Below are 144179 nucleotides of genomic sequence, written 5' to 3'. Positions count from 1 at the left end.
ACAGGCCGGCTGGGGCGCTGGGCTCTTCGCCTTCAAGAGTACACATTTTGTGTCGTCCACAAGTCCGGCCGCTTGCACCAGGACGCGGATTGCTTGTCCCGTTACCCTGTCGATGCGCCTACCTCCAACGAATGCGAGGCTGACGCCTGCGTCTTATCCATCTCAGCCTTCCGCAACATTGCGCAAGAACAGCGCTTGGATTCTTCTCTATGTTCCCTCATCGACCGCCTCACTGCCAACCGCTGTGATGCGTCCCTTGCCCCGTTTGTGCTCCATGAGACCGTCCTCTACCGGCGCAATATGCGGCCTGACGGCGCTGACCTCTTGCTCGTGGTCCCGCAACACCTGCGCCGCAGCGTCCTTGAGCAGCTTCATGACGTTCCCACGGCCGGTCATCTTGGAGTCTCCCGCACCTACGACAGCGTGCGCCGCCGCTTCTTTTGGCCCGGTCTATACCGTTCTGTCCGCCGTTATGTGGCCGCTTGCGAGCTGTGCCAACGACGGAAGACGCCCTCGGTTCTCCCTCCCGGACACCTTCAGCCGATTCCCATCCCCGAAGACCCGTTTTCCCGTGTCGGTCTCGACCTGCTCGGCCCTTTTCCGGTGTCTGCTATGGGAAACAAATGGATCGCGGTCGCGACGGACTACTCCACGCGCTACGCTATTACCCGAGCGGTCCCAACCAGCTGCGCAACTGATGTCGCTGACTTTCTCCTGCACGACGTCATACTCCACCACGGTGCTCCCCGTCACCTACTCACCGATCGCGGCCGCTGCTTTCTTTCCAAAGTGGTCGCCGAACTGCTCCGCTTCTGCTCCGTCCGTCATCAATTCGCCACGGCCTACCATCCGCAGACGAACGGGCTCACTGAACGTCTGAACCGTACCCTCACCAACATGATTTCCATGTACGTCTCCGACCATCACCGCGACTGGGATATTAGCCTCCCATTTGTTACATTCGCCTACAATTCTACGCGTCACGATACAGCCGGTTTCTCCCCTTTTTATCTTCTCTTTGGCCGCGATCCTTTGCTGCCCTTCGACAGTGTGCTGCCCGCCACCGCCTCCACGAGTCCTTACGCTCGGGACGCCATCGCTCGCGCCGACGCTGCCCGTCTTGTCGCCCGCCAGCGGCTGTCAGCCTCCCAAGTCAATCAGAAACGACGTCATGACTGTCGCCGTCGTGAAGTCACCTACTCTCCTGGCTCTCTTGTTTTACTCTGGGTCCCTTCCCGCCGTGTGGGCCTTTGTGAAAAACTGCTTCCCCGATATACAGGCCCTTATCGGGTCGTACGTCCGGTGACCGCGGTGACGTACGAGATCACCCCGCTACATCCGCCATCCTCGGCCGCTGCTCCCCGCACCGACATCGTCCATGTGTCCCGCCTCAAACCTTACAACTCGCCGTCTAGCTGGCCTGTGTAGTGCGCACCGGGACGGTGCTTTTGCCGCGAGGGGGGTCATGCTACGGACGCTGGGAGGACGACGAAGTGGTTTTGTTAAGAAGACGACGCTGAGGTGCAAGCTTGTGTGCTGTGAGACTACTCCAAGCCGTCGGTCCCTTGCGTAGCAGATTACGTCTGCTGTTTCTATTACTGCTTCTAGCCGCCACGTATCAATATTAATCATGCCCATGCGCTCTGCGACTTGGCGGGATCTTGCGAACTGATATTGTGGCAGGGCGTGTGTCCTCGTGCTAGGAACAGCGTAGCAGACGACGCTCTGCCTTCGTGCGCGTGCGCGAACTCTCGCCTTGTTGCACGATTATCGCCGTTATAAGGCGCTGACCAGCAGTTCGGTCGACGCTCGCGCTATATTATTAAAAATCAGGGTGGCTGTACTTACTATCGCACGCAGTATGACCTTCAACGCTCCGGAGCGGGCCGCAGAACGCTGGGGTTCGAGCTCACAGAGAAGCATGTGATGTGCGCGAAAAAAAAAGGGGGGGGGGGGGGGGGGCGAGGGTTTTGCCATTCTACAGATGCGCGTCGCCCCTGAGCTAGGGCATCGCAAGAGCGCTCATAGGCGCGCCCGATAATCGCTGCAATGAACGATCACTTCGCGGGAGAGGGGGAGAACGGTAGGAGAGTGTTCAGGGGCGACGCGCATCTTTGGGATGGCAAAACCCTCGCCTTTTTGCCTCGTTGTGAGCTCAGCCGCCAGAGAATTACGGAGGCGGTGGCGCGTTGCAAGTCATACTGTGCGCGATAGCACAAATTACGTTTCCAGATGCAAGCAGCAGCCTGACTGCATAGAATCGTACAGGTGAACTTCTAGTTGCTACATTTGTTGTGTCTTAATATAGGCAGTCATGTCTCTCTACATTTTCACTACTCAGGTGCTCTTCCCTAAAGGCCAATTCACACGACGGTCCCTTGGTTTGGTTTGGTTTATGGGGTTTAACGTCCCAAAGCGACTGAGGCTATGAGAGACGCCGTAGTGAAGGGCTCCGGAAATTTCGACCACCTGGGGTTCTTTAACGTGCACTGACATCGCACAGTACACGGGCCTCTAAATTTCTCCTCCAAAGAAATTCCAGCCGCCGCGGCCGGGATCGAACCCGCGTCTTTTGGGACAGCAGCCGAGCACCATAGCCACTGAGCCACCGCGGCTGCTTTACACGACGGTCCCTTCGTCCGCGGCCCGCGCATCACGTGTTCATGCGTCAGCACATTGAGAGGCGTGCTGACCAGGCCGCGGGCCGACAGCGCACCTCTCAATGTGGTGGCGCATGAACACGTAGTGCGCGGGCCGCGGGCGAACGGACCGTCGCGTGAATTGGCCTTAAGCGGCACCATTACGGCGGACTTGTAGGCCACCTAAATAATATGTCCCCGCGAATGCAGCATTGGTGCCCTCACAGGTTACTTCGGTAAATGCCAGAGCCACAATGGGCCGTGCAAATTTCCAGGACGAAAAGTCTCTAGTGTCGGTTGCGGGCATGCAAGGCGATAACGCCTGCAGGTCAGGCGGCAGGCCACCGTGGTGCGCCCCGGCAATGACAGCCGGCCGGGCTGCCGAACGAGGCAGGCAGCGAAAGCTGCTCGCGACGGTCCCGCCGCTGGCATGATTACACGAGCGTGACGAAATACGAGAGCCGAGAACTAGCGATGGCTGAAGATGTTTGGCCGTTTAGCTGCTGTTTCAAACCGCTTGGAAGGGCAGACTTTGTCAGCCTACGGCGCTCCATCACATTTTGCCCTCGGTTCTTTCCTTTGAGATTTGGTACCTGAAGGCAGGTCTTCGAATTTCGTGTTTGAGTTCACAGAACTTAACGTCCCAAACGACTCCGGCTAAGAGAGACGCCGTAGTGGAGGGCTCAAGATAATTTCGATAACCTGGGGTTCTTTAATTAGTGCACTGACCCCCACAGTACACGGGTCTCTAAAATTTATATTCGATCGAAATGTGACCACCGTGGCCAGGATTGAACTTCCGTCTTTGAGGTCCGTAGCTCAGTGGCATAGCCACTTAATCACAGCGCCAGCTTTTCTTGAATTTCGCTGCTCCATCAAGCCGGTAAAGTGTGCAGTTGGAAGGGTATTAAAACTAGCTGGGTAACTGATACACAGTCAATGTTCCTTGATCCCTGCCGCCACCAGAACAACTGATGCAACTCCGGTAACTCCAGGAAGCTAATACGCATCGTTTTACTTTTGTTTATTAGACAGTTTCGTGAAGCTAAAAAAAAATAGCCTTGTATTATATTGGGGAAGGACTACTTACACTTCTAAAACTCAGGTATTAACCTGAAATATCTCGTCGTTGATGTGTTATTGCACGACGTTTATACCTTGAACGCAAATCGGATATACTAAAGTTTTATATGGCACGAAACTACGTTGACAATTCTTTCGGAGGGGCCGTATTATGGCCAAGCTGTCTTGGAGCTTTTACCCACGGCCACTTCCATCATATTGATGGAAAAATAACACTTATTAATATTATCCTCATCACCAAAATGAAGGTCACATTCCTAAAAGGAACAAGTCTTAAAAAACTGATCATGCGTTTCACAAGAAAATCTTACCATACTCTATATCCTGTTGCTGATTAAATAATGTGTGCACTTTTTCTTCTTTTTTTACTTATCTTCTTCTTTTGACCCCTAACAGACGCACGTTTTTTTTCTTTGCAAATGGTACCAAAATGGTGATTTAGTACCAGCGCTTCCATCTCTCGGGAAACCAAAACAAGCTTTTGGCGAGCCCTGCTCGCCGTAAACAAGACACGGAGCACCAGAAAGCACTCTACAAACAGAACTAGTCAGGAGCCAGACATGACAGTCAGCTCATGTCGAGCTTGGGTACTCCATGTCCACTGGGGGTTAGTGCTGTTATAGACAGTTCACATGGCCCAAACGGTATCAGGAAGAGATGCTGAAGGAGTAACGTGAGAAGGCATATCGGGGCGTCGAGAGACGTTAGCTGCATACAACTGACCAAGAAAAGAACCTATCCGGCTGAGAGTGCTGACACCGCATGCCATGAAGTCATTTGCCGAATGTTAGATTAGCACTTCAAAGTTACATGAGCTACTAATCGCACATAAGCAAATATTTAAAACAAAATATTTTAGCCCAAGTTGGTGTAATGAATTTATCGGATGTTTTGACATGGCCCACGGCAACAATACGTGCTATTATGAAGCAGTATTGTGCAAGCTGGGCACTTCATCCTGGTTTGCCTGATGACCAGTGACACCATGATTACCACAACGTGAAACGGGGCGGAACCAACATCATCGATTGAGAAGAGTTAATACTTCTTTTTCCAGCAATTTGTCGTAACCCCTAAATATGAAAAGAACTGAGCCTTGGTATAGGAAAACCGAGACCTAAAAAAGAGCAATTCGCAGTTCTTGTTTGCTGACTTGCCCTTACAACAGAGACGTTTTCTGCGTCGGTGGCGAGCGTCTCAAAGCCACAACGACAAGCGCGAATGTTCGCGGCAGATAGGAACTATCTTAAGGCACGAGAAACATGCCCTGTTTTTCATTCTTGTGTCACCAGTCAGACGGCCTCTCGAGCTTGCGTTGCGCTTTTGGTGAAAGATTGAAAAACAAGCGAGGAAAAGAAGCAACTGAAAAACTGCGCAGATCTTGCAACTTGTTTCATCTTAGGGGCGAACATAGCAGTCTTTACAACAACGTGGTGAAATAAAAACTGAAACGAATGAGTGTCACAAGAAAAAAAAACATATTAGGAGGCCACAGAAAGAACGTTTCCTAAATTTCAACACAAGTACTCGTGTGAAGGGTTCCTCTCATTGGAATTATGTTGCTGTCACTAAGCTCTCCTTCTGATCATATTTGAAACAGCGAAAGGACTGGACACAGTCAGGAGACACCGCATCCGCTGTTTGAAATGTGATCGGTAGCGAACAAGCCCAATTGACAACGTTTGTGCAGTTTATCTCTCCTTCTGCGCGAGCTGCAGTACGATATTTTATCCCTTTCACGTGGAACAAAGTAGGAGCGTGGCCAGGTCACTCCAGGTCATGTCAGGTCACTTTTTACTGTTTTCTCAGTTGGAGCTCTCCATTGCGCTGTCCGTGCAAATCCTTTATTGACTCCTACAGCTTATCGCTTCGTATTATCACAAGGCAGCCAAATATGGAAAGAGTCCCCATATGCACGTGACACTCTTGAAGACGACCCATCTGCACTTTCCTCGTAAAAAAAGACAAATCAGCGAATTTAATGTGACGTGTATAATTACACAACTCAGGGTTTGCGATTATTTGTAACGTAAAAAATTACAAGTAGTGAATTTTAACCATATTGTAAGGAACTCCTGCGCTGTCTGCGTGTTGACCATAGGCACGGGACAATAAGCGGCCGCAGCGGTCGCACTTTGATAGAGGCGAAAGACAAAGGACACCCGCCTTCTTTGCGACGTCAGTGTATGAGGCAAGACAAGATTATTAGCAGGCCGCTACTTCGGCGTGTCTTTCTTGCTGTTGTTGTCAGGACTGAAGATACGTTTTTTAAGGCGATTGCTTTTATTGGCGAGGTAAGAAGTATGGGTTATAGGGAAATTAATGGTGTCGTAAAAAACATTGGTTTTTAAGAAAAGGAAATAGTGCAGTAACTCTCACTTCTCCGCAGACACCTCCACTGTGCCATTTAGGGAAGGGTGGAAGGTGGGGGTGAAAGAAGAAAGAGAGAAAGTGGTGCCGTAGTGAAGGGCTCCGGAATAATTTCGACCACCTGGGGTTCTTTAACGTGCACTGACATCGCACAACACACGGATACCTTTTACGTTTTGCGTCGATATGAATGCGGCCGTTAAAATGCGCGGAAATTTGCTAAAATTTGCGGAAATTATTCTTTTTATAAAATCAACTACATTATAAGGTTGAGTCCTTATAGAAATCTTCGGACCTCTTTTTCACAGTAAAAGTTCTATTTTCAAATATTTCCATTCCCGACAAGCGCGTGTGACGTGGGCTTCATTCCCGTCACCCCTCCTCGGGTTTGTTTTTACAGTAATGATGGCGCTCTCGTACATACAGGCGTCATCCCCTGCTGACAAAGATATGCAACACGAGCACAACAAAAGTTACTTAGAAAGGTGTCGCCAAAAATAAAAGAATGATTAACTATTCTCTATTACCTTTTCTTCCAGGTCGTTCCAATTTATCTCTCTGAATACTTACTGTGAACACGCGGCAAAGAGCACTGCAGAGATCCTGCCTTCTTACCTGACATACTTCTTGACTGCGATTTTATCGCTTTCCTTGTGGCGGAGATAGTGGCTGTGCAGCAGCTAGAGATATTTTCCCGTGACTTCCAGTCCGATATGTACCTTGTTCAACATACCATGTCATCGTGTTTAATCATCTAACGGTATTACTAACGTTTTCGCGGAAGTACTTGAGGACGCACGAAAGTTAGGCGTTTTTATATTTGGTATTTGAAAATTACATACGAGAGATGCGAAGGAAGGAAAGCAAATATCTGATATGGAATTTCCCTGGCGACCTACTAGAGTAAAGAAAATCGAGTATGAATAGAATCTTCTCAATGCTACCAAAGCTATACAATTCAAGCTCAGCATAGTGCCGGAGAAAGGTAACAGTCTTGTGTTATGACCTGTAAGCAGATAGGCCCTCCTGTACGCAATCCTGGCATCTACACTGGTTCAGAGCAGGCAGGTACAAAATTTCTGCAAAGTGAAGCTGAAAATAAATTGAAATTTAGAAAAGCAATTAGGTGTTGCGAGATGACGTCAGTGTAAACTGCAGCTTGCTTCATGAGGACAGGTTAAGAATGATGCAAAATACGGTATAAGAATATTTTTTTCTTAATGCGACTGAACGACAGTGAATCACCGTGGTCACCGCTTCACCCTGGTTTACCGTAGTGCTGTGCAGCAACACTGTTCCAAGCCAGCTCAGTGCCAGAGATAGTTTAAAAGAACTTACGCAATCCAGCAAGCTCTCAGTTTTCCTATTGTGTCTATCTCTGTACGTAACCTGACATTCCGAGTGAAACAATAATAAGCGCCCGCGAGGCGACCTAGAGACGCGCGTGCGAACGAATGTTATGCGTGTATAAACCGAAATTCACAACCCGCGGTATTTCCGCAGCCTGTGATAGAGGACGCAAAGTTAAAACACGTGGAGCCTTCATTAATGTACGTTTTCTCGTAAGAAGCGCCTACGTTTCATCCCACCAAAGCCGCCGGGTGCACGATTCAAAGCCCGGGAGAAGGAGATGCTGCAGTTTGCGTGGCACAGTCTAAACAAAGTATTTGAAAAGAAGCAAAGTGAGTAGCGGTCTTCGCTGCTGCCCCGTCAGATTCCCCCTCCGCTTTTCCAGTGGCAAGTTCTCTGTAGTGCTGTACTCGAAGAACGATCGGGCGCGCCTGGAGAAAAACAGGACGGAGCAGCATGAATAATTAGGGCACTCGAGTCGCTCGTGCTGCAATTAGGCCGGCACGGCTCCCCTCGTGCGCCGTAGTACCTACACCGACGAGCAGCCGCGAGGCTTAGAGGCAATCTTGGAAGGAACTTGGTCATATTCCTGGTCGCGGCCGAAGTAGACGCCAGTGCGTTCCTGCTTTTCCCTCTGCTCCTGCCACTTCTATTTGAAAGCTGTGTGTGGAAAAACGCGAGCCACAGTGTTTCCAAGAATTGCAAAAACATCTTTTTTCTTGCCTTTCTTTTTGTACTCTTTGATGAGAATGTGTGTCTTACCACAATACTGAATCTGTTCGTCTTAAACCGCCTCGTGTTTGCATCTTTCTTAATTAACGAAAAAAGCACACACAGAGTTTTGTAAATATAATCACCATCATGAGAGACCTACGTCCTCTGCAAAACGATGTTCTCTTCTATTGATTTCTAATTAACCCTCTCCTGTGCCTCCTGCGCCCTCCTCATCCCTGCAGACTTCCTCCTCGCCTGCCCACCTGACTGTCCGCCACCTCCGCCTGGGTTGTTCGCGTTCCTTTGAAATCAACTCCGTTGCACTAAACGACCATTAGTTACCTGCTCTTTGTAAAACATGCCCTGCCAAACGCTCACTTCCTCTTTTTGATATCAGCTGTGATGTCAATAATTTGAGTCCCTTCCCCAGCCTTTTCGGTCTTCTGATTGTGTAGGCATCGTTTTACGTTCAGTACCTGGCTTCCCTGTCCCCTATTTCGTTTGATGTCATTTCGGGTGATGGCCACTATACTTGTGAATTATTTAGGAACTGGACACTGGACCTGTACACAATGTCGAAGTAATACCTTATACGTCAAAAACACTTTATGCGAGACATCGGTGATGTTCGTGCGTGGGAGCCAAGCTAAATGTTTCCGAATGAAAGCTACAAAAGTTAAATAATTATCACTTCACCCTTTTCGTGAGGCCCATTAGCAACAAGGAATATTTTCCAATATAAAAAAGCAAGAAAGCCGGAACGAACGAAACTTGAAATATGCGCCCTGATATGATTACGCATCTAGTTCAATATACATTAACCAAATGTAATATCCGAGCTATGGGAGCAGAACGCTCTTCGAGAGGTCCTTTGAATATTCATTCGCATCCTGAGTGCCAACTGCAATGACAACATGGCTGGAGCTGCCCAGTACTAAACACGGCTCAATTCGCGCGAATCGCGTCGCATTATCGGAACGGAGATGTGGTGAGGCCCAGCAACTACGTGCACGACCAAAAACTATGCGGGCTTACATTCGCTCTTATACCTGCAGCACCGGCATGCAAATAGTGACGGGGCGACAGCGGTGATTGCATTAGGCTATAATCGCATCAGCCTTGTTCACTTCAGGCTGTTCCCGAGGGTGCTAGGCTGTCTGCTTTCGACCGCTACTGGGTGGGGAACGCTAGCCTAATGACGTATGTCCGACCCGATCAATGCAATTTGTTTTTGTTCTTTGTTGATACTTAGTCCGCTTCGAAACTTTTTTAATCATGTGGAGAAACGAACAAAGTTAGTGGTGTTTTCCGTTGTTAAGGTCAGGCGGGATTAACATTACACGAATGCTGTCACCCATCGCTCCACCTGTGTCTTATATATTCTCCTGCCACTGAGAACAAAAACTTCTAATCAAAAAGAAAGAAGGAACACCACCATTCGTGTTTTAACAGCAGTGGACAGCGCTCCTGCTCAGCGCTGGCAGCAGCGATCTAAAGATTATTAGTGACTGAGGCGGTGGGGCAGCTGCACCATGATCAGAAATGCGGAATCAACTAATTAACATTGGGCTTGATACGAGGAGGAGCCGGAAACGTCCAGTCTCATAAATTTGATTTTAATTAATGAAGAAAGAAACATTAAAACTTGCCAGACATTACCATAGTTTCTGCGGTGGCACGCTACTGCCGTCTGGCTGGGACCACGCTGGGTTCAGGGGTAGCAGGTATAGTAGTAGATTGATCGCTATGAAAACGCAGCTCGAGCTTTCTGTGCTGCTTCCAGGAACGGATGATGCTAATTGATAACTTACGCTCGGTGCTCCGTCCTAGAGCAGTACGCACCGCTCTGCTGCCGACTTGCACCAGAACAGTGTAGTCCTACCTCATGAAATAACCTAACCACGTGTCTGGAATACTGCCAGAATCTGGATGTCGATTTAGCTTTTGTACTTTGTTTTTCTTCCAAGAGCGCGACCGCTCTAGACACATTTGCAGTCTCCATGGGCACCTGCGCCATCTCGCGCCGCTCACTTGCAGCAGCTGCATAGAGGTCATGGGGTTTTTTCTACCTCCATGATAGAGGTGATGGCGACTTGACGGGAAGTACAAACAGTAGGGAGGCCGCAGCCAAATAACATTCGCTGCCGCCACGCGGCAGCACTTGTTTGAGTCGACAAACGCGCCAAATTTGAAAGCTTTGGTGAAATTTAGACCCCACGCAGATTCCTGCATGATAAACCATGATTGTCGTGTTCAGTTTGTTCGGTCATTGCGCACTGTATTGCTTGCTCCAACGACCATTAAAACTAACAGGGAATGATTTCAGAAAACTGCGGAGATTTTTGCGGATATATAGCAGTCTATAAAGCCTGAAAACTATGGGACCGTGGCTTGCAGCATAAAGGCAATGAAAGTTTAAGAAAGAGCGACTGCCCCTGCCTGTCCCTGCCCCCCCCCCCCCCCCCCCCCCGTTCCGCAGGCCAGTAAACCACACTGGAAATAAGAAAACAACCCCGGCCCCCTCGTTTCTAGAAAGCTCGTTTCAAAACTGTTTCCATGACAATGACTGGGATGTTTTGAAAAGAATTTCAGCCCTCGAAACGATGCAACGCAATGGCTTCTCTGCGACTGCTGCTCATAGCCACGCAGAGGATAATTATGATTTTGCTCTCCATCAACAGTTTGCGTTTTGCCTACCATGCAGCGCAAGTTATTATTAATGCCAAAGCATTAGTCGACTCATCGACATAAAACCCTGTGCGGCCCAAAAAGTAGAGGCGTTACAAAACTCGTGACTGGTGCAAACTGTGTGAAATCAACAAAGGCAGGGAAATACGAAATGTTAGGGAGTAATAGTCAGTACTAGCACTTAATACTGCACCACCTACAAAAGACAAAAATGAAGTTAAAATAGAACTGGAATAGAACTGTAATAGAGGTGTAATGCTTTCAGATTACTCGCTCGAAAGTTCCTCAAGTGCGCTTGGTAATTTTTACAAGGCTGTGGGACCACTTTTCCGCAATAAATGTTTTATAAGTTCCTTCTTTTCCTTTTCGAGGACGCTGAAAGCCCGCGTAGAGCCGGACTAAAGGCAAAAGAAAGTAGAACGGAGAAGGAGGATGTATTTCAGCTGCAGTAGGCTTTAGGAAAACACAACGGAGAACAGCGCAAAAACCGAGACAATAAATGACCGACGAAGCGCTGAGACGTGCATTCTTTCTGGTTTGGTTTTTTACGCTGCCTTACTTTGTGTAGTCATCAACCAACTGGCCAGTACAGTCTCTTTACTGAAACTACTCGAGTTTTGAGAAGTGTGCTCGAGAGTCACGGGTTGAGAACGTAAGAAAAGAGAATATCGGCAAAAAAAAGCACTAGTAATGCTATTAATTGACTTCAAACGCTTAAATGTCACAGCCTGAAAAGTTGAGCACATCAAAGATATATATCTTCTTCCCACAGCGGCTATAAGGACGCAAGTTGTGCTAACGGAAGACAAGGAAAATATTGATCGAAGATCAGGTTGTCTCGAATGTGTGCCGCCTGTGGGGATAGAATCCGCATGAGACTGCAGTACGGGATACAAGGAGTGTAGAGTGCAAGAAACGAGGTGCGATACAGTCATCGTTGCAATTCGTCCTGGAGAACTGCGAACTTTATGACGCAGATAACTTAATAACGTCGAGCGACGAAGGTGCTTAAACCTCAGCAAGGTATTGCCACATCGTCTGTCGACACGAGGACTGTTGCTAAGTTTCTGTTCATTCCACGTTCCAACCAGTGGTGTCTAGGGCTCAGCCTCTCAAAAGAGATTTTAGAGCGCGGCCTGCGTTTCAGCAGTGCGCTGGGACTGGCGTCAAGTAAAGGTTAATATGCTGCATCGTACGTCTCGACCGTCTTTTTCACCTAATTTATTTCATTTATTTCTCAGAACACTGATCATTTTTCGAGCCCTTATGGAAGGGCGATTATGTAGTGAAGCAAACAACAGGCAAAGTGCTCCAGAAGGTGAACTGAAAAAGGTAGATCACTAACATATCGCATCAGACGCGTCCACAGCTGCAAAATTTGATCACAAAATGAAAGAAGGAAGAAAAGAAAGCCAGCTTGTGAAAACAAATTCAGAAAGACGACTTTTCTTCAAAGAAAGATTTAAGATTTGTAATAAATGCATGAAGCGCCTCAAAGTGAAGCAAACGTTGCGTACAGGCTGTTTTCTGTTCTGATTAAGAAGAACCAAAGGCAAGCAACAGCGTGTGCCTAAAAGCAGCTTAGTGGTTTTCTATTCTGCGGCTGGGCACGAGTTAACGCGCTTGGTGCAATGGTACAACGACCAGATTTCCGTTAAGCCTCAACTGAATAGCGTCCTCTAGTGAGATTTTAGCGTATGATGTCAAAAACAAACAGGCAGCAAAAACGAGGAAAATAATACGAAATACACCCCCCCCTCCCTCCCTCCATGGCGACGCCCATTGAACAATTGGCAAAGAGTAGCTTTCGGATGTAAAGTATTCTTTTGTTTAAAAAACAATGCAGTGATGCTCAGTTTATTTCCTTGAAGTCAGAACCATGAGCTCCCGACGTTTCCACATCGTAACATGAAAGCGAGGAACTACCAGTATTTTCCCTCCTAGAAAGGACCTTCGCTCAATTGTATTTGATACTTTCCTGTGCAGCCACGAAAATGCAGCTGACAGCGCTGATGTTCAAGTGATTGACACAACACTTTCTACGCACACACACACACACACACACACAAAACTCAGACAAGAGAGCAATTACGCTTGTACAGCCCCTTTCACACTTAGAGGGAACTGGAAGTGCGTGACGATCGCGCTTTGTGAAGCGCTCCTGCTGACAACCGGAGATAACGGGCGGCACAACGCGCATCCAGGGATAAAGTAGCCGGCCAGGATTATTGTGCATACGCTTTTACCGTCGGTTCTCGCCGGCTGACGGCAGTAGAGTCTAGCAAAGCGCGGTCGTCACGCGTTTCCAGTTTCCCTCGGTAAGTGTGACAAGGGCTGTGAGAGGGCAAAACAGATGTCTACAACGACGGAACTATGTGTTCCGCAGCTCCCATGAGGCTAACTGCACAGGCTTACATCCATACCATTTTTAACCAAACGCTATGGCTAGATATCGCGTGTTCAGCCCGAAACATGCCCAGAACGTGTTCTGGACAAGCGTTTTGCCCTCTCTACGAGTAGAACACAACGAGATGCTGGCCAGAATCCCATATATGCGCCTGGTTTCAAACGGATCATGTTCAAAAAGGTGCTCTCTGCTTGAATTGAAAAGGCAGACATCAAGTAGAGCCCATCAGTAAGTTATGGTTGTGCTTTTGGTGGAACTGAGGCACCTTAAAGGAGGAAGGAAAAATTCAGTTAAAAGAAGCGCCTAAAGCTTGGTTTTCATTTTATTTAATTCTTTCTCTATGCACCAACATTCCAGGCTTTGGAAAGGAGAGGGGGGGGGGGGGGGTCTATTAAGCGACGAATCAGGTCAAAACCTTGTGAAGGGAATGAAAAATCAATAAAGAAATCTTCGAGAAAGCCGGGAGGAACAGGTAGAACACAGTGCACTGGAAGAAAGTATGAATATATAAAAGTCGTCAGGCAGTAAAATGGTACAGAACACTCTTCATTTTATGTGGGCTGCCGGAAAAAAAAACTGCAGCAAAACGAAAAAATTTACAGGGGTTGCTGAGTGCTGCACGAAATTGGTGAAAATTAATTTTAAACAAAGGAGTGAGTCTGCAAGAAAATTGGTACTAAAAGTACTCTCACGTTAGCAGAATGCATGCGGTGGAACAATGACAATCACATGAGTTCGAATTTAGGAGCAAAACCTCGACAAGCAATGGCGCATACAACAAGCTTGATAACGTCGTGTGCATTACGCTGAAAAATGGGAGCCGCGCTTTCTTTCAACTGCCGCCCGAACTCACTGGCGCTTATCTTGGAACCAAGCACAACGTGAAGCCCTGTCTTGGGCACCGCGATGGCGCGAAACGAGTGATGCTTTTTAGAAGGCATGAATGAGAGCGCTGTAATCGCGGCGCATTAGGGATCATGGAGCGGGCTGTCACGTGGTATTTTTTAAGCTCCACGGGCTCTCTTTTTTCCCGAATAAAAACGGCCACGCTAAGTCTATCTCGTTGGAAGTGCCTGGATTGGACAATATTTGTGGAGCTCCACAACTTTGCAATTGACATCTGAACGTTTGAAGCTATATTTAAAAAGTTAATTTATTTATCTTGACTAATTTTTCAAGTAGTACGAGCAAAAAAATGGTACTGTAACTTTAGATAAACCCTAACAACAGCCGGGCGATTTAAGTTCAGAAGAACGATTATGTTTTTTTCAAAATCTTGGTCCAAATTAGCTGGGATACCATGTATATATAGCGGCAGGTGGATTTTCCCTGAATTTTTTTAAGTTAGAGGCGCTTCTAAGAGAGTGCCGACATAAATAGGACGTTACTGGAATGCCTTGTATTGTCTTGCTTTGCCTGGGAGCGTTGGATCCTGCAGAAGCGATCCACCTCTCATTGTTTAGCAGCTTTGTAGTGTGCTGATTAACACAGCCATTTCTATCCATTAATGAATGACAGAAACAATTTTCAAGCAGGACAATGGAAGGATTCGGGAAAAAAACGTGATTCAGGAGCAACAGAGGGTGTTTAAGGTGTTGGAGCGCCATATTGAAAAACAAGGGCTGACAAGAAATAACGTGCGCGGATGTTACCTAAGGCGCTGTGAAAAATTATGGAAAAGGTCTGCGCGCTTTGGAAATTAAAACCGAGAGCGACAGCAAAGGGAGAGCCTTCAAATTGGGAGATGGTTGTGGGGAATTCCTCAGGTCAAGACTGCGTTTGACTATGTTCAGAACGAATGGGATAACGCGAGTAATAGGCCCGCCAAGTATTGTAGTAGAGTCAAATTTGTATTGCCTTGCTTCAAATATGAGCGCAATTTAAGACTTTCGCCATATGCGGAGATTCGCTTCATTGCCTCCTTATTTTTGGTCTTCGTGGAATTACGATTTCCACATTGCTCGCACGCGCCACAGCGAAATTACCTTGGACTCATGTTGGCGTAATAAGAGTGCAAATGAGGCACCTATGCACGCAAGTATACTCGCAAATTGAAAAAATAGCATTTAGAAACGCGACATCAACAACAGACAAATTGACGTCCTCAAAGAAAGCAGGCCTGCGAAAACTGACAAAGGAAATTTACCCATAACGCATCTTTACTTCATGCGCGCGGTGCTTGCGTGTACAAGTTTTTTGGTTCATTTAGTTTTCTAGGCACGCACCACACCGTTGAAACCTCATAACCGTTAGCACAATTCCTTTGTCGTCCCATTTTTTGCGATAATTTCTGGGAGAACCTTCGCAGGTTCTTGGAATTTCTGATTGATTTTTCCTTGTATTCATGAAAAAAAGAAAGAAATATATTCGTCTCTTCTTCCAGCCCGTCCATTGCTATATTTCGCTCTCAAACTACTTTTTCTTGATTTTCTATCGCGAAGATGAATGGATTTCGGGGAGATCAATGCGCAATAAAAGTCTAGCGGAGTATATTTTCCCAGCAGTTCCGAGAACGAAATCTTGATCGCCGAACCGCACCCAGCAATGCGAGGTATGCCGTATTCATCCTCATAACTTACGCACTCTTTTTCCCAAGAAATTCCTGAAAATTCGAGGAGTTCATAACGTAGGGCCACATGCTCAAAAAATATTGAAGCAGGGATAACTGGACGCAAATTAGGCTGACGAAGTAAGTGATTTATTCGGTGAGACTAACAGACTAAATAAAGCAAAACGCATCATGTCACGGTTCCCGCGCTTGAGAGCATGTCAGCAACTTTTATCTTAAATATATATTATAACGCTTTCGAAAGAGAGCACGACTTGATTTCATTCCAGCACAATTCACACCAATAAGCGTGAAGCCCCAATAAAAAGTTCCCACAGGGCCTAATATGGCTGATCGAATAGGAAAATCATTCGTGACCAGGCGTAGATTCTATTTGTTCTCGGATTATTCGCGGATCATTCTTATTGTGACTTCGTCTCGTACGGCAAAGTACAATAGCATTGGCATTCTACTTTGCACTTTATAGCAGAGAGCATTTCAGAGAATTGCAGCATTGCAAAAAGGCGCTTGCTAGCTATCTCTGTCGCCGTCAGCCGACTGCAGAACAAAAAGAATGGGTTCCGTTTGTTGCTTGAGGGGAAAAAAATGCACTTTTTCACTGCCAAAGTAGGGGCTGCGGTTATTACGCGAGCGCAATGATTGCACGAGTAAATATGGTACTATTTGACCCTGTTTTTCGCAGCTCTCTTATCTGCCAGCTCCTTCTTGTTCTTCAAGGTACAATAAAATTCTGCCCACTTTCCCCTGCCCTTGCCGCAGTTTCTTCACATTGGCTGAGCTCAGTCTCCTCAGCTCATCTCTCGGTTCCTCCGGTGTGCTTCTTTTATATCAGCTCTGCGCGAGCAACCACGCTCAGCAGCACACTCAGCAGTTTCGCATGTCGAGAAACGAGACGCCTGCGGACAAAAGAATCGCCTGACAGAAAGAACGAGATCCGCATACTGTCGATTTTTTAGTCTAGCGTGTGAAGGAGGCAACGACCAAACGTCATAATCAAAACGGAACGTGCGTGCTTACAAAAATAAACTGAAGTAAAAGCGCAGTGATCAATGAAAAATTTTCACTACAAGGAAACAACAAATGCATTTAAGGAACAGCACACGCTCAGCTGATTGATTGATGGACAGTTTTTAAATTTTCATTTTGTCCATTTCTTAAGAAGGCCAAAGATGTCGTTCACTGACGCACTTCTGAAATTGGTTCTCAAAAGATCAGTGCCAAAACACACTCGTGATCTGATGCACCAGGCATCAAGCGGCTAACGCCTAGCTGCGCGTAAACTCCCGAACGTCGACAGCTGGCTTCAGAATCACGTGTGGTGGGGAGCTGTGGAGAGGTAACAATGCCATATCAACACAAAATTTACCGCATTTGGTAGTAGCTCTATTCATTAAAAAAGAAGAGGAAGCCAAGGAAAATTTCGCTTCACTGTTTTCGAAACAGTGGTAACAAAACTTTGACAAGCACCTTGTTGCTGTTTACCTCGGCTCTATATTACACTTTAGGAGTAATTGTTTCGTTTATGGGGTGTAACGTCCCAAAGCGATTCAGGCTATGAGAGACGCCGTAGTGAAGGGCTCCGGAAATTTCGACCACCTGGGGTTCTTTAATGTGCACTGACATCGCACAATACACGGGCTTCTAGAATTTCTCCTCCAAAGAAATTCCGCCGCCGCAGCCGGGATCTAGCCCGCGTCTTTTGGGTCAGCAGCCAAGCACCATAAGCACAGAGCCACTACGGCGGCGCTTAGAAGTAATTGTAATCTATGCGTCGAAATATAATATATTCATTAACCACTTTACTAATATAACTGCAGTTCAGTTTCACACGACTCGGAGCCTACGAATTAGAAGGTTTTCCCATAGCCTGTTTCTTGTGTGGATACATCTGCCACTGCTTTTTATCCTATTACGCAGGGGCGTTGTAACTGCGCCGTGCAGCATATTAAGAGTGTGTACGAAGGTTATAGCCACAGCTCACCGTGTAGACTGCAGAGCAAGACCAAATGGGAAGGCGGGCTCACGCGTCATGTCGCTCCTCGGAATGCCATCTACTAGTGTCTTTCATTCTGAGAGCAGGTTCATGAACTTCCTAGTATTACAAACCGTACTGCTCACACAGTCTACACGTGCGGACAAAATTGGTTCGTTGTAGGTAGTACTCCATACAAGGGATCTGCTCTAGCCATATCGCACAACCAAAACTAAGCACAGTGGTCGGGTTTCGCACACCGTCTAAGTCGTATTCTTAAAGATTAGAAATAAGCCTCACACTTTCACATGCCGAAAAGCAGGCGCTACTCAACAAAACATCTTTTCCTGCATTCTTGTCGTATCACTTGATGAAGGAGTGACCTGCAAACAGACCAATAAGATTTCTCCCTCTGCGACAACTATGACAAGTATGACAAGTATGACTGTTGCCTAAACCACACCACATGTTATATCTGACACCACTGTGTCACACAATATTTTTCTTAAAAGACTACCTTAGCTAACCGATCTGGTTTGGTTTGGTTTATTGGGGTTTAACGTCCCAAAGCGACTGAGGCTATGAGAGACGCCGTAGTGAAGGGCTTCGGAAATTTCGACCACCTGGGGTTCTTTAACGTGCACTGACATCGCACAGCACACGGCCTCTAGAATTTCACCTTCAAGAAATTCAGCCGCCGAGGCCGGGATCGAACCCGCGTCTTTCGGGTCAGCAGCCGAGCGCCGTAGCCACTGAGCCACCGCGGTGGGAGCTAACCGATCTGTTCTGCCTCCCAAAGCAACGACAAGTATGACAAGTATGAATGTTGCCTAAACCACACCACATGTTATATCTGACACCACTGTGTCACACAATATTTTTCTTAAAATACTACCTTAGCTAACCGATCTGTTCTGCCTCCCAAAACAACGACAAGTATCACAAGTATGACAAGTATGACTGTTGCCTAAACCACACCACATGTTATATCTGACACCACTGTGTCACACAATATTTTTCTTAAAATACTACCTTAGCTAACCGATCTGTTCTGCCTCCCAAAGCAACGATACGGCCCACTGGTCGCCACACATGCGGAGTTTCACGAGTGTTGTGTCCGGTCTGCGTTTTTGGTGAATAAAGAGGCCAAGGACGTGGATCTGCTAAGCTTCTCTTAATTGAACCTGAAGGGAGTATGACTCTGTGAGGTGAATTGAAGTGTCACCCCGAGGGCAGGGACGAATGTGGACACATTCTGATTTGGTGGGAGCACATTGGAGACTATAGCATGCCGCGTGAGCGCCCACTATCTCTGCTGCCTGCTGTAGGCAGGTCTCCATGTGTTGGAGATTTCCATCTGTTGCCCAGATAGAGATATCATCCGCATATAGGGCATAGCGTATTTCCGGCATGGAGATTAATTTTGTGTGCAGGTCTCTCATTGCAAGGTTGAAAAGGAAGAGAGATAACACCGCACCCTGAGCTCTACGCCTGGGTCGAATAGTATAGGGCCTTGGTGCCTTGTCTTGAATTCGAATGTAGGCCCGTCGACTCATGAGAAATTGCCAGATGCATCGGTATGTATTATGGCCACAGTTGATGTCTTCGAGCTGACTGAGTATTACTTCATGCTTGACATTACCAAAGGCTCCTTTCAAATCCAGGGCTAATACTACCTTGTAATTGTGAGGGAGTTATTTGGGCTCGAGTATGCCATGATAAAGTTATAGAAGGATGTCTTGTGCGGATTTCAGTGGTCGGAAACCAAACATAGTGTCCGCAAAAGTGTGATGTGTTATTAGGTAAGTGGACAATCTTTCTCGTACCATAGTCACCATGAATTTGCCAACAAAAGATGTGAGGGAGATAGGGCTCAGGTGCTTCATATCAATTGGCTTACCTTTCATAGGAATAAACGTCATCAAGGCTGTTTTTCAATCCTGGGAGAGAGGAACCTTTCCAAGCCAGATTTAGTTGGTGCATCCGAGGAGGGTATGGAGGCGAAACGCAAAAGGCGCGCCCGTGTGCTGTGCGATGTCAGTGCACGTTAAAGATCTTCAGGTTGCCGAATTTAGTATGGAGACTTCACTACGACAACCCTTTCTTGCTGGCCGCTGCGGTGGCTCAGATTCCACTTCCGGCTTCCGTGGGAGACGGTCGTGTGATGGGAAGCTCTGAGCGCGCTTCGTTATTGGTCATGTCTGGCTGAGGTTTCGGTGAGCGACGCCCACAGGGGGCTATCGCTTAGTTTTGCCTACGCTGCCTTCGGGAGACGAAATGAAGACAACGGTTTTCCTTCGCTGCGATATTGCCGGGCGGCCTCATCCCATACAGGATTTTCGTGAGCCTTTGAAGACTGCCGGTGTTCACCTTTCGTGGCTGGCATTGGGACCTTTCAAATGTCGCATGTGTGGATGTTGAAGCTGAAAACTGCAGAAGCGAAGGAACGACTGCTGACAGAAGGAGCACTTGAAGTGAAAAAACGCCATTGTGCGGTCATTGACTCCAACAAACGTGAGTTGGCCTTTGGGGTGCACTGGGTGCCCTTCTACGTCTCGATTGATTCTTTGCAAAAGGCTTTTAAAGAATTCGGAGATGTGACAGACGTTACTCGCGAGCAGTGTAACAGTCCGGGTTTCGAAGGCGTCGAATCGACAACCCGTCTGATGCGTATGGTTCTGAAGGAGGGGCTCTCTTTCGATGATTTACCCCACATGCTCAAGTTCTAAGGCGGGCAAGTGTTAGTGGTGGTGCCTGGACGTCCACCAATACGCCTACGGTGCAAGAGGATGGGAGATATTCGACGCGACTGCCGCACGCCAAGATGCAGTTTGTGTCACGCCTTCGGACACGAACGGGAAGGATGCGTCCGCACATATGCGCGTGTGGCCACGGGCACTGCTCCGCCGCAAGATGACGGGAGCGAGCTGCTCATGGACCGGGAGGAGCTGGAAAGCGCCAGAGCACCGCCCCCTTCAGGACTCAGCGACGGCCCTGTTTTCCAGCAGCCGGAGCTGCCTGCGGGCGACGAGAAGTCACAAGGTGACCACGCTTCAGAAACTACTGACAAGAAGGCGGATGCTGCTGCGCCGCCAGAAGAGCCAACGAGGGAGAGCACTTCAGGCGACCACGACTCCGAGGCGCCGATGGATGCGACAGTCGCGTCCATTAAGCTACCTCGTGACTACAAAAAGGCACCGGCCACGGAACGAGAACTTCGTCGGCTAGAAAGGCATTGGAGAGGGGAGGGAGCCGAGAAAGGCAAGTTAGCCTTGTCGCGGTCCTCGTCGCATACTCGCGACGAGAGACCGAAGCAGTGAGCTTTAGTCACTGTTGTTTGTTTGCTGTGTGCACGCTATGGCTTATTTGAAGAAAACGCTAAAGGTTGGCACTGTGAACGTACGAGGACTTGCCTCGAAGCGTAAGCAAGTGCCGTTGAACCGACTGTTCGGTGAGTTAGATCTAGATATCGCGGCTATTCAAGAAACAAAAGTTGAGGATGAGCAGCAAACAGATAACATGGTGCTTGGTTTTCGTTCGCATTTCAATGTTTGTGTAAGCCATGCGGCTGGTTTGTCGGCGGGATGCTGTCTTTTCCTGAGGGAAAACATAGGCATAGTAGAGGAACAATTAAATTGTGCAAAGCGGGGTGGTTTAACGTGTGTGACTTCAGATATGAAATATTCGCGGTGAGGGTTGTTGTCCTGTATGCTCCCACGATACAAGAGGAACAGCGCGGATTTTTTGAACAGTTAACCTCGTTCCTTGATTGCAGTCGAGTGCTCATATTATTGGGAGACTTCAAATTTGTTTTGGACCCTAATGATCGTTCAAATTTAAAGGATGTAAAAGACCTGAGTGTTGATTTCTTCAAGAGTGTCCTCAACGAGTGCTGCTTGGAGGATGTAATCGGCCTGGTGAAGAGTTAGAATCACGTGCACTTTACGCATTTGCAAGATAGTAGCCACGCACGACTGGACAGAATATATGTGTCGCCGGAGTTATCGCCTTCCTGTGAGCAGTATGAAGGGAAGCAAGTGTCATTTAGTGACCACTACCTAGTTACGGTAACTTTGGGAGGAAGGAAGCAACGTAATGCAGAAATGAACTGGGATATGTGGAAACTAAACTCAAGGCTTATAGAAGACGACATACTTTGAAGAAAAGTTAAGGAAATCATGGATATGTTTAATAATAGTGAAACAGGATGTATTCAATCTTGGGAACGCTTTAAGCAGGATGTGAAAATGCATGCCATTGAGCGTTCAACCATAAGAAAATAGGAGGAAAAAAAGAAGAAAAGCAACTGCATGAGCTTTTGGCGAATTTACGGCGCGAAGAAGAAAGAACGCAGGGCATTTTCATCCATGATATAGAAGGTGTCAAATATATAGGCTAGAAGCTTTAGATGCTCAGAAGTACAGAGGGACAGCGATAAGAGCACGCACGGAAAAGTGGCTTACTGGTGAAATGCAAACAAAACGCGCGCTCTCAGATGAAAAGCGATACGCGCGGTCGAACTAGATCTCAGTTATCGAATACAAAGGACAAATCCTCCATGAACGAAGTGCAATTTCTAGTGCATTCGTGGAACAGTACCGTGAGCTGTTTGCACGCAAAGCACCAACTGAAAAACGGTTTCGGGAAAAATTTCTGCCACTTATTCTAATATCAGGAAATTAGATTACTAAAGAAGTACAGAACGAAATATGTATTAAAGAAATAAAGACAGCAATTGATGAATGCCGGAAAGTCGCCGGGACCTGACGGTTTGAGTGCGGCCTTTTATAACAGCTTTAAATATGACCTTGCTACTATGCTTTATAAGCTTTTCAAAGAGTGTTTTGAGGTCGGTAGGCTTCCACCTTCGTTTAGCAATGCTCATACGGTCTTAATTCCTAAGGCAGATGACCCTGCCAGGCTGGTAAAAGTAACAAGCTATAGACCGATCACGTTAACAAACGTTGATTATAAAATTTTGACAAAAGTGTTAGCTAAGCGATTGCGGTACGGCATAAAGGATATTGTAGGACTTCACCAAACGTGTGGAATAAAAACAAGAAGCTTATTTCAAAATATTCATATTGCACGCTGTGTGCTCGAGTGCTGGGATGCTCCAAATAAGAAAGTGGCTATGGTTCAAATTGACTTTGAAAAAGCATTTGATCGGGTGTCTCATGAAATACTCTATTGTTTGTTGGAACATATTGGTATTGGTTCGGTTGTTCTCAAAAGGGTAAATATGGCTTATGCAGGTTGCTTGATACGCCTTCTGGTAAACAAAATATTACCTGAAAGAATTGATGTAAGGGCATCTGTTCGACAAGGATGTCCACTGTCCCCTCTACTTTTTGCAATTTATTTGGAGCCTTTTTGTAGGACGATAACTGCGAGTGGGCACATCCGAGGTTTTAGAACGGGAGCGTGTGAGGTGAGAATACTGGAATATGCAGATAACGTGGCGCTAGTTTGCAAAGACCGCAAAAGTATTGTAGAAGCGTTCCAAATAACCGAAAGGTTTTGCAGGCAAACTGGTAGCGCTGTTAATTTAGGTAAATGTCTCGGAGTCTGACATGGGCAATGGGGCTTAGGACCAGCATTGTTCTGCGGGGTCCGATGGGCTACACTTTCCGGAGATTATTTGGGAGTCCCGCTGGAAAATATGGGCAGAATACAAATTACTGAAATGAAAAAGCGGAAGTCTGATGCGGATTGAGTCTGATGTACCAACTTGTGGTAATTAAAGTACATTAGACGCGGTTCTCTGCCAAGTGGCATGACAACTACGACATTTTATGGATGTATTTATTCATGCAATAAAGAAAAAAAAAAGCTTCGGTAAGGCTGCAGTAAAGGTGGTGTTCGGCTGCTGACCCGAAGGACGTGGGTTTAATTCCGGCTGCGTCGGTCGAATTTCGATGGAAACGAAATTCTAGAGGCCCGTGTACTGTACGATGTCAGTGCACGTGAAAGAACCCCAAGTGCTCGAAATTTCTGGAGCCCTTCACTACGTCGTGTCTCATAGCCTGAGTCGCTTTGGGACGTTAAACACCATAAACCAAACCAAACCTCTTTCTTTCGTTTTCTTTCTTTCTCTTTGCTTTTCTTTCTTTTCCTTTCTTTCCCTTCTTTTTATTTTCTTTCTTTTCTTTTCCTTTCTTTTCTTCCTTTTCTTCTTTCTTTTCCTTTCTTTATTTATTTCTTTCCTTCTTTCCCTTTATCTCTTTTTCCTTATTTCTTTCTTTCTTACTTTCTTCCTTTTTTCTTTCTTCCTTCCTTCCTTTCCTGCTTTCTTTCTTTCTGGCTTTATTTCTCTTTCTCTTTCTTCCTTCCTTCCTCTCTTTCTTTCTTTCTTTCTCGTTTTCTTTGTTTCTTTATTTCACTCCCTGCCTTTATTCTTCCTTAAGGCGTGGTTCGGGTATTCACCAAGATTTGAGACATGTTACTGACCGTTTCCTCTCCACATAAACAAAAAAAAACAATATTCAGTTAGTGCTGAAAACGCCAGAGAGCAAGTTTTACTCCTGTACACTGCTATTAAACCCGTGCAGTTTCTGCATAGGGGCTAATATATGTAGCGCAAATCCATGCCGCCGACCTACAAATCTTGATAGCCGATGTCACTGTGTAACCTCGTTGTCGGTTGTCGCTTATCTTTCGACGCAAGGAAAAGCGACTCGACGTCTCCCTAAAGAACAGGCGCAATTACGTCACGAAAGCACTGATAGGAGATATAAAGATAACGCTCTCTCTCTCCTATGATTTGGTGCTCGAGTTCTTTGAACGGACGACACGTGATAATCTCGGAACGTGCAGGCACTCTTGAGTCAATGCATCCACAGGAGAAGCTGTGGACGCTCTGCAGGCATATGATTGCTGGAGCGCAACTTTCCGTATCTTGGTCCTGAATACAGCGACGATTCGCAATGGGCAGCACAGAGAACACAAGCAAGCCTTCCTGGGTGTCCGATTACATTGGCGTGAAATTCGAAAAAGGTAAGTATGGCAAAACATCGTTTCCCTATAATGTGCACAGCTGAAGTCAGTCTCGTGTTAAATGGAGACTTCTACAAAATATTTGCACGTTCAGCACGGCTTGGTTATTCTAAAGCGGTAACCGCATGAAGATGTGTTCCTGGCGACGCTATGTACGATGGTGACGGCGACGATGTTGCTGGTGCATCAGCACGAAGCGAACGGACTAGCCGATAGAGAGGCGCGTTTTCAGTGTTTCTTTGCTGCTGCCGCCTCACTGTTTAGTCACCTAGCGTCATCAAGGAAGTATAAATTCGCTAGTACGGCATTTTAGAGCGATAAGCTCTACTTGTCCCGTTTCGGGTCTCAGCCTTATGCATTTTAACGCAAATCGTACCCCGGTGGTTTTCATGGTAACCGAGGTGGTTACATAATATATATATATATATATATATATATATATATATATTCTTGTCCGGCATGCGTCAAAGTCGCGCCACTTAGTCGCGACATTAGTATAAAATTTGTGGCCCAACCGTTTTGCGCAGAATGTTCGGATGGTGTCATATGATTCAGCTTTACGTGCAGCATAAACCTGCTAGTTAAGTTAGAGCATTGCTCGCGGCAGGGATTCAAACCGGCGACCTACATGGTCGCCCAATTCCACGTCCTTACGAATCTTCATATGAACATTGCGGCTGAACTGTTTGTCGCAGAGTGTTCAGAGTTGTGGCATACGATATCGCGTGTCTTGCAGTATAAACGTATAAGCTAAGTTAGAGTCTAGCACTCTGCAGGGATTTGAACCGGCGACCTGTGTTAGGTGTGTTAACGCTCGATAATCGATGGCTGTCTCAGCGTCGGCTGAATTTTTAATGACTGAACAGCATGAAGCACGATAAAGGCACTAATGAAAATTATAAATATTCTCAGCGCTAAACATGTACTCTTAATTAAAGTTGTTTTCTGTCTCTCTTGTAATGCACTAAATTTCTCAGGGACACAGTGCAGTGGTGCCAAATTACAGTGTGCGCTGCTGAGACTTGCAAAAAGTGGCGTTTCTTTCTGTCTATAAAAATTACCAACAGATATGCCACAATAGCCTTTTCATTCTATCATTCTATTAGTTCGGCAGTAGCGTAGCCTCAAAGACTTCTGCTATTGGTTAGTCTCGCTAGCTGTTTCCTGGGGATGAGGCAAATTTTCTGTAAACTCATAAACTGAACAACGTGATGAGCTACAGTTGCTACGTGGCCCTCGGCTCATAGCGCGATGCCACGGCAAGGCGTGCAGCCGCGAAGTATGACCAGATGCGGTTAGCGCTTCGACGTACTACAATGACTCCCTCCAAGCTTATAGAAACGTGGTGTATAACTTTCCTGCTCTCTGGCCCTCGATATAAGTAGTTGGCAAGACTTCTTCGCGCAGCATTGCTGCCTTCGGGAAGAGCATGGGTAGACAGCTAAACAGGTTTTGAGTTTTGAGCATTGTGATTAACAACATTTAGTTCAGGGCCATACTTTTAAAATAAAAGCAAATAAAACTTTTTGATCAACAGGTAGTCTAACGGTAAATTTTCTGAAGTTACACATTCACTAAAAAAAATGCAGCTTATTAGGATCTCTGCGAAAATAATGCTCTTCAGGACAACATTCCACCCTTCAAATTGTTGTCCAGATTGTGCCACCGTCAATTCTGGGCGAATCTAAAGACAGAGGCAGACATATCAACATAGGGCACTGCGTACACGTGAAGGTTGAAACAACAAGCGCTTGTGCTAATCTTCTCGACCTTTTCTGTGTGTGCGCAGTGCCCTTTGTTGAAATTCTGGGACGCTGATCCAACAAAAAGGCTCATTTTTTATCGCGTGAAATTAGTTACATGAACAAAATCTTCGTAGACGCTCGGGCGCAAAACATGCGGTTCAGAAACGTATAGATCGTATCAACATGAAAAGGCCAGTACCGGAAAAACTTCCGAAGTTGCAGACTCACCCTATATTATTTCATCTTTGCATTAATGGCGAGGTGTTCTGTCAGCTCTGAGTACGTTGACATGCCCATCGTCACTGGTAGCTTTTTTCGAAGAACCGCTAAACTGTAGTTTGGCTCTTTCATTCCGTGTCAAGACGAGCAGATCTGATCTTTTTACACTTTGCAATATTTTGCAACTATTGGGAGAGTAGCAGCGTTACTTAAGTTCAGTTCGCCTACCTGGCAGATTGGACTTGCACCCTTTTTACTCGCGCCAACAACTTAAATAGCCGCTGTGGTTGCTCAGTGGTTACGGTGCTCGGCGGCAGACCCGAAAGACGCGGGTTCGATACCGACCATGGCTGTCGCATACCGATGGACGCGAAATGCTAGAGGCCCGTGAACTGTGCGATATCAGTACTCGCTAAAGAACCCCGAGTGGTTGAAATTATCCGGAGCCCTCCACTACGAAGTCCCTCGTAGCCTCAGTCGCTTTTAGACGTTAAACCACATCAACCGAACCAATTACTTAGATAATCAACAAATAAGTTAGTGCACAAATTTAAGTGCATGCTAAAATGTCGCCGAAATGCCAACAACTGCAATGCACGCACACACGTGCGCACAACTACAATGTATCGACGAGTGTAACACTGCTGCACATAGTGTTCATGCTGCGATCACTGTTATCATAGGACGTCACTGCACTATATAGTCTGGAGTCTTCATATCGGTCAAACGCTCATACACGAAGCCAATGTTCTTTCAGCTACAGCCAAGGGTTGCTCAGAGTGCTTTATCTATTGTCCGAGAAATGTCAAAGGGCCGCCAGTCGTGGCTTTTTGTTCGACCGATGGTCTGACGCATTCAAAGTCCACACTGGCTCAAGGCAGCGTCCATGTTGAAATTGTGACGCTTTCCTTCATATGTGTGTCATCAACGTTTTTCTTAACGCGCTTTTCGTCATAAATAGATTTCCCCTAAAATATACTGTTGTCCTTTAAAGTTCTGTGCAGATATTTATGCAATTTTCGCCTTTTTCACAAAAATACTTTATTCAGTGTTATATTAACCCTTACCGGTCAGTCTATTTTGCGCTATCAACAATTTTTCTATGGGTGATCCTGCAACCCTGTGGAGTTGGCTAATTCAATAAAATCAATAATTAAATTTTGTTGTCATGAAAATTTCCTTGATACTCAAGAACTTTGTTCGCACTTTAATTTTGTTAAATGTGTTCAGTATCAGTGTGGATGTCGAAAACGACCGAGATGACAAAACTGCAATTTCTTCGCTTAGTACGAAGAAGCACAGACCTGTTGCTGTGGCTAGCCACTCTTGTCTACAACTTAACTTTTTAGCCCCAGACTTGGGCACCCATCCCCGAAGTAATTAAGTACCACTGAGATGGCACTTTGGGCTCGCTGATGTAAAGCAGAAAAAAAAAGCCTGTAAGTCTGTGCTCGTCTGCTGTCTTCCCCGCACTCTAGCACTTCGCCAGGAAACCCGCCGCGGTGGCTCAGTGATTATGGCATTCGGCTACTGAACCGAAAGACGCGGGTTCGATTCCGGCCGCGGCAGTAGAATTTCCATGGAGGCGAAATTCTAGAGGCCCCTGTACAGTGCGATGTCAGGGCACGTTAAAGAACCCCAGGTGGTCTAAATTTCGGGAGCCCTTCACTACGGCGTCCCTCATAACCTGAGTCGCTTTGGGACATTAAATCCCATAAACAAAACCAAACCAAGCTTCGCTAAAGAAAGCACGTACAGAAGTGAGCAGGCCTGTCTAGAGTGCCGCCGCGGTGGCTCAGTGGTTATGATGCTCGGCAGCTGACCCGAAAGACGCGGGTTCGATCCCGGCCGAGGCGGTGGAATTTCTTTGGAGGAGAAATTCTAGAGGCCCGTGTACTGTGCGATGTCAGTGCACGTAAAAGAACCCCAGGTGGTCGAAATTTCCGGAGCCCTCCACTACGTCGTCTCTCATAGCCTTAGTCGCTTTGGGACGTTAAACCCCATAAACCAAACCAAACCAAGCCTGTCTAGAGTGCCCAGCTGATGCGTTGCGGAGCAAGAGAGCATTTCTAACGTTTGGCGCTGGCCTTCAGGTAGCTGTCGAGTACATATGGGCGGGTAAATTTCTTCTCGTTGGTTGCGCAGGCGGCTCTCGCTTCGTGCTTTTCGCCGTCGTGCTTCCTCCGCGCCGGCTGCTTATATCACCGAGCCGTCATGTTGTCGCGTGTGGCATGTGAGGCGTGTGACAGGAGCATACGCGAGTGATGCTAGATGGTCGCACGCCGTAGTTCGCCGCCGCTTATAGAGTTCGAAAATTTAGCTTCCGGGAGCCACTGCCAACAGCCTACCAGTGCCGAACAGCTCCATACCTGTCTCGTTCTTTAACTGCCCTCGTTTTTCTCCCTTCAATAATTTGTTCTGCCTATGTTAGGCAGGTAGCTGCCTGCGTTAGGTGGCGATGACTCGCTCCACAGCGCACCGGCGGCGTGCTCTAGACCCTACTGTTCACCGCTATACTCCGTGTAACTGGTGTTGTTGAAAACCAGCACACTGTTGTGTTCTCGGCGCCGAAAAAACTTGCTACGTTGTGCAAACTGGGAAAAACTAACACCAACAAAGCGCGCGGATGCGCAACTAGGCATCAGAAGCCCTACGTCACGTGCGATGAAGGTGTTGTGTATAAACTTCCCTTGTCATGCGGAAAACACTATATCGGCCAGACGGGGAGATGTCTGAACGAGCGCCTAATGGAACACGCTCGCAACATCAGAAGCGGGCAAGGCGGATCGCTGGTTGATCACATTCTCGCATGCAAGTCAAAAATCTGTAAGCCTTTCTTTGATAAAAGTGTGGTAATAGGAAGAAGCAGAGAAAGGGTAACGCGCGAAATCATTGAAGCCGAAAAGATAAATGGGTCAGGATGCTCGTGTGTAAGCACACCTTCCATTCTCCTCTCAGATAAAGAGCTCGCTTTTTTAAGGATTTGATACTGTTGGCACATGTGATTCCTGTTTTCTGGCGTATAAATGTGATGCTTCAGGAGAATAAAATTTGTTGGAAGTTAGCGCTCGTGGTGTTCGTCTCTCGTCTATTGTGTCCCCGTCTTTTGCTGCGCTACAGTGTATTGGAATTGTGCACATATGTTTGTAGCACCACGACCTTGACTGCAGGCGCAACAAAAATAAAAAAGAGCAGTTCAGGTAGATCCCTCCTTTAAGTTAGGACTTGGCGAGGGAAGATAAAAATGCGTCTGGCCAGTTTATGAAATGGAGTGAGTTATGTGTTCTCTGCTACTGTCACAATTGACAGCGCAGACTGAAACGGCTGGAGCTCAGGTGGAGAAGTGCAGACACTGCACTGCAAGGCAATCCCAAACATGGGCTAAAAGCTCCTCAGCCTTTTTCTCCACCGAGTCGGCGCCACTTTTGCCATTCTGTTTGTAGTTGCGTTTATATTTTTAGAGGCAACTTCTGCTGCAAAAAACACAGAGAAAATGACACTGCGATGGCGATAGACGCCGAGATGTCTCCCCGCAGATGCCCGAGGTGACACAAGGGTTCCGGCAAACCGCGAGGTTCTAGCAGGGTTCAGCTGTGTCTCTGATAAGCGTGCCAGGCGCGCAGCACTCCACTGCAGTAGACGCGTTCCTTATTTATGCAGTCTGTAAAAAAATAATAAAATGTGGCGCCTTTTCGTGTTTCTTGTGACTATTTGCTGGCTCCTATCACAAAGCCACAGCTTCCGCAAAACAAAGCTATTCAAGGAAGGAGCTAACATAGATGGAGCGAAAGGCATCTTTGGCCCCCGGGGGAGATTGAAGGGTCCTTCACACCTGCGACAAAGAGTACTCATGAAATAGACCCAGTACGGGCGCCTTGAACCACGGAGACAGTGAAAATGTTTTCCTTCGGTAATCTGTGGGAATTTCCAGCGCGACCCCGCCCGTCGTCCCTTCGTCTCAGACTCGTCTCTCAGATACATTATTTGAAGCACGGCCCATACAGCAATGGTGTTTGCCATCCTTGCATAACCTTTGGCTCAAAAGGCCGGACGTACGCAACAAATGGTACTGCTGTCAACTTTGCTGCGGTCGGAAAGCATGTTTTTATGTAACGTTTTTGTTTCACGACTGAGGCTGCTTAGTGGATATTACACGAACTGAAACTCCACTGAAGTCTTTTACTTCTATTAGCAATATTTTTGCTTATCTCAGCTTCAGATAACGAGCCCCTAAAACGCCCTTGCTCGCATGCACGAATGGCTTCTCTACAGACCACGCGGCCCTAATCCCCTTTTCTTTCAAATTGAACTCCTTTGAAAGCTCTGCGTTCCTTAAACTCAAACGCGTCTGAGGTGGCCGCGTGCCGGCGTCACAGGATGTAATGGTTGGTTGGTTTATGGGGTTTAACGTCCCAAAGCGACTAAGGCTATGAGAGACGCCTTAGTGGAGGGCTCCGGAAATTTCGACCACCTGGGGTTCTTTAACGTGCACTGACATCGCCCAGTACACGGGCCTCAAGAACTTCTCCTCCAAAGAAATTCTAGCCGCCGCGGCCGGGATCGAACCCGCGTCTTTTGGGTCAGCAGCCGAGCACCATAGCCGCTGAGCTACCGCGGCGGCCAGGATGGAATGTCTGGACGTCGTACACAGGTTATGGAGGCCTGTTAACATGTAACGACCAAGCTATATACAGTTTCCGCTGACCTGTTAAGCGTCCATCTCAGCGGCGATGTATGCGGCGCCATGCCACGCCTACCTTTCTGGGCGCATAGCAGTAGTTCCTTCGTTTTAGGGTGACCCTCACCCCGAGCAATTTCCCAACAGACGTTTCTGCGAAAAAGGCTGTAAGTCTACAGCGCACAGAACGAGGCATTTCCATGCCCTCCCAGCTTATCACTGTGACTGTGTTACGTTGCGTGCGGCCTTGTGCTCATCTCTAGGCGCAATTACCTTGTTGCAAGGTTTGGGTCCGAATTACCACGTCCGCTTTATCACATCTGCCAGCTGCTAGTAATGGCCTCGCTTGTCGCTACTCAACCGCTTCCACTCATTGTAACATTATGAAAGAGAGCAGGTCTGCAAGCGCACAAGAAACAAAATAAAAATTGGTAGTGACTTAGCTCGGCTATGACCGGATATACGTAGCGAAAGTTAAGACGAGCGTCACGGCGAGGCAAGCGGTGTGGCGTCATACCAAACGGCGGCGGCGGCTCCGCGGCGAGGCGCATGGTGTGACCTCATGCCAGATGGCGCGGCGAGCGCGCGGCGTCCGGCAGCTGCGGCGGTTGCTAGGCAACGGCTCAAGGTCGGTCTCTGTGCCTCCTCGGAGCACCGCCACAGCGAAATCGCAAGTTCGTGGCCAATGTAGCTTTCGCTACAAAAGCTTACGGGCACACTGTTGCCTCAGGCACCCAGAAAAACTAGATACGCGTCCCATGTAGTACACTGTGGAAGCGACCTAAACTGCAGGTAGAAGCGTTTTCTTATTTTACATCTGACAAGAAAATAGTAGCAGTTAGGAGAATGCCAATAGAAGTCTTTGCTTTTGACGTAAAGACACACCCATGTCTTACTCCCGTCAATTTTTTTTCTTGGCTGCCAATTACGTCCGGGTGCATGAGCGACAGGTAGGAGAACCACTTTGAAGGAAATTGGTTACTGGTAAAATATTTTTCGCAGAGAACAGAAACACTTTTGGCGAGCAGGTGCACTGTTTGCCGTTCATGTATTTAAGCACGTAACTGCACGTTCCAGCCTGGTCTGTGACTGCCGTGGCCTTTAAAGAAGACCACACATACCTACTAGCCAAAAACCTGATAACTCGAGGTGCCTTCTGCTTAAAAAAAACGCCTCATCAACAACGCTTCAGTGCAAACAAAACTGGGACAGGTTTGGTTTGATTTGATTTCAATTAATTTATGGTTGTTTAACGTTCTAAAGCGGCTCAGGCTATGAGGGACGCCGTAGTGAATGGCTCCAGAAATTTCGAACGCCTGGAGTCATTTAATGTGCGCTGACATCACACAGTACACAGACCTCTAGCATTCCGCCTCCATGCAACTTCGCTGTGTGAACCGGGGTGCCAGGGCCAAGGCCCTACGTGGCCTGGACACATGTGCGTAATGTGAGGGCTGTGCGGTGGCCCTGGGACCTTGCAGAGTCCAAACTCGCTTGCATAATAAAGTTTTCCATCCATCCATCAAAATACGAGCAGGTGCAAGGCACTGGGTATTACGAATGCACTTTTATGCTTAATTAATCGGGCACTTGGGCTACTGCGCTGCATAAGAAGCAGTCTTTCGGGCTCGTAGCCTGAAAGACCAGGGGCCCTCAGTAATTCTTGAATTTTTGCCTTTGCTTCCTTATAGCTGGAAATTTCTTGCGCTCCACATCGGCGCTCAACCCAACGATCACTCTAGTCATCTCAAACAACGTTTTCGGCTCGATGACAACGCCCCGGTATGCACCAGAATGAAGTTGTTGGGGAATTTTATTATTTTATTCTGGGACTCGTTGGGGCACTACAACCAATCCATGAATCGGCCATAACGCGTCGGAGAGCACGACAAGAACTGCTGTTCAATGTCAAAGCATCACGTGTGTGTGGCTACTGAATCGCGCTACCGATATCACGCAGGGTATTTCGCCGCTAGCTCATGCCATTCAACATTCTCCCAATGATCACGCCTTATGTCCCTCTAGCTGAAGAAATAAGCGACATTCTATCACATGGGTGCCGTCCTCGTCACTTTTATACTGTTTTCTTCCTGTCTTCCCTAGCCCTTACAGCCCTGTGTGGCAATGGGATGCTTAACAGAGTTGATACAGTTAGCTAGTATTTTTATTTTCACAGCTAGTGCAGGTTATGAAACATGCTGCACCACTCATTACGCGTAGTTCTTACCGGCAATCAGGTGACCACTCTGTGCACGTAGCTCGCACCTCCCGCTTTGTGCAACTTCGTTATAATCAGATGATAAACTCGGTCGAAAGTTGCAGCTAAGTGTTGCAAATCACCTCTCGGACGCTCAGCGCGCTTTCCTTGGTGCAGGGGTGTTGGGGTTATGAGTAGTTAAAAGGAACGGCGCGGTAGCTGTCTGACACACACAATCATATCTATTGGAAAACATTACGAAGAATCCTGAAGGCTATATAGGCCACTCATTTTTTTTTTTCAGATAATCTTATTGTAAACGAGGGTCTCGTATGAGACACTCGTTTGTTTTTGACTCTCGTTCCTTTTTTACTTGTTCATTGACCCAATCTTCGCCTTGTTATAGCGGATAGACACCTGGACTGTGCCGTGAGTTAAGGTCCGGGGGGAAAGGGGCAGACATTTACGAAAAAACCCGCATCTATGATGTGTCTTTCGCATTAATACCTTTGACCAGCCCAGCCTTTATTGCTTTAGAGAGTGGTGAATTTTCCATTCACTATGCAATAAAGAGACTCCTTCAATACTTGAGCACAGCACCCTCAGACGTTTACTCTCTGTCAGCGTCTTCATCGACCATGTGACGATGAAGTCAAGCTCACGTGATATAAATTAACCATTACTTGGTGTCGTGATGTGTTACGCCAACGAAGACGACGCTCACGTCCCAAGTGAGCCATTACAACCTTCGCTGTAAAACGGGAACCATTTAAGCTTGTTTGCGCAATGATTGGACTACTTGCGAGCATGGGTAGACATTAGATTTTTTTTTTTCGCGTACGGCTGAAAACTTCAGAGCGTGCGAAGGACAGTGCTGTATCACAGCTATCTGTAAGGACGATTTCACGAATGCTTAAAAAATTCCCGAGATAGAGGTTTACAGTGACCATTAATTAGAATCAGGGATATAAAAATGGCACATTTTCGTTTTTTCAGCCTTTGGGATCTCTCTCTTGTAATGAAGGGCAAGTACGTTTCAGAAGAAAGCCTACCCAAAGGCAACTGTCTCTCCCCTCCCAGTACAGACGGACGTAATCACGCCACCGCACCCACCCCTCTTGAGCCGCAAGCATACGTTATCTTCTTCTTCTCTCTGAAAGCGATGCAGTGGAGACGATGTAACTGTGTGCTGTCTTTATGTGAGAGAAGGAGACTGAATGGCCTCCTCGCGAGGGACGAAGGTAAAAATGTGTCACTCTTAGAGGCCGGTTTTTCGCATACAAACCAACATCAACAAGCAAGAATTATCAAAATCTCTCGACTTAAAAGAAAATAAAATGCAGAGGGAATTAATTTTTCGAGCTTAGGGGGTTAAAGTTACAAAGGTTTACAGCCTAAAGCGGCGTCGTTGTCATGGTTTTTGAAGTATATGGGGAAAGACCCCGCTAGCTCGTGTTAGCACACATTTAAATCTCGCAGACCTGACAAGACGAAGTAGTATTTTGTGGCTAGAGCTACACTACTATAGCTGGGACGCATTCACCGTGAGCCTCCCAATGATATTGAAACAACCTTGAGATAAGTCATGGCTAGTGTTGCTGCGTCCGTATACCTAACCATGTGTGGTCCACTTAGTGGACCACATTTGACCTTGATCATTGCGTTCAAACTTGACCTTTACCTTTGCTCTTTGACCATTGACCTTGACATTTGACTTTGAGTTTTGATCTTGTATTTTGACACCAAATTTCGGCCTTGCAAGTTGTCGGCAGAGGCAGTAAGAAAGCCACGTGGTAATCACCTTGTGCCACGTAATTCAATTCGCAGTTGCGACGTCAGGTTTGCGGCATATGCATCCAGAGCTGTGCACTTTTACTTAGTCACACACTATGTAGAAAGTAGAGCGCACTGAAGAGCGCACGTATAGCGAACTACATCTTCGAACTTTGCGGCAAGCTGCTTCTGACCATCCGACAGACCTCGCTCGCCGCAAGCGGGCTCGTCAGCGAAAAAATGATACTTGCAAGGCTAAACGAACGGCGGAAACCCCAGAAGACCGAGAAGAGCTACTACTTGCCAAGAGAGGCGTAAATAAGCGGAGAAGCGACAAAGGCAAGCCACCGGCGACACATCGGTCTCAACTACTTCTACCACAGACTCTGAGTCACCGATGGGCATCGTCGCGTACAGAAAGACGATTCACGCGATACGTTTGTGTGAAAGGGCCACCGCTACGAGATAGTTTCACCAACAGTTTACCGATAACCCGTTTGGCAGTGTGTGTGCCGTATCTGCACATGCAAACTATCGTGTTTCCTCTTAAGAATCCTTCTACGTGAGCAACCATCCACGTTCCCTTCGTCACGCTGTGATAACGGCGTCAAGACCTTAGTCTTTGGCTTGAGCCTGACTATCGATCAGTCTTTGTCTCTATCAAGCCAATCAATGAAGAGGAATAAGCGGATGTGAAGGGGAAAGGGGGAGGGGGGGGGGGTTAAGAAACGATTGAAGATGCACCAAAGATAAGCCATGTTTAATCATGCTTATGTAGCTTTCGCTACGTGAAACTTAGTTCGGCAGAGTTGAACCACTGACTTACTTTCTTGTATTTACACCATAACAAGCAAAGTTAAAATACTTCACGCCAGCCCTTGCACATTGTCGTCCGATTTCGCTACCAGCATATTTTCTTTCGTTTCTTTAAAAACGTATTCCTTACGTCACGCAGCGGCCTCAATTGCACCTTGTGATTTGTACACTGCGCAGTCATCCTTTTAGCGCACCAGTGTTTTATGGTACGCATTCTTAGCGAATGACGTTGATGGTAGAAATTTCCCAGGGAGTTTTATTCCTCACTTCAAGGGCTCTCGTAAAACTCAACTGCCCTTCTGTGACCAAACAAGGGACCGGTATTTCGCTGCCGTGTCAAGTATGCAGTGACTGTTTCGCTCCCTACTCGGCGTAGAAAACAGAATTTATGAGGGAATGGTATCAAGAGACACGCTTGTGTCAGCTAGGTACTAAAGAGCCATAACAGTGCACATTCCCTTGTGGTCTTTGCCTGTGAGGTGGCATGTTAACGATGCACTGTATTCCTTCTCGTGCAGTTCCAAGCGAAGCTACTGATGTTCTGCCGGCTACAGCGGTGGGTGTGTCGACGCCTTCCCCCAGCGGTAGCAGGCAGGAGGCAACAGCCATGCGGAGGCTCTACTTCGCAGTGTTCACAGCTTACTTGGGTACCTTGGCCTTCGGATTCGCCATCACCTACTCGTCCCCGGCGCTGCCCGATGTGCGGCCGAAGATGAACTTCACAGCCGAGGACAGCACCTGGTTCGGCTCGCTCGTCAAGTGCGGCTCTATTTTTGGCGGGCTCCTAGGAGGTGAACGAATTTTCCTTCTCTTTAAACACCTGCGCGGTACAAGAACCTGCCGGGTAACTTGAGCCAACGCCTCCTCTATTTTTTCACTATGAACCCTACCGATCTCTCCGCAATGGGGGCCGTTTGGAAGCCTCAATTCAGTTATGTGCGGCAAACCGGCGCGACGCTATCGAGAAGAAGTGACTCTAGGATTGTATGACTGTGCCGATGATGAGCAAACATTTCCTAAGCTGCATGAGGCCGTTTGGGCCTGCTTTAGTTCATGCGTGCTCCGTCGTATAGGGAACAATGAAGACGGTGCTCTCAGAAATTCTTCCATAAAAGCCCTACAGCCGTGGAGCAGGCGCGAAGGTTTGCCGACGGGGGAGAGTAGGAAAGGGGAATAGGAGAGGGCTTCAATCAGCCGTATCTTGCTGGCACTGAAAAAAAGAGAGGAGGCGCAGCTTGAACGAAACACGTCTGAAAAAGTGCTAGACGTCAGTTTTTTTTGCTTTCCACCTTGCAAGAGAGCTCGAATGTCCCTTATAAAAACTAGTGGTGGACATTGAGAGCTCATTTCGCCTTCTGTTTTCCGCCAAGTAGCGCCATTATTATTACCGCTATCATGACTCTGATATACTTTGGAGCAATCTAACCGGGCACTCTCGTCTTGCAACACTCGTATATGACCCTATCCGTCTTGAACGGAATGAAGGAACCTTGTGCCGCGGACTTCCGATTTGTAAACGTCGCTTAAGCCGATAAGATAGCGCTTTCGTCTCAAGAATGTGGGCGCTTGTGATGTAGATCCGCTTTCTCGGCTTTTTCATCAAGGAATGTTTTCAGAGAAAGTAGCTCTTTCGCCACATGGAATCGCTCGATTGTAGCAAAAGTGCAATGTAATGGAGGGCTCCAGAAACGTTCTTTAACATCCATTAGTATCGCACAGTACACTGACCTGCAGCATTTCGCCTTCATCGAAATGCGACCGCTGCGGCCGGGTCAAACACGTGTCCTTCGGGTCAGCAGCCGAACTCTATATCCACTGAGCCACCGCGGAGGCTTTGTATTCATACATATATAAACAACTAATCCTGTTTTCTACAGCAGCTACCATTATTTTAGGTCAGTTTTTATCGCGAAGCAATACTACTTTAGCTACCACCTCAGCCTGTTCCAGCGCGAGGCGATGGTAGGCACCACTTGACCTTTGGCATGACCTTTGGCATGACGTCATACCATCTGTGTAAAAACGGGGCCCCATCTCGCGCCGTCGCAGCGCGAGGCTGGAAGGCACCAACGGCGGCCTAACTCCCGCTCCTCTCACCAGGGGCGCCGTGCGCGGAGTGACGTCATACCATCTGTAAAAAAAACGGGGCCCCATCTCGCGCCGTCGCAGCGCGAGGCTGGTAGGCACCAACGCCGGTTCGCTCCTCTCGTCAAGCCTGTCAGATGCCGCCTCAAGCAAGAAAAACACGTGTGTGTCGTCATTCTTGGCTATGCGTCATTAGCCGTGTCAGTACATGGGAAACCAATACAATAGAGGAACCTATCGTATTGCTTCGCAATTACCAGGCTTAACCAAGCTAAGCCACAGCCAATTTTTTTCTTCTTCTCATGAATTTAGCTAACCGCTAGCAAGCTAATACTCACAGTAGTCGATCATTATGCATACAACGAGCAGTGCTTGCAGTATTGTAAAATATTAAATAAATATAACCCGTTGAAACCGTGTGCCTACTTTGGTCTCCTTATTTATCTCAATTGAACTTTACCTTCGGCAAATGTACCCTACTTCGGGAAAAAAAAAGCTTTTTTTCTTGTATACCCATCTAGTTCTGCCGAGGCTGAGGTTATATAAACGCCTTAGTCATTTATTCTTCCGCAAGTTTGGGAGGAAGGACGCCTGAATGACTCTTTTGAATTCGTCTTTAGCAGTGGCAGGGCACTAGGGGACCCTGATTATGAACTTTTCGTTCAGGGAACCTTAACAAAGCGTCTTTCCAATCTGTGTTCGATCCCCAGTGCCGCCGGGTGCCCACCGGTTTTCTGTGGGGCACAAGAATTCCCCCAGCGTGGTTCTCTGCTTTTATAGGGTGAAATGCTTGGGAAAGGGATCTTCCAGAGGTGCACCGCGTGGGAAGGCAGCCTGCGCCTCAATGTTGCCGCCGAAGGTAGGCAACAAACGACTTCAAAGCGGCGGAACCCGCAGTCAAACTCTCGCATCGTGCGAGATATAAACTCAGAGAACGCAACGTTCAACGCTCGCTCCGAAGGCTACTTGCAATGTCCTGCCAAACGTCCTAGCGCATGAACTCGACTCATCATCCTCCAGATCATCCATCGAAAGAACTAACTGCTGAGGGTTCCATTCCCTTTCTTTGAGTGTTCCATTCTACGGTGCCTTTGAGATAGTTATATAAAATATGAGTTAAAGTCCCGGTTGAGCTACTCTTCTACAAGCGAGCCTTGTTTACTTTATCAAATGTTGCTGTGTCGATGCACTAAAACGGAGCAATTGTTTGAGAGATTACCTATCAAGATCAAATAAGCAGGATGGAGAAGCTGATAAGACGTCAAGGCACCCAGGCACTGTTCCAGAATCTGGCATAGGGCCAGTTAACAGCCTTCTTACCTTCATCGGAGGGTAGCACTGACGGCTGGCTCCAGGGTCAATGACCTCATTAGGCCCTTGGTCACGAGGTGTTAATAAGGTGCAAACACCGCGCATCCGGTGAAAGGTCTGAACTTTTCCACTTGAAAGCCTGAGGATGCCATTAATTTGGTAGAAAAAGAACTAATGCCTCGGCTAAGGTACGCATTGTTTTGTCGTATGTGAGAGCAAGATTTGCCTTTTCTGCGGGAGCCTTTCGCATATTACTCTGCAGGTCCAAACGCCAAACAGTGGAAAAAAAAATTGTGAATGAGGTTCGCGCCAGAAGAAACGATTCATAATAGTTTATTTCGAGCCAACAAGCATTCTTTCATCATATGTGCAGCAGTATTACTTTGTATAAAAAATATAAATTTGCAAACGCAGTAGGATGGCCGTTTATCCAGAAAGTTCTCTCGTGGAACGAATATCGATATTACTGACGACATTCTGAAAATACTATCGCACCAAAGGCTTCATACACATTCACATCAGCCAAGCTTATAATTTCAAGCGAAAATAAACGGAGTCGCTAAATCAATTTAACACGCATGTAATGCCCATTAGAGGCCCACATCACAGCATTCGTCACTACAACATATTTAAGGAAATATTGAAGCTACTTCGTAGTTAAAATGCGCACGAAACAACAGTTGGCTTGTTTGAAGAGCTCTGAAACTGTATTGACTATAAGCAACATTTGTGTTTGGTAATTTATTCGCCTACTCCGATGGTCACCTGCACATTCATAAATTAGTTTTTGCTTCTGATGGCCTTTAAAGTTTTACTTACAATCCACCTTTGTAACATTTGACGAGCAGTGTTTTCTGCAGAAAGCTGGCATATGTATAGGCTCTTGCGTTGCTCTCGTTTTGTGTAATATTTTTCTGTCACAAATGGATCAAGTTTTGCACCAGGTTTTGCAGACTAGTAACGTTTGTAAAGTGTTCAGATATGTGGACGACTTTTTAATCATTTTTACTAAGGACGGAAGTTTGAACTTCGAAAAAGTGTGCAAGATGTTTTATCCTTATTTCTACAACATGGAAATGGCTTAAGCTTTACATGTGAAATTCCTGAAGGTAATGTTTTACAGTTTTTGGATCGGAATATTAAGTCCTGTGGGGAACAGGTTTGTTGGGCGTATCCTTCAAGCGCATAAAAGGGGCTTCTGCCATATGATTCTGCTCATTCCAAGCTAATAAAAAGGGGGTTTGCTTCAATCTGCCTCTAATCTGCCCTTGAAAAATCATGCTCTCACAAGATGCATCTAAGTTTTCAAAACCAATTGGCTAAGCTGTCTTCAGCTGGGTTCCCTGGTTCGCTCGTAACGGCTGTCGCTGAAAGCCTGCCACAGAAGATGAAGAGTAAGGCTGTGAGAGCTGGAGAAGATGTCCCTCGAGAAGAGGTGGTGCGACCTGTGATGGTGCCCTACGTGCACAAGTTAGCCCCCAATTTGAAAAAGGTCGCGAGCAGGCATGGTGTGCCGCTTGTGTTTTAAGCCACTGAAAAGCTCGGAAGCCTTTGCTCTCGTATTGAAAGAGGACGAAAAAAAGAGAGAGGGTGCGGCACGAAAAATGGGCGATCGTTCATGAAGTGCGCCGAAGGAGTTGTGTATGAAATTCCCTCTCATGCGGCCGCTTCTATATAGGGTAAACTGGGCTCTGCGTTAACGAGCGAATCAGGGAGCACAAAAGAAACGTTCAGCAAAATAAAGAAGGCCCAAATATGCCTAAGCATATAAGGTCCTGCCCGTCACGCTCTTGTGAGCCATGTTTTTCTGGTGTACGAATTCTGTCAAAAAGCAAAGACACAAAAGCTAGGGAACTAATCGGAGCTTTTTTTATTGCAAAAAAAGGAAGCATGTGCGTCAGCGACACATCCATATCTTTTTACAAGGCTGAGGGCAATTTTTTCACCCGTTCGCTATCATATCAACTTTGAAGATGACAGTATTCCTTGCATGTAAGACTGCATATATTTGTGCATGTTTTCTTCGAATAAATCAGTTGTGAGTGGCGCTTCGTCCCGTCTTTCTGTCTTGTGTTCTGTCTTTTTTCGCGCATGTAACCAAAAGATGCCTCTGATAAAGACAGAGTAGGCTGGTCTCATATAAGGTTCAGTTTTCTGTGACAAGCTCAGCCAGTTTAAGGTAAATTTCACAGAGAGATGGTTTGGTTTGGTTTATGGGGTTTAACGTCCCAAAGCGACTAAGGCTATGAGAGACGCCGTAGTGGAGGGCTCCGGAAATTTCGACCACCTGGGGTTCTTTAACGTGCACTGACATCGCACAGTACACGGGCCTCGAATTTCTCCTCCAAAGAAATTCAGCCGCCGCGGCCGGGATCGAACCCGCGTCTTTCGGGCCAGCAGCCGAGCACCATAGCCACTGAGCCACCGCGGCGGCTTCACAGAGAGAGAAAAGGGTCCCAGATGTATGTTGATTCGCCCTAAAACAGCATATTTCCTTCACATATTGTTGAAATGGTGCAACAGAAATCGTTCATAGCAGATCAAGGACCACATCTTGCATCACATCCTTCATGGTTTCACCGTACCTGAAGCAAGGAGTAATGCGCTGCAAGCAGAAGTTTCAAATACAGGAGGTTTCAGAGCATCTACCCGTGAGATACGTAGTAAGGGTATGCGATTTAACATGTTTTCGCATGCATGCCGGGTTAATAACCAAGTGACATAGTCATCCAAGTGCTAGCATGACTGCGGCCTTACAGCATCGCAGGCGCAATATTCGCTGATTCGGAACATTCCCATTTTGTCCACGGGTTTCGATTAATAACTCCTCACTTCTTTCCGGCAACGTATGCTAAATAATTATAAGCCAAGAAAGCGTGCGCGCTGCGTCTTTATTGGTGAAGTTATGTTTTGGTTTTAGAGTTAATATAAGTGTTATATTTCTATAAAATATTTCTGGGTATAGCCAGTAGGTTAAGTTCAATTTATAAGACATATTTATATCACTGCCCCTACAGCTGTGCATTTAAAATAACTCTCAGTACTATCAGCTTGGCAAAAGCCTCATTGCGCGACAGTTGTCGTTGCCTGTCTGTTCGTTGTTTTTTTTTCCCCCTTTGAGAAGAGCAAAAACTGCGTGGATTGATATATTACGTTTCGTGACTTCTGATGAATCAGAATAATTGCTAAAGTAACCAGAAATTTTCTTCTACTCCATCTACAATTTGTTCTCGCAATTTTTTTCACAGTTTCAAAAATGCTATAATCATAGTTAGCCAGTTTAAAAGGGCAACAAATGGGCACTAACTATTCTTTTTCTCTCTCTCTCTCTCTCGCAGGGCAACTTGTGAACATACTGGGTCGTCGGGCGACTCTTTGGGTGTCTTGCGCCTGGTTCCTTGCCGGGTGGCTGTGCATAATATTTGCCCCTTCCACTGCCCTCCTCTTCGCCGGAAGAGCCCTGACAGGCATCGCAGTCGGCAACGTGGCACCCGCCGTGCCCGTCTTCATCTCTGAGATCAGCCCGGCACGCATTCGCGGTCTGCTGAACACCGGCAGCAATGTGCTCTTATTCGTCGGCATCCTTACAACCTACGTGCTCGGGAAGTGGCTGACATACAAGTCTCTCGCTACCGCTCTAATGGCTCCAACAGCCCTCATGGCTATTCTGCTATTCTGGACCAAGGAGTCGCCTCGTTGGCTACTGCAGAAGGGACGCCGGGATGAGGCTTTAGAGTCTCTACTCTTCTATCAGGGCCCGGCGGGAAAAATTGAACTCTCTGCTATCGAAGAAAGCCTTTCCGGCACGGAAACCTTCCGCTTCCAAGACCTGGGGAAGCCCTACATCTACCGGCCTTTTCTGACCATGCTTATGGTGATGTTCGTGCAGCAGTCCTCGGCTATTGGTGTTATCATTGTGTATACCAACGACATCTTCGAGGAGTCAGGGACATCAATCGCGTCGGAAGATTGCGCCATAATCATTGGAGTTATTCAAGTGGCCGTAGTAGCGGTCGCCTCTGGATTAACGGACCGTGTCGGCCGTAAGATCTTGCTTCTCTTATCTACCTTCAGCACAAGCCTTTGCTTGTTTCTTTTTGGATACTCCTTCTACCTGAAAGAGCACAACGCAGAGACGTTCGCACTGTCGTACAGCTGGCTACCCGTCGTTTCCATGGGACTGCTGTTTGTGGCCATCAACATCGGTTTGGGCCATCTTCCCTGGGTTCTCCTCGGCGAGATGCTGCCTCTGCGAGTAAAGGGATTCGCCACTGGCTTCTGCACGTCGTTCTGCTTCGGCTACGCGTTCCTGCTCATCAAAGAGTTTTACAGGCTACAGCTATTCTTGGGTGTTGCGGGCTCTTACTGGCTTTTTGGAGTTCTGCTGGTTGTGGGCTGCATCCTCATCTGGTTCCTCCTCCCGGAGACTAAAGGAAAGACCCTGGAAGAAATTGAAAAACTTTTCGGAAAGGAACATGTAAATTCTGCTGAAAATGCTGCGATAAAGCGACAAACGTACCTGCCTGACCTGTGAACTCTGTACATATTAGTCGGACAAAGTTGAAGCTTGTGCAACCAGCGGGACTGTGATTTTCTGTATTATATATAAAACCTATAAAATGCTTGTGCACGAGCATGATGCCGCGGGAACCTTATCTCCCTTTTTTACTGTGCAAATAACGTTCGCATTTCGCCTGGCTTTGTAGGATCTCGGGCTGGGAGGAAAGCCCCAGCTCCCTGCTAAGTGCCAGAAGGAGAGCATCATTGCTCTTATTAGTGCGAAAGCAGTATTCCTATTGGTAAACCCCGAGCAAGATTTTGCGATGTTTGTATGCTTGCGGTGTTTGTGGGTTTATGCCAAGGCAAATAAATATAAAGAATAAATCAAGTAAATATCCGCAACTGGGATTCGAATCGTTGGCCACTGCGCGAGTGCACTAGGCTATAGCCGCAGCAGAACACGCTTTGTGCTATATTGCCCCACACTCTCGCGCTGTGCATTGATCATCGTCATCTTCATTAACTAATACTACTAGCAAACTATTATTCGCACTTTTAGCTATATGGCTGTAGCCTGTTTGCCAGATGTAGCCGGTACGGCCAGCGATGACAGCGCTACGCACCGGCCGGTAGCAGATACATCAAGACTGGCTGTAATTCCTATAAAACGGCGGCTTGGCCATAGGCGTTGCGGCGTAGTTGATTAGAGCCACGTATTGCGCAGGGAGGACGACAGTTCGAGTCCGCTCTCTTTCATGTATTACTTTTGAAATTTTTAATTCTTAACAATAATTTATTGCGTTCAACCTTTTACGTCGCAAGTCGGGGTGCGTAGTGGCATATAACGCCGTTCAGAATTTCCAAACGACGTTTTCTGCCGTCTTTCTTAAATATTCTTCACACGGCTGAAATGTTGGGTTTTAAACTAAAACTTAGCTGGTATTATAGATTTTTACGCATTTTCTTGAGTTTCTTATCCGTTTTGGGTAAGCCCTGTGACAAGTTTCATTCACCTTGACCTATAAAGGGTTTCAAGCCTTGTGGCTGCATGGGCTACAGTTGGCGAATACGCGTGGCGGTAGTGACAAGATGTGCTCTGCTTGCTTTGGTTTTGACAACTTTGTGTCAGAAACATGGCACTGTAGAGCAATACGCGTTGGAGTTGAACACATTGCTGCAGAAACGCGGCACTAGAGCACAGGCCGCCTGCGCAGATTGGGTAAATTGGCACTGACGATGAGAAAGTTGAAGACGCGCATAACTGGCTCCTTGGGTCAGTGGACACCTCAAACGCGCTTTCAGGTACGTGTGTTGGTGTCGACCTGCAAAAAACTGTTCTCGCGCACAATATTTGTTGCTTAGCAATGCTACGCCACCAGCCAATTTTTCGTCGCTATTTGTATATCTGTTTCATACAAACACACTGAAGTCGCAGTTGCCTCTCATGAGGTACAGGGAGAATGGCACTAGTCGCAGAATCTACAGGTAATGAAAATTATTTCGATTCAGTGGTTACTGGTCACCTTGAGCGAAGATAGCATTCACTATTCGAATGCACTTAATCTAGGAATAAGCCTACAAAACAAATCTTCGGGAAATAGATTCCTTTGTTTAAACTAGACTTATTTCTATGTTTCTCGCTCGGCTACTTTAAATGGAAAATGGTATGTGCAGAACGACAGCAGTAAAATTCCCAGTCACACCTACCATCAGGAGACAAAAGTAATGCTTAAAGACTAGAAAACAGGCCACGACGGTAGGTATACAGATCACGAACAAGAAGTTTGCCGTGAGCCCTGTAAACGCTATCCAAACGCCAACCTCCAGATCTGTAGACACTGTGCGTGTAAATGGGCTCTGCTTGTCACGCCAGATATACTGTTTGAGTCGGTAGTGGCTCATTAAATCTTTGCATAGAAAGGCGCCAATTATGTGCCTCTATGCTTGAGTGCTGTCGTCCAACTCGTCCTTTTGAAACAATGACTCTTACACCTGTGAGCAGGAGGCAGGGTGCATGTGCCACCACATCATCAAAGTAGCGAGCACCGCTATTTCATCAAATATGTTGAAAACTCAAACCATTGGCGTGACCGTACTAACCATGAAGCTGCCCTCAAGGCGGAGTCACTGCCATTTTGTAGCGACAATCTGTACCACACGCATTACCAACCTATACACAGTGTCGCGCATAAGAGCCTGAAGTCCCATGGCGTGGTGTAGGAAGCACTGCATCACGCTTCTTCAAACATGGCAGTAAGATGACAACGCTGAGAGTGAGACCTGCCATCTCGACTTGGCAATGCACTCGAGGCTGCCGGGAAAGCTTCGAGTGACGTTGGGCACCGTCTTGCAGGATCATGCACTTGCCCACTCCTCGACTTCGGGGTCATTTAGGAATGCCGCTTCCCGTATGTTGGACGTATCAGCGCAAACAACTTGGCTATTGCTCAAGGGTAAGGCTCTAAGCTCAGAAAAAAAATGTTCGGAGAGGAGAGCTGGTAACAAACAGTACAATATATTTCGCTCCTGTAGAGGTAGGAGGGAGTGGAAGAATAAGATGAAAGGAGGCGTGATATGCACCTTGGTGGCAACAGCCGAAATAACAAAACGCAGACACAGAAAGGAACGCACAGAACGTAGACGTCTACGTTCTGTGTGTTCCTTTCTGTGTTCCTTTCTGTGTCTGCGTTTTGTTATTTCGGCTGTTCCCACCAAGAAGTATGAACCAACTAGCTCAGTTTTCTACTCTTTTAACGTGATATGCACATTATATTACTAAAAGAACCCAGGTTTTTCTCTGCCACATTTGCGATACTTATGAGGTCTCCCAGCACTTGTTGAATCTTCAGCATTGGCAATATTAAGTGTGGTGAAGTTCTTCCCCGAACTTTTGATTATTTTGCCATTATTCCCGTGCAGGACGCGCACTGGGTGTCACAAGCTTCTTCCTGCAAAATATGCTACCGGGTGCTGCTTCCAGCCATAGCATGATGGTTTCCAGCTTTTACATTGTATTCAAGAAAGCTGGCGATAATTTGTAACACGCAAAGCATACCAGGAACGACTTTTTTATCCCAAGAACAAACTGTATAACAGACTCCGAATTTTCCCTCAATTTGATAATTTTCTACAAGCTAACAGCGTGAAGTAGACAAAACAAAATGAGGAAACCACACATCACAAGCGATGAATGGCGCTCAAGAAGCAGCGTTTGTTGTGTGTCGTCCCCTTGTGGTGCCTTGTATAAGTGGTGCTGTTGACTTACAGTGCTCTCCAAGCAACTCGCCCAACTTGTAGCCCTCCCTCAAGACATGTTTACAAAGCAATTCATCCAAAACGACGCAGCAACTGAACAAAACACAAAATCGTGCAAGCCCCAAAGCAGAAGCCATTTGAAGCTGCTGCTATTGCAGACTACACCAAAACTTTCCTATTCTACATCTACAATCAGTCTGATTTGCAGTGCCTTGGGCGAGATTTCAGTTATTAGGACTCCACAAGAACAACCCTAAACGTTGACAATCTTCCCTTGAGGTGCCACGGAAATTACCTACATTACAGCGAGTAAAACATGCCATACATTTTCCACCAACGCGGCAGAGGCGAACCGTGTTATATGACTTGTTACACAAAGCATGTGAAAATTTGTGACTGCAGCATGGAGGTGAGGTTGCATGGTTTATTGCACACACAATGCAGCCACACAATATTATGATGTTGCGTTCCTGAACAAGAAAGTGCGGAAATGCAACCTCCGACTGAGTAACAGCTGAGCATAAACCCTGCTGCTGAAAGGTACTCAGAAGGTTTAGCCTAAGAGCACGACAGCAAGTGTTAAGCACCCTTTAAAACAACATAATTCACATTGAACCTAAGATTAGCCCATTAACGCTTGCCTACTCCAGCGACTCTTGGTACAAGTATCTCTCTTAGCACCTTTATCCAATCGGTTTTCATCTATACAAAGTTAAAATTTCTTAAGGTTCTTGGGATTTCTTTTACATGTCATTATTTCCGTATTCATCTTCATCGTTCGCCTTTTCCTCCTTTTACTTTTCGTTATCAGTCTCTGTCCCGCACTGCCCTGCTTACCTGTCTTCAGTTCCGCTTGAACCATGACTTTCATGAAACTAACCACTCCAGTGTTTTGTTTACCTTGTCGTCACACAGCAGTGAACGCTTCCTGAAGCATTGCTTCATCCCATTCCAAGCATGCCTGACATTACCGCAGAGAATGGGAACCATCTATACACTCTAAGCATGAATTAGCCACTTAGGGGCAGGATATTCTGTCGAAGCTCTTGGGTTGATTTCAATCTCTAAAAGTAAAGAATACTTAGGTTGACAACAGAAACAAATTCCCTCTTCCAAACTTGTGAAGCTGAATCAGTTGCGAATACTTTAGCCGAGGTTTCAATATACTCTATTTGCAAACCTCAAGATCTCTTGTGCGGCATTTAAAAGGCTCCTTCTACTGCTAACCGCTTCAAGTTACTATGCTTTGCTTTAGGAATATGCTTCCGCTGCCAAGAGTAAGCAGTTTTGTACCGTATTTTCTGGTGTATAAGACGCACCCTTGTATAGGACGCACCCCCCCATATAGGCACGCTGTCATTGAAAAGTTTGGTATATAAGACGCACCCGTGTATAAGACGCACCCCAGTTTACCCAGTTACGCTAGTGAGGCTTAATTAAACACGCTTGCGCGACCATCGCGAAATGCACCCTACCTGTGAGAGTGATCGAAAAAGTCAACACTCGAGCCTTACCCGCCCATGTTTTAGCAAAAACGAAAGACTTGCCTTATGTCCATAACAAAATTTTTTTTTAATTAAAACTTCGAAGTCTTCATCTTCGGATACGCTATCAGAAAGTTCGCCCATTTCGGGAGGCAAAGCAGCTGAAACATTCTCTTCGCACTACGTACGTACTACGTACACGCAGCAAACACAGTTGCAAAAGGTGACCAAAAAAGAAAGCCGGCTTTTCTTGAAAATGGCGAGAAGCGCGACTGTCGCCATCTTTTGGCATTTCACATTACTTTTGCTTGGGGCCTCCAAAACGGCCATGTATTTGTGATCCCGGAAGTCCTCATCCCCGTTTCATGATAAAGTTCACCTAAAAATGTTGCGCATGGCGGTCCCGGTATTCAAGTACTAACTGTGTTACAACCGCGTTATTGGCAGCGATATTTTTTCGGTGAAAAAAGCTTGAACACGAACCTGAGTAATTTCTGAACTCGCCAAAAAAAACAAGAAATTCGCATATAAGACGCACCCTTGTATAGGACGCACCAGCAAGATTTTTGAAAAAAAGGCGCGCCTTATATACCGGAAAATACGGTATATTCAATGACCGAAATCTATCAGCGCAACTTGGGACGCACACCCAGCCCGAAAAAGGGAGTATGGTAAAAGACTGCTTACTTTATTTTTACTCAAGCAAAAGCTAATTCATGTTTAGCGTCTGGCTTCTCCGCTGGTTTCAGCAGTTCATGCAGCTGCTTTTCACTACTCTCTCAAACGTCATATGACCTCCCTGAAGTTCAGCCCGCTCACTTACCAACTTCCTAAGCCTCGCACTTATCAAGTGCACTTATCTGGTGCAGATAAATTGTGGCTAGTTTCCGTCTTGTCATCTACATTAGCCTTCATTGCCATTCTAACAGTAAATTCTAATCTGCTTTTGGACTATTGTGACCCAAAAATGACAACAGCTGTTTTCTAAACTAAATGATCATTATTTACGAAAAGTGAACAAAACAGTATCTTACGCAGCATTGGTAGACTACCATTCGCAACAGCTGTCAGTTTTTCTCGGCACTATAAATCCCATTAAAATGCTGGGCACGGCCTAAGCCCTCACAGCGCGGCTACCCATAAGCGCTCATGCCTCCGCAGTGCCCGCCTACGACGGCTTTACTCAGGCTGATCGAGAGGGGAAAATGGGCAATTAGTGCAGCCTCGCATTCTATCTCAGCAGCATTCCATCGCATATGCTTTGTTTTAAGACAACGGTACTTGTTTGTCGAAATAGCTTTGCATGCGAAAGCAATAAAAAAATCACGGCTGTCAATTACTGCCGGTGACCAAGCGCAGTTACTGAAGTTCATTTGGAGCGTCGCTGCTACCTGCTCAATTTCTGCGCGAATTTAGGCCTTCTCGGCTAAACTGACACATTTTCTAACTTCAAGAGCAACTCTGTCACTTTATCTTCGCTTATGAGCTTCCTTTTAGTGACCTGCAACAGGTCACTTGCAGTTAACGTATCGCAATTTAGGAATGAGCCTATCTACTACTGGAACATGGCAGAAAAATCGAAAACTTATAAATATGGATACAGTATTCCTTGAAAGAACTGCCAAAGTTATTCCAGAGCGGAAAGGTAGCCGCGATTCTGAAAAATTCTCAAACAAATTCCCGAAATCTTTCCGCTTTCAAATCGCCCGAGAAACTTGCTCACGTCGACATCAATTTTATGACGCCGTTGTTCAAGCCCACAAGAGCAGAATACAAAGCCTGCGTTACGTGACCTGGCGCCTGACAAATGTCACGACGGCGGCTAGATGGTTTCTGGCTGGATTGGATTTCGTAGCACGGGTCAATGCTCTCATGTTCGATGTTTCATCATCGCTATGTCAGTGTTCTGCAAAACATGTGGACTTCACCAGTTTGGTGGTTACGACAACAAAAGCTGCACAGCGAGCCAGCCGAGCGACTTGGCGCAGGCATATTTCTGCTTCAAATAAAGCGCGCTGAAATAGCAAGGAGGAGGAAAGACAACAGAAAAGCGCTCTTCACTCGTCCTTACGTTTTCTATGCGCTTTGTGACAAGCACGGATTACCAACTAGCCCAAACCAGCACCTTGTAAAACCTACTTCCTCGTCAAGGGTAAGCAGGGCGCACTCTCAAGTGTTTTCTTCGTTCTCAAAAGAGACGAATTAGTGCACCATGCGTCTGCCAGCGCTGTCGTTGCCTTCAGTGAAGGACATCGCACAGCGCGAGTGAATGAATATGACTTGCTGCGCCGGCATGCTTTTCTGAAGCACATGTATTTTGGCACGATATAGCCAAATTTTGTCGAGCCACGACGCCGAGGATGATCGCGTTTACGAAATTCCAAAAGCTGATATTGCTATCACTAACAACCGTCTACTAATCTCTGATTGCAACTAGGCGCCTAGCTGTAATAGTTAGAAAGTTAATTATTAAAAATAAGTTAACCAGCTTTCTAGTTAAAATGATTTACAGGTTTCCTGGTGTCATCCAGCACTGGTAATACTATGCAGAAAAAGCCATATTTTTACGAGAAAAGCCATATTTTTGAACATTACTAAACGTCGTCTCCGAAACATCTGGTATGTTCGGTCCCACTCCGTTTTTCGGTTGCACTGAGCGCCATGCTGCGGCGGACCATCTGTGAGAGAATTTGCTCTCAGTACACGTACCCTCCAGTACGGCGTCCTTCATAGCCTGAGTCGCATTGCGACTATACAGAAGGGTTGAAATGCGGGCCAGTTGGTACATTGTAAACGGAGAAAAAACCAGTCACACACCACCAGTCGTTGTGGTGTGTACACTCTTCTTGTCCGTCGTCTTGTGTGACTGGTTTTTTCTCCGATTGCGACTATAAATCTAATAAACCGCACCAGTGAACACAGTGCACTCAACATTCCCGTGTATAATCGCAGCGGCTGCATCACGCAAAAAACAGACAACATACCGCCAGATAATTTATGCAGTGAGCAAGACAAAATATGTGCTGTCTCTTTTCATTTCACTCGCGTTGTTGTGGCCGCCAAGCCACCGTACAGAAACCACGTCATGTGATTGTTAATAAATTTGGAGTTCGTGCGGTGGGGATGGGACATAAAGTATGGAGAAAGCGCAACCCGTTAACTGCCTCCTTGTTGCTGTAGGATGACATTGCCTTGCTAAGTCACTAAGGAGATGAACTGCAAAGCATGATCAATGAGTTAGACCGGTACAACCGAACGGTGGGGCTTAAGATGAACACGCAGAAAACCAAAGTAATGTTCAACAGTGTAGCAGGGGAACAGCAGTTCGCAATCGGTAGCGAGGTGGTGGTAGTAGTAACAGCATATGTCTTCTTAGGGCAGGTATATAGTTACCGCTGATCTGGATCATGAAGGGGAAACAACTAGAAGAATAAGAATTGGGTGGAGTGCATATGGCAGGTTCTTTCAGATCATGAATTGTAGTTTACCAGTATCCCTCAAGTGCAAAATATACAACACCTGTATCTTACCGGTACTCACGTATGAGGCAGAAACGTGGAGGCTAACAAAGGGGGTTCAGTGTAAGTTAAGGACAATGCAGCGAGCTATGGAAAGATAAAAGATAGGCGTAACGTAAAGAGATCGGAAGCGGGCGGAGTGGGTGAGAGAAAAAACGCGGGTTAATGACATCCCAGTCGAAATCAAGAGGAAGAAATGGCTTGCGCAGGGCAAGTAATGCGAAGGCATGATAACCGCTTATCCTTAAGGGTAACGGAGTGGATTCCAAGGTAAGGCAAGCGAAGCGGGTCGCGGCAGAAAGTTTGGTGGGCGGATGAGATTAAGAAATTTGCGGGGGTACGGTGGCCGCAACTGGCAAAGGACAGGGTTAATTGGAGAGACATGGGAGAGGCCTTTGTCCTGCAGTGGGCGTATTCAGGCTGATGATGATGATGCAGGGATCATCACAACTGGGCTGCGCGAGGTATGGGTAGGGGCGGGACGGGCTGGAGACGAGGAGAGGGGTCAGAATTCACGCGGCAAGCCCCGCCCGCAGTAAGCGCCTGGCAAGAGTGGGAACTAACATGACATTGTGAAGGGAAGGCGCGGCACTTGGTGGTACAAAGAGTGTCCCCACTCTGAAACCGGAGGCACAAGCATCGAGGCAGCCTGGAACCGGCGGGATATATGCGCCATCTGTGGACAGCTTGGGAAAACTGAATATTTGGATTGGATGGTTGGACGCGGAGGGGCACTCGTGCCAAGCCGCGGTTAAAACGAAAACGTGCTTTTCAGCATCACAAATGGCCGGCTTTCAGGCAAGACGAAAACCATATAAACCACCCAGAAGAGATACGTAACGAGTTACTTCGCCCCTTAAAATTTGTACAAAGCTGGTCACAGACCCAACACTGTCATCAAAACATTTCACAAGGGGCGTGCCTGCTGCACAAAGCTGCTTGCATTAATTGAGGGACGTTTCGAGGACAAATCACGTAAACTGTTCGCCCATTCGTCTCCACTTAGGGTTTTGAATGCAAGAGAAAACGACTTTTTCTCTCTCTACGATGAACCTGAGTTAAAAACTGAGCCACAAGGTGCCTATTCACATCTGTTATGTCGTCCGCGGCAATCAGAATGGAGGAGTCGCCAAGTGGTTATTTGAATTTTATTAACGTTCACTCGTAGGTCTACGACGGGTAGTTCTAAGGATCGTTTGTACAGACACAATAATTTCAATTACTGTGCTTCCCTTGAAATTCTTTGATGATTGGACTTCGCACTTTGTCCCGAGGAATATTTGCGGTTAATTCTGTAATTGCCCGACACTCAGTACGTTCGGTAAAATTTATGACCTTTCAGGACATCTGTACTTCTTTCTGTAGCATGTAAAATTCTTTGATGAGCAGGAACTCGTAGCCAATGACGTGCAGAGGGCTGTGGCAAATTCCTTCACTGCCAGAGGCAGCATCTCGCCGAGGAGAACCCAGGCCAGATGCCCCAAACTGGCGTTGAAGGCCACAAAGAGCACTCCAGTGAAAACGACGGGAAGTCAGCTGTACGACAGAGAAAACGTCTCTACGCTGTGTTCTTTGAGATAGAATGAGGATCCTAGAAGAAACAAGTAAAAGCTGATGGCGAAGGTAGATAAGAAAAGCAAGGTATCACGATAGACGCGATCCGTTAATCCAGTGGCGGCCGCCACTACGAGCACTGGAGCAACTGCAATGATTATGACGCAGCCTTCCGACGCAGTCTTCCGACGCAGTCTTCCGACGCAGTCTTCCGACGCGATGAATGTCCCTTACTGCCGGAACGACGCCAGATGTCGAGGACTCCTGTACAAACATCGCTACGAGTATGGTCAGGAATGGCCTGTAGATGTACGGCACCGACATGTTTCGAAAGTGTAAGTATCCTGCCCTATGTCCACCATACGCAAATAGTCCGAGGGGTGCGACACGCCGAACCAATTCTATTAACACATCCCCTCAATCGACAGACCAACATCATATGGGCACCGCTCACTGCTTCCTCGCAAGCAGTGAATGCGCCCGGAATGCAGAGGAGGATGAAGAGGGCACAAAATGCGTTATCTACCTTCAATGAAATCACGCAACAACACAAATCGGGTGAAGAAACTTTCCCCTGGACCACCACTCGCTACGTAAATGAGAACAAGGGCCGTGATCACTGATACAAACACATACCTTCCCAGACTCCAGCTTACTAAATAATATCTACCCCACTTTCCACACCAATTGATGCCGAATATGCGGTAGCAACACTAATTCTGCTACACATGATAAAATACCACTCCGAAGAGAATTCAATCACAAATTAGCAGTAGATGGCCTTGCTGCTCATCGCTGACCCGGTTCCCCAGGAGACAACAATGAGTCGAGTCCGGGCTGCCGCTCAGGACAAGGGACTCTATAATCGCAGTTCACCATAATTAACAATAATGGTTTTCGCCACCAACCCCACCCCTCTGCAAAATCGGCTGGTAGTTCACAGAACTAAAAAATATAGAGCCTCACATCAGATAACCATGCTGTGCTATCATTGCTTTATAACATATCTGTCAATGTGCAGGTAATCACAGGGAGTAGGCGGATTAATTAGTAAACGTAAAATGCGGCACACCCAGGAATGTGAGAAAGACGACGGACAGGCGCTACCTCCGAATAAATTTTATTGGAAAGATTGGTCGGACTACTTCCAACACAATTTTATTAGGAAGATTGATCGGATTTCTGATTGGATCGGATATCGCTTCCCTCGAAGATCTTCAACAATTCAAGACTGCCATCGAAAATCTTTTTTTTTTGTCATAACTGCCGTACTCCCCGCCCACCCCTCATGTAATACCCCTTAAATGGGGCATTTGAGGACTTAATAAATGAATGAATGAATGGATTGATCCGAAGAAAGTTAATAGGAAGTTGCACTTGCCTGCAGTCTTTACAGTGTTCCTCTGTTAGCCGCACTTCCCGCTCATCACAGATTACCAACTAGCCCGCGCTCACACCTTAAAAAGTGAATTAATTACCAAACATAAATGTCGCTTATAGCCAATAAAGATTCAGACCCCTGAAAACAAGAGAATCATTGTTTCATGTGCTCATAAACTGTACAGTCGATTCTTCGTATATATAAATATATTGTAGTTTTTAATGTCGTATGTCAGCTACTACAAGGGGGAGTACGTGTTCGTAAATTGGATCCAGCGGCTTGTTTGCGTTTGGAATGAAATTATTGGCTTGCCTCTTGTGAACGCTAATAAAGCTTTTAGTGCAAGCATACCTGCATTGTCAGAGTAGCACCAGTAGTATTCGTTTGACCGAGAGGTTTCCAAATGAAGGGTCGTTCGTCTGCATTCAAAAAGCTTTTGTTTTAGAAAAATATAGCCTGTGACACAGCGCGTATATGATGAAAATAATGCATGCGGGTTCAAAAAAAAACACAGTGAATCCCGCCACGTCAAGCGAACCTCAATAGCAATTTCTTCTTGCTTAGCTTTCGGCGATGGAAAGACGCCTGCATAGTAAGTTACAAAACACTCCCGCACAAAAGAAAGATCTTGCTCTCACATCGGACTGTAGAATGCGTAGTTTAGTCAAGGCATCAGTTGTATGTCTACCAGAGAATGGTATCCTCAATATTTGAAGTGGAAAGATTGAAAACTTTCGCCAGATGAGCGTGGCTTGACGCACTGTAATCGCAATCGAGATCACCGTCGTAATGAGGTCATTGACCGTGACGCCGACCATGAGTGCTATCATCTGATGAAGGTAAGAAGGCTGTTAACTGGGCCTGCGCCAGAACTCGTGCCAGCTGCTGGCACAGGACCTGGTGGCCATGACGTTCTTATCAGCTCCTTCAATAGGTAATCTAGGCTCAAATAGTCGTTCCGTTTTAGTGCCTCCACACAGCAGCGCTCTATTGAATAAACAATGCTCCATTGAAAAACAGCAGCGAAATAGACACTTCAATTAAAAGGACGCAAAGTTTTCACGGCCCTTTAAACAGAAACTTCAAAATGAGGCCCTGTAAGAGCACAGTAACTTCTACGGGACAAGTCAGAAAATGGAGTATAGCGTCCTTCTTCCTAATTTTGTCGAAGAATAAATGCCTTTAACGTTTTGATATTATCTTAGACTCGGCAGATTTCGTTAAGCCTACAAGATAAAAAAGGTCGTTTTATTAATTACATATTATATCGCGAAAATAAATTTGGATTAAGAATCTAGGAAGACCAAGTTAAGTACGCGCTTTCGACATGTTCTATTTACTTATTAGTGCGGGAACATTACTTCTCTCAAGAGTCGCGTGTACAAGACCTGTCGGCAGAGCGTGTCTGCAGGAACTGCCATTCATTCATTATAGGACAAATTGTAGAATAGTTGATTAAATAATTATGTAATTACCAGGTATGAATAATTAAGTCACAAAAATATTATATTAATGGATAATTGATTAAATGTACCAATTAATGAATTAGTTGAACCAGTTAATGACATCAAAAATCGATCAATAATTCATTCAAATTGATCAGTTAGTGAGTTAACAAATTAAATAATTCGAATAATTCAATGATATTCAAGTGTTTCAACAGAATGATTCATTAATCTTGTTATCAATTAAATGACATATTTATAATTAGTTCAATTAGTGATTTACTTCACATATTCATCGTTAATTTATCCAAATTGATGAATCGCTCATTATTGAATTAATTAATTACAATTAAGTTATCTTATTAATAATTGAATAATTAGTACTTTGGTGGATTACTAGAAGCTCTATCAACGGGTCCCACGCTTTGGATGTGGTAGAACCTAAGTTAGAGCGAAAACACGACTTAGGAACGGCAAAGGCCGAAAGAAACGACCACGCATCAGCACATTCGGCAGCAGTAGGAGAAATGCTTTGCCCTCGCATTTATGCACGTACGCAGACTTAAGTACACCGCTACAAGTTTTATTTATTACTTATCAATACAGCAATCACTACTCGGTGTGATGTTAAGGACCAACCTTACTCGGATGCAGTATGAGGATGCTAGCAGCTTCTCGCGTGCATTATTGAGAAAAAAATAAAGATGACACTGAATAATGGTAGCAGGTGGTGAAAATAGGATTAGTTGTCTGCAAAAACTAAACTAACGAGTTGGCAATACTTCGAAGTGTACTACTTAATTTTAACACCTACTACCGAAGTATTGTAACTATTCTGAATGGTTCCGTCTCTAAAACAACACAATGAGCAGGCGGCTATAACAACCAGTGGTGCTCTACTAAGGGTGTGGATTCACAGAGAAATCATTGTATGATTGTGCGACCGCATTGCGATCGCGCGAAAATAGGACACAGTACAGGGTGACAGATAGCCTCCAGTCGCACTTGAGGCGATATGGGGTAACGATGTTCGGCAACGTAGTGGAAACGAGGATCCAGTGCCGTTATTTGACCTCACGTCCTCCTCAATGGGTGGAACTGGGGCGCAATGTTTTATCGCGCAGTAGTTATGAAAGAAATAACAGGTAGCTATCTTTGTCAGATAAGCGAACCCATTACGCAACTCAGTATATTAGCCAAATGATAGAGACATACTTTTTCGTCATCTGTTCTTTTAAGTTGTAAGCCTGATCTGGTTAGATTTTCTCGTTTCATTGTTCATCCTTTTTGTCTCCAACTTTGCTAAAGCTTATTCTGCTATTGAACTTCGGCACAACTCCGGAAACCGCTGGAAGTAGCACTATACAAAATCGTTGCGTTGTTATTTTTACAGTGTTTTCAAATGGGGCAACCGTATAACGTGACTTGCGTGGCTCGATGCGCTTAAAGAGCATACCCCGTGTTCCATTTTGTCTTTCTCATAGAAATGCGTTTCTCTTCGTAAATTCCATCCCATTTTCGCTCTAGCCAACGTGTGTCCAACGCCAAAAAGAACTACTTTCTCCGCAAAAATTCCATGCTGAAATAGCCGAGAAGGCCGACCCGCATCACAAGCGCCCACATTTTGAAGAAGAAAGCGCTTATCTTATCAGCTCAAGAGACGTTTATAGATCTGCTGCAGTCGGCGGCGCAAGGTTACTTAATAACTGTCAAGACAACCTGGGTTATATAGGGTGTCGCAAGAAGCCAGTTTCCTGCCACTATGAAGTGTATCAGAGTGATGATAGGGGTAATTACAACGGCGATACTGGGCAACTAACGAAAGGGAAAATGAGCGCTTAATGTCCGTCGCTCGTATTTACAAGGAACTATCCAGACTAGTCTCTAATACTACCCTCCTGTGTAGCTTGACGTAGCAGAATGACGTCTATTATCTTGGGAGAAGTACTTTAGATCGACCAGCACCTCCTGTATTTTGTCCATGCTAGCGAGATAAGGCTGACCCGGCAGATGAAGAACCTACCGGAAGCACTTTTCCTACTCTCCTCCGTCAGCAACTCCATGGCTGTAGGCGAGACCACTCTCTTGGTGGCGCCCCATGACGGAACAAGGATGAACTGAAGCAGTCGCAAGCAGCCGCGTGCATCTTCAAGGATCAGTGCAGTCATCCGAGACCCACTGCATCTGGCTTCCGCCGCGTAGCGTTGAGGCAAATAAAAGAATTGAGGCATCGGAAGGACCCGCCTTGAGGAGCGAGCAATGCGGCTGGAATTGAAAATAAAAAACAGAGCAGGCTCTGGTTCAGGCTATCTGGAAAAACTTTTATGCCACTCAAGAGTTCAGAAACAGCGAAAATTCGGTCACATCCGAGCAGCCCGCCAAAAATGAAACCGCATTTATCGAGCGAGCCAAACCAGTCACTGTCATCAGCTGTGAAGTTCAGCTCCTGCTTAATATCCGACAATGCCGGGAGCGAGTAGGTGATGGCAAGGATGATGGCCGCGGAACCCAAGCAAACTGTGAAAACTTTATAGTAGAGCCTCAGCAGGGAATGCTGCCGATATCACCACCACTGGCGCCGGCAGCTCGTCAGTAGATTCATTGCTATATTCATCGATAAACATCATTTGGTTTTCACCGTTCACTGTCGGAGAAGCGAGTAACTGCACACCGCACCACACCTGAGCGCACTTCCAAGGTGGCAACCATCTTCTATATGATATGGTAAGGGCGGGTTCGATTCCGGCCGCGGCGGATGAATTCCTTGAAGGCGAAATTCTAGAGGCCCGTGTGCTGTGCGATGTCAGTGCACGTTAAAGAACCCCAGGTGGTCGAAATTTCCAGAGCTCTTCACTACGGCGTCTCTCATAGCTTCAGTCGCTTTGGGACGTTAAACCCAAACAAACCAACCAACCATGATATGGTAAGGATGGACCAAGGCACAATGTCCAACCCTGAGGCAGGGAATAACTTAACCGTGCACGAAACGATAGCAGTTTTTCAGTACGATAGCTATTACGTTGCTGCCTTGCAAAAACGACCCGGTTTCTCCGTGACCAAATTTCCTGAATAATCGAGAGGGCTCGTGATGTCAATAGCACAGCGAAATTCGAAAACCTGGTGACTAAACTTTTCGAGTACCTTCCGTTAGATTATGATATCTGATTATATAACAATATTTTTAACAGTGCAAAAAAGGGCACAACACAGGAAAAGACAGAAAGAAACGGACATTAAGAGCGCCGTTTCTTTCTGTCTTTTCCTGTGTTGTGCCCTTTTTTTGCGCTGTTAAATATATTGTAACATGAACCAACAAGCCCTGCATCAGGTACTGATTATATAAACCTGATTCACACGTACACCTTAATTCACTTACTAATACCAGCAATCCTCCATAGTCCGCCTATTATTCATCCTTAATCCATCCTCTGGGCTGGGCCTACTGTCAAAATTTGGAGCGTCCTTTGGGACATTTAGAAGCAGGCCATCTTTGAAGTGAAATTGAATTTTCTTCTATAAAATTGTGGTTATGAAGGCCCCTTTCATCGCTATGGTTACTTTTTAATTCGCCCTCGTAGTAACAGCCATGCATTTATTCATTTAATAAGCCGTCATACCGTACATACGCTCATTACAGCACATATAAGCCTTTTGTTCTCTTCTGCTCCTTAGTTCAATCAGCATTGTATGCATTCTGGAGCACCTTGAAAAAGAGCTTCAAAGACCTGAAATGCGAGTCGCAACGCTTATCGAGTTGTCAACGCACGAGCATTGGCCGATCGTTGCACTCGCCAAAAAGCTGTAGGTAGCCGTGGCGAGGTTAGCCCCCTGATTACAGAGCAGGATGCGATCGGGTCTTGGAGGGGGGACGAGGATATACCAAGAAATGCAAAACTAGATTCCTATTGACTCCAACTCAGTTCCACAAAGCATTCTGTATAAAACCTTATTTACATACGTATTCTTTACACCGTCTGAAAAAAAAACTATGCTCTCAGATAAAAACTATATCCTCCGTTCGAGTTAACCTGTTCCGGTTAAACCGGTGTTAACTATACTGCTTCAAAAGCCATCCTTATAAAGGACAACCAAAAGACAAACGGCACCTTTATGCTGCGCGATGCCAGCGCACGTTAAGGAACCCCATATGGTCTACATTAATCCTAAATACTCCACTAAATGCGTTGCTCACCACAGCTCATGTGTCGCCTCTGGCCGTTAAACACCACATAACCCCTACCACTAACGCAAAAGGTGAGGATCGGTGCACCTCGTCTCGCCAGATACTTAAATCAAGAATTAGCCGGAGAGGTGGGGTGAGCTATTCGACTATTTATCCGAAAACAAACACGATGGCGCAAGCGACACTATCAAGGAGTCAGGTATTCGTTGCTTGTGTAACAAAAGTAGTTTCGTGTTTTTTTGTGGGTTGGCTACTTTCACTGACAGAATCTGCGTGCATGTTACGACAGGTAAGCATTTCAGTAATTTAACTGGTATTTTTAAATTGCTAAGTCTTACATCATGCAGTAAATGCAATATTTATGGAAGCCATGCCTAGTATAAACTGGAGTACGTGAGGAAAGCGCTTGTGAACACTGTGATGAGGGATATACAGACTCTAGAAGCACCAGTACCAGCAAGTGCTCGCACATACTGGAGTCAGAAGTTTTAATTACCGCGAGCCTTCGGCTCTGCTCCGGCTGCGACATGTCTATATTGTTTTCTCACACAGCAATCTCTAGACGTTCTATTTAAGTTGTGAAAGTGACTGCACGAAACAAGCAAAATTAACGACACGCGGAAAACTTCTCCCAAGGCAACCTCGACCGAGTAAGTCGAAAAGGACGTTCGAAGTCGCCAAGCGGTCTGTGACGCCCCAGACGGAGAGACGCGGCAGAGCAGGAAGCATGAGACGCAATGTGATCCGTAGAGATATAGATAAAGCAGAGACAAAATAGAAGACGATAACCACAAGTGAAAGCCAAGGGCCAAGCAGCGACGCTCTACGTCAGTGTCCAGCCTCGTTGCCTGACGTACAGCAAGCGTATGCACAGTTAAAGTGAAACCTCCTTCACGCAGCGGGCAAGCGACCCCACCGGACTCTCGTCTAGACTGTTATATTCCACAAGGCAATGAAAAATATTCATAGCCATACCATTTCAGCTAAGGAGACAGCCTTGTCGGCGTTACCAGATACATGAACTGGCTGTGAAGTGGGGCAAGCGCGGATCTAGAATGCATTATCATATATGGCCGAAAAGAGCCAGGTCGGAAGCCAGTGGAAAATTTGGCGACAGAGGTCGGGTACGTCGTTCCATAGGGGGCGAAAGGCAAGCAGTTTGTACTTGAATATGTGGCCTTCAGGCACTTGCTGTGCAGTGTTTGTTGCTTAATTCTTTTTTTTTTGTTGCTCCTGTGAGCTTGGATTTCTTTGTGGAGAGATTTTACTAGAGCGACAACTATAAAAGATGACAAGGTTAGCCAGAACGAAATATCCTCCACAGCACTAACAACAGCAATAACTAACGCTTTTTAGAAGCACCAATAAAATGTCTTAGTGTCATCTGCTCGCACTGCCTTGGCGTACAGACTACCCTCTGGAAAACAGGTCTGACAGTACACTGTAATACCCCGAGACACAGATGATTGATGGCTAAAAGCAGCATAAACTCGGGTGGCCTAAAACTAGAGGTACCTAGAACTTTTGAGAATTTCACCATTTCCTCAGAGTACAAGCATGACTGTCTCTTCTGTGTCCCTTTTTAGTGAGCTAGTTAAATCTTCTAGATTTTGCACGATTCGAGCATTTAACGTGCGTTGTTGGCATACCGTTCCTGCCGCGATTCTCTGTCGCGAATGGGACGTCGAACGCGCCAGTCACTGTGCTCCTGATTTCGAAAGATCTGTAATTATTGACAGCCGTCCCATGCAGATCGCACTAGAGGTGCTAGAGTCGTTGGAGATAGGTAGGAAAGGCAGTGACAGGCACCAACAGTCACACTTTCGCGAAAGAAAAAGATCGAGTATCTGTGCCCGAACCGCGTGACAACATGACTGGCTTCGTGGTCCTGACTTGTAAACCTTTTTAAGGGGGCTTCTTCCCCCTTACATATTCCTGTATATTTCGACCGATCTCTCGAATAAAAATTTAGTTGGAGGTAGCGCTAGTCGTCGTATTCACTCGTCTTTGCGTTTTTTGCGCGCTTGGTGTCAAATAAGAACAAACTAGCGCCGATTTCTCCGTTTCCACGGCTTTGCTCGTCAGCTGCGCTGCTTTATGCATGATACTTATCAAGTACACTTTGCTGCCAACAATCACCCTACTACTGGGAAACAGCACAAACACACAGAACAACACAAGAAGCTTGTTCTGTTTCTTCGGTTGTGTACTGTGTGCAGTTTCCACGTTGTAGCGCGTTAAACCTTCAGTATGTGTAACCAACTAGCCGCAATTGCCGTCTTGCGTATAAGAACATTTTCCTCCGTTTAGGACGATTACTCAAGAGGTGAAGCATTGCTGTGAGGCGCCACTCGAGAGAGGAACATTTAAACAAAGAAAAAAATGGTTCACAGCAGCTCTCTGATGTGGCCGATATATTCAGTTGTAAACGGCCATCTCTCGCGTGCATTTGTTTTAATAAGCTTTCCAGCTACTTGGCTCATTCCCACACAGACCTCGACAGCTATTATGTGCATCACTTTTCTCGTCAGCCTCGCTAGCCAATGAAACAGTTTTACCGCTGTGAATAGGTTCGCACCATTACGATCTCATGCAGAGAGTGTCCTTTCGTTTACGATCTAAATTGTTTGCAAGCTTTCAAAAACACACTGCGCTGCACCCAGTGCACGCAATAATGCATCGGCGAACGCTACAAACAGACGACAGATGCAAAAGTTGGAAGCCTGAAGCTAGACATTGGAGTACGTGCGTCTGTCAAGCACGCTTCTACTGATTATTTGTTGCCCTTTCAATGGGTCTCAGATATTCGTCGCCCTACTCGGGCTGGCACGTACGCACTCTAAACATCTTTCTAAGACGAATGGGCACGTGCATTCAAGGAGCCGTTATCCTCGGAAACCGCCTCTTAAGACGACGGCCAAGGAACGGGAAGCTCGCAGCAATCGTTATCGCCTTCACTTTTAGAAGCGTGTATACGTACTCCGGATCACGGACAAAATATTTACCCAAGACAGAAGCTAGACGGCGGAAATGAAGCTTTGCGCCGTCGATGCCGCATGAGCCTAAGAACGCTCTTTTTCTGTAATATCAGCTACCAGTATCACTGCGAACAATGCTGGCGCAAGTGACAGCATAGATGGTCTCCAACCTCTCACGACCATTCATTAATTTAACTTCCGCCCGATACGGTGGTCAGATTGCTCACAATCCGGTGGGCAGCTAGGGATGACGCCACAATTGGCAGCAGCTCGCGCGTCGCTCCTCCGCGCTAACGAAAGCTTACCCGAGTTACTACCAGAGCACAAAACAATATTCTTGCTTGGGGTTGCTACGTCTGTAGTAGCGCTTTCGCACTAATTTATGTGCACAACAAATGCGATGTGCATGCCCTTCCTTGGATCCGGTTCTATTAATGAAGGACTTAATATTAATCACAATATTGAAACATTATGCATTCGAGGTTTTCAACTTGTAATACGCAACGTGGGAGAAAACTTATATGAAGAAATGCTTGAAGGCGCCGCAAGACTTTTTCTATTACTTAAGGGGCAAGGGCCATTTTTCTTCATTTTTTTTTTCATTTTTCTGCACAATATGGCCGTGCTACAAGAAATTTTCACTGAATTAAGAGAGACGCGATGAGGTCATAGGTGCCCAAATCACACGCTATGAAAGCGAACGTAAGCGTTCCAATGCTGTCCCTTAATCTTATAAACGTTTTCACGAACCAAGCAGGAAACTCAGAAAAACTCTTCATAGTCTGGCTGTTCATCCGACCGCTGCCTCGCCCTGTGAACCAGCAACACTCAATTTTTTTTTTTTTAAATAACAACACCCCCGCTGCGCCGCTGTTCTCCTCCCACCGCAGACGAACCTCCGGACTCATCATATACGCTGGACGCAGTGCTGATTGCTTCGACGCATCTTTCAGCTCTATGGTCACATGGAACCACCGACTTTGCGCCTCACGGTCTTAGTCGTCAAGCAACATAAGACCTCCTAACCCTGCACGAGCTCTTTTCGCCCTCTGGCACCGCTTCACAGCAATGAGATAAATGCTGAATAGCGGGTGCTTGGCGCAGGTCAAATTAAGCAGATTCCCTCTCGACATATACACGCCTATGGCTCTCGTTAATGGCAACTGAAAACGCGATGTAACGTGTGACCCTAACAAGTCTTGAGTGTTTTCTCGACAACCACTGTTTATAACCAGAATGGACTTCATAAAGTTCACTCTGCTGTCGAAAGTGCAATTAATTCCTTATCAACGGTGCGATAAGAAAAACTTTGTGCTGGCTGGTAACTAGTCTGATTCATGTTAAGATGTTTTGACAGTTTTTTTACATGATGCTATACCAGATTCCGCCAAAAAATGTGGCATTTTTGGAAGACCACGTCAATAAATTACAAGCAGGAGTTTTAATAAAGTACGTTCCATATGACGACACTTTGCGCTGACACAATGGACCGTCGTGCAGCTTGTGATGCGCTTTGTCGGTTAGAGCTGTACAGCTACTGTGCAATGTTGTTTTCATCGACATTTTTGATCATCTACGGATCACAGTGTCGATGTCCGCGTCCACAAGAGCAAGCAAGGCCTCAGCGTGCAGTACGTCCCTATAATAAGCTGCACTGGTCCTCTCTGGTGTGAGCTTGCCTGCAATGCGAAAATTTGAAAGCTCTCAGGCTTCCGCATTCAGGGTGTGCTTCTATCTTCCTCACAGTTCCTCCACACGGGACATAATTTACGCGGCTCATATACCCAACCCAAATTCACTTCCTTTCCCAAAGAATCACTGCAAGTGCCTTTGGGACCTTTAACCACTCATCGTCATTACCCTCTAGCCCATATCTAGTTCATAAACTCAGTGCGCTCAAAATCCATTCTTCTCAGCCTACTAAGCCTATTCGTGGTCATAAATCGTGGTCGACCTATCTTCCTCATCATCGCGAAACTTTTAGCACCATATCTTTCACCTCTGACAAAAAAACTCGGCTTCAAACTTCCCTCTAGCCCCTGCAGGCGTTCCAAACTGGCGCCTTCTGGATGTGCTTCATGACGCGACTTCTGAAGAAATTGTTTAGAGCATGTGACGGCAGGTTGCCACACTGCACGAGTTTCACGCGAAGCAACTGTTTGCCTAACGTTCGTTAGGGGTCCCGTACGTAGCTCCGCGCATCCGAAGCCCTCGGAAGCCAAAAAAGTGACAAGTGCGAGAAGCGGAACAGACAAGCTTTCTAGCCGCGCCTCTGTCAAGATGCCAGTTAGCCTAGCAACGAAGACACGCTAGGAGAGTTTCGCCAGCCCGCCCGTATTTTCTTGAAGCCACAAAGAAAACAGGTACGAGCCAGCCGGGGCTGGCGGAGAAGGCCCAACAGTGACAACAACCAGTGGGAACCGCAGCTGCGAAATAAAGAAGGCTCCTCGAGCAAGCTGGCCATCCACGATGAAGTCAGTGGAGAGGAGCTGTCGAGCGTCACAGGATTGCGTTTGCGAGCGCGATCTCCGCTTTGGTAGTGAGCCGCCGGAGCGGACCGCTTTGGTTTATTCATTAACTCGGCACGTGCCTACCCCATAAGCAGGGGTCTCCCTATTGCAAAGGATATCCACGTCCAACCACGTTTATCTCATAGTGATGGTTAAACAGCGCAAACACACACAGACCAAGAAGGAGACAAGACACACACAGCGCTGAACTTACAACTGATTACAAATCAGTTGTAAGTTCAGCGCTGTGTGTGTCTTGTCTCCTTCTTGGTCTGTGTGTGTTTGCGCTGTTTAACCATCACTATGAATCTACACCAACTAGCCCAATCTGCAGTTCTTCTACGTTTATCTCCCTGTCTTGGAACATAGGCCTCCATTATACCATGAGCACTATGGGCGCACTAACATATGGCACGCAGTCCTTTCTGAGGGAATGCTGTTTCCGAAGCCCTCTTCTCGACGCTCGGCGTCACCGGAAGAACTCCAGCCTCTCTGGCCTTATGTTCGAGGTAAGCCCCATGACGTTAATTTCGAAGTTGACGTTCATTGTGATTTCAACGGCTGAGTTGGCCCTTAAAGTAGAGTGCTCGTAAGGAAGGCGAGTAATGTGCACACCGTTTTTCACGCGATGGCACCGAAACTGGGTACCAGGTATAAAATGCGGAACTTTTTTTTTAAAGATGGAGAAAGATATGAGGATTTGAACACCTTATGCATGAAGGTTGGCTAAAACTGTCACCCTTCTCTCTCTCTCTTATTAATAGCATCCTTAAAAACTGGAGCGTGTTAAAACAGCTGCAGAGGTTGGACTCAATTCGAATGAGATGACAACAATGAAGTTACATGATAGCCGATTAAGGGCACGCTAGTGATAAAAAATTATTATGAGGTAAAAAGGACATTTCCTCTTCAAGTAAAAAGATGTGCCAGCTACGCTTTAGGGTTCCCGTAAACTGGATATGCAACCACTGCGGCTATTATTAAAATTACCTCTGTTAATTCTTAATCTCCTACCTTTGAAAAACGGTTTTTCCTTTTCTGAAGTGGCACGCAGACTCTTAAGATTCCTCACACTTCGGAGCGTGTGAAAATGGAATTTCAAAGCCGGCTTTTCAAGAACCTCTCAAAGGCGCAGTGATATTGCTCCATTAGTTGTGCAAATCGAACTGAGGCCGCGCCCAACTACCATGATATGACAGCACCTCCATCGTACAATTTTATGGCGAATTCTATTCAACAGCAAAGGAGTATTTCGGAGCAGCCCCCATAGCGCGAGTGCATTAATTGCCGCATGGTTCTTTTAAAGCACGCTGTGCATGTCAGACAATTTATTAGTCATCATAGATAAATATGTACATAGAAAAATAAATGCGTATAATCTAAAAATTTAATTTTCTTCATGAACTATCGACATATTATAGAAGGAACGTTTTTTCCTCTCAAAACCGTTAAGGAAGGATAACCGAATGTTAAACTCACCATACTGAAAGAACTCTTTGCAGTTAGATTTTAGTACACAATCCGTGCGGGTCAGAAAGGCATAAAAGAGGAACCATATCCGTATTGCTCGTGTAATCTTGCAGGAACCGGATGCTTGTGATTTTTCGTAGATCGACATAATAGATAACATATTATGGTTAATTCTGAAAACTGCTGCTAGGCAGAAGCAGTCGCCGTTATTAGCATCGCTGTTATTGTCGCTGCTGTGCTTGATTTTGTTAGCGAGCGGACCGGCCTCCCTAAACACGAAAATTGAATGGATGCGGGGAGTAAATAAAAATGCAAAAAAATAGCGGTATGCAAATGCCCTTAGTGCGCTTTTACATTTACTTAATTTATTAACCGCGAGTTTCTTTTTTTTTCCTTATGAGAAAACATCTATATCTGAATGCTTAGAAATTTCTCGAAAGCATTCATAAATCGCGAAAGGGGCTGTGTGATTTGAAAGCAAAGTCATGTTTAGCATATTTTCATATCGTGTATCCTTTCCACAAAGATCCGTAGCCAATACACACAGAGCCGCCGTGGTGACTTAGTGTTTATAATGCTCGGCTGCTGACCTGAAAGACTCGGGTTCGATCCCGGCATCGGTGGTCGCATTTCGATGGAGGCGAAATGCTGGAGGCCCGTGTACTGAGCGATGTCAGTGGACTTTAAATAAATAACCCCAAGTGGTCGAAATCATCCGGAGCTCTCCACTACGATGTCCCTCATAGCCTAAGTCACTTTGGGACGTTAAAACATCAAAAACCTTAATGCACTTATACAGGCAAGGAAAATAAAATATTGCACTGTAAAGAGTGCACGATCACAGAAAGGCTGCTTAGAAATGAAAGCCACGTTTTCAGGCTGCACTTCAAAGTCTTTCAGTGTGATATATACCTGGACAATACGAAATTATTAAATCGCGCGTGTGGCCGTGCTTCGCATTCATCGCTGATGACGGCGAGTTAAAACGCAATCTTTAGTCATTGTCAGAAAATGGGGTCGTAAAAAGCGCTAAAAAATCCTCTGACGGCAACCAACCTCTCGGTGGCAGTTTTCAGGATGTTAAAACACGTTTTTAGCACTGCTTTTTCAGTTCTCTTTCGAAAGCGCTGGCTTTGACGCAGCGCGAACTGCTATTCTCAACGCTCCGATGCACAAATTCAATGACTTTGCAAGCTGTTTCACATTGTGCAGAAGTGGCCTTTCCTACTAACTCCACGTTATGTCACGGTGGTCAATACACCCAGTGTTACAAGGCACCGACTGACAGCTTCATAAGTGCTCGGTCAGAAGAATCTTGCTTCCAGGTTTTTTTTTTTGCTTTCATTTTATTCTACTTGCTTGCCCTTATTATGGGCATTGAAGGCAGACGTGAACAGTCATTTCTTGCGCTGGCGAACTCAATGTTAAATAACCCCTGGAAAAACTGAAACAGATACGGCGTTCGTAAGTGTGTTGTGAAATCAGTCTGAAAGACGACTGGTACGGTATGGTATGGTATGGTATGGTATGGTATGGTATGGTATGGTATGGTATGGTATGGTATGGTATGGTATGGTATGGTATGGTATGGTATGGTATGGTATGGTATGGTATGGTATGGTATGGTATGGTATGGTATGGTGTGGTGTGGTATGGTATATCGTCTCCTGTCGTGTCTTTCCTGTTATGTTGACACAAGACTGGAATTTCCTGTAACCTAAAAACCTTTCACGAGACCCTTTAACTATGAGACAATGAATATTGATTGCTTCCATTTTAAAGAGCAACACACAGCCTGAAAAGGACCTCACTACGATGCAGAGAAGTACAATACTCATTTATTTCACATGGAAGGTATTACTGGAGAATTTGTTCAGAAAAAAAAAGAGTGCACGAATTCTTTCCTTGCGTTTGTGGTGTATATGCTGCGTAGTGCTTTCTTGATGCACTGATTACAGCTCTCACATAATGGTTTCTAAAAAACTTTTTCTTACGGTGTCTTCTGATATGCTTTCGTTATTGTGAACAGCAACAATCTAGTATTTACCTTAAAGCATCTTTAGAAAATTTATTCTGTACGAGTACTCACTTGTGTGCCTATTTGTTTAGATGCCTTAGTGCATAAAATTTGACATAATTTTTCTGCATTCTTTGCTCAAAACATATACTGCATTTCACATTTCCTGCTCAAGCTTTTAAGAGATAATGGCACAAATTCTTTGCTGAGCCATTTCTTTAAAATTTTGTTCCTTTCATAGCATTTATAGCTTGCCCTCAAATACACTTTCCAACCGGGTTAATTGGGGAGACATGGGAGAGGCCTTTGCCCTGCAGTGGGCGTAGTCATGCTGATGATGACGATGACACTTTCCAAGTCGATGTGCGTGCTGACATTTTTGGCGAGTTTTCCGCTTTAAGCTCGTGCAATAATACACTTGCCCATCATTTGCATGCGTCAAGTATTTAAGGGCCTTGTTATGTCATTTGCCACTTTGGCACGCAGCAGGAAGTTCGTAGGTATAATTTTCTACCATTGTGTTTGCTTTTCTTGTTTTCGTGCTGCATGTAGAGAGAAAGGCATTCCAATCAAATTAAAATTAGTGCTCTTCCCTCTTCGGCACAAGCTCAGCCACAAACCACAGCAGTTAACTATTTCAGCGCTTATGTACAGCGCATGCTTATTTTATTCTTACCTGACCGTCATACCTAAATTCCAGAAAAAAAAAAACAATGGCAGATGCAACGAATAGTGGAAGGTCTCTTTCGCAAAGAACTTGACCTGGAGACGTCGAGCGCACTTGAGGACTTCTTTGAATCGTTCGGCTCCATTGCCTTTGTGCGCTACCTAAGGAGCTTATCTGCCCCCTTACGATAAAGGGCCAACAAACCTTGTTGCCTAACACAACATTGAAATGAAGCGATGGTGGAGAAAAACAAATTAACGTAAATCGAAAGGTAATAGATAGAATAGTATATGCCGTTAACAGAGGAATGTTACGAGTAACAGAGGAGTATTACAAACACTGATGAAAAAACGCCAGTCGAAACGTTACGGTAACATTGTCCGAAGAGCACAGTGCGAGAAATGTCGGACGACTCGGGGTATTCTTGCAGAAAAAAAGATACGGAAGACATTACCACAGTTTGTCTGCGCTTTGTTTTTCATCTGCTGTCTCTGCTACATGCTGCTGCTGATAGAGCAATCCGTACCCATCAACGTCTTGAGATAGTTTTGTTCCCTCCTTTGTCACAGTTCCTTGAAATAAGGGTAAATGACCCCAGCCAGGACATCAGAACATGCTGTGGCAAACAAAGCTGCTGTTTAATTGTATGTTATTATTGTTTAAAATTAATTCAAATATAATAGGCCCGAAGTGATAAGCACCCAGCGTCGCCTATCACAGCCCAGGCAGAGGAAAACGAAGAAAACAGACTTGATAAAATCTGCGGAGAAAACTCAGAAACTCAGACGGAGTCAATGGCGGATGCTTGATTGTCCCACTTACCTCTCATTGCTTGCTTTTCTTGGCCCGTTTTCGTTTCAGAAAGAAAACTAACAGTGCTTGCTTACGAAATTCATGCATTTCCATCAATATATGTCACAATCCCACTTTCATGTCATGAGCAATTCTCAATATTTCATTTTTACGTTTGCCTGCAAAACAGCAGGCCGACGCAGTCTTCCTCTGCACTGAAGATACCATAATTGCTTCATGTCACGCAGGTTTGTCAGTAATCTTTTCAGGCAACGCATTCATGTGACGTTAAAAAAGTTAATTCTAGTAACCAACAACCCACTGAAATAATCCGAGAAAACTAAAAGAGAAAGTTATCCGCAGCTTAATAAAGACGCAACTTAATCTCTTAGCGCAATGGGGTAAGGTGATAAGTAGAGAAAGTAAAGGCAACAGAAAAGAGCGCTGCCACCGTCAATGCGTCGTTCTTGAACCAAGCACGCCATCGTTCCGCTGCCAAAATACACGATTGAATAGCAGAGGCTCTTGTTTCTCAACATTTCGATAAAGGTTCGTGGCTGCCCACATTATCCGAATTGTCCCGGACCTACGTTCATAGTTGCGCATTCGACCATTGCAGTTTGATTTAAGGGGAAGTACAGTCAGTGTCTGTACAGTCAGTACAGACAGTGTCTTTATATTTTTTTTTCCCAACTTCTTGCAGTGCATGCCATAGAAAGAAGTGCTCTGCTCAGTATCTCTACCCTGAATTCTCTCGGCCTGCTCCAAGAGTGTTGTTGTTCACAATAATTTCGCACTACTAATAGGAATCCACCGAGCGTGACGCAGGTGACTCAAATATGAAGATAGAGCAGGACAGAATAGTTGGCAAGGCGACCTGAATTTAATTTAATACGATTTTTAAGGAGCTAGCTTTACTGTGCCGCTTTTTTACTAACTGAGTGATCAGCGTGACTAGCTTCATAACGTCATCGCCTTCATCGGAGCTTAGAGAAATACAGAATACTCGAATTTGCCACTAGTTTGAGTAATATTCTGGGTCTCTCCTAAAGAAACTTGCTCCCATCCAAACCTCATTTCTTTTACGATACATCAACAAAAAAAGTTGCCCTTTTATTTCTTCTACGGGTAACTACAGCGCGAACTGAATCTACTTTGAGAGGATTTTCTTTCGCTGCGGGACAGAAAGTTCTGGTGATTAGGTTATTGTGCCACGTAAGCATGTGTTTCTAAAACAGTTCTCTAAGGGCTCTAATGTCCCCAGCCTGTACAATATCATCCGCTTAAGGATATTTCACCATGAAGAATTACTACGATGGTAAAGTTAATACGTTCATTGGCCTACCTCTTAATGCTACAGCAAATGTTCCTAAGCAGATAAGGTTTTATTTAATAGTAGAATCAGCTTTTGTAGTATCCATGCAGCTATTGCTAACCACACTGAGCCATTATTCTTCTAATTTAAAGAACCGCGTGCAGAATCTCATCAAATGATGTTTATTTTTTTTTTAACGTACTCAGAGCAGTAGGAGATTCCGCAGTTTTCAAGACGTGACTTTAGGGGGCTGCTAGGTCGGCGAATCGAAATAGTTGCTGCTGATCGCGCTGTGTCTCTACGCTGGAGAGTAGTCGGATTCTTTTCTAAACGTTTCCATTCCCGTGTCGGAACATTGCTTCTCAACGGGTATCCTGGGGTAGTAATCTCACAGCCTTGAGCGAACACAACAGCCGGTTACTATCTCTTGGCCGGTCTATGTGAACTTCGTCATCGAGTGCCGCGACGCCGAACAGTGTTATTTCTTGGCGCAGCTGAGAAGCAACAACCGCAATGACTTCAAACGGCACTGATGCGTTGATGCAGTGTATCTGTTGAGTACACTTCTGTCGAAGGTTTTTTTTTTGTTTTGTTTTATATTGCACAAAACGCATTTCGCCGCCACAGTGGCTCAGTGGTTATGGAACTCGGCTGCTGACCCGAAAGACGCGGGTTCGATCCCGACTGCGGCTGCCGAATTTCGATGGAGGCGAAATTTTAGAGGCCCGTTTACTGTGCGATGTCAGTGCACGTTAAGAAACCCCACGTGGTCGAAATTTCCGGAGCCCTTCACTACGGTGACCCTCACAGCCTGAGTCGCTTTGGGACATTATACCCTCATAAACCGAACAAAATGCATTTCACGTCTACATGCCACTTTCCTGTATCCGCAGTTTCTTTTTTTTTTTTAAGTCCGTTTGTGGACGAAAGCTTAGAACCAGATTTAATATTTTACAAGTTGGTTCGGTAGAACAGGAAAAATAAGTCAACACGCAGATGAGTATGAGGAGCGCCCAAGTCAAGGGCACAACAACATGATGTATCTATGGCTACGTAATGGACACGCATAGCGCGAAAAGTGCCGCTTTGGTAACCTAAGTTATCTATGTTCTCCATGTCAACTTGTAAGGAGAACAAGAGGTAGAATTAGTAGGCGACGAAGAAGAATAAGATAATCTGAATAGAATGCACAGTCCTCAATCGACGCACCATGCATGCACACACAAAGTTCGACGTGTATGCAAGCAAGGCAACAAGGCTCAACACGATTCCGCCTTTTGCAGTAGTGTATCGAGGGCTGACAAGGGCTCGCCTGGAGGTTTTTAGAGTGTAGTTAGTTTTGTTCGCCGAAGCCTGGTTGTTCAGATGATTACTACTACATGGGCTCCGGGTGCCAGCATTTGCTTTTAGCTAAAGTTGAGTAGTCTACTGGCATTTTGTTTCTCTACAATTTACGTCAACGTGTGCGTCATGCCGCACATTGTTTCCAAGCACTCCTCGCCTAGCGCTAGCACGAGGCATAACTTTTAGAGGCTTTAGAGCGGCTGTCTGTAAGGTGACATATATCGAATGCACCAAAACCTTTCCTATATATATGCATTGTAATCTTGAAAGCTTAAAAGCGAATGCAGTGGCACGCTAATATGAAGAGGTAACAGCGCTACACGTAACAGTAATTGCGAGGAATTCCGCTCCAGTATCTGACGCTTTAAACCACTAGTTACATGGCATATTCGCTCTCAATGTTCAACCTCACTCGCGTCGTAAGAGCAGGTTTATAAAAATGTAGCTCATCTACGGACGTCCTAGCTAGAAAAAAACAAGAACACAGAATCCCTGGCTCACGATTCCTTTTCACGGATTCAGTCACGTAGCCCTGTTGTAGTGGGCTACCTTCGTTTCTTTTTCTTGGCATCGTGCCGAATAGATAGCGGCATAAGGCAAGTGGAACACAAGTACAGCTCTCCAACGTACCATGTCTGACTTTTCCTGCACCTTCGTCAGTGTGGCACACTGCACACAAGGCAAGAGATTCCCCATGATGCAAGGATTGCTCGCTGTGAAGCCAACATTTTCGGAGCCTTCCACAGACAAATAAGCGTCAGTTTAACGAATCAGCATTCCCAGCATCTATACCTGAATCGACACCTTAACGCGGCATGCTTACCTGGTTCAACACACGTCATGATCTGTCTGCGCATGCAACGCTCTACCACACCCATAACCAGTTGCATTATGCCTCGCCAAATATCTTGTCGATGACATAGTGCCAGAACAGGCAGCGCTATTTTCAAAACAGTGGCTGGACTACCATTGACTAAATTGCATGTATCTTCTCTACCGTCAATATGGTGATTCAAGGCAGAGAAGCACGTCATCAAGTATAGAGCTCTCTAATGCGAGAAAAAAAATCGTAGCGCCCAAACACATTGCTAAATGCGCGTTTTTGCAGGCTATTAGTCAGCAACGGTAGTCCCAACACGTCATATTTACCACGATGCCAAAGTCCCCACTCTCAACAAGCTGCATTTTTGAGAGAGCTCAAACTCGAAGTTTACAATTCTGAACTGTAAGTTCTTCACATGGAGCTGCTCTACACGTGCATAGCTAGAGAGCGTTGACCGATAATTACGAAACATATCAGGGGTTCCTTAGCCGCAGACATTAGCTGTATGAAGCCAATGGCAGTCCTCTCTCCCCTGTGGCACTCTATACCCACCAAGACGAGCTTCGTCCATAATCTCGACCACTAGGTTTTGTGTGACATCCTTGGTTTTTCAAGCGTTTCCAACATACCGCGTATAGAATAGCGCCCTATTCACCCACTGACAAGGGCCCCGCGTGTCATCTGCAAGCGACCTGGAGGTATCGGCGCCAAAGCTGCCCACGTACGCACCTTTTATCAGCCACGTTACCCAACAAAGGAGCCGCCCTAAAACCATATCTCCTCCGCATGCTTAGCTGTCCCATGCAAGATGCCGAGGACAAGAACAACACTAGGCAGCCTATTGGTTTGGCCACCCTCTTTCTTTCCCTTTCTCTGGAGGGTGGTGGTCGGTCCCGAACACAGATCACCGCGGGGCTACTCGGGCTCTTATCAGGGGCACTTGAAAATCACCCTCTACTTTGTGTCGTGCATAGGTAGGTTTTCGGTCACGTGACGATACTTGTGGAGGCGTGGAAGTGGGAGAGAGAGAGATGTAAAACAGTAAAAGAGAGAATTGGAGGAGAAGATGGGACGAAGGCTTTAAACTTCTAGAGAACGACGTGATGGGCTCTTGTTAGCACGTTGCTCACCGCGGGAGAAGTACGAAGATCCGTCTTGATTGGAGCGTGGACTGCACACTACAGCATACTTTACGAGTGACGAGCAGGCAACGTAGGCGCAGCGGAAAAGAGTGCCGCTGCTCTCCCTGTTGTTGTTATTGCAAATCTCCCGCAAAGCGGGACTGTTTAAGTCAGGCACTTCGGGAGCGGGGTAGCTTCTTTTGGAGTCCTCCTGCCTGCTTCAACTAAAGACCAATCGGACTCTCCTAAGGACCCCCAAAATGGGTATCAAGAACGAACGTAGGCCATCCTGCACTCCAGATCGCCCAAGCTGCCAGTTTGAGAAAGGTGAGCCTATCTTTCATATATGATGCAAAGACGGAAGTCCGGTGAAGGTACTCCGAACAGCCCTGTGGAATACGAAACACAATGACGAAAACTTCTGATGCACTGCATATAGCAGACTTTAAATTGTTTTTATTTTTATTTTTTTGCCCGGAAGCAAACCTTCCATTACACTTTTGAAAATACTGCACAGGCATAACTGCAACATAAAGTTATCCGTTGCGCTTCGTTATCGCAGCTATTTTTCCTTATTTGCTTACGTACTGCAACCTTATCGCAAAGTTTGACAGTCAGGGATTAATCTTCGTTCACTGTGAATCAGTGAAATTACATTTATTAAATCGACGAACGTGAGCCGAAAGCGCATTACAGGGAAGGCTGTACAGTGCTCGCTGAAAACATGGTGTCCATTGCATATTCGCACTGTGGCTCAGTAGTCGAAAGCGTGTGCCGTGCGGAAAGATGTGCAGGAAGCAATAACCGAGTAACACGAATTTATTCGTTGACATTAGATAGCTCACCTTCTCAGTACATTCCCATCAGTTATCAGACTGGCGTTCCGAGCTCAGTTACACACACTGCAATTTCTGCTTGTGAAGATTGAAAAGTGTGGAGAAATATACCGCTTTAACGCGGTTCGCATGCACTACACCGCAATGGACACGTGGCTGTTTTAATGTGGGGTAACATTTACAAATGCTCTATCTATTGAATATCAAGACTTCAATTCAGACTTGGATATATTAGAGACCGTGAATAACCTAGGGTGTCTATATGTACTGGTCGACAAAAAAGAAAAGCCCAAGGGCTCGTTTAGCAACAGACATGCAATCCGTGGGAGTACGCCCCATATTCACTTTTGCATGCGAACCCATTGGTAAAAAGAAATTCTGGCCGCATGGCTTGGCGTGTAGTGCCGTACCAATGGCATCTATCGAGCTCTAAATCTCCACGAGGTGACGATAAGCATAGTCATCATGTTTGAAGGTCATTTGGCGTTTAGGGTCAATGGAATCTCTTCGCAAAACGATTGAAAAACAAACTATGCAGCCTGAAAACTTTTGACCAAGGCTATACGTCCTCCCTCCATCCGGACTAAGTGTGCATGTGTGAATTCCGTAAATGGTATGTTTAAGAAGGCCAATGTGCAGCTACTTTGGAACGTTGAAGGCTTGACGATGGTACCTTACCAGTGCAAGTTTTCGGAGTTGAGAAAAAGTTTTTCAGAGAAAAGTAATTATTTTTCCAGTGTGTTGGTCACCACTGGCATGTCCTTCGGTGTCGAAAAACGAGATTCAGGGAAGACAGTAAAAGAAAAGAAAAATATATCAAAAAAAAATATGCAATAAATAATATTGTGGACGTTAAACGGAGTTTCAGATGTTTATTTGAAATGGTTCTAAATCTCGCTTTCCTGCTGCGACGCAAACAGAGAGTTCAAAGCGCTACCCTGATACGAGACACTGAAGGGCGCTGGCACACAGACCGGGGCTTTTCCGCTGAAAGACGGCTATACTACTGATGCTATTAAATGAATTAGCTGTGAAACAATTATCTGATCTTTTGAGGTATAATCAACGTGCACCTAAAGCACACTTTTTAAGGCGAAAGCCTTTAATGACTCATCATTGTCGACAAAAGGTTGTCAGCAGATGCTTGTCAGCGGAGGTGTCACGCTTTTGACTGGTGTCCACCCAGATATGTGAGACAGTTACTGCCTAATTTCCTTCCCTCAAATACAATTGTCATATTCATCATTATGGCCCCTCTTCCTATTTCTTCTTTCACTCCCACTTCCTCCCTTCCTGTACGGTGCGGTTCACGTGTCCACCGAGATGACAGAGAATTACTGCGCCATTTCCTTTCTTCAAAAAGCGTTGCGTTCAAAGGGCAAGGCATCGCGCCCAAAGGGTGGTGGCGTTCCGTGGACTCCCTGGCAGCGCTAAAACACGCTGTCGCGTTCCACTCCTAAAGGCGAAGCTTAAGCGTCATCAATTAGCAGTTAATTAGTATTCAGTAATTAACCATCAATTATTGATTTGTCATTACTTAGTAATTAGTCATTAATTATGTGCGACGTCTTCCAGTGGTACGACACCAGTGCCACAAAGGCAGTCAAAGTGGTGCGGAAAACGCTTTCGCCTCTACGCACTTAGACAGTCAAAGTGCCCCCTGAATTTTTTAGGATGTCAATAAATTCACGGTTTGGCTACCCACCTTTGACCAATTTCGGGAACGTAAAAGACCTCCTCCATCCCATGTTCGATTTACTCTGTTTATTTAGATAACAGCTCCACATTGTGCGAATTCGGTTTGCAACCTCTCTGCTTGCATTGTATGTGCATTCTGTCTATCTTCTTGCAACTAAAAATAGATTTGTTAACGTTGTGAATAGCTGGAACATTGCAAAGGCTTGCCGATGCAGGAGATATAGAACCGCGATTGAGAACATTTTTCGGAGTTAGCGAATCTGTGGGACACTTTCTACCGACATAACTTCCACCATATCGAAAATGCATGTGGCCAGAAGTGAAATATAAAGGGCGTGTGTTCAAGAAAAGATCTAAGTGTGTAATAGAAACCAAATTCGAACGAAATGGATGCAGTGTACCATGGCAAGCAACGCACAAAAAGGCGGTACACACAAAAAGAAGAAACATGACTGCATGGTACTTCTGTGGGTGCATATTTGCTGCATCCTGTTGCCAGTTGCATTTAATGACTCTTAAAGCAGCATACCACCGGGCACGGGAATTTATACTACTCGCGAAAACCTACATCCTCATACAAGAGCTTAGAAGTGTACGACGAAGTCGTGCATTTAGCGTTACTTCCGAGCTCCGTTCCGTTTAGGCGCATAGCCGAGATGTTTTCGCGAATGTGTCTGTGCACTTAGCACTACTCTAATGTGTTTCTGCCTGCTTCTTAGTATCTAAAGCAAGGAATAAAAAATAGCGAAGTCATTAGATATTAGCGTCTTTTCGTGAAGCCCTAATAGTGAGTTATAGCAGATCATAGACGTACCTGCTAGCATATACGTATCTCCAAGAGACAGGTGCGTGGCCACTTAGGTCACACACCTGCCGCTGCGCGAGCGCAGCAGGCATCCGTATATCCGATGTGCGTCTACGATAGTACGGCTTCGCTATGCTAATATTCTTTAATATTTTCTGTACGAATGAAGTCCACAGAAAAATTATCAGAGGAGGTACCCCAAGAAAGCAAAGCATTCTTGAAATGGAGAATTGTTGCTCGTTCAAGGCTTGATGACGTCAAAGGAAACGCCTTCGTTGTCAAAACGACGTCACTAAATAAAGAGGAGAAAAAATAACTTTTCTAGATAGCGACCGTCTACCGATATGTGGGTGCAGTACGCCACCCAGACGTCTCATGATATGATACCCGTCCCGTGTGTTGGATTTCGTGCGACGAAACACTCCCGGCTGCCAGCTTAGATGTCGACGTTAGGAGGGGCTTCTAAAAAATTTAGATTTTGGTTCTGTTATTGTCGCATGAAACAAAATAGTTATTTCTCTGTGGCATACCTACAATCAACGTTTGAGAACAATAGTTAACACATGCACATATGCACACCATGTGGTTAAGTCCGACCAGAGTCTTCCCCGTAGTGAACGAGAAGTCACATCTGCGACCGATATACTATGGCGACACGTCGTGTCCCTGGTGTCTGGCTCTTCTGTCTTCTTTTTTCCTGTGCTTCGACTATACATTTGAGGCTGTCTTTACGTCATGAGGCTGTCAGGTAAACTTTACTACCCTTAGCCGGGTTGTAACTAAATCCATCTCTAACTGGTCGCCGTCTTATCATGTTTGTATTTCCTTCGCCTTGAGGTGACTGTTGTTGACATCACGCGACATAAACAGAAGGAAGCCCCACTATCAGGTGACGTCTTGGATTCAACTACTTGAGACTGTTGACGGTCGTCCCCCAGCAATGACAGATAAGTCGCACACGTGCACGAGTGTTACGCTATGCGTTCGACTGCTAGAGCTTACCTACGTATCTCGAGGATACACGTAAACCTCTTGACATGTTCGTGTGACCCGGTCAATATTTTTGCCCCCTATACCCAGACGCATGAGACATAAACACGCATGGCACAAAGCAGACAGAAGTAGTCGTGAATTGTCGACGTTGGAGTTTAACGTCCCGAAACGACACATGGCCTATGAGGGGCGCCGTAAAGCAGGGCTCCTGATTAATTTAGATCCCCTGCGGCTTATCACCTTGCGCTCACATCACACAAAACACGGGTGTTTTTGCATATCGCCTCCTACGAAATGTGGCCGCCGCAGCCAGAACTCGATACCGCATGCTTGGAACCAGTAGCCGAATGCCAAAGCCAATAGCCATCATTGCGGGTAGGCGGAAATAGTCGAATTTTTGCAACTTCCATTAACAGCGCAATTACAATGCCTGAATCACCACAAAATCCACTCCGCTCCCTGCACCCGTTCTAAGTTGCGAAAACTATTGTTCGGAAGTAATAATTCTTCGAGGGCTAAAATGATTAAAACAGCGCAGCCTGCTTGTTGCAAACCATCTCAAGCAATAGTAATTTTCTCCTGGATGTTAATGAAAGCTTTTTTAAATTGCAATTAAGACACAGTAGGAACAGTGAGCACTCACATGATTACGCATAAATGCTAACTGCAAAGTCTACGTTTCATTACAGACTAAGCAGCTATTAATAAATAAGTTATTAATAATGTTTTCATGCCTACGCCTGGTAATACATGCAACAGCACATCATTACTTGAGAACTCCTAACATAGCGTTTATACATTAATGAGGATAGGTACGACATGGTCCGCGAATTATTCATGGTAGGCTGCACATTAGGACCTGTCGTCTGGATTATTGATGGCTGCCAACCACTTCCTCCTCCTAGCTTTACACATCGAGTGCGTTTTCGGAAAAGTCAGCTCTAACGTGGTCACCTTTCATGATCAGAAGGCTTGGTTCATGTTTAACATTTTTTCTCTTTTTTTTTTATATGGCGATACAATATTACGTGCATGACATAACGAAGAACTCAGGGTTACTTTGTACCACCGGGAGGTGGTTAATTCGAGGGCAAAAATTTTTATTCCGTATGCATAGAAATCCAGCCGGTTTGGTCGCTTCCGGCCCCAGGGAATTAGGTGCAAAAAACCCAAACGCCACAATCACTATGGAACTCTGACCGTTTATCGCAAAACTTCGGTCACATCTGTCGCCTTCCATTTTCCAAGAAAAGTAGCGCAAAATTTCGTTAAAGAGGTTTTCGCGCTCCCTACTCCAAGTGCTAAAAAAATATGGCGGTTACTTTACGTAACCATCATTCCCAAAAGCGAATGAAGTGCGTTAGCATTGTGTGGCGAATGTTTATCGTTGTTATGCTTCCTTATTCATGATATTGCTATGTGATTTAAGTAATGCTTTAAGTGCATATTGTGTGTTGTGTGTGTTTGCATGGCATAGATGAAGCAGAGTAGATACATGAAAAAATATATCTTACAATCGTTCTATATATGCATATCTGTCGCGTTTCCCGTTCCGCAGAAAGTCCGGTGTTGTCGGTGGGGGTGGTGTGAGGGCAAAAGAAGGTGGCGCATCTGCCACCTAGGGTATATAACCTTGTGAAGTCATTATAATCTGCCCACTGTAGCAGCTGGCAAACAAACACCTGTTCACCAGAGGACCAGAACCACAAACAGCGTTTTTTCGCGAATGTGGGATTCAGTGCTAGTGCGCTGAAAAGCAAATATCACCCAATGCACGTGGCTCACAAAAATCATTTAATAAAGGGAGTGTAATATAGCGCATGACAATGTTACCGTGGTAATGATTAGCTGGAAATCAACTTGATGATAATCAGGCCACCTGCCTAAAGACAATCATTTGAACTATCGGCCACGCGCTCAAGTCCCCGAACCATTTATGCATGCAGCTGTTTACTTTATGAATCTACTCAGAATCTACCGCCTTTTCTCAAAGAAGCCGGGCTGGAATGTGGGTCCCGAAAATGAATAGCACCAGCGTATGTTCATCTGCGGGTCATCGGGGACACAGGTGGCCGGATGCCTACTGTTACGCACACGGGCATACCATTCCTTGTAGCCAGGCGAGCATACAAGCAGCGAAAGGCAATGCGACCGGGTTACATCCCACGTAAGTGCATGCAGTGGCCCTCTTCGATTACCCATCTATGGATGGCGTCGGGCTGCCCCGGGTCGACACAGTACGGAGCCAGGCGTTTGTTTTTCTCGGGTTGCTTCGCGAACTTCCGATAGCTACCCAGAACGCGTTCGCCTTTTGTTAGCTGGGCAGTTTTGGCGTGCCAACGGGCACCCCGACTTGCCGGTGTACGACTTGGCACTGGCTGCGCTCGGGCAGTTCGGGTAGAGTGGAGCGTACGCGGCAATTTTTTTATGAACTACAAGAAACACAACGCTTCTCGCGAAGTTTTCATCTGTCTCTAGTGAGACCGCGGCGCTTATTTCGACGAGCTCTCAATGCATATCATCGGTGTCGTCTGCAACGGTGTATTTGAGGCAGCTCTCCCTGTTTATTTATTTTGTGTGCATGAATTATGATCAAATCTTGTTTCCACAGTCATAATTACTTAAAACCCTCGCTTCGTACTTCGTTCAGTTACGCTTCGCTTACGCTCAATTAATTTAGATTCACAAAAAATTTTGGCTGTCGAGTCCGGGAGCACGGATGATACTAAGTGATGTTCAAGGCCTTTTTCGACAGCAGCCGCAGATCCCAGCGGCGATTACGCGCTCAAACACGCGCATGCAAGCACGTCGTCAGCGTGGGAGTTGCGATAGCAGCGCATGATGTTTTATGTTTCGGCGCTCTATAAAGGCGGATATGCTTTGAGAAATGAAAAAAAAAAACAACCTGACAGGCATCGTATGCATGCGCCATAACCTCGCATTTATGCCGCCGCGGTGGCTCAGTGGCTATGGTGCTCGGCTGCTGACCCAAAAGACGCGGGTTCGATCCCGGCCGCGGCGGCTAGAATTTCTTTGGAGGAGAAATTCTAGAGGCCCGTGTACTGTGCGATGTCAGTGCACGTTAAAGAACCCCAGGTGGTCGAAATTTCCGGAGCCCTCCACTACGGCGTCTCTCATAGCCTTAGTCGCTTTGGGACGTTAAACCCCATAAACCAACCAACCATAACCTCGCATTTGACTCATTAAGCAGAAGTTTCCAAACACTTTTCATAACGCATGTATACGCAGTAAGTGATGCGCCGAACTCGTGGCGATATTGTAGCACCTGTCATTCGAGTGCTCGTGGTCCGTGATGAAGCTGCAGCATATAGACGTGATATGCAGCTAAATATGTAATAACGGTACACGCGCTTTCCCGAGGAAAAAAAAAATAGCTATCTGATGTGTGTTCGTCGAGATTACGCGTGCATTCCCTGCCGGCAGTCGAACGCGAGACTATAGCCGGTGAAACGTGTCCTGATCTCACAACGCTCAGAAAGCGATTCGCGAACGCAGAAATTTCAACGGCCACTGTAGAGCCTATCATACGGGTCGATTATCAGCGATCATATTAGTGCTTAGTTAGTCAACGAACACGCTATAACCCGAAAGCATGCCGTGTCATTTGATGAGAAATGCGCGTGCAATTTTTCAATCAGATGTGGTGTAGAAAGAAAGACGTTAGTGCTACTGCTGCTTGATATGTTTCACGAGAACGCACAGCGCACTAAAGGCGACACGCTCTCGTCATCGTCGACAATTTTGACGTGTGTGAGTGCGATCAGCTGCTTTTTCTGCGGTTTGCGGCCGCCCTCCATAACTTCAGGTCATTTCTTTCGCACCCGTACGCCTCTCTAGCAACTAGACGCGGCCGCACGCGATCCAGCGGAAAGCAACTCCCTTCATGGGGGTTGTGGTGGCCTTCTTGCATTCTTGACCAAGGCTTTAGCGTAGCGACGGGCTGATGCTTCGGAGCTTCTCGCGTCAGCGCCTGTTTCTGTGGGCATTTGAAGAAGCTACGGGATTTTTCAGGAACTATTTAAAGTGAGAATAATTTCTTTCTGTGAGACCTGCATTCGGAAAAGCGAGGAACTTGCTGGAACCTTGAGGTCCCGGGACTCGAAAACAAAACTGAAAAATTTTCCGGTGGCGTGACAGAGACCCGGCCGTTTTTATTAAAAATTTCAAATACGAACAGTCATTTGGCCTTTAAAATAGTAGTAAAAAACAAATAGAGAGAATAGAGGATACCAGTTGTTAGCAGTCACTTAGTAAAATCTATTTTTTTCTTTTTCCTCGGTATATAATTTAACGGTACAGTAACCAACTTTATATATTGAACAAAATTCTATGTTCGTTTCTCATTATTTTCACTGATAAAAACTGCATTCTTTATTCTTATTTTCTAAAAGGGCGTCGCACTCTGCAGCCTAACCTCCCAGTTTAAACTCGTACTCATTGTATTCGCTCCTTTTCGGTCATTGTTTTCGGGAAGCCATTAACCCGTGCTACATGGCCTTTGTCTTATCTTTGGGGTCAAAGCACTTCAGCAGGTTATAGTATAAAGCTATGACGCCCGCACGGCACTTGATCAAAACCCGATGATCGATGCCTCTTCGGGGTCCTCACTATCTGCTCTATAACAATCTCTCCTCGCGCAGATACTCACTGCAATACGCGCTGCAGCTAACTACATCAGCTAACTATGTCAGTCTGCAAAGCGAAGGTGAGGGCAAGCATTCCTCCGAAAAAGTGTGCCGGAAGGGGCAACCTGTCTTGTACGCGGCACAAAAAGACAGTTTTTACACTTTGACAGTCCTGAGTTCAAAATTCAGAGTCACGACAATGCTCCGAACTTATGCCAGGGCCGTAAAAACCTCTACATATTCTAAAAGAGGCAGCCGAAATTCAGATTTTGTGGTAAGAGTGAAAGGCACTGATGCCTTTCCAGTAGCAGCGTGCAAACACGGTACTTTTGCAAAAGGATTTGAACACAACCTGAATATTTTTGCTGCCGAATCTAATACCTATAGAGTGCCAAAAAAAATTGAATATCGTATGAATCGATAAATGATAGAACCAAATCGAGTACGAATCAAATATTTTGTAGGATGGAGGTTTATTGAAGGCACAGGGACCTCAGTAGCAGGAGCATTACAAAGGCCGAAAGGCATCACAGTAAATTCATATAGGCCGTCAGGGGTTACAAAGGCTGTCTTCGGGCGATCGGCCTCTTCCATGGGTACCTGCCAGTACCCGGAACGTAAATCTAAAGAGGAAAATATTTCGGCACCTTGCAAGCAGTCTAGCGCGTCATTTATGCGTGGCAGGGGATATACGTCCTTGCGCATGATCTTGCTGAGGCGGCGCTAGTCTACACAGAAACGGATGGAGCCGTCTTTCTTTTTGACAAGCACAACTGGCGAAGCCCAAGGACTGCTTGAGGGCTGGATGACGCCGCTCTTGAGCATTTGGTCGACTTGATCTTCAAGAACTTGGTGCACGGTTGTCGACACATGATAGGGGCGCTGCCGTAGAGTAGCGTGGGCACCTGTGTCGATGCGATGTGTGACAGTCGAGGTTTGGCCAAGGGAGCTGTGATGGCAGTCGAAGGAAGCGCGGAACTGGTGGAGCAAGTAGAGAAGCTGCGCGCGCTGCGGCGGAGGAAGATCTGCGTTGATGGAGCGGAGAAACAGTTTTGTAGAGGAAGGAGTGGGTGTAGAAGATGGTGGGATGAGCGCAGTGAGATTAATGTGCTATGCATCGTCAGTCTCCTCACCGATCGGGTGGACACTGCCGACACATTTGCCACGGCGCAAAGCACTAGGGCTGCAGAATGGGTTACAGACCCACAGTACGGAGAGGCCAGCAGAAATAGTCAATACGGCGTAAGGCAGGGGAAGACACTTGCGGCGGAGAAAAATATGAGCTGGCGTGAAAAAAACAGTGTCATCACGGAGAGGGTCACAAGAAAGGCGCACAAGGACGGAAGAGCATGGAGGCAGGTCGATGTCTTCGGCGACGAGGGCTTTAATACATGGCGGCGAAATAGCAGCGCCCGGCAGCGACTGGGGCAGAGCAGAGAACCGGACTTCAGCGTGAGCGCAATCGATAACATCAGCATGACGAGACAGGAAATCCCAGCCCAAAATAACATCGTGAGAACAAAACGGCAGGACGACAGATCGTATATAGGACGTCCTGAATTAAATCTCGAGCGGTGCAAGCTGCTGACGGCTTGATGTGCTGAGCGCTGGCCGTGCGCAGCGAGAGACCGGCAATTGGTGTCTTAACTTCCTTCAAACGGCGACAAAGTTGTGTCTCTATTACTGAAATTGCGGCGCCAGTGTCGACAAGGCCCATGACAGCTATATTCCCTCCACCGAAAGGTCAATAAGGTTCGCAAGTGACAGCTGAGGTATTTGGTAGTTCGACGGGGACGCAGTTCTTGCCTCAGGAACTGCGGCGTCTAGTTTTCCTCTTGAGAATTATTTCGGCGGCGACGCATCAAAGATATGGAGCGGCGTCGCGGTGAAGGGGAACGGCGCTCGGTAAGCGCTGAACGGTCTGGGGAGGAAGGACGAGTCAACGAACGGGGCTCAGCAGACACGGAGTACTGACGCGCTGGAGGCCAGTACCCGACAGGCGGTGCCGAAACTGGGAGACGGCGACGACAATGGCGGGCTACGTGCCCCGGTAATCCGCAGGTGTAGCAAATATGCCGATTATGCGTTGTGTGCCAGGAATATCGGTCTCGTGGAGAGAGCCGGAGATAAGGTGCCGGCGCTTGTACGGGCACTGACATAATAGGGTACGTAGGCGGCCGAGTTTGTGCGACGACTTCGGCGTAAGTCATTGGACGGGCGACAGGTTTTGGGACGACGTTGGCATAATTCAGAGGGGTGGCGACAGGTCTGGGGGCGGCGTCAGCGTACGTCAGCGGACCTGCGACAGGTGATGGTGAATGCGCTGACGGAAGCACCTCAGCAACCTGCTCTCGAATTGCATGTTGGAGAGCCAGGCCAAATATGGTGGCGACCCTTGAGGGCTAGGCAAAAGCGAAAGCTGACGGGCCACCACCGCACGTACAAAGTCCTTGATTTGCTGCAGCAGAGAGGAGTTGTCAGCTGCGGGTGTCAGTCCGGCAAGTGACTCTGCCTGAGCTGAGTGCTGACGAGTCAGGACCCTCTGAAACCGTGCGCAAGTCCTGAGCGAGAAGCATTTGAAAGGCGTCATCATCAATGCCTTTCAAGATCTGTTTTATCTTGTCAGCTTCCGGCATGCTGACGTTCACTCGGTTGCAGAGGGCGATTGCATCTTCTATATAGCTAGGAAAGCTTTCGCCGACCTGCTGCGACCGTTCACGCAAGCGTTGTTCGGCGCGAAGTTGTCTGACAGCTAGGCGACCAAAGACATCGGAGAACTTCGTCTCGAAGGCCGACCAAGTTCCAACGCCCCCTTCATGGTTGCGATACCTTAAGTTGGCGACGCCGGTAAGATAAAAAATGACATTGTTCAGCTTTGTCTCGTCATTCCACTTGTTATACCGGCTCACCCGTTCGTAGGATGCGAAGCCAATATTCCACGTCATGTTCATCTGTTCCGCTGAAGATAGCCGGGTCCTGTTGGCGAAGGGAGCCGCAGAGATGACAGTCGGCGGGCCTGCTTGCACGGCTTGATTTTGGATGTCCACAGGCATCGCAGGTGTCGGAAGAGTGCGGCTACGGAGCTCCAGAGCCGATATCGTAACCCAGCACCTCCACCAAATGTTGGATGGGGGTTTATTGAAGGCACAGGCACCTCAGGAGCAGGGCGGCAACAGTCCGTAGTCAGCGAAGGCGAGCAAACAGCACGCGCAGCGATAACAATGCCGCCGCTACACAGAATGTTCGTCTTCGTCTTTACAATTCTTTCGAATACTTACTCTACTTGCGCAAATATTCAGACGAATATGTTGCGACACTGCCAAATGCAAGTGATGGTGCTGCGGAACAGCCCTATAACTTGTGGAATTACACCGATAACTCCCAAAATATGCAACGCAGCTACAGTAGGGTATACTCAAGAGATGGTCAGTACATTAACTCTATAACCGTCTTGTCAAACGTGTGAGAAACGTATTGCCTTTTGCTACTGACGACGACAGCGAATAAATTAGCGCCACATCTTAATAGAAGAGAATAGAGTTAACTATGCTTCACGCATTCCGAGATTGGGCATCAAGGAAGGTTTCATAAACCCATCTGAGTCCAGCTGCATCGCGCAATCTTGAAGGTGATGCATGACCATTAGGCCTTCACACGATCGAAGCGCGTCGTAGAGCAAAACCCCTCTTCCTACACAGACCGACCGCGACAGCACGTTGTCGTTTAAAGCAGTAGTAAGAGAAAACTGCGTCTAGCCTTATTCAAACTTCGTGCTAATTATTCGGAGACTATTCGAAAATTTCCGAAAAAATTGGATTCTTTTCGAATAATGTTGAAAATGCGCCATTTCATTCGTTAAGCGAATTAAATAGGAGGGTACTCGGTATTCTAATTTTTTTTAATATTCGCACACTCCGACTTTCTACTCATGTTTTTATCGCACGTTCGAGTGGAACGAGATTCCGATACACTTTTAAAACAACAGGAGTAGAACTTTGAATAACCTTTGGGCTTTTGACAGGGATGATTTGACTCCTGCGCTGCAATTGAACAGGTTTAATGATGCGTTCGTTGAATGGAATGCTGGTAATTGAAACACACCTCTCGACTAAATGGAGTATAAGCGGTCAATGTTTGGGAAATGAAGCAATAATAGAGAGGCAACCTAACCTATCCTAACCTAACCTAACCTAACCTAGGTGCCAGGGTTGATAAATCTCCAAGGGAAGCAAAAGAAAGTACGCGCAAAAAAATTTCCTGTTTCGGAAATATAGAGCCTGCAATTGCGTTTTAAGAGCGAATGATGTGCAAGTGGACCTACCAACTTCCTTGGCGTAAGCGTTAACATAGCCCTGCCCGGAAATGACCTCCTTAATACTGTCCTTTGCTGCCTTAAACAATCATATATTGAAGAGCAATCATGCCAAAATTTCTTTCTGGGCTGAAATTTCTTCCCGTGCGTCCAATTTTCACTTTCCATTTACTTCTGTGCAATCTATCTCGTAGTTGTCTTAGTCAAACATTAGAAATGTGTGACACTCTGAAGTGCCGGCTGCGTGACAAGGTCAACGTGGGTGCGCTTTCAACGTGTGATCGGATTATTTTGCTTTCTTTGCTGCGTAACTCTAATATCGTTCTTGCAAGCACTATCTTCGGCCAGGCAGCTCTGAACGAGAGCTTTTTTTTTTTTGTCAAAATGTCGATGACTCCCCTTCAACAATTGCCGATTACAGGATAGATTCTAGAAATTAGTGATTAAAATAGAGAAATGCATGCATTTTGAAAGCGTGCCACTGGTGGTAGGTTTTGGTTGAGGCGCCATCAGAGAACAGGTGTTTCGAAGCGGACCACCAGACGCAGTATGGTAAACGAAGGTCGATATATTTTCTTACTGGTCAGAAAAGCTCAAATGATTAAACTCATTTTCTGAACTGCATCCCAGGTGCTGATTTACTGCTGTTGAACCCACAATTAAGAACAGCGGTGTGCTTTACATTATCCAACGCGAGCAAGCAATCTGACACCTAAGGTCTGCTATATGTACGTTTTTATGTGATTAATTTTTTGTCTCTTTGCATTATTAGTGTTTTGCTACGTTGATGCAAATAAGGTGCAAGGTCTTAGAGAACAAGACAAATTCGCTGCACCTCATTGCTATTATTAGTTATTTCACTCTTGGGATTCGGATCTGCTGTCATTGTTTGCCCTAAGTAGACGTATTCCCTTACCAATTCCAGTACCTCGCTTCCTATCATAAACTACTGTATCCTTCCGGGACTTTCGAACATTACTTTGGCTTTCTGAGTATTGATTTATAGATCCACCGTTCTGCTCTAGCCGATGGTCCTTAAAAGTAACGGAGTAGATTAAAATAGAAGGAAGGCGTAGCAGTTGGCGGCAGGAAGCTAAACGGGCGGATGAGATTAAGAAGTTTGCTGGGGTAGGGAGGCCGCAGCTGGCACACGACAGGGTTAATGGCAGAGATATGATGGAGGCCTTTGCACTGCAGTGGGCATAGACAGGATGATAATGATGATGATGATGATGATGATGATGATGATGATGATGGTTATGATGATATGTTGTACCATTTATTCATTTGGGGAGTGGCAATTTGAGTAAATATTCATAACGATTAACTGTCATCACTAACTTTCTTGCCAAATCACCATGATGTTTGAAAGACTCATGCTTAACTATCAAGCAGTCAAATTTGATTCCAAACCGTCCTTAACCCCCAGTGATGCTATTCTTACACACTGGGCATTTACGTACCCACGAGTTTGCTTGTGCAATTATCAAAATGACCTATACTCAAGCGGACCTCCCCCGTTTTGCTTTCTTTTGTGGCTGGAAGACAAGAATTTGGCCGAGTTGGGTTGCAGTGGGCTCCGTATTTCAACACACAAACCGAAAAAATATTCGTCACCAAGCCCTGTTTACTCAGGGCTTCGATAACTTGTCCTGTGTCATTTTACATGGCGAGGAACATGTACACAGGCTTCATAAAAGCTCCTTCATTAAGGCATGATGACGGCATACTCGTTATGTAACGAACGTCATATGTCCCGACATGCTATATGGCTCGCAATAACTCAGCCTACATTTTAAACCACTGCCATGCTTCCACGTCCCTTCTTTGATATCCTTATATGGAAAGGCATTTGCTCTCCACCAGCATTCGCTGAAGCGGTGCGTTTTAGTTAAATGACGCGCAGTGACGACACACTCCGGCTGTTCATAATACCGTACTTATTTATGTGAGTCGGCAGCAGCTGCAAAGTCGAGAGAGAAATTTTTGCGGCGGGAGCAAACAGGCACTTGGCTTTTGATTGCCCGGAAAAAGTGCTGCATTTCCTTGTTCGGACAACAATCTGCAGCAGGAGCTGGAATTTTTAAATTTTTGGTGCTTTTAAGGCTTTTATTGAGAGTATTTGTCACTGAGTTAATTCGGCTGTATGCGTCGACTTCTCACAGGCACATTTCCGCACATGGCTGTGCAGCCGTATTTTCAGATAAACAATGTGCCTGACTCATGAATAGCTCGAGCTTCTTAAAGGTCTTATAAAACCGCGTGTGTTTTTGTGTGTGGGTGGCAGTTAAAAACTTTCAAGACAAAATTTCTCGGTTTTTAAGTGGCCGAAAAAATTCCGGCAGTTTCTTCTATGGATGTCTATCTCCAATAAGAAATCGAATGCATTTTTTTAAGCTCCTAATTCCTTCACTGAGTAGTTCCGACTGCATGCGTTGAGAATTCTCAGTGCCACATTACCTTCCACGGGGATGCACACAGATCTCAGCACTTTTCATTATAAGCTACATGCTTCCTCTCCATAATCACGCCTCCAAAATGGCGCTGCAGTCATGTTTCTAAACAAGCAAAGTACCTCATGCATCAATAGCTCAAACTTATAAAAGCTCCAAGTTCAGTGTCGAGTCATTCCAGCGAGGAAATTCCGCAAGTTTTCGAGCTCTTGCTCCCTTATGCAAAAAGCCTGGCATGTGGCAAGACACACTGGTGTGTGCATAGCAGGCCTGAAGGAAAGTCAAATAATTCTGGATTTTGATTCTCTATAACACAATCAACTCTAAGGCTATGTCCGTGCCTCCAGCCTACCTCCATACCTTCTATTTATTATAAGCCACAGAAAACGAGACAGCCTTCCGTGATTGTGACGGCAATCCCAGCAAATACTGCGCGTGGTACACTATTGCCTTGCATGCCAGCATTCAAATAATGGCCCTTCTATGCCAACCCAACCGGGCAATCATGCCACTAGCTAAGCCCACGTAAGCAAGCCATGGAATGTCAAATGATATTCGCGCAACGCGATTCCTGCCATAACTCCATGGACGGTGTCACAAGTTTTAACGCGCCGAAAGAACCAACGGTGACATTTAAGGCGTCTTCTAAGAACTCTAGCCACAACTGAATACGCGCAGAGAGCGGTAAGCTTTGTACGGAGATTATGAATCGTTTTTGTGGGTGCTGATCACAGACAAGTCAGGTCGCCTTTGTCGTTCGCGATGTTCTCTTTAGAGCCGCTTAACTTGTCGAAAAGTTGCTAAAATGCACTTAAATGTCATCTTGCGATTCCACACGACGAAAGAAACGAGCTAGGTTGTATCTATCTTCATTAAAAATATTTCTTGGCGTCTACGTAAAATATGATGACCTGCACAAATGAATTCAATGACAAACCAGGGGGATCGAAAGGTCTTAGCTGGCACAATATCTGGAACAAAGGGATATTTTTTTTTCGTAGTTATTTAGGTTTTGCTACCCAAGATCCTAAAGAATCTACAGAAAGGAATTTGCTACATTTCCCTAGGAATGATAAGCGTGGAGATAACTAACCAATAGCAAGATGTAATATCGCACAGTAGAATCTTTGAGTCCCTCTGCGGTGTTGTGCAGTTAATTACCTTTAAGTGTTTTGGCAAGATGTTGCACACAGTGAGAAGGTTCGTGTCTTATGCACCCTGCTCCGCATTTTTTTCCATGGGGGTTTTGTTTTTCATCTAGAATTATACCTGTCACTGCCGGTAGGAATACTGCGAACAAAAGCCCACAAGCGTGCTCCCTTCCTTGTGAGTTTACAGAGGGGAAATTTGAGATTTCGCCGGGTTCATTAGCGGCTTGTTCAAAGATAACTCCAGTCGTGAATTCAAATTCTGTTTCGTTTTATGCTTCTTCGGTACAGGAGAGCAGCTTCTGAAGTATTTTCTGCAAACATCGACTTTCGTCATCAAATTCACTACACTGAGCAGGTAAAAGAAAGGAAAAGATGGTGCCAGCTTACAACCGAGAGCTACAGCAAAGGCGTTTACCATGTTATAGCACCACGATCAGGCTGAGAAAATCCGGCGTTCCTAAACATCAAGCTCAATGTCATACCGTGAACACTTTCGCATTTCACTTTCACAAAATGCTCTCAGCGCGGCAAAGAATCCGATTCGGTCATGCGTTTAGCACCACAATACCTTACCTAATCAGCTGCTGCATGCATTACCAACAGAGGGCAGTATCTGAATTGCTCGGAAAGCAGGCGGCATTACCGACTTCCCAGATGACCGTGAAGCTTTCCTGAGCAAGAGCAATGAAACACAATTTTGGAATAAACAGAAGTGCAGTGCTTAGTTTTGTGATAACCGCAAACAAGCTCCTACAAGGCAATTCGAGCTTAAGAGGACTTACATAAACATTTTGCGAAGCCATATCGTAACAACGCCGGAGAGGAATGTTTTTCTCCGATAGGCAGAATTACTTTCTGTCATTTTCATTTTGGCCGTCAAGCATCTTGATGCAAAAACATCTTAGAGACAGCTGTCTATAATACTTCTAATTAAATAGCTTACAGACAAAACATTGCTTTATGCTTCTCTTGATCATGGTTACTTTTCTTTCTACCCCCCCCCCCCCCCCCCAAATAACATCTCTGCATTCGTTTCTAATGCAGCAGTGTGGATTTTGTCAATATACACTCCAAGCGATTTTCCGTCATTTCGGATTCAACGACGACCTTTCCTGGAGAGGACGTTTCTAAAGGAGGCAGTCGAAATTCAGATTTTGTGGCAAGGGTGAAACACACTGATGCCTTTCTAGTCGCAGCGTGCAAACACAGTACTTTTTCAAAACCATTTGAATACAACCTGTATAGTTTTGCTGCCGAATCTAACACTAATAGCGTGGCAAAAAAAAACTGAATATAGTATGAATCGATAAACGATAGAACCGAATCGAGTACGAATCAAATATTTTTTTCGAACACTTACCCTACTTGAGCAAATATTCGGACGAATACGTTGCGACACCGCCAAATGCAAGTGATGGCGCTGCGGAACGGCCCTATAACTTGTGAAATTGCACCTATAACTCCCAAAATATGCAACGCCGCCATAGTAGGGGATACTGAAGACATGGTCAGTACATTATGTCTATAACCGTCTTGTAAAACGTATGAGAAACGTTTTTTTGCTACTGGAGACGACAGCGAATAAATTAGCGCCACATCTTAATAGACGAGAAGAGAGTTAACAATGCTTCACGCATTCCGAGATTGGGCATCAAGGAAGGTTTTATAAACCTTTCTGAGTCCAGCTGCATCGCGCAATCTTGAAGGTGATGCATGACCACTAAGCCGTAACACGATCGAAGCGCCCGTGGAGCAAAACCCCTCTTCCTACACAGACCGACCGCTGCAGCACGCTGTCGTTTAAAGCCGTAATAAGAGAAAACTGCGTCTAGCTTTATTCAAGCTTCGTGCCAATTATTCGGAAACTATTCGAAAACTTCCAAACAGATTCGATTCGTTTCGAATAATGTTGAAAATGCGCAATTTCATTCGTTAAGCGAATTAAATGGGAGGATACTCGGTATTCTAAATTTTTTTAATATTCGCACACTCCAACTTTGTAGTCATGTTTTTATCGCACGTTCGACTGGAACGAGATTCCGATACAGTTTTAAAACAACAGGAGTAGAACTTTTAATATCCCTTGGGCTTTTGACAGGGATGATTTGAAACCTGCGCTGCAATTGAACAGGTTTAATGATGCGTTCGTTGAATGAAATGCTGGAAATTGAAACACACCTCTCGACTAAATGGAGTATAAGCGGTAAATGTTTGGGAAATGAAGCAATAATAGCGAGGCAACCTAACCTATCCTAACCTAACCTGACCTATCCTAGGCGCCAGGGTTGATAAATCTCCAAGGGAAGCAAAAAAACAGTACGCGCAAAAAAAAATTTCCTGTTTCGGAAATATAGAGCCTGCAATCGCGTTTTAAGAGCAACTGATGTGCAAGTGGACGAACTTCCTTGGCGTAAACGTTAATATAGCCCTGGCCAGAAATGACCGTCTTAATACTTGTTCTTCGCACCCCTAAACAATCACATATTGAAAAGAAATCACGCCAAAATTTCTTTCTGGGCTGCAATTCCTTCCCGTGCGTCTAATTTTCACCTTCCATTTACTTCTATGCAATGTATCTCGTCGTTGCCTTAGTCAAAGATTTGAAATGTGTGACACCCTAGAGTGCCGGCTGCATGATAAGGTCAACGTGGGGACTATTTCCACGCGTGATCGGATTGTTTTGCTTTCTTTGCTCCGTAACTGTAATATCTTTCTTGCAAGCACTATCTTCGGCCAGGCAGATTTGAACGAGAGCATTTTTTTTTTGTCAAAATATCGACGACTACACGTCAACAACTGCCGACTACAGGATGGATTCTAGAATGTAGTCATTAAAATAAAGAAATCCATGCGTTTTGAAAGCGTGGCGCAGGTGGTAGGTTTTGGTTGGCCATTGAGGATGCGTCGTCAGAGAACAAGCGTTTCGAAGTGGACCACCAGACCCAGTATCTTAAAGGAAGGTCAACATATTTTCTTACTGGTCACAAAAGCTCAAATGATTAAACTCATTTTCTGAACTTCATCCCACGTCCTAATTCACTGCTGTTGAACCCACAATTAAGAACAGCGGTGTGCTTTACATTCTCCAACGCGAGCAAGCAATCTGACACCTAAGGTCTGCTACATGCACGATTTTATGGGATTAGTTTTTTCTCTCTTTGCCTTATTAGTGTTTTGCTACGTTCATGCAAATAAGGTGCAAGGTCTTACAGAACCTGACAAATTCGCTGCACCCCATTGCTATTATTAGTTATTTCACTCTTGGGATTTGGATCTGCTGTCATTGTTTGCCCTAAGTAGACGTATTACCTTACCACTTCCAGTACCTCGCTTCCTATCATAAACTACTGTATCCTTCCGAGACTTTCGAACATTACTTTGGCTTTCTGAGTATTGATTTATAGATCCACCGTTCTGCTCTAGCCGATGGTCCTTAAAAGTAACGAAGTAGATTAAAATAGAAGGAAGGCGTAGCAGTTGGCGGCGGGAAGCTAGACGGGCGGATGAGATTAAGACGTTTGCTGGGGTAGGGAGGCCGCAGCTGGCACACGACAGGGTTAATTGCAGAGATATGATGGAGGCCTTTGCACTGCAGTGGGCATAGACAGGATGATAATGATGATGATGATGATGATGGTTATGATGATATGTTGTACCATTTATTCATTTGGGGAGTGGCAATTTGAGTAAATATTCATAGCGATTAACTGTCATCACTAACTTTCTTGCCAAATCACCATGATGTTTGAAAGACTCATGCTTAACTATCAAGCAGTAAAATTTGATTCCAAACCGTCCTTCACCCCCAGTGATGCTATTCTTACACACTGGGCATTTACGTACCAACGAGTTTTTGTGCAATTATCAAAATTACCTATACTCAAGCGGACCTCCCCCGTTTTGCTTTCTTTTGTGGCTGGAGGACAAAAATTTGGCCTAGTTGGGTTGCAGTGGGCTCCGTATTTCAACACAGAAACCAAACAAATATTCGTCACCAAGCCTTGTTTACTCAGGGCTCTGATAACTTGTCCTGTGTCATTTTACATGGCGAGGAACATGTACCCAGGCTTCATAAAAGCTCCTTCATTAAGGCATGATGACGGCATACTCGGTATGTAACGAAAGTCATATGTCCCGACATGCTATATGGCTTGCAATAACTCAGTCTACATTTTAAACCACTGACATGCTTCCACGTCCCTTCTTTGATATCCTTATATGGAAAGGCATTTGCTCTCCACCAGCATTCGCTGAAGCGGTGCGTTTTAGTTAAATGACGCGCAGTGACGACACACTCCGGCTGTTCATAATACCGTACTTATTTATGTGAGTCGGCAGCAGCTGCAAAGTCGAGAGAGAAATTTTTGCTGCGGGAGCAAACAGGCACTTGGCTTTTGATTGCCCGGAAAAAGTGCTGCATTTCCTTGTTTGGACAACAATGTGCAGCAGGAACTGGAATGTTTAAATTTTTGGTGCTTTTAAGGCTTTTATTGAGAGTATTTGTCACTGAGTTAATTCGGCTGTATGCGTCGACTTCTCACAGGCACATTTCCGCACATGGCTGTGCAGCCGTATTTTCAGATAAACAATGTGCCTGACTCATGAATAGCTCGAGCTTATGAAAGGTCCTATAAAACCGCGTGTGTTTTTGTGTGTGGGTGGCAGTTAAAAACTTTCAAGACAAAATTTCTCGATTTTTAAGTAGCCGAAAAAATTGCGGCAGTTTCTTCTATGGATGTCTATCTGCAATAAGAAATCGAATGCATTTTTTTAAGCTCCTAATTCCTTCACTGAGTAGTTCCGACTGCATGCGTTGAGAATTCTCAGTGCCACATTACCTTCCACGGGGATGCAGACTGATCTCAGCACTTTTCATTATAAGCTACCTGCTTCCTCTCCATAATCACGCCTCCACAATGGCGCTGCAGTCATGTTTTCAAACAAGCAAGGTACCTCATGCATCAATAGCTCAAACTTATAAAAGCTCCAAGTTCAGTGTCGAGTCATTCCAGCGAGGAGATGCCGCAAGTTTTCGAGCTCTTGCTCCCTTATGCAAAAAGCCTGGCATGTGGCAAGACACACTGGTGTGTGCATAGCAGGCCTGAAGGAAAGTCAAATAATTCTGGATTTTGATTCTCTATAACACAATCAAATCTAAGGCTATGTCAGTGCCTCCAGCCTACCTCCATACCTTCTATTTATTATAAGCCACAGAAAACGAGACAGCCTTCCGTGATTGTGACGGCAATCCCAGCAAATACTGCGCGTGGCACACTATTGCCTTGCATGCCACTATTCAAATAATGACCCTTCTATGCCAACCCAAGCGCGGAATCATGCCACTAGCTAAGCCCACGTAAGCAAGCCATGGAATGTCAAATGATATTCGCGCTACGCGATTCCTGCCATAACTCCATGGACGGTGTCACAAGTAATAAAGCGCCGAAAGAACCAACGGTGACATTTAAGGCGTCTTCTAAGAACTCTAGCCACAACTGAATACGCGCAGAGAGTAGTAAGCTTTGTACGGAGATTATGAATCCTTTTTGTGGGTGCTGATCACAGACAAGTCAGGTCGCCTTTGTCGTTCGCGATGTTCTCTTTAGAGCCGCTTAACTTGTCGAAAAGTTGCTAAAATGTGCTTAAATGTCATCTTGCGATTCCACACGACGATTTCACACGACGGTGGCAGGCTGCACAGTCAGATTTCCCCACCGATAGTGAGAAGGTTCGTGTCTTATGCACCCTGCTCCGCATTTTTTTTTCATGGTGTTTTTGTTTTTCATCTAGAATTATACCTGTCACTGCCGGTAGCAATACTGCGAACAAAAGCCCACAAGCGTGCTCCCTTCCTTGTGAGTTTACAGAGAGGAAATTTGAGATTTCGCCGGATTCATTAGCGGTTTGTTCAAAGATAACTCCAGTCGTTAATTCAAATTCTGTTTCGTTTTATGCTGCTTCGGTACAGGAGAGCAGCTTCTGAAGTATTTTTTGCAAACATCGACTTTCGTCATCAAATTCACTACACTGAGCAGGTAAAAGAAAGGAAAAGCTGGTGCCATCTTACAACCAAGACCTACAGCAAAGGCGTCTACCATGCTATAGCACTAGGATCAGGCTGAGAAATTTCGACCTTCCTAATCATCAAGCTCAATGTCATACCGTGAACACTTTCGCATTTCACTTTCGCCAAATGCTCTCAGCGCGGCAAAGAATCCGATTCGGTCATGCGTTTAGCACCACAATACCTTACCTAATCAGCTGCTGCATGCAGTACCAACAGTGGGCAGTATTTGAATTGCTCGGAAAGCAGGCGGCATTACCGACTTCCCAGATGACTGTGAAGCTTTCCTGAGCAAGAGCAATAAAACACCATTTTGGAATAAACAGAAGTGCAGTGCTTAGTTTTGTGATAACCGCAAACAAGCTCATACAAGGCAATTCGAGCTTAAGAGGGTTTGCATCAACATTTTGCGAAGCCATGTCGTAACAACGCCGGAGAGGGATGTTTTTGTCCGATAGGCAGAATTAGTTTCTGTCATTTTCTTTTTGGCCGTCAAGCATCTTGATGCAAAGACATCTTAGAGACAGCTGTCTGAAATACTTCTAATTATATATCTTACAGACAAAACATTGCTTTATGCTTCTCTTGATCATGGTTACTTTTAAGGCGGAAGCCTTTAATGTCTCATCGTTGTAAGCAGCAGTTGTCGACAGAAAATGTCACGCTTTTCAATTGGTGGAAACGGTCGTGACGTCACAGTGCGCGAATTTCAAACGGGGCCAATTGTACTTTGCCTAGTAACCATGCAACCAATTGAAGGGATCGTATAGTGATGCTCCAATTAAGTGGGACTGAACTTAGTTAATTGCTTAATTACCCAATTAGCCTAGTTATCTGTACGTCAGGCCATATAAATAAATAAAACCGATTAAGAAATTGGTCGAGCTCAGGAATCGAACCCCGGTCTTCGGCGTGAGAGACGAGCATGCTATCCACTCCGCCATGCCAGCTCGATGGTTTGAAATGAACAAAGGCGCGTCTAGTGAATAAGGTGTCTTCACTCACTCTCATCCTCCTCCATTCCCTTCCCGGGAGGTTTAGGTGTCCACCGACAAATGAGAGACAGATACATTTCCTTTCCTCAAAAACCAATTTACCGACGAGCGAGGCGTAGAACCGAATGGGCGATGGCGTTCTATGGACTCCTTGGCAGCGTTGCAAGACGCTGTCGCGTTCCACTGTTAGGGGTATCAGTGACCACACTTAAGGTCAAAAAAGTGCCCCCCTGAATTTTGTGAGACAGTTACTGCGTAATTTCCTGTCCTCAAATACAATTTTCATTTTCTTCATTACGGCTCCTCTTTATCTATCTTCTTTCACTCCCACTTCCTCCCTTCCTCTACGGTGCGGTTCGGGTGTCCACCGAGATGACAGAGAATTACTGCGCCATTTCCTTTCCTCAAAAAGCTTTGCGTTCAAAGGGCAAGGCATCGCGCTGAACGGGTGGTGTTCCGTGGACTCCCTGGCAGCGCTACAACGCGCTGTCGCGTGCCACCCTAAAGGCGAAGCTTACGCGTAATTAATTAGCAGTTAATTAGTATTCAGGCATTAATCAGTAATTAACCATTAATTAGTGATTTGTCATCACTTACTAATTAGTACTCAATTATATGTGACGCCACCGGTGCCACAGAAACAGCGAAGGTGGTGCGGAAAACGCTTCCGCCTCTACCCACTTTAGACAGTCAAAGTGCCCCCTGAATTGTTCTGTCTACCCCCCCCCCCCCCCCCCCCACTCCCCAAATAAGATCTCTGCATTCGTTTCTAATGCAACAGTGTGGATATTGCCGATATACACTCCAAGCGATTTTTCGTCATTTCGAAATCAACAACGACCTTTGCTGGAGAGGACGTTTGGTCAAGCGAGAAGGCTGACTGCCAGACGAGGCAGTCCTGTGGAGATTTCAAGGACAAAGTATTTAAACCTCCAAATCAAACTGAAGAACAAAAGCATAAACGATAATATTTTTTATCTGAATTATTTACTCCCCGCTAACTCTCTTGTGCGCTGTACGAGTAAGTGCTCTGCTCTGAAGGCATGTTTGCTGCTCAGGCATTGTAGCCTTTTGCAATCGAAGTTGACGAGAGTGCACAACTAATTAAGAAAGAAACGGGACAAAGATTTTCCTGAACATGAACCCTGTCACACTTCGCACGGTGGCCAAAACTGTTGCTTCAAAAAAGGCTTAGTGACATGGGAGCAATCGGCAGCTGATGTGGGTTAGGTGTTTCCTTTTCAAAGGGTCATATGCAACCGACTTTGAAGCACGCCCATGTAATGTATGGCTTCGCAGGCCTCCGTGGGCACCAAGGCTCTCAAGAAGTCAGTACAAAAGTTATCAGTATGAAGATGCTATATCATCCGCACTTCATTTCCCAGAATCAAACCTATCTCCTGGAAAGTTCTGACAAAGAGAGGTCATGTAGCGTCGTTGTCAAAAATATACAGCCCAAAGGGTTCGCTTCTAAGCCGTGCAGCAGAGCTTTTTAGCACATCTGACAGTCCTAAGCTTTCGAGTTTAGAGGACGCAAGTTCCTTGCGCCTTCGTTAGATTAGAATCCACGAGTATGGAAAAGGAGCCACCCTGCAGGGCTCAGAAGGAGACCCTCGGGCTGCATACTTTTGACAAAGAATGTACTCAGCAAGCAGCATTCAGCATATTCAGAGTGGTTATTGTTCTAAATGATATTTAACAGCACCCATTTAATTTTTATAAAATACCACGTGACAGCTTACCCGCCGGCGAAATTGCTAGCTTAACCGGCAGTGAAGCTTTCGGATATCTGTACATAAGAGAGAGAGAGGGATAAAGAGGAAGAGGGAAGGGGTAGTTTCCTGTCAAATGCTCAGAAACAGGAAAAGCGAATTCTTTAGCGCGATTAGTAAGATAAAAGCGAGAAACAAGCCTAATTTTGCACGCAAGGTTGTTTCCAATATCTGCTTCTTGCCTGCGGGCTTGTTAGCAATGACCAGCCTAGGACACTAGGTAACGTTGTGCTACACTGGCTACCTGTATATCTGGCTACACTCCACCATACCGGTTCCGCACAGTCCAAACTAAGTTCGAGCTCATGACTGCTCTGTTCAGAAAACTTTCAGGTTATAGATCCCTCTTCTCCTTCGTGCATCCTCTTACGACAGAACCTATTCGTGAGCGTCGCGGTAAGGGGGAAGATATTTTTCAGCCATGCCTTCCTCTTCCCGCTGTGAAGGGGAATGTAGTGTCTCTCTCCAAACTTACAGTAATATGTTCAACCGACACGACGCTGGCGGGCTCGCATTGAGAACGTCGCTACTGTTGGAAAATCATCATCATCAGCCTGACCACGCCCACTGCAGGGCAAAGGCCTCTCCCATGTCTCTCCAATAAACCCTGTTCTTTGCCAGTTGCGGCCACCGTATTCCCGCAAATTTCTTAATCTCATCCGCCCACCGAACTTTCTGCCGCCCCCCGCTACGCTTTCCTTCTCTTGGAATCCACTCCGTTGCCTTTAAGGACCAGCGATTATCTTGCCTTCGCATTACGTCCTCTTCATTTAAACTGTAGATATAATTAACGCGCGTTTGTTCTCTCGCCCACTCCGCCCGCTTCCGATGTGCATGATAAAAAATAAACCAAGTGGGAGAAACTAATCCGGAGCACACCACAACGGCGTCTCTTTAAGTCCTAGACCGTGGCACGGCTCTGGTGTTTGACGAGTGCTGCAGCTACTGCGTTTTTTCTTTTCTCATAATAAAGTTTAAATTTTAACAGTATCGTGTTAAAGGCCCAGTTACAAAAAAAATCCGGTGTCGGCGTTGTCGGCGTTGTGAGCGAAAAATCACGAGCATGACCCTGGCAGGTGGTGCCAAGAGAGCAACCTAGGAGGCAAGTGAGCCATCTATGTCACGCGGGCTTGGGGCCCCATTCTGCCCATAGGATTGGGAGCAAACTGCCCTCCGTGGCAAGTGAGAGTTAAATTAAAGATTGGTCGCTCGGGATAGCAACGTGGGTCGCACAGGGCCCAAAGCTGGGAGGACCTACCATCACAGGGCAATGGAGCATCGCTTAGCCGCTGCACCACTGCTCCAGGAGGGGTATGAGGACTCCCAGGGATCTATGAATGTAAAGTAGAGAATGACCTTCAGCTTGTATGGGAATTAACCCATTACGCTATCGCGTCCTATCCTAAGGTGGAGCTTAAATGTCCTCCCCAATTTTTTTCAACCTTTGTGTGTCTTGTAAACTTGCAGGTTTTTGTCAGTGGAGATCGTCGCAGCCGATATGATGATGACTGTGATGACAAACCTTAGTGTCCAAACGAGCAAGGTAAATCAGTGCTGTTTAAGCAAACACGGCTCAGAAATTTTTGCTCACGGGTCTACCTGAGGCACAAGTCAGTGACACCGTAGATTATTGAACTGAAACAAAAAGAAGGCTGGGTGAGAAGTACAAGCCGATCAGAGGTTACGCGAGCTGACGATACGCACAGCGGCGAGCAAGCTTCACAACCGAGTCGCTGCGCGGCGCATCCAGGTGTTGTAACCGCCGCCTGACGAGCGTGGCGTTCCGTACAGCCCCCACGTCACCCCCACGCGCCACGGCGGCCTGAACCAGTTCAAACCCGTTTAGACTGGACTTGGTGGCGTGCGCTCGGCCCAGAGCGCGATCATCGCCTCGTCGCCACGCGTGTTTATCGCTCGCATCAGTCGCATCGGCAAGGAAAGCCGAGAGCTATGAAATACTGTCCGCGTGCACAACCGCTCTGTCAGTGTTTGTGCCGCAATCCAGTAGTTAGTGCACTGTCGGCGTGACTGCGTGCGATTGCACTTTTCTCTCCATATCTCGGCGTTTCCTTCAGTTTTTTTTTTTTTTCCTCCTCCTTGGAGCAGCTACTGATCAAGTAGCAATCGCTACGCGACTACCGCCGCGAGATAGATGTAGATACCCGGCCTGCGCTCGTGGCAGGGTCGGAAAGGCTGCTGATATCAGCGGACCTTTCGAGAGCGCGCCATCCGCCGCCCGTCACCCGACGGTTGCTATTTGAAACGGAAGTCAAGGCTGCTCGCGTTCTTTGTGACATCCGAGACTGCACGTACATGTTTGGGTTTTGCAGTTTGTGGCGCAAACTTTTACGTTTTTAAGGCGCAAATTTTTAAGGCAAATTTTTAAGGTTTTAGGTTGATTTCACCTTAACCACAACAAGGAACCATTTCCTTCCGATGGCTCCCTTTTTGGCGCGAAAAACACCCCGAAAACAGCTCTGTTTATTAAGCTTCAATTTGCTTACGCTTGAAAACCCTCAATATGACTTTTACACGCCGGCGTCGACATACTACGCTATTATGAATCGATCTTCCTTCTGGTGAGCTGTGCCTCACACCTTCTTGTTCAGATGTTTGCCTTCTCTCCAGCCCCTGACATCCTCTGGCGGCCATTTCTGTCAGCTACTTGCCCTCAAGCTATAAATTCTAAAACAAATGGAACATATATCCGCGATTTTAGACGCCATTTATGAACACCTACAGTCCTATTTGAGCTCCAGCCGCAGCATTTTGCTATGGCAAGACTGCTGCCCGCGGCTAGGTCTTGTGCTGTGACCTCTCCCGCCCTCTTCGGCGTGCGCTTCATTTTTCACTGCCCTGTACTTCACCTCTGGGAAAGTCACGTGCGCTGAATTTGAATTCGGCGCGTGAGCCTTGCCCGAGCAGTACTCCACGGGTGGAGCCTCGCGAACTTCTGTTTATTTTTTTCTTTCTCTTGATACTTCATTAGAATGCAAAGCAACAATAGCACGTGGTCTTTACATGATTTTTCTTCATCTCATATTATTACTCCTTTAAGTGTAGGCGGGCCATTTGCACTGCTCATGCACAATCAAGCTTTGCACAGTGTTAACTTGTAATTCTAAAGTTGGAATGTTAAAGATGATCCTCGGGATATCCTTAAATTTACTCTGTAGATCTTCAGACAAAGCAAGACACATGGGCTAGTCCCGTAATCTCGCAGTTGTATTTTACTTATTAAGCTCATAGTATGCTTCAATCAGTTCGTGCTGTCATATCATATAGGAAGACTAATGGCCTGCGCAAGACATTTGGGCCCCCACCGTGGATGGCCTGCGGAAGCGAGTCGCGGAATGCGGAGCACTAAGGCATCGGCTTATCCATCCACTTTGATTTAAAACTGAGAGAGCACCTGTAGCTCAACTACTGATCACAGCGGATGCAACGACAAATATGCACACAATCCAATTATGAGGGGAGTTCAATGGAAAGGTATGATTTTGATTGCTCGAAACAGGCGCCAAACAGGGAAGTCTGTCCGAGAAGAATAGTCTAAAAAACTATTGCACGAAACACTGCAGAACAAGTGAGAGTCCCAGTGTCTTAAAATGAAAAAGTATCAATATGTCACCGCAAAACCACTTTTTTGTACGAGTATGTGTGCTCTGGCACATTATCTCCTCTTACAAAAAAATATTGCACCAAAAACGGTAGGAAAAATGCTGCCCCCGAGCGCTATTCTTTTGTTTTTCGAAACAACGTTACAGTTGTTCCAATACGCGTAGATTCTCTCTTTCTCATGGTTGAAAGAAAAACCAGTGACCATAATTACCGCCTTTTTGTGCTTTGATTGAGAAGTGGCATCATAAAACCTGCAACCATTTTTTTACTTGTTTAGGATCTATCTTCATGTTTCGCCGTTTCTCGTGAATGCTGCATCCACATCCAATTCCGCACCAATGTAATCGGAGTAATATTTTTCAGAAAACCTTGTTTACAGTGACATTTCCAACAAAGTCTTGTTTTCACTTAGTAGCGATTTCAAAACACCCACTAGAATATCGTGCGTTATCGGCTACCCGAACACTTTTCCAGCTCGCATAGTACCACTTTATTGGATGTACTAAACCACGCATTCGCGACAGCATTTCAGCTGGTCGCTTGTGAAACCTTGTAGTAGAAACTAGTTGATGCAATATTGTAGTAGTCTTTCTAAGCGTGAAGGGCATGATGATGTTGACTGCAACAAATAACATGCAAAAACCGCTTTCCAAAAGGAGTGCGGTCCCTGTTGCTTAACGCAGTCTTTGTTGTAGCCCTTGCTTCCTGCCTTATCGGTTTGCTGCATTTGGAGTCCCAGCTAAGCTAGCGAGGGCTTATCGTGAGTGGTTGTTGCCTACAGGAAGGCAAATCTATTTTGGTCGAAGAACTGCGTGCTCAGCCGGGAGTCACGCGACGGGCTTGGATTCTGCTGACTGAAACGCCGCCCGGATAACACCACCGTTGTAAGGTCCTAAGACTTAGCGAGGACGAACTAGTTTGGGCTCTAGATATTTCTTGGTTTTTCTGCTTCCCACCAGCGGAGAATGATTTTCAAAGTAAATTTTTCAAAGAAATTCTTAGGAAAAAATTGTTCCGAGAGGTTTTTTATATTTCACGCTAATTTGTTTCAACAGTCACACGACATTTGATACTGGAAAGGGGAACCAGGTGTTATCATAGATTCAGCATAACACGGAGTTTAAAATAGAAACCAGCCATGACATCTTAGTCGCTTTGCCTCAGTTCCTCAGCAGCCCGAGGCTGTGGGACAGAATCCCGCCAGCTGCGAACGCCTTTCGTTGGAAATTAAATGTATAAACGACGGTGTGCTATATTATGACCGTACATGTTAGAACTCCGGATGGCCCAGATTAATCCCGAGCCCATAACTACGGTATCCTTATAGTCCAGGTGCAACAAAGAGATACCAAAAGCCCCCAAACTACCACTGCTACTACTACATAATTGATGCCACTTTGAAGTATTCATAGATTATGGCATATGAATATAAGAAAATCAACAAAATGTGTAAGTAGCGGCCGTTACAAAAAGAAACAGCAGCATAGTATCAACGGCTCCAAAGCACAGAACAGCTGGTTATACAGTTTATCAATAGCATAAAATATATTTGAGAACACCACATTATTTTACTATTATACAAGGTAGCCAAACATACGTGGAGTCTAACGTGGCAGCCATAATTTAATGAGCAGTTCCTAAAACTGCAGTCAAGTGGCTAAAAGAACAAGAACGGGGTCGATCGCATATGGAATGTTCTTTCAGATCAAGAATGGCAATATGTCAATATCCCTCAAGAGAAGTATGTAACAGCTGTATCTAGGCGGTACACACCTATGGGGCAGAAACGCGGAGGCTAACGAAGAGGGTTTAGCTTAAGTTTAGGACAACGCAGCGAGCGACAGAAAGAAAAATGATAGGTACATGTAACGTGAAGAGGGCAGAGTGGGTCAGGGAACGAACATGAGTTAATGACATTCTATAGTCTAAATGAGGAGAAAAAACTTGCTTTGGCAGGGAATGCAATGCCAAGGCAAGATAACCGATGATCCGTACGGGTAACAGACTGGATTTCATGAGAAGGCAAGGGTACCAGGGAGCAGCAGAAAGTTATGTGGGCGGATGATATTAAAAAGTGTGCGGGGAGGGTGGCCACAGCTGGCGCAGGACAGGGACAGGGTTGGTGAGCGCAGTCAGGCTGGTGATGATGATGATGATGAATTGCGATATTTTCATCATCGTCACCACACGGAACTTGGTTGCATGCTAATAAACTATCCATAATGTGCGAATATTGTTTTATGTGTGGCGGAACAATCAACTTGATGTAGAAAGCAGGTGATGGTGAAGAACGTGCGTACCAATAAAATGATTTCAACAAAAATATGGCGAAATGATTGTTGGCGCTACGTAAGGCAGAACAACTAATAGAGATGCATGCTCTCCCAAAAAACTATTTCGTATACTCTCTTCGGCCAGCACACCATTGTGTCGTCTAGCAACGAGTTTCCTCCATTTAACCACCATAGTCTGGCACATGTTCGCTGTAAGCCTGATTGTAGATTACAATGTCTTGCAAAATGCAATAGCCAGTTCCAACACCATATGCGCATTTAATCTCCAACCTATATTTTTGAGTCACTCTTAATTACAGGGAATGGCAGTGAACCCCCCAAATCCCCAGGAAATGTCAGCATCCTGATTCCAAGCCCGCCATTCTTTCATTGCTAATATTACAACAGGTATATACCGTGTTTACTCGCATAATGCTCGCACTCGCATAATGCTCGCACCCCCCACATTGCCTATCGAAAATTGGAATTTTTTTTTCCTCGCATAATCATCGCATCCCCAACATCACTCGACAGAACTAAGGAAAAGTGCATGCACTATCAAAATATAGCATTACCAAACTAATGATAAAAGGACTAACAGATACAAAGGAGCGGATGACCCAGCTACAGCCTCAGACAACTACAGCTCATATAGGAAAGAAAATGATTACTTCAAAGCAAAGCGGAATCTTTGGGCTACATAAAAACATTCAAGAGAGCGAGAAGGCGAGAAGGTGTTTCGTCAGTTTTGTTCCGCTGGTACCGCGGCACGTTCTCCCGAGTTCCGCGCATAGTTCTGCCATTTTGCGAAGACTTTCGTAGGCCTCGCTCAGTGCGTGCTACTTTTGTCGCCGTGCTCTCGGTGCCGCTTCGCCATGGGGCGATACGCAAGCTACACCGCTGCCTTTATGCTAAAAGCTGTCGAGTACGCTTTGGAGCACGGCAACCGCGCTGCCAGCAGACACTTCGGAGTCAACGAGTTTTGTGTCCGCTACTGGAGACGGCAGCACGACAAGCTCAAGGCAACCAGCAAGACTCGGCGTGCCTTCCGTGGTCCGAAGACGGGAAAGTTTCCTGGGGTTGAAACTGCACTCCTGGACTACATTAAGGCTCTACGGGCGGATGGTTGCGCCGTGTCAATAGAGCTGATGCGGAACCAGGCGCGCGTAATTGCAAGGAAAGAAGGCATCTCGGCGCAAGATTTCCGGGCAAGTAACGGGTGGGCCACGCGGTTAATGCGGCGCAATGGACTTTCGCTCAGGAGGCGGACGACGCTTTGCCAGCGGCTACCTGCAGCCTATGAAGACAAGATTGTGGACTTCCATCGCTTCATGATACGCATTCGGCAGGAAAAAAACTTCTTGCTCTCCCATATCGGAAACGCGGACCAAACGCCCCTCAATTTTGATATGCCGAGCAGCACTACAGTGGAGCAGACAGGTGCGCGGTCTGTGCACATAAGGACGACTGGTGCCGAAAAACAACGATGCACGGTCATGCTAGGCGTGACTGCGGACGGGCGGAAGCTGCCACCATATGTGATTTTTAAGCGGAAAACCCTGCCAAAAGGAAAGCTGCCCTCCGGAATACACATGCGGGTGCAAGAGAAAGGTTGGATGACGGCAGAATTGATGATCGACTGGTTGAAGACGGTGTGGGCACGGCAACCGGGAGCACTTCTTTGTCCGTCGCTTCTCGTTCTTGATAGCTTCCGCGCTCACCTCATGGACTCTGTTCGCGCGAAGTTGACGGAATTGCGTACGGACATCGCAGTAATACCAGGTGGCCTCACATCGATGCTGCAGCCTCTGGACGTGTCTTTGAACAAGGCGTTCAAAGATAACGTTCGGAGGCTGTATGCAGAATGGATGGCCGAAGGCCAACACGCTCTTACGCCGGGTGGCAAGATAAAGAGGCCATCTGTGGAGCTGCTGTGCAGCTGGGTAGCAGATGCATGGAGCATGATTGGCGCTGACGTGGTCGTGAAGAGTTTCAAGAAAACTGGCATTTCCAACGCCCTGGACGCGACAGAAGACCACTTGGTGTGGGACGAAGATGAAGAGGGTGAAGCTGAGGAAGCCGACGAAGCAGCGACCAGCGATAGCGATGGCAATGTCGACGTGGACTCCGCGGACTCTGAGTGATGGTGATGTTGCGGGCGGCCAGCCTTCGCAAATAAAGTGTTTCTGCAGCTAGTGTTTGTCGTCTCTGTGGTTTTATTACAAACGTAAGTCCTGCTTGCAATTGAAGTTTTGGTTAAATTTACAATAGCTGGCTTGAGAACCCCGGTTCACAGCCTATTTACATTTGCTTTCAGCACTCCAAAGCATTGTTCAAAAATTTTCCCCGCGTAATTATCGCACCCCCTAACTTCGCACCGATTTTCTGCGAAAAAAAGTGCGAGGATTATGCGAGTAAATACGGTATATGTCATTATGCAATATATATTATCTTTACATAACGGATATAACAAGCCTAAAGTGGAGTTTTATATAAGACAGAGACCTGGCGCTGTAATTTTTACTGCTATGCGAATTCAATCAGGTCATCTATTCTGATTTAATGTCCTGCTCTCGCAATTTCCACAAGAACGATGTGGGCCCTGCCTACTCAAGCCTGATAGCAGGTTTAACGGATAAGCGCTTTCTCGGCCACTGACTCTATGGGTTTGTTTACGGCGTGCACCAGAGAATTCCATTCATAAGTGTCCGATAAAGTGAAGTGTACCCTGGAGCTGTTATCTTCCCGCGGGAAGGCTGTGATATTTCAATATACGATTCCCGCAGCACATTTCCAAACAAATTTCAATGAGGCTTTGAATCGGAAAGCGTTACATGGCACGAATAGGACCAGTCACAATACACCACCCGTAAAGTTTTGTGCTCGAGCGTGTCGGCAAGGTATTTTTCGTTGATACTGAAGTTAACAACCCATGGGCTGAGAGATATGATTGTTCTTTCTTTGGACAAAGCCACTGTCGTACGACGAACACATAAGTGGTATATGCATAATTAACTTCATTCCGGTCTATGGTTTATGAAGGTTTAACTTCCCAAAGTGACTCAGGCTATGAGTGACGCCGTAGTGAAGGGCTCCGGAAAATTTCGACCACCTGGGGTTCTTCAACGTGCACTGACATCGCAAATTACACAGGGCCCTAGAATTTCGCCTCCATTGAAAATCGACCGCCGCGGCCGGGATCGAACCCGCGTCTTTGGGTCAGCAGCCGAGTGCCATAGCCACTGTGCCGCCGCGGCGGCTACTTCATCCCGGGTGGACCAGATTAAGCTGCATGTCATTCTCGAAATACCATGGCTTCAGATGAAAATGCCCCAGCTCTTTAAACTTTGTTTTGTCCTTTTTCTACACTGACAGCGCTCAGTGGTGTAAGCCGCGTTTTGAAGTAAATTCGTTGTTTTTCACCAGTGTTCGAGACTAATCGCTTTAAGCAGCGTAATAGACGAGGGGAAAATGGCAACACAACACGGTCCTAACTGTCAAGTTGGAAATTTAATCAGGAAACGGCAACTAGGCATCTTGAAAACAAAAACCCCCCAATGATAAACCTAGGCACGCATACAGGCAAGTCCGGCCAAAGAAGGCTTCCGCCTGGACCCCACTGTCACATCAAAGCGGCGACGCTAGCATTGCATGCCGGAAGACTGTTTCACTTATATGCAGGTTTATTGATGGTTTCGGAACACACGCCTTTATTCTGAGCCAAAAAGACCACAATCGGCATGCAAGATTCTTGATCGCTGCATTGAAATATAGCCTGGCTAAGGTGGGGTTTTCTTATAGTCGAAACCACATGCTTCGTTCACTGTGCATTTAGAGAATTACTAAAGTGGTATACGTTATGGGGTTATAATAGGGGAGATAAATACGTTCTCCCCGTTTAACCGCGGCTGACACAGTTCAAAACCGCCCGGACCCCACCCCGTGGTCGCGTACGCTACCGAGCGCACGGCAACCACGGCGGGCCTTGCTCTGCGGGAACAAAGGAACGACACACTGGCTGACACAAACAAGGCATTTATTGCTATAACAACAATAACGCCAGCTAGCAACAAAATACACTGAGGAATCGAGGATGAGGAACCGACTCACCAGCACGGTTACGAGCGAACGTTCGCCCACGGTAGGGCAAGAGGGAAGCTCCGAGGCCAGACGGGACGAGCTGAGGGGAACATGTTTCCACACGAGGTCGCCCGCGGCGAGAGCGGAGCTTTGCGCGTGAACGTCCACACGCTTCCTCGGTCCCGAGCTAAAGAGCAGGGTTGCCGTTAGGAATTTTTCAAAAAGAGCCAGAACTGAAGCTAAAAGTAGCCAAAAGTAGCTACGCAAGCTGATCTTGGCGCCAAATTTGTAGCCAAGTAGAAAAGAACCATTATTATAAGCCACTTTTATTAATGAACAAGAAATAATATCATTTTGAATCAACACAAAAACACAGAGTAAATAAAGAACACGGAATTTTAGGCCTCTTTCTCGGCCTTTTTCCATTCTTCTCGAAACGTGCGCTTTGCTCTTGGGTCTTATCCCATGGTAGACGCCGGTGTCGGCAAGCCGAAGGCACAAAAACAGGAGCTTTGTCGCCTTGCGGTACACAAGTGTTATTTCACCGGTACCGTGCTGCTCGTTCCTCTCCTGGTGTCATGCCGTTCACACGGCTGCACCTGAACGCATGGTTTCGGATGCATGATCCTAACGGAGAAAGTACTCTAGATGAGCGTTATTTTCTCCAGATGGAGCGCAGCGTCCGCGCGGCCTTTTGCTTCGCCGTGCACTTGAATTAGCGTTATTTTCTCCAGATGCCGCGCAACGTCCTTGAAAATAATTGTTGTTCTTTGTTCTTGCTTACTATTGTATATGGAATTGCAAAAGAAAAGGCTAGTAAATGCGCCAAAATAGAAGTTCAAAGTAGCCAGAGAGTAGCCAAGGAGCCAACGTGAAATTTTCACAGCCAGACGGGGTCGAAAAGTAGCCAATTTGGCGCAAAGTAGCCACCAACGGCAACCCTGCTAAAGAGACCCCCGTCGCTCCCCGCTCGCGCGCAGCAAAACGCCGTTCTTGGCGCTGGTGTCGCTGCGACGCGAGCGCCCCCCCCCCCCCCCCCTTTCCTGTTAGTTAAACACAACTAAGGGGAGTGCGTTGCGGGAAAGCGAACGCAGGGGACGAAGGCGTCCCCACAACGTGCGGACGAGAAAAAAGGAACAGTTCACCATAAATGTGCTTTAACAACTTCATTTGACGGGACCAGTAGAAAACCTGCTTTTTCTCAACGGAACGACGTGTCAAGGCGTCCTCAATTTACGGACGTGTCATGTTACGGTTTATCTGCACTAATTACTGTGTCGTACCTACAGTGCGCATTCTCGAGTTATTCGAAACCCGCACAGCTTGCAATTCTCGGTACCGGTTTAATACTTGCATTTGTAGCCACTTATTGACGGTTCCTGGGCAATGCTAAGGTTGTCTGTAGTTAGTAATTGAATGCTAAAAAAAAAATGTGCAGCGCGAAAAAATAAGAAGCTTATGGCCTTTCATGGGGACAGTAGCTTATTTTGTGGAACGTACATAGAAGCAATCACTTCTATCAAAGTTCTTTACATGCTTTGCATGGGTACATCGTGGCGATGCGAAGCGTGCTTCCCTTCCAGTTGCATGCTGTTTAGCTTCCGGCTAAGGCACACGATCTCTCTCAAAAGTTACGTTTTCAGTGAATTCTGTATTCTCGAAATCCGCTGCGGCAGCTGCTGAAAGAAACACGAAGCGAGGGCTTAATACGAATCGTTACGCAAGACGTTGTCCGACGATCTATCGCAGTATGTCGTAGAAACGATGGTGTTGATTGCGTTCTTCGTCGACGTATCTCTCTCGTTCGGCGGCCACTACGCTTTCCTCAGTGCATCACAATAACAGTTCTTACGAGGGAACTGCGCATGATGACCAGTGTTCGTCCTAGTGTCCCTTGTCTAAAATGCACCGATGAGTTTTCCATCGCCGCTAATTTTAAGCTGTTGCAATGGAGTAAGCCACCAAAGATTATCAAATTGCCTTAAAATCCCCTTTACCTGGAATGACTCAGTGCACATATTATTTTCTTTGAAAGATGCTGCACCACACATCCCGCTTAATTCCTTTGCATCATCACCTAGTCCATGCATAACCGCATACACTGACTTTCCAGTTGCGTTAATACATGTACGAATCGTAAGGGACCTGAAGTAGCCACTTGTTTTAAGTTTCTTTTCGTTCGCAGCTCCGCTAATCGAAATTACGCCTGTGAATCGGGAAATGTGTGATAGTGATAGCGATACATATATACACATCTGAGCATCGTTGTTGCTCGGCTATGATCACGTTTTATGGAATGTGTGAGCCCGCTTCTCTTTTTTGCTCTGTAATGCATTGAAAGTTTGTTTGATTTGTAACGTGTTCATTTTTTTTTTCTCCCGTTGCACTGTACTGCAAACTGTACATGGAAGCTGGGGCCTCGTCAGGCACTACAGCCTTTTGCCTCAGCTCCCTCTTTCTTGAAAAAGGAAGAAATAAAATCTTGAAATCTTGAAATATAAACAGCTCAAAAAAGGCCGACTAAAACAAGCGTGGTTTTGTCTATTTGTTTGCGTCATCCTCTCCGCAGCGTTTTTCTTTGCCTGCTTTTATTTCATCTTCCGACACGCCCCCAAATCGACGTCAAACAAAGACGGCGACTGACAGCCTGACGCAACGGATTCCTCGAGCTTGAGTGATCGCGCACCGCTGACGCGCGTCGCAGTTTTTGACTATAGCGGAGTCCACTACCCTCGCGAGCGACGCAGAGCTCTTCGGAAGCAGATAGACAGGGGGCAGGAAAGATGCTGTCATGGAGGCAGGCTCTGTACGCGTTTCGTCAGACAAAGACCTCGTGCGCATGAAAGCATGTGCTCTCCTCCGTCACAACCAAGACGCACTTGCCGGCTTCGTCCGCACGTCTCTAATGTGTACGATTACTTGAGAGAACGAGAGGCAGAATCGAGGAAGGCCAGAAATGTTAACCATGCTGCAATATCTGTCGTAAGAAGCGCACTAAGAAGAGAAACCTCTCCGTAGAGGATAAGTGTAGTGATAGCCAGGAGAAGGGGAGAAAAATTAATATGTATGTCTGTTGCTGATAAGTAAAAAAAAAAGCTAACCGCCACATTCACTGATGCATATCATGTTTTTTTTTAATTAACGCGGGAAAGTCAACAAGAGAAGGCAAACATCGACCGCACAGAGAGAAGCAACAACTCTCTTTGGATCTCAAGAAGCGTTCAGTGAAGATTCCACATTTTTTGAGAAAAAGTGCATACGCTCTCCAGGAATCAAGAGTCTTTCATTCCTTGAAGGCAAATTCTAAATAGTTTCAGGAAGGCCATGCGAGACCGCAACGCACTCAGTACTGAGAGAATGTTCTGCAAGTTCTCGAGCAGTTTGCAGGAAGCATGTTGAAAAAAAAAAATACCACGCCGCGTATAAGCCCGATCGCAGTGGTGGTAACCATGCGCCCAGCGAGAACAAAGCATGAAGAATGTAGGACCCGGCCCCTATACAGCGCCATGCTATTGTGGCTGCGACTGGCGCAACGTGGGAAGGAACGTGCTAGTCAGTGCCGTAACCGTAACCCGACGACGAACTGAATCGCTTCGCGCACAACGCACCGAGTGCACGCAGCGGAGAAAAGGTTACGCGACAGCTTGGCAACCGGCAGTTCTGTGAAACCAGGCACCGCGTGTGTCATCGGCAGGGACCCGTGCACGACATCCGCTGAAATTGATATCATACTACGACAAGCGCGGTGCCACTGCACTTCGCTGTATTTCTTCTCGACGACAAAAGAAGAGAGATGAGATGATGTGCGTGTCACAACCCGTGAGCGGATGGATAGCACTCCGCAAAACAGTCGCTGCATTACAAATGCATTCTGCCGCTGTTTGAGCTCAGGGACGGCAAGCTGGCAGAAGTAGGAGGTTTCAGTATGAGCACGTGCCCGCAAATACAGCTGCTGCATGCGCTTTCACGGATATTACTCGGGAACAGACTCTGCAAACGGCGGCAGTGAAGCATTCCTGTTGCTAGCACCGCTGATAAAAAAAAGTGTAACGCATAACGAATCCGTATCATACCTTACGGCTATAAGGCTGTAAAAGAAAGTAAAGCCGAAGGACCGTTACAAAACTCTTCAAGAAGCAGATGCTTTTATTTTGCACCATTAACATAACGAAATCTTCTTGATACGACTCATGTAAACTGCAGTGATGCAATTATTGTTGCTCTTGTTGATGTCGTTATTCTTCCGGTCAACCTCCCTGCCTTTCCTCTTCTTCCTCCTCCTCCTTGCTACAGATGTGTCGTTTTCGTTATGTAAGCAAAGGACTTGGTATTGATAGAATTACCCGCAAAAAATAGCACCTGCCGAAGCGCTTGGCACTGAAGAAGTCCATGTCAGCGAAATTATGCGCGAGTGCATTGTGCGCTCAGGACGTTGGCATTGTCCGCAGCGTTTAGTACAATGATACCGGACTTATTAGCCATAACATTTCTCACGGATAGTTTATCTGAAGCTACGAACCCGCTGCTTCCTCACAAGACATGGCGAAGAAGCCGGTACGCTTGGAATGCTGCAAATTATAAAGACAATCAAAGCGTCAGCCAGAGCACGTAGGCTGCATCGTCCCAGACAAGCGAACTCTGACTCCATTCTCACGTCCTCGCGAGTTCAAAATCCGGCGCGCGGCGCGCCTCCGGACAGGAACCCTTTCAGGGTCGGCGCAGAAATCGTCGACCCAGCCACGCGCCGCTCCGCCACCTCCTCCGCCGCGCACGGCTTATCCCCACAGCGCGCGCCTTCCGAGCCGAGCGCTTCGTGCCAGCATTTGCCTTCCCCACGCTCTCCGTAAAACGACGCGCAGCTGCGGCTCTCGAGTCGCGAGTCGAGCCACCGCACCTCCGCTGCAGGCTACAGTTCTGGAGCGGTAGTTGCACAATTCCCCACTCACGTCACAGGGAGTGGTGTGAGGTACGGCCAAGGATGGGTGTGAGAGTGGCGAGGGGGAAAAGAAGGAGAGATGAAACGAGAGAAAGAGCGAACGAACGCCGGAGAACGCAGGCACTGCTTACGCAAGGGAGAAGCGCAGGCTATGTACGCATCAGCTGTTTTAAGTTCCCTGCCCTTCCCTTGCCTCTCTCTTTTTTCTTCTACCTCTCCCCTTCTCTGCTCCCATCCAGCGATGGATCACTCTCTCTCTCTTTAATCCTCTCAGCCCTCCCTTCGCACCTTCCCGCATGCTGCTTTTCCCTTCTAGTCTTCCTCCTCTCCCGCCAAACCTCCTTCTCTATCCTCCGCTGCCCCCGCCAGCGTCGTGGAACAGCATGGGGTCCGTGCGTCAGTGTCGGTCGCGTGGGTCGCTCGGCAGGTGCGCTCTCTACTTCTTCCCACTACACAGCCAGGCTCGAAGTCCCCCTTGCTGAAGTCGCGACGAACTATCGGAGTCAGCCATGAGGAGCCGCTATTTAGACGAGCTGACGCGTGCCGCTGATCGCAGTCTATCGCTGCTAATGCCTGCCACGGATTTCAAACCTGCTCGGGACGAACTCACCAACGGAGCAACGTACAAGTCTGCGATGATCGACGTGAAAAGTTAGACATCATTCCAGTCCTACTAGAATCTTAGACCGGGGAGCTTACGATAGGCTGCAGAGGTAGCACTGTCGAGTAGACCTGTTTCTTTACTTTCTTTTTAACTCTAGACAGCCTACAGAATTACGCATATTCATAGAGTTTGCTATCTCGACGTTACATAACATTTAGTTGCCGGGATGTATAATAGATTTTTAAGCATATCGTTTCGTGCTCACGTTTTTAAAGACGTGGGAGTGGTTAAAATTTTGCTGTAATTTACAGAAAGTGGGGTAGTTATAGGAGGCTCTCATAAAGCACAAGATTCAAAGACTGCCGATACGAAGGAGGCTGTAGCGGCTAGTGGAATGCGTACGATTCGTCCAGTCTTGTTTTACAACGGTCTGTTCTTGCTAATTCATACCTTCTTTTCAGCCACTCTCTTGCTGTGCGTATAAGGGACGTGTTGAACTGCTCAAAGACGCGTGAAGCTTGAGCAGCTCATGTTTAAGTTAAAAAACGAACCTTCAGAGTTTAGCTAACCATCGCGCCACGAACATCACTGAGTTATAATTAGGCTCAAGCTTCCACGTAGCCGCAGTGGGTTGAAAATTCAAACGCGAAACACAATACGAACCAGCTTTCAAAAGCTTGACTACGTGGAAGTATTCTATTATTGATTATGGTTTTTTGAAGAATTTAATTATTGATTATGACTTTTTTATGTTCTTTACGGCATGGTTTCTTACGTACACAGTTCTACGATTATGTTGGAATGCACGCAGCAAATTGATCCTTTGGTCTTTTGCTCTGATATAAAGCGAATCGAGTGTCAGCTTCACCGGAAGCCTTGACCTACGTTCTTAGTCGACGGAGTCAAGGAATGCAGCGGAGCTCATTCCTTGAAAACTGTCGTTTTCAGAACATGCGTGGCAGTTGAAAGCAAGGATAATTTTACTGCATTACTGCATTGTCTTTTCATCAAGTCGCGCGTCTGTTATGACGCCGAGAGCTTTAATTAAGACAACTGCTCACGCAAACCTATAATCGCTGTCAGAGTTAGGCACCTAAGGAACTAGATGCACCTTGCAGATGTAATGGCTATTTTGTTACGCTTGTCTGCCTTCAGTTTTCCTTTCGGTGTCGATTCTCCGGCGAGTTGAACGAGTTGTATCTTACCGATGTCTATGTTAAATATATATAAAGCAGTGGTGCGACTAAGCTTTAGGGACTGAAGAAAAGCAAATAAACAGTTGCTCCGCTGATGTTGTCAACTCTTTCCAAGCGGTGAGCATTAATTACGTGCTCCCGACTTCATTGGGGCAACAAAACCTTAAACAAAAGCAAAACCTAAACAAAACGTTCTCGGAGAATAGTCGCTTAAACCGCGCGAAATTAGGGAGTTTGAAAAATGCACGCACGCGCACACATAAAAAAAAACAGTCAACGATTCAGAAAACCCAGTGCAGCCCTTTGAAAGCGCACTTCGCTTTAAATAGACGAGCCAAGTGAGCTGCCACTCGCATTTAAACACCGGCGACAAGCCAAGAAACGCGTGCAGCCCGCCTGAGCCATTCTTTAAAATCCCACGGCAGAACCCTAGTTCAAACTGAAGTTCGAGGGCATTAGAAGCGAACCATGGGCGAAGATAATTGACATTTTACAAAGTGCAGATTGCCTGTCCCGTCAGGCCTTCCCTTTGTATTTTCTTTTGAGATTCAACTAGTCGGGCCGCAAGTTTTTCTTTTAAATTATTTCGTCCATACCTCTTCTAGACTGCCTCATATTCTAAAACTCGTTAATCGAACTAGTGGGTTGCGTTTGTCGGGCCCAGTACAGGGAAATTGTTAGCATACCACGGGCACGACGTACGGTGAGAAATGGTGCAGCGAGTTTCAGTTTTAGTGTTTAGAGCTGCGGAACGACTGCAGTGCCATTGTCACTGTTAGTCTCACACTTGCTCGCCATTTTAACTGCTTATGCCATAACCATGCTGCACTCTATAAGTGGGCAGCGTAGTATTCGGCTCCTGTTACCAATTATTTCAAAAATAATAAAATAATTAGGCACGCGGTTAGAGGCAGCTCTGTCGCATGCCGTATTTGAGGACTCATCAGGTATCTTCGGCCATCCGAAATTCGCAGAAAGAAAGCCTAGCATGAAAAGTGCTACTAACAAATTCACCTAAGACAAGGCAAAAAAAAAAAAAGCACGAGCTGCAGTTCCTTTTTCTTCCAACATTCCAACTTTTAACCCAAAAAGGTAAAAATACTTTGAATATACAACAGACTTCATACCGGGTTCATACGTAGTGGGCTGGGGGTTTGACCCGTTCGGCACACCCCGTTAGGTCACAAAGGAAAAGCGCGATCGGCATTCACTGGAGAGGCTACGCAAGTGCAAACATTTAGCAGGAAGCTCGTACATGGGCCGTTCTACGCACAGGTTTATTGTCCCGTAAAAGAGTGAGTTTACTGCTTCGTGAGGGTACGCGCGCTTAAGAACGGAACTCAAGCTGCGAAAGGAAAGGAGGAACCGGAGGCAGTTTCGCTAGCATTTTATTCACCTCCAAATTGCTTACGTGACCTCCGGATAGCGTCAGCGTAAGCGCTATGCAACCCCTGACTCTTGTGTCTTCGAATTCAGATGAACGACTTCCATATCACGCAAGACGGCGGATAACGGCATCATGGCAGATAACGCTCGTAAACGCGTCAGCTTTTTGCCGCATGCTGATAAGCTGCTGTGGAACAGCTAAGTGGCCTGAGCGACATTGTAGCGTGACGTTGATAGCGAAAAGGTGCTTTTATATGAGCCTTTCAAAACACTTGTGAAGAGTTACAGTGAGAGTGTCGAATTCTTGAGAGTGAAGAACCGCAGGGAGCAGTTTAATGGCTGCAAAGTTTGTTTGTTGTTTAAGGCGAAAGCCTTTATGCCTCCTACTGTCGTGACCAAGACCTGCTAGCAAATGTGTCCGCGTTTCGGATGCATGCCTTATATGGGCATATGCCAATCAATAGCCAATCGATACTTAATCGGGTCGAATCGAAAGAGATCGGAACATGATATAAAGGGATTTCATGACTATATCATTGTACTTAATGACTAAATGGCTAATTGGTAATTATTAGTAGTAAAGAAGAGGGACTGTGCACTGCGCCTGTACCTCAACTAACACTAATTAGTCAGTGTACTAGTTAAGGTCACGTTAGGTATCACTAACCATACATTAACCGGTATCACTAAATGTACGTCATGCTTAACTATCATTAACCATCATTATTCGTTGGACGTTTTTAGACGTTTCATAGACATTGTGTCGAACATTCTAGAGAGTTCCATCACTTGACAGGTGAGTGACAGGATATGATGGATGGCATTAGAACAATGGTAAAGACCAATTAGCTTAATTCAGCTTTCTAGTCAAACCACATAAATAAATAAAACCGAGTAGAAAATTGGTCGAGTTGGGGAATCGAGCCAGGGTCTCCGGAGTGCGAGACGAGCCCGCTGACCACTCCGCCATGCCAGCTCGATGGTTTGGAATGAACAAAGGCGCGTCTAGCTAATACGGCGTCATCGTTCACTCCCATCTTCCTCCCTTCCCTTACGGTGAGGTTCAGGTGTCCACCGAGGTATGCGAGAGATATACATTTCCTTCTCTCAAAAACGAATTTACCGTCGAGCAAGGCGTAGACCCGAATGGGCGATGGTGTTCTGTGGACTCCCTGGCAGTGTTGCAAGTCGCTGTCGCGTTTCACTCTTAGAGGCGAAGCTTACCATCTTAACCACACATTAGTGAGACAAGCAGCAACACTGTGCTTAGGGCTTTCGCCTCACCGTACTTTAGGTCAACAAAGTGCCCCCCTGAAGTTTTGCTGGCACTATGCAGTTAATCAGAAAGAGACAGTTTGAGTACCGGACTTTCAATTTCAAGCTGCCACCACCATACCACTCTGATGGGTACATTCAACCGCTGAATCTTGTCACTAGTTTTGTTAGTTTTCTGTCTTTTTTTTATATATATAAATAAACTTTCAGGGGCTGAACTATAGAAGGGCTTGAGCACCTTTGGCGCTTTTTCTTATGGCTTCGGCACTTTCTTCCCACCACCGGTTTCTACACAAGTGTTTAAAACAAGGTGCAGTAATTGAGCCTTCCTAGTGTCACCGAAAACCTACGCAGTATTTATTGTTCGTGGGAGAGGGCTGAGACTTGGAAAGTGGAAAAAATGAACACCCGGAGACAACAACCGTGAACTAAGAAGCTTGAGGTCCGTAGCATTCCTTATGAGTCAAAGGAGGAATGCTCAGCCAAAGTATAATAGCGTTACTGTGCTGAATGAAGGGAGGGGGAGTGTCGTCTAGCCTTTCCATGTACAGAAAGTTCGAGATGCACACGAGCAGGCGCAAGTAGAAAAAGAAACGAACCTTGAATGACTAAGCAAACTGACAGGCAGGCATTCTATGTGCCCTCAGCCGCACTGAAAATGCTCATTGTGCCCCAATTCATATAAGCATTTAGAAGGAGAGAAGCTTAACACTACAGCTCACGCCCTTAGTCAAGTTACAACTGAAAAGCCTTCTATGCCTAACACAAAGCGAAAATCGCTGTCACTTAGCTATTTCGTTCATGTCTGATGGTCTTATGTGATAGCGATGAAGATCACTAAAACAGTAGCTAGAGAAGAGAAATGCAACTGAAGCACGTGATAAATATATCTCCTTTAGATAAAAAAACAAGTTCAAGTATCCCCTTATTAAACACACGTACGCAGAGCTCGCAGTGACGACACTAAGTAGGACACGCCATCTCCTGGCATCAAAACAAAGGAGTGTCATTGTTTGCTTGTTTTCGCTGCTGCTCTGAGGCCCACGTGGAATCGTGTACAGCTACGAAGCGAGGCGCGGCAAGTTAGAACCGTCATGATTCTAACTGCACTTTAAAATTCAAATTCTTTATTTATTCTTAAACTCACCTTGTGATACCGCAGTGGCAATGTTAATGCCTCATCGCATTTTTCTGCGTTATTTCTGTGCGTTAAAAATTCCTTCCTCACTAAAAAAGAGTGTGTCTATAAAGGGTTCATGCGATCTTAAAACACTTCTACACGCTCACGCCTTCAGCTCAGAGCCGCTGGTCCTTTAAGCGCTAAGGATGGAATTGAGTTACGAGCGTTCTATTCCAGTGACGTAGAGAGACGACACGACGTACTGTACAAAAATACGTCAGGAGGGTAGGAGAGAGCCCGACGGTTATCGTCAGCGCAACTACACACCTCGTGCACCGCGTAAGACAGCGACCGACGTTGAGAGAACACTCGAGCGTTACGCGCAACGGAGTCGGCTTTCGCAAGCGACCGGGAGCTCCCCGAACCCGCGCCGATGGTGGGAGCGACCGCGCTAGACGCAGAGGCGCGTGGCACCGTTCCAACTTGAAGCTCTTCCAACGAGAGGCCGGGCACGCGCACGTGCTGGCACGAAAGGAGGTTCCTGCCCCGAATTAAACTCCCGAGGGCCACGCGCAACCGGGGAGCCCAAGAGCACAATGCGAGGAGCGCCCCTTACCTGCGTCGTCACTTGGCTCATGCCGTGCTTTTGGTCTTAGCGCTCAGAAATGTGACAGCTGTCTCGAGAGTGCGTTTGTTTCAGTAACGATGAAGCCGTGGCTTCCAGCGCGTTAGTGGTGGACCCGCAGTAAAATGACAATTCCAGGATGGCGCCTTGAGAGGCCAGGTGCTGTTACGTAGTGTCGCACATTAACCCAAGCAGCGACCATGCTCTCTAGTCCATTGCTATAGCCCTGTGACCAGAGTAAACTGTAGACGTTTGGCTGGTCTGGATATGGAAGCACTGAAAACCCACGCTTCACTTCAGCATGGTCTGCGTCGCGTACGCGTCAGAGAGGACGGTTGCGCAGTTAGGCCTGCCTTACGCTTTAGCAAGTGTTCTGCAAATAGCACTCGAGCTTTCACGTTCTGATCATGCACCAAGAGCCAGAAACAAGCTGTAGTCGAAGTTCCCCAAGGTTAATTCTCTCCTCATATTTCACGTCCTTGATTTCTACTATTCTTAAATGCACTCATTCATCCAGCGAGGCACAGCTAAAAAATCTCCATGAAAAAAGTGCTCTAATCAGCGCTGTAGTCCTAATTAGCTTAGAAAATGTTTTTAATCAAAGCTGAGGAGAAGGAAGCGGCATTCTAGCTTCCTTCTATATCATGTTTTGCGCTTGATCAAAAATAATTCCCCGAATGATAAGATAAACGGAGCAGAGAATTCTACGAAATTTCCTCAGTCATATAAGAAAAGCCAAGGCAGAGAATTTTCCTTCGCAATAAATTCACCTAACCACGCGAGGAGCACTGTTCTCTTAAACACAAACCATTCGCTAAGCCGCAACTACGCGCTCGTATCTTGGGCAGCACCCGCCCCATTGAATCGATAACGTCCCTCACACGTGTACAGCTCAGAAGCTATCAAGAGTTTCCAAATGCGATCTATCGTTTGCTTATAGTATCGTCTCCACTCGGCAGAAAATAGCCAGTTTCCAAGCAATATCGACAAAACGAGTTATAAAACACGTGTACATCCACCCGATAAGACATATCCTTTTATAGGCTCATCTCGTTGGGCGTTCTTTACAAGATAACTCGTGTCTCACAATTCGTTGGAACTGTATCGGTTCAGTGACATATTTACCCAACCCTGCAGCTTCTTCGTACCTGCAGGAGAGACAGTATTACGAAATAAGTTCCGTATTTTGAAACTGCCTCAAAAATCCATGGCCCAACAATTTTCTTCACTGAGCCACAACCTAAAATGCGGAGCTCTTGCAACGCTCGCCTTAGAACATCCTTTTTCACCAGAATCATCAGTAGTAAAGGCATCATCAGTAGTAAAAAGCGTGTACGAATATCTCTGCCCGCCGAAAGTAGAAAAAGTAGTAGAAGTCATGCGTGCAGTTAAAACAGTAAAAGCCCCGAAATGAAGCGCGCTGATCCCTTAGCTAAACACTAACAACCAAACAGAATAATCTGATCTCAGTTCGCGTCTCTGCTTTAGTTCTGCATTAGGAACCGATTACCCCGAGTTAACGCTATAGTGAAGGTTACTGGTTAAACACCAGGCCTAATAGATTCCTAAGCTCCCGGAGAATCAGCAGCGATGGTGGCCAACTGTTGAACGCAACTTCGCAGCTTCCATCCTAGCAGCGACTGTGGCAGTTCAACGGAGGCAAAGTGCGAAAAAAAATGTGTTATAATAAAACAGATTATGATAAGATACAAATTAACCTCCACCTTTACCATTTCGCATCTGTTATAGCCCCCAGTGATGCTTTATCATAGAAAATCAAAAAATTATGATTACCTTTCTTTTTCATCCCTTCTTCGAAGCGCTTGTATGTCTCTTATCCCCGTGAGTTCTCAAGGCTATTACTATATAAAATTCAACTTTTTTCTAATATTTGTTTCCAAGCCTGTTAAGCCCACGCTCTTTCAAATGACTCTCCAAGAGGCCCAAAACGTGTATATTCCGGCTTCACAAAATATAACCTCTTCGCAATGACCTAGCATATAATATTACATGCCCTCCCTAAACGTAAAACCTTAGACGACGCGCAGACTTCACGATAGATTGCGTAACTACGGCGTCATATTTTACGCACCCTAGGACAACGAGGACAAAATCGCACCCTCTATACACCAGCATGCTCATTATCGCGAAGATGAGGGGAGCTAATTCGCACAAGGGCGAAGCCAGATATCAGCGCTGAGTGAAGGCTAGCGGGTAATGTTACCTCAGTGCTCGCGCTGCTTTCAGCTTATCTATCACGACTGCTGCCGCCACCGCCGACGCTGCCGAGGCCTCGTGATATCCGTTTCCGCATGGTGCGAATTTTCCTCTTCAATTGCATAACCTCATCCTTCTCCACTTCCCTCCACGTGTGTCTGTGCGTGCATATTTCCGACGCTAGCATATCGCGGTTTGTGCTGACTGTGCGGAGCCTTGTGACGAGTCATCCGCTTTCTTCACAGAGGCGTCTCTGTCGTCACTGCCCGCTGGTATGGGCATCGTGGGCGGCTAAGATGGGGAAAATGAAAGTGGCCAGGCCATGCACAACAGCAATGATCCGGTTCGGGGCGCTCAGGAAGAAGGTTGTGAGAGGCCCTGCTCCGGGAAACCCCGCGTTCTCTTCTAACGCGCTGGAAGTTTGGCCGATAACATGCGACGGGAACACCGTCGGCGGCCTCAGTTGATAATTTATCTTCTATCGACAGTTCAATACGGCGGCTACAGTCGCCATTGCCCAAAGTGACATAGGTTGGTTTTTGTAACAACAGTTGTGCGTATGCGGTAACGCCCACATTCAACGACATGGAACTAGAAAGAAAAGTGGCAACGTCTTCAAGGTAGCGCCGGCGTTGCCGTATACATGGGTACGATATGATTAGTCTGTTTTTTTTTGTACACTTCGTCAACCGGAGGCATCCAAATCCTTTTTGAAGTGTGAAAGTTAGAAGTCATGTTTGCTTTCTTATATCGTTAAACATGAAAGAAGCAATTAACCAAAGGCATTCACGATCATACGCATTCCTTAGTCATATTTGATACTGATGTCATACGCCTATTCAGACTGCCTGTTGCATGCCTCTTTTCCGGTAAAGAGATTTCTCAGTGCGTCTCTTTTTGTCACTCCTTCTTGCACTGTCGACATTTTATGGCCGTTTTAGCAGTGCCAGTCCTATCAGTGGTTAACCTTTATTGCAGTGGTTTCATCTTTCTCGTCGTCTTACTTCTGTTAAAACCCAAGATGCAGTTGGGGAACGCAAATATTATTTGTCCAGATTTATTACTATTTGTGATCCTGTCCACTTAGCCTCACGCCCTTTCATCATTGAATTATTTTTAAGAAACCCATTAAATAGATTGCCAATTTTGCTTTCCCTCGTTGCGCATTGCCTTTATGATGGCGTCAGTAGCCTGCAGTAAAGGGACGATTAGGTGAAGAACTTTCATGGTTACTATTTCGTATGTGCACGTGGGGCTCACAAGAGAAGCACGCTAACCAACTCCGTTTTTTAAAACACACGAATGGCTGCTTTATACTGTGCTTAAAAAATTTACAATTCAACCGTCAGTACATCATGGAACACTGAGATTAATACGACGTGGTATTAATCAAAGGATTCATACTAAGTGCACTCCGCATACTGAAATTACATCACAGATAAGTGCCTTCACGAACACGCCACTCAAGCACCAAGTGCTAAATACACTCTGTGAGTAAATGTGGATGAATCGGCAACCGATTGTCAACTTCTTCTTGGCGCTGAATTGTTTACGTCCCTACTGGCTTACTTGAAATTACTTCTGGCTCTATTTTTTTTTTAGCCTAGGAGAGTGCTACTGACGTTACCAGTGCTAAACCGTGCGTATTGTAAGCAGTATCTAGCACCGTTTCACGCATCCGAGACTCCAGCCACATGTGCACCGACAAAGATCTGCGCATTTGTTTCAAATAGAATGCCTCTTGACCAGCGAGGTTTGGCGAAACTGTCATGTTTCATTTTATTCCAATACTTTCCTTTTAAAGATAACGATTTGTGAGTGTGGTTACATAATATTTAGCCTTAGCACTACCCTAATAGCATACCTCGTCGTCTTTTTCGTGCAGTGCCCAGCGCGCCCGATGGCGACGGCGACCTCGAAGTCCCGTGCAAGGGCACCGAAAGGGACGCAAAGAGGCGGCTCTACCTGACCGTGGTGACCGCGTACATGGCCTCGATATCGTTCGGCTTCTCGTGCACCTACTCGTCGCCCGCACTGCCAGACATACGCAAGACCATCGACTTCACCGCTTCGGACAGCGGCTGGTTCGGCTCCCTGGTCACGCTCGGAGCCGTCGTCGGTGGACTCGCTGGAGGTGAGTAATGCGTTCGCGGGTGCGGAAGTCCACGGCAGCTTTTTCGAGCTTATTTATGAGACCGCATTAGAATTCCCATAGGGTGGAAATGTGCCGTCAGTCATAAAACTCGGCCACTGATTGGAGGAGAGTTACACCGCCAGACCGGAACATTCCTATTGGCTAGAGGCAAAAGACGTCACTACACCGGAACATACCCATTGGCTAGAGGAAAAAAACTTTACCACACCGCACAATTCTCATTGGCTAGAGGGAACAGACTTCACCAAACCGTAATTTTCCCACTGCCTAGAGGGAAAAGAAGTCACCAGGCGGAGCATTCTCACTCGCTGTAGGAAAGTAATGTCATTTCTGGTAAAGCCATCAACAGCTTCTAATGTTATCGCACTGCCAACAGATTAGGCCTCCCTATGAATTTTTTTTTCTCACCCATTTCAAGGCGACGGTAGCAAGTTATTTAGAGTCTTTTCTTTTTTCTTTCCTTCTTTCTTTTTCTTCTTTTAGTTTCTTTTTATATCCGCAGTACGTGTTTTTCGCTCTTTGATTATGAGCTTGCCCAAGAAGTGTCCCTTTCTGAGCCTCACAAGACCCACTACGAGAGCATTTACTGCCTTCTGTTTTACTTTTCTTTTTCATTCCCCTTACTATCGCTCATTCTCCTCATTCACAGCACCGTAGCAAATCTGAATCTGCTTATTGTTCTTCGTCCCGTGTTTTCTTTGTCCCTTTTTCCGCCCAGCCCTACATTAAACTTCTACACTTGGGACTGTAGTGGGGTGTTTTAGTGTAGCCGGGGATATAGTGGAGTGTGTGTCATACGAAGTCGCTTACAATACCGCCCTCTAACAAAAAAAAAAAACATTCCTGCTCTCCTCTTTTTTTTTATCTATTCTATACTTCTGTTATTCCTAAAAGGAACAGGTGTGCACCCGTTCGTTTCTTTTTGTGTGTGTGTGAACGTAGGTGCGTAATATACAAGAAGTATGAACCGCCTCTGCTCCCTCCCTTTCGTTTGCAACTTCAAGCAGTGGACGTCAAGCAGGTACTGATGCTGTTGGCGTTGGCAAACTGAACAGGTGGAGGAGGTGCAAACGCGACCAACTTTATGACGTGTAGTCTTCTTCATTTGATCTTTACGTAATGCTCCGGTCCATACGCAGCTAATGCGAACACACTTTTATCGCTGCGAATACAAATTTTTGCTCGAAGGAGTTGTTGTCAACGCACACACAGCGTGCTCAAGCAGTGCTGTGCTTATTGCAACGCGAAGACAAGAGTTTCGTGGCTTTGATTATCAACACAGAAAACCTGTTGCTGCAGCAAACGCTAGTGCCTTCGATTATTGCTGCTGCTGCGTTCAGCTTGTTAAACGCGCTCATTCGACCGCGACGGTAACCTGCTACGAACACTGTCAAGCAAGGTATAGGTAAAGAGCATAGTTGGTTTCTTTTGAACACTGCTTATTATTGAGGCAAGTGCTGGCACAACCAACAAGAAAAAAGCGAACCCCGGGTTATGCTAGCATCGCCTGCAAATGAAAACCCAGAAGTAAATTTCTTCAAGATGGATCGCGCATACCATTGTCAAAAAGGTTGAATCTCGAAAGAGTTGGCGTGCATTTGCCGCGCCATGATGTGTAAATAAAATAATGGGCAAATAAAACAGTCTCGCAAGGGAACAGCAGTTCACAATTGGTAGTGAGGTGCTGGAAGTGGTAAGGGAATACGTCTACTAGAAGAAAACTAGAAGAATAACTAGAAGAAAAAGAATGGGGTGGAGCGCATATGGCAGGTTCTCTCAGATCATGAATGGCAGTTTACCAATATCCCCCGAGCGAACAGTACAAAACAGCTCTATCTTACCGGTACAACGCAGCGAGCTATGGAAAGAAAAAGTACAGGTGTAACGTTGAGAGACCGGAAGCGGACAGAGTGGTTCAGGGAATAAACATGTGTTAATGACATCCTAGTCGAAATCAAGAGGAACAAATGGGCGTGGGCAGGGTATGTAATGCGAAGTCGGTCCTTAAAGGGCAACTGAAGCGGTTTTAGAATTCGTTGAGTTTAAGGTTGCCGAATATGCAAAATGTGCAGATAAAGCCTGCGAAATCTTTTTGCTCTAGCATTTGAAATGGTGGCGTAATCGCCGAATAAAGTCGTCGTCGGTGTTCAGCTTCTCTGAAGTGCACAGCGACGGGCAGAGGCCCCGATAATGACGTCACGTATGACGGCACTACGTTTCCAGCGAAGAAACGGTTATTTCATGGAAGAAAGCCGACGACATCGAAGGTGAAGCTCAAGATGCAATGTTTGGCCCCATCTGACGACACACAGCAGCATGCAGGCGTAAGCAGCGGACATTGAAATTTTCGCAACAATGACGTCACTGCCGAGTTTCCCCGGGCTCCTCCAACGCAGTGAGAAGAAGCCTGAACATCATCACGGTTTTAATCGATGATTATGACAACATTTAAAATGCTAGAGAAAAAATATTTTACATGCTTTATCTAGAAGCTGAGTAGATTCGAATTCTTGAATAACCTCGAATTCTCAAAATACCGTTTCAGCTTCTTTTTAAGGGTAACGGAATGAATTTCAAGAGAACGCAAGAATAGCAGGGGCCGCAGGAAGTCAGGTGGGCGGATGAGATTAGGAAGTTTGCGGTTATACGGTGGCCACTGCTCGCAAAGGACAAGGTTAATTGGAAAGACATGGGAGAGGCCGTTGTCCTGCAGTGGGCGTAGTCATGCTGATGATGAATATGATGATGGTTATGATGGTGATGATGATGTGTAAATGCAATGAAGCGTATTTGTGGCAGCGAAGGAATTACGCGAAAAATATAGAAATAAAGTACGCTCCTTTAGATTCAGCAGATGGTACAGAAAAGTTAACGAGAATCAGAGCTCATGTGTTGCATGAGTTAAACAGCCCCGTGGCTGAAACACAGGTGATGAAATATCAAATTTCATGTTTGCGATAGTGAAAAGAAAGGCCAGCTTGAGGAGGATCGGTTTCTGGACAGTTATGCTTGTAGAAAAAGAGCAACCCATCTGAAGAGTCGATCGTTGTTAATGCTCTCACGACAGCTTACAAAACCCCGATGTCGCTCCGGCGACGTGGACACTTCAAGCCGGGTCGCAGATGCATTTCAGTGACGGGAAATTTCGATCTTCTGGCTCCAAATGTAAGAGTCTGTTTTAACTCATTACGCTTTCTTTCCTATGCAACTGGCAGCACCCTCCTTGCATAGAGGAAGTAAACAATGCAGAAAAACCGCGGGTAAAATCCCATCCCTCGCAGCGCGCCTACCGAACCGCACCCACAACACAACATGTGCGGAATTCTGTACGCCGCTTTCTCAGAGGCGCCATATGACTAGCGAGCAAAAGGAAGGTCGCACAGAGCGGCAGCTGCGCCTAACAATCGAACCGCGCTCACTTCAGTGGAGCTCGCCCGTCGCTCTATCAGTGACAACTTAAGCGACGACTGCGGGCGAAAAAAAGAGTAGCAAGCCGTGTCCGCTCTCTAGAACAGACATGAAAGGCAGTGCCGACCTTACAGATACGTGCCCGATTTCGACACGTCACGAAAAGCGCTGCGAGGGCAGTAACCGCATTCATACATGCCGGCGCAGCACGACAGCGAGGCGATGTATTTAACGCGCAAAGCGCAAGCAATAAAAAATAAGTTGTCGATTCAATGTAAATGAGGCTTCATGCGCTGAACACCATAACACAAGCCGAATGTGACCAAACGGAATGCGAAGATTCCCGTCGAGCTCCTCCTATCGACTTACGAGAAGATGCATTTTACTTGGCAACAAACCACCCTACTGGGCACTTTGGCCAACTAAGGCTTGGCCCGGGATGTAGCGACGTTTGCGCTAGAATCAAACTGCGATGCAGGTTGAAAAAACTGTATCCAACCATAATTTCGATATCTGAGCGTCGGTGCAGCTTTGAACAGCCAGCTTGCAAGGAGCGTAAATTTCATCTGAGTTCCTCTCTGCGAACTGGAGAATCTTAGCTCTCCACCATGCAAGAAATTTAATATAAATGATTATCAGAAATTTGAGATCACATGAACAGAAAGGCAGTGATTATGCAGGGCATCCAATACTTCGGGCTAGGCCGAGTACGTACTCCCTCTGAGTACAGAGCGCAAGGGCTGTTTTTTTTTTTTTAGCCTTTCTGTGTAACCTGGTATGCAAAGCCAAGCTCTAAATCTACTGATGGTTAAAGGGATAATCGTCTTTACCTCTGCGAAGTCAAGAATTCAACGGATACCACAAAAGGCCTGCTACTCGGAGTAAAACAAACAGCTTGGCTTATTTGCATTTTACAGGAGACGTACATATTTCTTCTAAATAAGCAAATGTTCTTAAACAATAGGTGCCTTCTTCAGGAGCGTGACGCTGTATATTTTAATTGGTTGGGCTATTATTACGCGTGCATGTTGTGCATGGCTGGTTGAGCGGCACTTTTTGAAAAGTATATTGGTTTGTTTGTTTTAAGGTTTGTTTTAAGCTCATTCTGAATTATTTAGGGCGCAAAGTGAGGACCAAGGAAGAAAAACACAGGAGGAGGCGGCACTTCCAACTGATTGAAGTAGTCGCTGGGTGACTCAACATTTTGCAATACATGGCTGCGCCATTACTTTTACTGCTTGAATTACAACACGAGCATATTGATTACCTCTGCTTATAGAAGGCCTGACTTTTTTCCGGGGATAAAGGAAATAAAGCGCATTGTTTACTGCACTCTGAGCGATGCTAGATGAAGACAATGCTAAATGTAAGACGTCTCGCTTTTTCCGCCTCTCCGCTTACCTCCTTTAAGTATAAACACAATATTAGCCGAAACTCAATGGCTTCGGTACGTTGAAGTTCTAACGAACGCAAATTAACGTGATATGGAGCTGCTTGAACAGGTTGGTTATTGGCGCCGCTACAAATGAATAAGTATGTAGTCAAGCCTCGTTAAAAACAAGTGGTTTATAATGAAACAACATATAAAGAAAGGAATGACAACTCCTCTTGGAAGCTAGGTCAACAAGGGCTTTAACAAATCCTATGACTATAACTAAGTAATCGCGGGGCCCCTTTCACTTCGTTGTAAACAGATTAAACTAAGACGCAGTTATGAATTAACAGACAAATCACTATTTGTTCCGAACTAATAACCTAGCAGCTTTTCTAGCAACCATAAAGCCGTAGCTATGACTGAATTATGCACGTTACAAAATAAATACGCTGTTTAATTGCACACTTTTTTTTGTTAATAACGCAGGTCAACTGGTGAACCTGGTCGGTCGCCGTGCTACGCTGTTCGCCGCCGCTGGCTGGTACATGGCCGGGTGGCTCTGCATCATCTTCGCGCCTTCTACAGCGTTGCTCTTCGTTGGCCGTGTACTAACAGGCGTTGCCGTGGGCATAACAGCCCTAACAGTCGCTGTCTTCATCTCCGAGATCAGTCCCTCGAACATCCGCGGCCTGCTGAACACGGGCGCCAACGCCATCCTATGCGTAGGCACTCTGCTTACTTTCTTCCTGGGCAAGTTCCTCTCCTACCGCTGGCTGGCCGCCGTCTGCCTCGCGCCCAGCGTCATCATGGCCGTAGCCCTCTTCTGGGTGCATGAATCCCCACGCTGGCTGCTCCAGAAGGGACGTAGGAAGGCCGCCATCGCAGCTCTCCACTTTTACCAGGGTCCGAATATTGCCGAGCAACTGGATGCTCTCAGCACGAGTGTGTCCAACGTGCAGTCTTTCTCACTGAGAGACATGACAATGCCGTACATCTACAGGCCTTTCTTCTGCACGCTGTTGCCCATGTTCATGCAGCAAGCGTCCGCTGTGTGCGTCATTCTCTTCTACGCGCAAGACATCTTCGAAGACGCGGGAACCTCCATATCAGCGGAAGACTGTACCATCATTGTAGGTGCGCTTCAAGTAGTTGTACTCTTCATCGCTACTGTGCTGGCTGACCGGCTCGGGCGCAAGATCCTTCTCATCGTGTCCGCTGCGGGATCCAGCGCTAGCCTGGCACTCCTCGGCATCTCTTTTCACCTGAAGGGCACTAGAGGTCAAGAATTTCTGGATTCCTACGGTTGGCTACCTCTTGTAACTATTGGTATTTACTTCACGTTCTACGCCATCGGCCTGGGCCCACTGCCATGGGTCTTGTTAGGAGAGATGATTCCACTCCGGGCCAGAGGTTTCGCTACGGGCGTCGGCACGGCGTTCCTGTTCGCGCTCGCCTTCTTGGTCACAAAGGAATACGACGACCTGCAGACGCTCATAACGACCGCGGGAACTTACTGGATGTTCGCAGTCCTGCTCGGTGGATCTCTTGTTCTGTTCATAATATTCGTTCCAGAGACGAAAGGCAAAAGTCTAGAAGAAATAGAGCTTTTGTTCGGCAAGACTGACTCATCGGCCTGTCTAGAAGCGATGGACAAAGACGTCGAGATGACAGCGAAATGAAAGAGAAAATCTTTGCCGCAGTTCCGAAAGACATTCAAAATGACATTCCTGCGCGTCCTAAGCGCAACCAAGCCGTGCTATGGTGCCAAACATGTCCCGGGCCTCTGCTCAACGTTTCCTTTTTTTTTATTCGGGACACTTCTGAGCCGGCAGATAGCCGCTATTTTTTTATGTGCGTCTAGAAGACTTTGCCTTAAGGACTATGACACTGTAGTGAAGTGTTTCCTAACGAACGCGTTTTAGCGCTCACAGGCCATTTTAATGCACCGGCGCCTTGTCGAAAAATCACAAGCCCTTTAAACGAAATGGGTTTTCCACGACATGCATGAAACGTACGCGAAGCGTGGAGGCTGGGTGTTGTCTTATTTATTTATTTTATTTGCGATGTTAATGAATGCGTTGCACCTTTATTGATTGCTCAAGAGGCAGCTGGTTTTTTGCCAAAAAAAGCACAAGTACACAAAACTTCTGCATGTTCTGTGGTGTATCGAAGCTGTGGAAATCTTTGAGATACCTACTGATTTCTGTCACTATCGCCACGATAATTTTAGTGGACAGTATTTCGGTTCTCGAAGAGAGCGTGGTTATCATACCTCAGTGCCTTGAGAACCGGATATAGAGACGATGGTACACATATTCGTTTGCTAAATATGTCGTCCACGAGGCTCAGATGAGCTTCCGGAACATTGTAAATATTTCATTTATCGCCACTGAACGAAACGGTGGTAGCTGCTATCCCTTTTCCTATCCCTAACGTGACTATCTATAGCAGCGTCACTGTCCGTTTTCTGCTCACTGATTCACACTGAAGAGCTATCATTACACTGACGGAGCAATTAAGTTTGGTCTTATATAGCCTTTACTATGCTGTCCACCGAATATTTTTCTCAGTGTAAGCTATGGTCGCAATTATTAAGACAACTGGCTGTTTGTATGTTAGGGAATCCATTCAAACAAGCCTTATTCCTTTCGAACAGCTGCGTTTTTCAGTAGTGTTTTTCTTAGAGCCAAATGGGAGTGCGACCATTTTTAGAAATGTCTTTTACCAGAACAGAACACATGCCAACTGCTTTGGTTGCAGTCAGTTTTAGAAAAGGCTTTCCTTTTGGAAACGTTTCTGAGATGCAATCAGTTTCTTGGGCATATGTCCAAGAAACATAAAACATGCCACACATAGGGACGCAAAACTAGCTGGAACACGTAACATATATGACTGATAAGGTTCTAAAGACCAGAATTAATTGTTTACTAAAAGTATTTAACGACAGCAGGACAGTGTACGTTTTCTCTCCATATTTTAGCTTTCATGGGCGTTTTACTGTGAGCGAAGACTTATTTACAGAACGCCTAAAAAATTGTTAGCTCTATTATGAATACTTTCGGTGCGCGTCTGCGTATATAGTGCTTGCAGTCAGCTGGTAGTCAACTGTGACGGAGCCTACGTTTGGTGTTGGTTTCATTCCAGTTGTGACTGTACACATCTTGGGTTGTTGGCTGGTTCTGCAATTTCGCGCTTGAAGTTTGCTTCAAATAAAAGAACTTCTATTTTCGTACCAATATCTCCCTTTACTTTTCCATCTTGCGAACGCCTTCATGCTCATTTATCTTAGCAATCGGTACGGCTGGCACTTTGGAATTGAACGCCTGCAAATCAGTACTGACGATTTCATCAGGATCTCGAAATAAGATACGCTTTCAGGTAAGAGAGACCACCGCGCTGCTTCCGACTGTCACTGAAATGCCCCGAGAAAGTGCGGTGGCCGCTATCTCTGCAGCACTGTGTTTGAAAGTCAAGTGGTGTAGCGCACTTTTACATCATTTCAATTGCGTTTCCTTCTATGAAAGGTAAGTAAGCAATGTAGTCAGACATTCGAGGTCACAGTTATGTGCAGCGAAATATGTGTATCATATAGCTGCCCGTAGGTTTTCGTTCATCTTACTCAGTCGTTCTTCACACAATATGTTACAGCATTGCCCACGCTTCAAGTGACGTCCAGGCCATGTTCCTCTAAACTATCTAAGTGGTTTTACCGTCTAATGGTAAGCTCTGGTTTATTTCGAGCCACGATTGCACTTCTGGCCTTAGGCAACATACTATAGTCTCAAAAGAAAGCCGTGACTTCATTATTCCTTTCCAAACACTTCTCAAAACTCCATAATTGCTGAACTGCAAAGAGCTGTATGCATCTTCGCTCCATTGCTCTTTCCTTTCGCCTTATGGTACCTAGATTATACTTTTCCATGTATGTCTTCACTTTGTTTATCTAACTGCAAGATATCTGCATTCCCCTGCCCTCGGTACCTAATCTTCAGCCACATGCTCGTGCGTTTGGCCTATCTGACTGTTTGGATTTTCCTCCGCGGCAGACACACGCGGTGTTGATTATGACTTAATTCAGACCTCATAAGCGGAGGTTTCTAGACACGACTGCACACAACCATGGGCAGCTGCCAACTGTCCCGCCAACACCATCAGCCATGTCACGTGACCAGCGCAACTGATAAACCCGGCTATGTCACGTACCCTCATGACGTCACACACCCACACCCAATCGACCAAGCAGGACTCGGCCATGTCGCATGACGCTGTGAGGTCATCAAATAAGTGAATGTTATTAGTAACCACGTTTTCTTTTTTATGACCAACTACGCCGTGTTTTTTCGGTGATGGGACTTCTAATGTTATGGCATTAATACAACGACTGGAATATCCCAACCCATTGCAGAGCATTGACAATGGAGCATACACGCAGGGCCTCTTTGTCGATTTCAGCAAAGCTTTCGACTGTCTTGATCATAACATACTTCTTGAAAAACTCACTTCATATGGCATCCGCGGAAAACCTCATGCTTTACTTAAGTCGTATCTCAGCAATAGAAGCCAGTCTGTCTGCATTAAGAACGAACAGTCATCCTTACATCCAATATTTTGTGGGGTACCACAAGGAAGTGTATTAGGTCCGCTTCTGTTCAACTTGTTTATAAATGACATAATTCATATTGACAACAGTGTTCAGTTCATCATATACGCTGATGATAGTAGTGTCCTTATTTCTGGAAACGATCCCAATGATCTTGTGCTACATTGTAATGATGTACTTGAAAAATTGTCTGTTTGGTCCCAGTCAAATCGCATGAAAATAAACGCTCAGAAAACGAAAGCTATTTTATTTCGAGCCCCGTAATAAGAAATTGATTCTTGAAAGGTGCCTAATGATTCGTGGCAGAAGTATTGATCTTGTGGAAGCTCATAAAATTCTTGGTGTGTATTTTTCTTGCCATTTGAGTTGGGACACTCATATACACTATGTTGCAAACAAGATTTCTTCAGTGACTGGAGCCGTATCTCGATGTCGTGCTTTCTTGCCCCAAAAGGTTAAACTTCAACTATATAATGCATTATTTGCCCCGCACATGAGCTACTGTAGTTTAGTGTGGGCAAGCACGACAAGAGCAAATACTGACAAAATAATAGTTCTTCAAAAAAGGTACATTCGTAACATAGCTAACATTGACCGTCAGTCTACAACAAGACATTTATTTGCAGAATATAATATTGTTAGCTTTGACCATCACTATGAACATCGCTTGTTGCATGTTTTCTATTTTTCTCAACATGACACTCAAAGTTCCTTTCTTTCTCTAGCGCTGCTGCAGCCTAGAGCTAATTCTTTAACTCGAATTTCCCAACCCTGGTTCGTTCCATTTTTTCGCACTCAGTACAAACTGCAATCATGAAAACACAACCTACCAGTCTTGCTAAATAAACTCAAACAAGTAACCTTCAAATCGCCAAAGCAACTACGAATACACTTTTCACAGTTGTAAATGAGAGTATGATTGCAATGACAAATATTCTACCATGTCTCTATTTCTTTGCACATTTTTGTTCATAGCGTTCTGAATATTTTTGTTGTGCTGCTCGGAACCGACGTCTGCTGTTGCCTTTGTAAACGGCTCCAGGGCCCAGTCAAGTTGCTGGCTGCAACTTTTAGCCCTGGAGGCCGTCCAGTATTCTGGTAAATAAAAATATGAATTGAAATTTACAGTATCCTACGCAGTGCGTAGCGCTCACAAATGAAACGCAGAACTAATTATTACATTGTTTCTCCCAGGAGAAATCTTCCTAAATGCTTCAGTGCAAGATATCGTCAGAGGAACCAATGGTGAACACCCCCAGATCAGCGTCAGCAAAGTGCTGATCCCAGTGGAGGTGTCCATTTGTGCCTACCTTTAGTAAGTTGACCAGATGTCGTCAACACGAAATCTGCAAATAAAACTGCACAAAGTCCTCTCAAAAGACGTCCATCTGGCCACTCTCTGTTCTCACTGCATAAAAATTCAGCCACAAATTTCTTGCACAAAGCGGAGTAAATTCTCTTAACTGAAAACTTAATTCAAAACGGCGCACTCTTTGGCAAAAGTATTTGTCGCCCGCCTATATTTTCTTGCACTTGCACCCGTTGATACTCTTCGCATTTGCCAGCGCCACTGCACCGCCGCGACCGCGGCACGCAGATGAAAAACGCAGAGAAATCTGATACGACGCTCCTTCCCATATGCTTAAGAAATATTAATCTTTGAACGTTAAGTATTAAACACTGCTCAGGGAAAACCTCAAACAGCGCAGGTCGAGTACATAGTTTGCTGCCTTGGAGTTCCAGTCACAGCCGTTACATTTCAGGTTACTGTCTTAATGCGGAACAATCAATTTTTACATTTCGAGTCCAAGCCATAAACAGTGGAACAGTGAATACTCTGTCTTATTTATTTCTTTGAATTAAGAAGACTTTCCGCCGAAGTCATTATAATAGGTGATGCTTTAAAAAAATAAAGAGCGTTCTCGGAAGCAGACAAACGAGAACGAAAGAACAAAAGGTACCTAAGGACTGCATGGAAGGCATTAAGATTAACGTAAAAATTAACAAGCAACTAATAGCAAGCCCTCAAATATGTATCTCTAAAACAGGCGCTAATGAACAGGCGCATAAATACCACTCAAAAAAGAAAATATAAAATTACCTACTAAAACCAGAACACAATACAACAAGCATGCACTGGTCTCAGTAGTTGTACCTGGAAATGCTGCCGGAGTGCTGCAAAAAAAAAATATGCAAGAATCCTGCCATGAGTTTTCGCGAACTTACTTAGAACTAGGACACCCGATCTCAGATTTCACTGATGTTTGCGTGCCCGAAGCTTGCTTGTGCAAGGCGGCGCACCTGCCCACCGTGGGCAGATGGGAACCTGTACGTGTGTGTTTGGGGGGGGGGGGGCGTCTGTGCGTGTACCTGGCAGGTTGCGATGATGTAACAAGGTCACTTTAAAAAGGTGGAAGGTATACTCCGTCTCACAAGATGTTCAAGCACTACGGAAAGTAGAGCTCTCTCGTCCAATCAGGATGGCGCGCACTACATGGCTGTGTTCCTATGCACCTGTCGCCCCACCAACTATTGACAGGTGGCTCCATCCATGTGAAAGAAGGTGTACTAATAATTAGCTTCTTTCTGTCTCTAGCAGGTGACACTTGACGTCTTTTTATTTTTACTTTGGTTTGTTTTTGGACAGGCAGACGCCCATTCCATAGGGATTAACCGACTTGTTTGTTTGTTTTTTGTCACAACCTGTCAGCATCAGTTCCTCTGCTATCACGTCAGTTATTTTCAGTGTTCCTGTCATGTGCATAAAATTTCTTTTTTCTCCAGCGTGCCGCGGCAGCCGAATGTCGACGCTGGCGAAACACAAAACAGGCCCATGTGCTGAGCGAAAGTCAATGCACAAGCGGTCAAATTAATCCGGAGCCATTTCACTACGGCGTCTGCCATACCTCACCAGAGACGATGTCGTTCACATTCTAGTTACTCTCACTGCAACAATACTGAATGGTCTCGACTTGTACGCGCACATTTAAGGAATCACGTTAGCACGTTAAACGAGCTCGATCATCTCATTGCTCTCATCACAACTCCATTCAGCACTGCTGGCTGTGTCGTCCTCCAGGTTGACAGCAAATGCTTGTCCTTGGTCAACAACATCGTCGATGATGTGGTACAGTTTTCTCATCACATCATCCTCACTGATAACATGCTGAACGTAATTCTTCCATTTCTCAGCAGTCACTTGCATGATACCTTGCCAAACCAGACACTCCACGTCTTAAAGCTTAAACGTCTTGTTCTGACTGGCCACGAAATCCTTGACGTCGCTCCAAGCAAGCTCTATCGGGTTCAGTTGGCAGTGGTAGGGTGGCAGGCGTACAACGAGATGGCCAGCAGCTTCAGCGATGCAGTCCACACGGTATTGTTCTCCGCCTCCACCTCCACCGTTGTTGACAAGCTGCATGAGCTCGGTCTTCACTCTCGGCCTTCACTGCTCTATACGACATCTTTTCCGGACAGCCAAGCCTGTATGTCGTTTTTGAGGCCACTCATCCGCGACATTTTATCCTGCTTCACAGAATGATATGGTGCGTTGTCCATCACTATAACGCTGCCGGGTGGTAGTAGTTGGAGAAGTTTCTGTGAGAACCAGTTTTCGTAGTGTTCCCCGTTTATTTCCTCGTAGTAATCGCCTTAGTTTTTCTTAGCTCGAAAACCTACCGCTGCGCCTTCGACAAAACCTTGTTCACTGCCGCAAAGCGTCACAGTAAGCCTGCCACCTTTGTAACGAGGGTGTTGTAGACCGGTCGACAGTCCGGATTGATGCGTTTGGTGCGCAGATTGGCTGGTGCAGTCAGTCCACACTCGACTTCGCGTGTGGCCGGCGTTTACCCACGTTTTGTCGGTGAAGAAAATAGGTCCACCCTGGCGTTGCAGCTCCGCTATCTGCCGCGAGTACCGGCGGCGACACAGCACAATGTGCGTCGCTTCGGTTAGCATCGCATTCAGAGAGCGCTTCTTCTATCGGAAGCCAAGTTTCTTCAGCATCCTCTGCATTGCCACTGTGGACACGGCCGGTAGCTTCCCGCCCTTTTCGAAATTCGCCACTACCTTCGCGACAGCTGGAATTTTCCCTCTCTGGAAGAAGCTGGGTACCACCCTCCACAACACGCTCAGGTCAAAATCGTCCTGCTTCTTCGTCCGCTCGCGGCCTCTTCCGCCAGCCCGCTTCTTCGGTGACAACTCTCGGCCTGCCTTCAAAGTCTGCGCCGTCCACTGGTAAAGCGTTCGCTCGCTCACCTGCGTGAGTTTTGCCGTCCTCTTGATGAGCGCATTTGTACTCGAACTGCCACCGCACTCGACGCGATGCGCTTCTATAACATTTAAAGCCAACAGCTTTGCCTGCTTGGGAAAACAGCGTACTGTCGGTGTTGAGCACACAGGCGACTCAACTGACTCGGCCGACACCATGTTGGAAAATGGCGACGCATCACTACCTCGCAGCAGGCCTCCGCAGAGTTGTGTCCGTACAGGCTTTGTCTGGTAATATCGCCAGTGATTGAAACACTCTCTACTTTTTAGATCTACCTGTCGAAACTATGTTTTAAATTGCTATGCTTATTGTTTTGATTAATAGTCATACACGGCACAGGCACGATAACAATCATGATAATCACGATAATAAATAGTCATACAAGGCACAGTGCACGATAACAAACGGGGCACATAAGCTGTGGCAATTACTGTGCATCTGGGTCGTCTTAGAACTAATACGGATTAATTTACTTAAGATCTTTTTTAGTTTTTGACACGAATGCTGCATTGGGTAGCATGCACTGCCTGTTAGCCCGATGCTTCGTCCAACGACACCGCATTAGGTCAGTAAATGAGATTAACAGAATATGCTGAGATGGGCTGATTGAGGTGCTCATTCGAGTAATTCGACTGATATATTTGGAGTACTTTGTTTTCTTGCGAGCTGTGTTCGTTGTTTTCCTTCTCGAGCGGGAAGTGTGGGTCTAATACCCGCATACATACGTGTGGTGGTATGCAGAATATGCCTTGACATAACCGTCATCGAGATTTAACTCATCTTAAAAGCGGCCCAAAACTTTTTATTGCATGCTCCTCTGCTTAGTAACGGTTCCCTTCATCGTAGTCTATCGCAAACCTCGGTAATTAAACGTTTTCAGGACTTTTTTCCTCTGCTCTACGAGGATGGTCGCTTGACGCAATTGCTAGCTGACGACACAAATTTGTTTGGGTCACGCAGATTTGTTGCCTTTCCATTCGAACCATTCTAAGACCGTTAAGAGGGATATCGCTTCCCAGTGCTTAGCATCCGCACTAAAGAAGTCTTGCCACCATGCCATGCACGCCCGCTTTGATTCTCAGGTGTCAAGGCTGCAGAAAGCAGGCTTCCCGGCTTCCCTGGTTCTTTCCGTGGCGCAGTCCTTGCTGAAAAAAGCTGAAGGGCAGCAAGGGAAACAACCGACCTCATGACAAAAAGCAGCCAAGGCCGGAAGTTGTACCTTACGTACACCACACTTCCGAGTCATAACTTCAAGAAGGTGGCCAATAAGTATGGCACCGATGTGGTATTTTGAGCGCCGCGAAAACTCGCCGGAATGTGTTCACGCTTTGGAAGAAAAAAAGTACAAGAGTGCACCATCAGACACCGAATGCCACATGTTGGCTGCAAGAAAGGAGTAGTCTACGAGTTCCCGCTTACATGCGGCCAGGTGTACGTTGGACAAACCGGACGTTGTCTTAATGAGCGCCTGCTTGAACACAAGAATTCATTAAACAAGAGAGGCCATCTTCCAGACCACTGCCAAGCCTGCTCGAAAGAGAAGCGTACAGCCTGCAAGCCTCGACTGTCTGATTGCAAAGTGCTATTGAAAAGCCGAGATAGGACAGAACGTGAGCTTGTGGAAGCCTTCTATATCAAGAATTGAGGTGATAGTTGCATTAGTGACACGTCAGAATTGTTCTTCGCCACAGTGAAATGCTGTTTCTTGATGCATACCTGTGAGAGGTGAATGTCTGCGATTAAGGGCATGGATAAGGGCAAAGGCAATATAAACGTTCTTCCCTGAATAAATCCTGTTGAAAGTGCAGAGCTCGTCCTGTTCTCTTACTCGTCCGTGTCCCCGTTCAGCGCTCTCGTGTCCTTCACGAATACGCACCAACAAGCCCAGCTTCAAGTACTTCTTACGGGTGGTGCATTGGAATAAGAGAAATCCTCCCTAATTTCGACTTAAATACGAACAGGATTTCAAGCTATGAATAATGCGCCAGCTTTAATTAATATTCTGAGCCTTCACATTATCATCCGTTTAAGAATATTTCACCATGAAGAATTATTACGATCGTAAAGTAAGTTTATGCGTTCACTGGCCAACCTCGTGATGCTACAGCAAATGTTCATAAGCAGATAAGGTTTCATTTAATTGTAGAATCAGCTTTTGTAGCATCCATGGAGCTACTACTAACTACACTGAGACATTATTTTTCTAACTTAAAGAACCGCGTGTACAGTCTCGTCAAATGATGTTTTTTTTTTTTTTTAACGTACTCAGAGCAGCAGGAGAATTCGCAGTTTTCCAGAGGTGACTTGAGGGGGCTGCTAGGTCGTCGAATTGAAATAGTTGTGGCTGATCGGGCTATGTCTCTAGGCTGACGAGCAGTCGGTTTCTTTTCTAAACGTTTCCACTTTCGTGTCGAAACGTTGCTTCTCAATGCGCACCGTGGGGTAGGAATCTCGCAGCCTTGAGAGAACACAACAGCCGGTTACTATCTCTTGACCGGTCTATGTGCGCTTCGTCATCGAGTGCCCCGACGCCGAACATTGTTATTTCTTCGCGCAGCTCAGAAGCAACAAATGCAATGACTTCAAGCTGCACTGATGCGTTGATTCACTCCATCTGGTAAGCACACTTCTGTCAAAGGTTTTTTTTATATTGCATAAAATACATTTCACATCTACATCGCCACTTTCCTGTGTTCGCAGTTTTTTTAAGTCCGTGTGTGGACGAATACTTAGACCAACACGGAATATTTTACATGTAGGTTTGGTAGAAAAGAACAAAGAAGTAGCTCACGTGGATAATTACAAGGAGCGCCTTAGTCAAGGGTACAACTACAACATGCACCTATGGCCACCTATTGGCCACTCATAGAGCAAACAGTGCCGCTTTGGTAACCTGGGTTATCTATGTTCTCCATATCAACTTGGAAGGAGAAGAAAAGGAATAACTAGTAGGCCATGAAGAAGCATAAGATAATCCGAATAGAATACGCGGTCGTCAATCAACGCACTCTGCGCACACAAAGTTCGATGTGTATGACAGCAACGCAACAAGGCTCAACACGCGCCGCCTTTTGCAGTAGTCTACTCAGGGCCGACAAGTGCTCGCCTGCAGGTTTTTACAATGTAGTTACTTTTGTTCGCCGAAGCCTGGTTGTTCAGATGATTACTACTACATGGGCCCCGGGTGCACGCATTTGCTTTTAGCTGAAGTAGAGTAGTGTACTGGCATTTTGTTTCTCTACAAACTACGTCAACGCGTGCTTCATCTCGCACATCCTATCCAAGCACTCCTCGTCTAGCGGTAGCACGAGGCATAACTTTTAGAGGCTTTAGAGCGGCTGTTT

General features: G+C 46.1%; 2 protein-coding genes across 4 annotated transcripts; both read left to right on the top strand.

Annotated features, from left to right (window-relative positions):
* Positions 1 to 24577: 24577 nt before the first annotated feature.
* Positions 24578 to 44245, top strand: LOC149340648 (solute carrier family 2, facilitated glucose transporter member 8-like). The gene is made up of 3 exons (XM_089551320.1): positions 24578 to 24788; positions 36735 to 37007; positions 42951 to 44245. The coding sequence occupies exons 1-3, from the start codon at positions 24719 to 24721 to the stop codon at positions 44144 to 44146; spliced, it is 1539 nt and encodes a 512-aa protein (XP_089407446.1). The 5' UTR covers positions 24578 to 24718; the 3' UTR covers positions 44147 to 44245.
* Positions 44246 to 66704: 22459 nt separating this feature from the next.
* LOC149340647 (facilitated trehalose transporter Tret1-like) lies at positions 66705 to 135197 on the top strand. 3 transcript variants are annotated; one of them, XM_089549479.1, is made up of 3 exons: positions 66705 to 66929; positions 126913 to 127161; positions 132452 to 135197. In XM_089549479.1, the coding sequence occupies exons 1-3, from the start codon at positions 66854 to 66856 to the stop codon at positions 133642 to 133644; spliced, it is 1518 nt and encodes a 505-aa protein (XP_089405605.1). In that variant the 5' UTR covers positions 66705 to 66853; the 3' UTR covers positions 133645 to 135197. The 3 variants fall into 3 exon arrangements, with proteins under 3 accessions (XP_089405605.1, XP_089405606.1, XP_089405604.1); XM_089549480.1 differs by lacking the exon at positions 66705 to 66929 and adding an exon at positions 75926 to 76296; XM_089549478.1 differs by lacking the exon at positions 66705 to 66929 and adding an exon at positions 116895 to 117255.
* Positions 135198 to 144179: the final 8982 nt, after the last annotated feature.

The sequence above is a fragment of the Amblyomma mixtum genome, chromosome 6, assembly GCF_055824585.1.
Source record: "Amblyomma mixtum isolate Tamu chromosome 6, ASM5582458v1, whole genome shotgun sequence".
Lineage (NCBI taxonomy): Eukaryota > Metazoa > Arthropoda > Arachnida > Ixodida > Ixodidae > Amblyomma > Amblyomma mixtum.
Note: the sequence above shows the minus strand (reverse complement) of the source record. Positions and strands in the feature narration are given on the sequence as shown.

Bases quoted from the DNA above. Each gene is read 5' to 3' on its own strand.
- LOC149340648 (XM_089551320.1), top strand. From the start codon at position 24,719: ATGGGCAGCACAGAGAACACAAGCAAGCCTTCCTGGGTGTCCGATTAC. The intron at 24,789-36,734 runs GTAAGTATGGCA...CTTCTCGTGCAG, and splicing joins TGGCGTGAAATTCGAAAAAG to TTCCAAGCGAAGCTACTGAT. The intron at 37,008-42,950 runs GTGAACGAATTT...TCTCTCTCGCAG, and splicing joins TTTTGGCGGGCTCCTAGGAG to GGCAACTTGTGAACATACTG.
- LOC149340647 (XM_089549478.1), top strand. From the start codon at position 117,114: ATGAGGAGCCGCTATTTAGACGAGCTGACGCGTGCCGCTGATCGCAGT. The intron at 117,256-126,912 runs GTTAGACATCAT...TTTTTCGTGCAG, and splicing joins TGCGATGATCGACGTGAAAA to TGCCCAGCGCGCCCGATGGC. The intron at 127,162-132,451 runs GTGAGTAATGCG...TTAATAACGCAG, and splicing joins CGTCGGTGGACTCGCTGGAG to GTCAACTGGTGAACCTGGTC.